The following is a 138230-nucleotide window of genomic DNA, read 5'->3' as shown; positions in this document are numbered from 1 at the left end:
AGTTCTAGTTAAAGCAGTTATGCAAGAAAAAGAAATAAAAGGCATCCAAATTAGAAAAGAAGATGTAAAGTTGTTCCTATTTTCAGATGATATAAGACATGAGACAACCTAATAGGAGAAAATATTTGGAAAATGGCATATCTGATAAGGGTTTAAGATCAAGAATGTATATAAAAAATCCTACAACTCAACAATAGCAAAAAGTAAAACAATGTAAAAGTGGGCAAAACAACTCAGCAGGTAAACTCACTGTCCCTCCCGCCCCCCGCCATGGGACATGATTCCCAGGGGTGGAAATCTCCCTGGCAACATGGGACATGATTCCCAGGGATGAGCCTGGATCTGGTATCTTGGGATTGAGAAAGCCTTCTTGACCAAAAGGGGGAAGAAAAATGAAACAAAATAAAGTTTCAGTGGCTGAGAGATTTCAAATGGATTCAAGAGGTCATCCTAGAGGTTATTCTTATGCATTGCATAGATATCCCCTTTTAGGTTTTAGTGTATTAGAATAGCTAGAATGAAATACCTGAAACTGTTTAACTGTAATCCAATAGCCTTGATTCTTGAAGATGATTATATAACTGCATAGCATATATGGTGTGACCATGTGATTGTGAAAACCTTGAGCCTCCCACTCCCTTTATCCAGTATATGGACAGATGAGTAGAAAAACAGGGACAAAAGGAAATGAATAATAGGTGTATGGGGGTTATGGGATGTTTGAAGTGTTCTTTTTAACTTTTATTTTTATTTTTATTCTTTATTTTTGGAGTAATGAAAATGTTCAAACATTGTGGTGATGAATGCACAACTATAGGATGATACTGTGAACAATTGATTGTACACTTTGGATGATTGTATTGAATGTGAATATATCTCAATAAAATTGCATTTTTTAAAAGTGGGCAAAAGACTTGAATAGACATCTCTCCAAAAAAGATACGCAAATGACAAATAAGCACACTAAAAGATGCTCAGTATTATCAACCATGTGTGAAATGCAATTCAAAGCCACAATGAGAAACCATTTCACACCCAATGGAATGGCTACTATTAAAAATCAGAAAATAACATTTGTTGGAGAGGACATGGAGAAAGTGTCAGTCAGCAGATGAATGGATAAACAGTGCTGAATATGCATACAATGGTATATTATTCAGCTATAAGAATGAATGATGTTCTGATACATGCAACAACATGGATAAACCTTGAAGGCATCATGTTGAGTGAAATAAGCCAGACACCAAAGGACAAATATCATATGATCTCAGTGATATGAAATAAGTAGAATAAGCAAATTCATAGAATTAGAAACTAGAATACAGGTTACCAGGGGCTGGGGTGGGGGTAGAGAATGGGGAGTTAATGCTTAATTGGTACAGAGTTTCTTTTTGGGGTGATGGAAAAGTTGTGTTAGTGAATGGTGGTGATATAAGCACAACATTGTGAATGTAATTAACGCTATTGTATTATATGTTTGCATATGGTTAAAAGGGAAATTTTTAGGCTATATGTTTGGTGCTAGAATAAATTTTTTTAAAATACCATAGGATTGGGCAAAACTAACAGTGAACCCTAATGTAAACTATTAACTGTACTTAATAGTATAATTTTAATAATGTTTTTCATCAGTTGTAACAAAGCAACCACACTAATGCAAAGTGTTAATAGTACAGGAAGCTATGTGTGTGGTGGTGGGCATATGGGAACTCTATATTGTCTGCATGATATTTCCATATACCTACAATTTCTCTAATAAAAGATTTAAAAAATATATACCATGCTAACACTAATCAAAAGAAAGCTGTAGAGAATATAACTACCAACCTTACAGCAATAAAAAGAATCATAAAGGAGTATCATGAACATTTATTTGTGTGCCAACAAATTAGGTATTTTAGGAGAAATGGACAAATTCCTAGAAAGATACTAACTACTGATACTGACTCAAGAAGAAATGGACCATCTGAATAGAGCTATAATAACTGAACATATTTAATCAGTAATCAAGAAAGAACTACCCACATAGAAAACCACAGGCTCAAAAGAATTAATAACAATTACTGACAAACTACACTGAAAAATAGAAGAGATGGGAATACTTCTCAACTCGTTCTGTAAGACCAAAACTGGGAACACTTCTCAACTTATTCTATAAGATCAAAACTACCCTGATGCCAAAACCAAAGACATCACAAGAAAATCTCTTTTGAAATGAATGTAAGAATGTTCAACAAAATGGTAGCAAACTGAGATCAGCAACATATGAAAAAGAATTATGTACCCTGACGAAGTGGTATTTATCCTAAGAATGCAAGGTTGGGTTAACATATGAAAATCAGTTAATATAATACGTCATGTCAGTGGAATAATGGACAAAAGCCACATTATCATCTCAATAGATGTAGAAAAATCATTTGACAAAATCCAACAACCTATCATGATAAAAACACCTAACAAATAGGAATAGAAGGGAACTTCCTCAAACAAAAAACAGAAACTCTACAAAAAAAAAAAAAAAAAAAGCCCACAAAACTAAAAGGACTAACAAATGAGTTCAGTTAGGTTGCAGATTATAAGATCAATATACAAAAATCAATTGAATTTATATATACTTGCAATTCAACATAGTTTCATGTTATAAAAAAGAAGCACACAGAAATTAGTGATATAAGGTGAAAGACTGAAAGCTCTCCACTTAAAAATCAAGAAGACAATGATGCCCACTTTCACCACTATTATTGAACATTGTACTGGAAGTTATAACAAGAGAAATTAGGGAACAACAAAAATAAAAGGTATCCAAATTGGAAAGAAAAAAACATCTCATTAGATGAGACATTCTTATAAATAGAAAATCCTACAGAATCCACCAAAACACTATTAGAAGTAATAAATAAGTTCAGCAAGGTTGCAGGATACAAAATTAATATATGACAATCAATTTTACTTTATATACTTGCAATGAATAATACAAAAATGAAATTAAGGAAAAAATTCCATTCACAATAGTGTTGAAAATAATAAAAATTTAGGGATAATTGAACAAAAAGAAGTGCAAAACCTATACTCTGAAAAACATTAAACATAGTTGAATGAAATTGAAGATCTAAATAATAGGATGAACATCCCATGCTCACAAATTAGAAAACTTGACATTGTTAAAATGGTAATATTCCCAAATTGATCTACAGATTCAATGCAATCCATATCAGATTTCTTTGTAGAAATTGACAAACTGATTCTACAATGCATATAGAATTGCAAAGGACCCAGAATAACCAAAGAAATTCTGAAAAAGAAAAACGAAATAGGACTCAAGCTTCCCAGTTTTCAAAACTTACTACAAAGCAACAGTAATCAAAACACTGTGGTGTGGTACTGGTACAAAGATAGACATGGACCAAAGAATAGAATTGAGAGTCAAAAAAATAAAGCGATAGATCAATAGCAAATTGATGTTTTACAACAATGCCAACACCATTCAATCAGGAAAGAATAGTTCTTCAAGAAATAGCACTGGGAAAACTGTATGTTCAGATGCAAAAGAATGAATTTGGACCTCCTATCTCACAGCATATACAAAAATTAACTCAAAATGGATAACTGACAAAATGTAAGTGCTAAATCACTTAGAAGAAAACATAGGCTGAACTTTGGATATGGCACTGGATTCTTAGATATGACATCAGAAGCACATGCAACAAAACATGAAGTTAATAATTTAGAATTCATAAAAATTTTAAAATTTTGTGCAGCAAAGAATATTAACAGGAAAGTGAACAGACAACCTACAGAATAGGAGAAAATATTTGAAAATATTTTATCTGTAAAGGCACTAGTATCCAGAGTTTATAAAGAACTCTTACAACTCAACAACAAAAAGACAAACAGCCCAATAAAAAATAGGCAAAGGACTTGAACAGACATTTCTCCAAAGTAGATATACACATGGTAAATAAGCATATGAAAAGATGCTAAATATCATTTGTCATTAGGGAAATGCAAATCAAAACCACTTCACACCCTTTAGCATAAGTAATCAAAAAGTCAGATAAGTAGTGTTGGTGAGGATGTGGAGAAATTGGAACTCTTGTGCACCATTAGTGGGAATGTAAATGTGCAGCCACTTTTGAGAAGAGTCTGGCATTTCCTAAACAAGTAGACAGAGAGTAGCCACATGACCCAGCAATTCCACTCCGAGTATGTAATCAAGAGAAATGAAAACAAATTTCCACATAGAAAGTTGTACAGGAATGCTTACAGCAGTATTATTCATAATAGCCGAAAGGTGGAAATCGCACCACCCAAAAATCCCTTGACAGACAGCAGATAAACAATATATGGTATATCCAATACAGCGGAATATTAATCAGCCATAAAAAGGAATGAAGTACTGATACATGCTACAACATGGATGGATCTTGAAAACCTTGTGCTAAATGAAAGAAGATTCCATTCATATGGAAGTCAGAAAAGGGAAATCTATAGAGACAGAAAGTAGATTAGTGATTGTTTAGGGCTTGTAGCTAAATGGTACAAGGTTTCTTTTTGAGATTATGAAAATGTTCTAAAATTGATTGTTGTGATGGTTGCGCATATCTGTGAATATACTGAGAAAACATGAAATTGAGTAAATAGGTGAAATGTATGGTATGTGAATTATAAATAAACACATAAATAAATTAATTAATTTAATAAAGCTGTTTAAAAAGAGAGAAACCTGGGCTAGCTATGTTAATTTCAGACAAAGGAGGATTATCACAACTATGTACCCCAGTGCTTGGAGGGGACGGGCCCCCCTTTCTTAAATAGTGGCCCCTCCCCACACTTGAAGACCATGAAAAGCCTCAGATGAGGCCCTTCAAGACTACGCTTGCTACTCTCAAGATTGGCTTCCCTTCTTTTGACCATCAAGTCAATAACTAGGGTCAAATCTCAGCATGACCCTCCTGAGGACATTATGGGCCTGCTAACGAGAACAGGATGTGGTGGTTGGGAGATGCATATACCCCAAAAAGTCATGTTCTTACATTTAATCCATTCATATGGGTGTCAACCCATTGTAAGTAGGACCTTTTGATGAGGCTACTTCAGTTCAGTTGTGGCCCAACCTAATCAGGATGGTTCTTAATCCTATTACTGGAGTCCTTTATAAACAGAATGAAATTCAAACAGAGGGAGAGAAAGCCACAGAGAAAACAGCCAGAAGCTGAAAATCAACACAACCTGGAAAAGAAGGGCAAAACCAGAAGACACCACCATGTGCCTTGCCATGTGACAAACTGAGGACCAAGGATCACCAGCAGCCAGCCCAAAACACCACAGTCTTCAGGGAGAAAATATCACCTTGATGATGCCTCGACTTGGACATTTTTCTTAACCTCAAAACCATGAGCAAATAAATTCCCATTGTTTAACCCAACCCATTTCATGGTATTTGTTTGAACAGCCCAGAAAATGAAAACACAGGAATTGTACATGCCTGGCCAAATGTACTGGCTGGAATCCAGAGGGTATGCCTGAGGGTGAATTCTGAGGGCTTTGAGTCAGGCAGGAGAGTGAAATATAAAACTGGATAAGGCAGAGACTTTCAACCTGGGAATTCTTCTCCATGGCACAAGATTTAACACTGTCAAGGGCCCAGAGGCACAGTTCTAAAATACTGCTAGAATGGCTCAAATGAGATGGCCCATGTTAAATGAAGTGGCAATGCCAAAATTTTCCATGACAGTCTGATGGAGGAAGGGATCAAACAGCTCAGAGAAGTGGGCATGCTAGAGTGGATAAGAGCCACCAGCTGTGTTCCTCGACAGGCCCAGGGGAGAAGGTGTACTAAGACAGCGGCAGATGTACAGGCAAGAAGCATCAGAGAGAATCTGAGTAGTGGTTCTCCATTGTACGCTGGAGCTGATGTTACGAAATGCTGGTATGGAGCTCCCTGGTAGTGACAAATATGATAGTATCTCCCAAATAGCTGAATCAAGATGGAAGTAATTACATACTTGCATCCAGGGACCTGAGTCACAAGGTCCTCTGAGGAAGGCTCATAGAACTTAGCAATTCTAGAGCAAGATAAATGGGAACCAATAAGGGTTCTGCTGAAAACTTATAATCAAAATGTAACAATAATGGATGAGCAGAAGGTTGAGGTCTGCTGTCCCCACTGAAAACCATAATCCTTTGTCCAGTTTCTGGACCAGAGATAGTTCTCCAAGCCCACTTCATTGGAGGAGGACCCTGAAACTACGCAGCAAGCATACAAAAGTGACCACCCCCACCCCAGTCCTTCCCAAAGAAGACCTAGCAAAAGGTATGGTCACCTGCGTAACTGCACACGAGAGAAGGGAAATGCCCAGACTTTTTAAGGATGGTTAGAAACAGGTCTGAGTAAAAAGTGGTATACAGAGATTCAGAAAGCCACCTTTGCACTCATCTTGAGGAAGGACTCATGAGGGTTAGGAAAGGAATAGAGTTTTGGCTCACAGTGGGTCCAGTAGGTCCAAAGTTCCACCTACTCATCATTTCCTTGGTTCTAAATGTAGAATTGAGAAGAATGTATTTAGCAGTTGGCAGTATGGGATCCTGATCTGTGTGGTAAGAGCTATTATAATAGAAAAGTGAAAGCCCCTCAAACTGCAAGATAGGAATTCAAAACCAAAATCACATACTTGAAAAAAAATGGCAGTTTATTGACACACTCAAAAATTTAAAGGATATAGGGGTGGTGTCTCCCTCAAATCTGCACTAAACTCATTAATCTGGCCTCTACCAAAACGAGTTGGGTAATGGCAGATGATAATGGACTGTTGCAAGTTTAGCCAAGTAAGATCTCCAGTCACTTGAGGAGTGGCTAAAGCAGATTAGCACAGCCTCTAATATGTGGTTTACAGAAATTAATCTGGTAAAAGACTATTTTCAGTACCTATTATGAAAGAGAATCTAGTTGTTTGTATTCATGTTGGATGGAGAAATACACATTCGTGATTCTTGCTCTAGGGCTATGTTAATTCTCTTGCTATCTATTACAATATAGTCCAAAGGGACATTAACAAATTAGACATTCTGCAGGACAGTGCATTGGTCACTGTATTGATAACATCATGTAACTAGGACCTGATAAGCAAGAGATGGCAAGTAGCCTGAACGCCCTGATAAGCCACATGAGAAAAAGCCTACCGAGATTAAGGGGCATCACAAACTGGTGATGTTTATAGGAGTCTAGTGATCTAGGGCATGCCAGGAAATCCTTTCCAAAGCCTAAAGGACAAGATACTGCACGTAGGATCTCCTGCTTTTGAGATAGATTAACAATGCTCAGTAAGCCCTTTGTGGCTTTGGAAGCGGTGTGCTCTGAATTGAGGAACACTGCCGCAGTCCATTTATTGAGTGATGCAGAAAGCTGCTAGATTTGAGTGGCCCAGAATAAGAAAGGGCTCTGCAGCAGAGCCAAGCTGTGAGGATCTTTTTATCACCTGTAATGCCCACCAATGAGAATCCCTTTAGCAGGGGCACGAAACAACCAAGTAGACAGGATGACTCAGATTGGATGATATCAGCCAGCATCTGTACTCAGCTACCCGTCTTTGCACAGTGGCTCATAAACAGAATAGGCATGTGACAGAGAAGGAAGATATGAATGAGCCAGACGAGGTTCCCTCTCACCATGGGCTCCCTTTTGCCAAGACTGGTCTAGCTACTGCTGTTGCCCAATGTCCAACCTATCAGCCAAAGAGATTACTACTGAGCCTCCAATTTAACACTGTCCCTCAAGGAGACCAATCAGTTGCTGGGTGGCAAGTTGACTACACTGGGTCCTTTCCATTCTGGCCAGTGATTCCTCCTGACCGTCCTATAAAGTTAGAAATCAATACCATGTAAGTATATTGTAAACTATGCAAATAGGAAAAAATCACTTTATTTTATTGCTAAATCCCTAATTACTGCAAAGTTAATGTGTAAATAGAATTAGACATTAATGTATTGGAATTAGATTATGTTTGTAGTTGTTTGGGGTTTGTTTTTCAACATTTCACTCATTTTACTAATACAGTAAATGTGAAAAGCAAGGAATACTGTATTCACTTTTTCTTTTTTAAATAATGATTTGGGATTTTTTCAAGGCCCTTCATTGTAGTTTGAGCAAGCTTTTTTGTTAAAACATGACTTTTCTGAATTGGATTTGTCAATTCCAATTGGTTACCTAAATTTTTTCACTGTGAAGGATTAAAAACCTACTCAGTCTATGGTTAACAGTAACATTATAATATGCTTCCGTTAAATGTAACAAAGGTAATATACCAAAGCTAAATATCTATGAGAGGGAAGTATAAGGGTAGGGGTATGGGATTCTTCGTAGTGGTGGTGTTGTCTGACCTTATTCTATTGTTTTGTATGGTATTTTAATTTTTTTAAATCTTTCTTATTATTTTTTTTAATTCAATTTTATTGAGGTATATTCACATACCATGCAATCATCCATGGTGTACAATCAACTGTTCACAGTTGCATCAAATACTTGTGCATTCATCCCCTCAATCAATTTTTTTATCTTCATTTTATTGAGATATATTCACATACCACACAGTCATACAAAACAAGTCGTACTTTCGATTGTTCACAGTACCATTACATAGTTGTACATTCATCACCTAAATCAATCCCTGACACCTTCATTAGCACACACACAAAAATAACAAGAATAATAATTAGAGTGAAAAAGAGCAATTGAAGTAAAAAAGAACACTGGGTACCTTTGTCTGTTTGTTTCCTTCCCCTATTTTTCTACTCATCCATCCATAAACTAGACAAAGTGGAGTGTGGTCCTTATGGCTTTCCCAATCCCCTTGTCACCCCTCATAAGCTACATTTATATACAACTGTCTTCGAGATTCATGGGTTCTGGCTTGTAGTTTGATAGTTTCAGGTATCCACCACCAGCTACCCCAATTCTTTGGAACCTAAAAAGGGTTGTCTAAAGTGTGCGTAAGAGTGCCCACCAGAGTGACCTCTCGGCTCCTTTTGGAATCTCTCTGCCACTGAAGCTTATTTCATTTCCTTTCACATCCCCCTTTTGGTCAAGAAGATGTTCTCCATCCCACGATGCTGGGTCTACATTCCTCCCCAGGAGTCATATTCCACGTTGCCAGGGAGATTCACACCCCTGGGTGTCTGATCCCACGTAGGGGGGCATGGCAGTGATTTTACCTTTCAAGTTGGCTTAGCCAGAGAGAGAGGGCCACATCTGAGCAACAAAGAGGCATTCAGGAGGAGGCTCTTAGGCACAACCATAGGGAGGCCTAGCCTCTCCTTTGCAGCAACCGTCTTCCCAAGGGTAAAACTTATGGTAGAGGGCTCAACCCATCAAACCACCAGTCCCCTATGTCTGTGGTCATGTTAGCAACCATGGAGGTGGGGTAGGCCAATACCCCTGCATTCTCCACAGGCTCCTCAAGGGGGCACTACATATTTTTTTTCCTTGTTTTTCTTTTTTTTTTTTTTAACTTTCCCTTCTTTTTTAAATCAACTGTATGAAAAAAAAGTTAAAAAGAAAACAAACATACAATAAAAGAACATTTCAAAGAGACCATAACAAGGGAGTAAGAAAAAGACAACTAACCTAAGATAACTGCTTAACTTCCAACATGTTCCTACTTTACCCCAAGAAAGTTACCTAATATAGCAACATTTCTGTGAACTTGCTCCTACTATATCCATCAGAAATTAACAGACCATAGTCATTCCTGGGCATCCCCAGAACGTTAAATAGCTTATCTGTTCTTCTTGGATTATTGTTCCCCCTTCCTTAATTGCTCTCTATTGCTAGTTCCCCTACATTCTACATTATAAACCATTTGTTTTACATTTTTCAAAGTTCACATTAGTGGTAGCATATAATATTTCTCTTTTTGTGCCTGGCTTATTTAGCTCAGCATTATGTCTTCAAGGTTCATCCATGTTGTCATATGTTTCACGAGATCGTTCCTTCTTACTGCCGCGTAGTATTCCATCGTGTGTATATACCACATTTTATTTATCCACTCATCTGTTGAAGGACATTTGGGTTGTTTCCATCTCTTGGCAATTGTGAATAATGCTGCTATGAACATTGGCGTGCAGATATCTGTTCATGTCACAGCTTTCCGACCTTCCGGGTATATACCGAGAAGTGCAATCGCTGGATCGAATGGTAACTCTATATCTAGTTTTCTAAGGAACTGCCAGACTGACTTCCAGAGTGGCTGAACCATTATACAGTCCAACCAACAATGAATAAGAGTTCCAATTTCTCCACATCCCCTCCAGCATTTGTAGTTTCCTGTTTGTTTAATGGCAGCCATTCTAACCGGTGTTAGATGGTATCTCATTGTGGTCTTAATTTGCATCTCTCTAATAGCTAGTGAAGCTGAACATTTTTTCATGTGTTTCTTGGCCATTTGTATTTCCTCTTCAGAGAACTGTCTTTTCATATCTTTTGCCCATTTTATAATTGGGCCGTCTGTACTATTGTCATTGAGTTGTAGGATTTCATTATATATGCAAGATATCAGTCTTTTGTCAGATACATGGTTTCCAAAAATTTTTTCCCATTGAGTTGGCTGCCTCTTTACCTTTTTCAGAAATTCCTTTGAGGTGCAGAAACTTCTAAGCTTGAGGAGTTCCCATTTATCTATTTTCTCTTTTGTTGCTTGTGCTTTGGGTGTAAAGTCTAGGAAGTGGCCGCCTAATACAAGGTCTTGAAGATGTTTTCCTACATTATCTTCTAGGAGTTTTATGGTACTTTCTTTTATATTGAGATCTTTGGTCCATTTTGAGTTAATTTTTGTGTAGGGGGTGAGGTAGGGGTCCTCTTTCATTCTTTTGGATATGGATATCCAACTCTCCCAGCCCCATTTGTTGAAAAGACCATTATGACTCAGTTCAGTGACTTTGGGGGCCTTATCAAAGATCAGTCGGCCATAGATCTGAGGGTCTATCTCTGAATTCTCAATTCGATTCCATTGATCTATATGTCTATCTTTGTGCCAGTACCATGCTGTTTTGGCAACTGTGGCTTTATAATAAGCTTCAAAGTCAGGGAGTGTAAGTCCTCCCACTTTGTTTTTCTTTTTTAGAGTGTCTTTAGCAATTCGAGGCATCTTCCCTTTCCAAATAAATTTGATAACTAGCTTTTCCAAGTCTGCAAAGTAGGTTGTTGCAATTTTGATTGGGATTGCATTGAATCTGTAGATGAGTTTGGGTAGAATTGACATCTTAATGACATTTAGCCTTCCTATCCATGAACATGGAATATTTTTCCATCTTTTAAGGTCCCCTTCCATTTCTTTTAGTAGAGTTATGTAGTTTTCTTTGCATAGGTCTTTTACATCTTTGGTTAAGTTTATTCCTAGGTACTTGATTTTTTTAGTTGCTATTGAAAATGGTATCTTTTTCTTGAGTGTCTCTTCAGTTTGTTCATTTCTAGCATATAGGAACATTACTGACTTATGTGCATTAATCTTGTATCCCACTACTTTGCTAAATTTGTTTATTAGCTCTAGTAGCTGTATCATCGATTTCTCAGGGTTTTCTAGATATAAGATCATATCATCTGCAAACAATGACAGTTTTACTTCTTCTTTTCCAATTTGGATGCCTTTTATTTGTTTGTCTTGCCAGATTGCCCTGGCTAGCACTTCCAGCACAATGTTGAATAACAGTGGTGTGATAGCGGGCATCCTTGTCTTGTTCCTGATCTTAGAGGGAAGGCTTTCAGTCTCTCACCATTGAGTACTATGCTGGCTGTGGGTTTTTCATATATGCTCTTTATCATGTTGAGGAAGTTTCCTTCAATTCCTACCTTTTGAAGTGTTTTTATCAAAAAGGGATGTTGGATTTTGTCAAATGCTTTTTCAGCATCTATTGAGATGATCAATTGATTTTTCCCTTTTGACTTGTTAATGTGTTGTAATACATTGATTGATTTTCTTATGTTGAACCATCCTTGCATGCCTGGAATGAACCCCACTTGGTCATGGTGTATGATTTTTTTAATGTGTCTTTGGATTCGATGTGCAAGTATTTTTTTGAGGATTTTTGCATCTATATTCATTAGGGAGATTGGCCGGTAGTTTTCCTTTTTTGTAGCATCTTTGCCTGGTTTTGGTATTAGATTGATGTTAGCTTCATAGAATGAGTTAGGTAGTGTTCCATTTTCTTCAATGTTTTGAAAGAGTTTGAGTAAGATTGGTGTCAGTTCTTTCTGGAAAGTTTGGTAGAATTCCCCTGTGAAGCCATCTGGCCCTGGGCATTTATTTGTGGGAAGATTTTTGATGACTGATTGGATCTCTTTGCTTGTGATGGGTTGGTTGAGGTCTTCTATTTCTTCTCTGGTCAGTCTAGGTTGTTCATATGTTTCCAGGAAATTGTCCATTTCTTCTACATTATCCAGTTTGTTGCCATACAGTTGTTCATAATATCCTCTTATAATTTTTTTAATTTCTTCGGGATCTGCAGTTATGACACCTTTTTCATTCATTATTTTGTTTATATGGGTCTTCTCTCTTTTTGATTTTGTCAGTCTAGCTATGGGCTTGTCAATCTTGTTGATCTTCTCAAAGAACCAACTTTTGGTGATATTTATCCTCTCTATTGTTTTTTTGTTCTCTATGTCATTTATTTCTGCTTTAATCCTTGTTATTTCTTTTCTTCTACTTGGTTTAGGATTGGTTTGCTGTTCATTTTCTAGCTTCTTCAGTTGATCCATTAGTTCTTTGATTTTGGCTCTTTCTTCCTTTTTAATATATGCGTTTAGAGCTATAAATTTCCCCCTCAGCACTGCTTTTGCTGCATCCCATAGGTTTTGGTATGTTGTGTTCTCATTTTCATTCATCTCTATACATTTAGCAATTTCTCTTGCTATTTCTTCTTTAACCCACTGATTGTTTAGGAGTGTGTTGTTTAACCTCCAGGTATTTGTGAATTTTCTAAGTCTCTGATGGTTATTGACTTCTAATTGTATTCCATTGTGGTCAGAGAATGTGCTTTGAATAATTTCAATCTTTTTAAATTTATTGAGGCTTGTTTTATGTCCCAGCATATGATCTATTCTGGAGAAAGTTCCATGAGTACAAGAAAAGTATGTGTATCCTGGTGATTTGGGATGTAATGTCCTGTATATGTCTGTTAAATCTAATTCATTTATCAGATTGTTTAGGTTTTCAATTTCCTTATTGGTCTTCTGTCTGGTTGATCTATCTATAGGAGAGAGTGATGTGTTGAAGTCTCCCACAATTATTGTGGAAACATCAATTGCTTCCTTTAGTTTTGCCAGTGTTTGTCTCATGTATTTTGTGGCACCTTGATTGGGTGCATAGACATTTACGATTGTTATTTCTTCTTGCTGTATTGCCCCTTTTATTAGTATGTAGTGGCCTTCTTTGTCTCTCAAAACATCCCTGCATTTGAAGTCTATTTTATCTGAGATTAATATTGCTACACCTGCTTTCTTTTGGCTGTAGCTTGCATGAAATATTTTTTTCCATCCTTTCACTTTCAGTTTCTTTGTGTCCCTGTGTCTAAGATGAGTCTCTTGTATGCAACATATTGATGGTTCATTTTTTTTTGATCCATTCTGCGAATCTATATCTTTTAATTGGGGAGTTCAATCCATTTACATTCAACGTTATAACCGTGAAGGCATTTCTTGAATCAGCCATCTTATACTTTGGTTTATGTTTGTCATATTTTTCCCCTCTGTCTATTAATATCCTTTATTGTACCCATACCGAATCTCTTTAGTACTGAACCTTTCTCCAAGTCTCTCTGTCCTTTCTTTGTTTCTCTGTCTGTAGGGCTCCCTTTAGTATCTCCAGTAGGGCAGGTCTCTTGTTAGCAAATTCTCTCAGCATTTGTTTGTCTGTGAAAAATTTAAGCTCTCCCTCAAATTTGAAGGAGAGCTTTGCTGGATAAAGTATTCTTGGCTGGAAATTTTTCTCACTCAGAATTTTAAATATATCGTGCCACTACCTTCTTGCCTCCATGGTGCCTGCTGAGTAGTCACTACTTAGTCTTATGCTGTTTCCTTTGTATGTGGTGAATTGCTTTTCTCTTGCTGCTTTCAGAACTTGCTCCTTCTCTTCTGTGTTTGACAGTGTGATCAGTATATGTCTCGGAGTGGGTTTATTTGGATTTATTCTATTTGGAGTTCGCTGAGCATTTATGATTTGTGTATTTATGTTGTTTAGAAGATTTGGGAAGTTTTCCCCAACAATTTCTTTGAATACTCTTCCTAGACCTTTACCCTTTTCTTCCCCTTCTGCGACACCAATGAGTCTTATATTTGGACGTTTCATATTATCTATCATATCCCTGAGGTCCATTTCGATTTTTTCAATTTTTTTCCCCATTCTTTCTTTTATGCTTTCATTTTCCATTCTGTCATCTTCCAGGTCACTGATTCGTTGTTCAATTTCCTCTAGTCTTGTACTATGAGTGTCCAGAATCTTTTTAATTTGGTCAACAGTTTCTTTAATTTCCATAAGATCATCCATTTTTTTATTTAGTCTTGCAATGTCTTCTTTATGCTCTTCTAGGGTCTTCTTGATTTCCTTTGTATCCCGTACTATGGTCTCATTGTTCATCTTTAGTTCTTTGAGTAGCTGCTCTAGGTGCTGTGTCTCTTCTGACCTTTTGATTTGGGTGCTTGGGCTTGGGTTATCCATATCGTCTGGTTTTTTCATATGCTTTATAATTTTCTGTTGTTTTTGGCCTCGTGGCATTTGCTGAACTTGATAGGGTTCTTTTAGGATTTGTAGACCAATTGAAGTCCTTATCTCTAATTTATCAGATCTACAGCTTCGTGGAGTACACTTTCTCTAACTAACCAGCAGGTGGCATCCACGAGCCACCTGTTCTCCACAAGCCAGTTCTCCCCTGCTTAGCCTTTTTGGTGAGTGGGGGAGTGAGTCTTGTGGGGTCCAATTGGTGTACCAAGCTTGCGTGTGTAGTTGGTGTTGCCTGCCCTGTATATGGGGCGTGTTTCTGGGCAGTCAGGGAGGGGGGGTGGCCCTAACAATCAAATCTCCCTGGTGATCCTAGAGTTTTAAAGCTGCTGCAATAGTCTAATCCTTCAGTTCAGTCCTGCCACAGTTTGTCTCTGCCAGTGACCCACAAGTCCTTGGTATTGGCGTATGGCTCCTGGGACTTGCAAGTGGGCCCCTCTTCCAGGCCGTGCACCCCAGGTCCTCTGTTGAGGGATGACTGTGCTATGTCACAGGTGAGTGCCGTCCCCCCAGGGCAGTTCTGGGCTGCTGGGCTGTGTAGGGAGGCTCCCAGTCTGCTGAAATGATGGCTGAATGGAGCTTTGTTAATTCACACTGCTCTACCTTCCCAACTCTGGGACAATCAGCTGAGGTTGCAGGGAAGGCTAATGTCCACGCCCAGTTTTGTGGTGTGTGCCTGTTATTTGAAGCACTTCCGTCACACTGGGTTGTCTGGGGCAGCTCTGGGCTCTGGGGCTGGCGATGGGCAGGAGTGTTTCCTGTCCTCCAGGATGATGGCTATGAGCGGACACCCCCCTTTTCTTGGGAAGTTGTGTTGTTTAGTGAATTTTCTCAGCCACTGGATTATTGCCTTTTGTCTCAGAGCTCTCTTAGTTCTTCTCTTGACTTGACCTGCCCAAATTGCAAGTCTTTGAAGCTTTCTGCATTGGGTTTCTTAGAGTAATTGTTTTAGAAAAAGAAAAAAGGATTAAAAAAAAAAAAAAAAAAAAAAAAAGGGCCCTCCTCAGAGATCTAATGGGTTATTGAAATGCTAAGAGACAAAGCAACCAGGGCCATTAAGGAAAGGTCCACAGGGCAGAGAGATCAGCTTTTCTTCGGGATTTGCATATGCGCCTCAGGGCCTGAGCTCTGCCCTTCCCCTTTCTATGTTCACCAGAACTCCAAAAATCCTCCGCTTTTATTTTGGAGTTTTTCGTGTTGTTTTTTTTTCCATTCCTGTCTCCTCTTTGCTGGGCTGGCTGCTCTCAGATTCTCTGGTGTCTGGTCTCAGTCTATTTATGGTTGGAGTTTGGATCAGTAGAATGAGTTTCCAATAAGGGCTGCCACTGCAGTTCTCCCTTCTCTTTCCCGGAGCTGACAGCCCCTCCTCCCACGGGACTGAGCCTGGCAGGGAGGGGTGCGGGTCCCCTGGCCGCAAAAACTTACAGATTTCGCTGATCTCAGCAGTTCCACGTTTTCATGAGTGTTGTATGAAGTATGCCCAAAGTCAGATTGCTCTGTGGTGTCCAGTCCACGCAGTTCCTGGCTTTCTACCTACTTTCCTGGAGGAGTAACTAAAACATACAGCTCACCAGTCCGCCATCTTGCCCCGCCTCTCCTCTTATTATTTTTTAAAAAAATTTTTGGAGTTATGATTATGTTCAAGTGCTGACTGTGGTGATGAAAGCACAATCACATGATGATGCTGTGAACAATTGATTGTACACTGTGGATGATTGTATACTATGTGAATATATCTTTATAAAATTGCAGGAAAAAATACAAACAGGGGTACAAGTGCTGGAGAAAACATGGAGAGAGGTATGTACCAATTTACTGTTGGTGGGGAAGTAGAACAGTGTAGCCTATCTGGAGGACAGTGTGGTGGTTCCACAAAAAGCTAAGTATGTGGGTGCCAAAAGGTCCTGCATGAATGGACATTGGCACACTGGTGTTTATGACTGCAGTATTCACAATTTGCAATGGATGGAGATAGCCTAAGGGTACATCGACTGATGAACAGAATGGTGAACTGTGGTGTATGCATGCAATAGAATATTGAGCAGCTGCACAAAGGAATGAAGCTGTGAGACACACAGCTAGGTGAATGGACCTTGAGGACAACATTTTGAATGAAGTACACCAGAAACAAAAGGACAAATATTTTAATGCCTCACTAATATGGACTAAATATAATGTGCAAACTCTGGGGAATTGAATTGTAGAGCATAGCTTATCAGGGGAATGCTTATTGTAATGGTCCCTAGATTGTAAGCTCTTACAGCAACCACATCTATTCATGAGTTGTAATGGTTATCTCCAAATTCTGAGATGCTGAGCTCTTTGTGTATAACCTGGTTGGTCTCTGGAACTTTGGGTATCTGTGTGACACATTAGACTCAGAGCTAGAGCTTGGCAGCTGTGAATGTCAGTATTGCCTCATACAGCAACTGTTAAAAAAAAAAAAAAAGCTGAAAAAGAATTCAGACTTCAATTAGAGTTGTGAATGAAGCAGATCTAGTTAGGACTAAGGCAAATCAGGCCAAAGGGTATAGGACGATACTGACTGTGTTTTAAAACTTCAACTTCTGTGTGAGACCAAGGAAAGAGAGGTTTATTTGGTGCAGGATCTGTATTTTCTGTACCGCATTAAATAGTTTAACTTGCACAGTCAGTTTATTCAAGCACCATAATTACATGGAACTTTGAATAGGAAGTGACATCCGGTAGGTTTGTACAGGTTAGTGTGAAATCCCGATACATCCCAAAGTAATTTCAGCAGAAAATAAAAATATATTTGCAGAGCCCCCCTGAGGAACTGGGGGAAAAGGCAGAAATGTTGGACTTCTCCACCTGAGTTATTACTGATATTCTCACAAACTTTGAGGACTAACAATTTGGTAGGATGAGCCCTTAATCTTGGTTCTTGCCCCTGTGAAGCTTGTTATTGCAAAGGAGAGGCTAAGCCTACTTATAATTGTGCCTAAGAGTCTCACCTAGAGAATCTCTTTGTTGCTCACATGTGGCCTCTCTCTCTCTCTAAGCCCACATGGCAGATGAAACTCACTGCCTCCCCCCTACATGGGACATGACACCCAGGGGTGTAAATCTCCCTAGCAACATGGAATATGACTCCCAGGGATGATCCTGGACCTGGCATCATGGGATTAAGAAAATCTTCTTGACCGAAAGGTCAACAAAATGAAACAGAATAGTTTCAGTGGCTGAGAGATTTCAAACGGAATCAAGAGGTCACCCTGGAGGGCATTCTTATGCACTATATAGATATCCCTCTTTAGTTTTTTGTGTATTGGAATAGCTAGAAGGAAACACCTGAAACCTTTGAACTGGAACCCAGTAGCCTTGATTCTTGAAGGCGATTCCATAACTACGTAGCTTACACGGTGTGACCGTGTGATTGTGAAAACCTTGCGGCTCACACTCCCTTTATCCAGTGTATGGACAGATGAGTAGAAAAATGGGGACAAAAACTAAATGAAAAATAGGATGGGATGGAATGTTTTAGGTGTTCTTTCTTACTTTTATTTTTATTTCTTTTGGAATAAGGAAAATGTCCAAAAATTGGTAATGAATGCACAACTCTACGACGGTACTGTGAATAACTGATTGTACACTGTGGATGACTGTAGGGTATGTGAATAAACCTCAGTAAAACCATATTTTCAAAAAACCTACTCCGTAAATATTCACTTCTCACCTCTTCCCCCTTGAAGCAGAGCACCTTTCCATGCTCCATTGACTTTGGACTTGACCATTTGCCTTGCTTTAGACAAAGGAGCTTTGGTGGAAGTGATCTAAACAGGGGCCTTAAGAGACGTGACATTAGACTGACCCACAGCCTGAAGAAAAGCCTCCACAGCTGACCTGCAGACCTGTCAGCAAACAGCAAATCAGTGAAGGCTTTATCTACCGAGCTTTTGGGTAGTTTGTTGTGAGTACTATTGGACAACAGCTGACTCTTTCAAACATCATCAACACTGTCTAATCATGACTATAGGAAAAGGGCATTCCCCTGAGAGTGTCTGAGCTGTCAGGTCAGTGGGTGTGGAACTCCACTTAGAAAGGACGTGGACAAGATTATTTGCCTTTATCTGTTTTATAAACCTGGAATTTTCTAGGTTACATGAATCTTCTTCAACTAGAGACTCCATAGATCATGATTTGCTTAGCTTGATTTTCTCCATGTACAATGAACAGCACACCTGGGGACCCTAAAGAATATCTTAGCCATGGTTCTGTGCCTTATAGACAATCTACAGCCATGTTCTAGCCCAACCCCACACAAATCCTATCTTCAAGGAACCCACAGTCATATTCTGCCCCTAATACAACCCAAATTCCGTGCACAATGTTTTCTGCCTGTGGCACCAGCTATGAAACCATTAGGAAAGGAGGTTCAGCCCACTGAGTACAAATTCAAAATAAAGAAAATCAGCCACAAGGCAACTACAGGGAATTGCCAATGAATTGCTTCCCAAAGGAAATCCTTGAGCAAAGATTGCTGCCGCTTACAGCAAGGGAATGACCCTGAAGAGAAGAGAAAGCTGAGGTCAATTGGTCAATATTTTGTATAGACCCCAAGGCCCAGGTTCACACTTTATGGGCATCCATATCACATTGAGGATTGTAATCAAGGGTTACAGAAATCTGAGGCATACAGAGTGCCCCTTACTTCAAAGAAAAAAAATCCACCTGAAAAATGGCATCATGATGGGTCATGTAGAAACACAGTTAATGAAGCTGCAGTTTAACAGATTCTAAAACATTTTTTGAAAGTGTGGTTTGTATATTGATAGTCCCCATGTTCCTTCTTTGTCCTAAGAGTCTCTTCTGCTGTGTGTGAAATGTTTCTTCTGCACCCCGTAGCTGTACCCAAGTCCCTGCCCTACGGTTGACCACTCATTTCTTCTTGATTTCCTTTAGTACATTGCTCTTTCCTGACTCAGCTCCTGCCTTTCTGGCGGCTCCTCCTCTTTCCCCTAAGCTGGTTCACTGCTTCACCTGGTCTCTTAAATGTTGCAGTTTCCAGTGTTCTGTCTTCAGCCCCCTTCTCGTCTCCATGCACATTATCCCTGGGTGGTCTTTTGGTTGCAATCATGATTTAATTGGTAATGAGTCCAAAATGTGTGCCATTTATTTAACTCCATATCCATATATTCAGTGACCTCAAACAGAGCCACCAGTTTCCTAGACTGCTCGATGTCAATATATCCAAACTTGAACTCTTTCTCTCTCTCCCCCCGTGTTGGCTGTACCCATCCTCCCACCCCAGAGCACCCACTGTAACACCCACACTCAGAGGCCCGGGCTGTTAAATCCCAAGTCATCGCTGACTCCTCCCTCTTCTTCAACCCATCGCGTCCGATGTGAGAAGTCTTGATTTAAACTCTCAAATTAGGAATGGGAGACAAGGTAACTCAGTAACTCAGAGGTGGTGGCATTAATGAAAATAGGAGAATTGGAAAGAAGATGTATTATTATATAAATAATTTGGAAAATATGAAGCTGAGATATTTACTGGTGTGAGGTCCATGTAGGGATACCTTACAGTTAATGAGAAATTTAAAATTACATGTATATATATATATATATATATAAAACTCGAGAATTGGCTAGATATATTGGCTGAGATGACAGGAGTGAAAAACACAAAGAGAAAAAGATTACAGAACAGAACTTTGGGAAATGCCTACATTTCTATACTGAAAAGTAGAAACGAAGTTAGTGGGAGAGGTAAATAAAAAACAGGCTGATAGGGGAAGGTCCAAAGTAGTAAAATATATTGTACACAAGAAAGAAAAGAGTTTTAAGAATGAAGCAGAGGCTAACTTCCTCCATTATAAGAAAAATGCCAAATGAAATTTGAATGAGATTCTGTTTTCACCTATCAGTTAAGAATGATTGAAAAAGCTTGATTTTATTCTGTTAGTACAGATGTAAGGAGACAGTCTCATGCATTGTTAGTGGAGTGTAACTTGGTACAATATCATTGGAAAACAGTTTGGCAATAACACATATTACATCATTTGTAAAAGTCATTTGACCCAGAAATTTCCTTAGAGGAAGGATTTCAACTGAAGACATATTTACTTGCTCAAGCAAGTAAAAGAAGTTCATTTATTGCAGGATCATTTGTTGTAGAAGAAAGGCAAGAAACAAACGAATGACCTTTAGTAAGGGACAAGTAAAATAAATTATAATATGTCCATATAATGCAATAATATGCAGTTGTTAAAAAGAATGATTCAGATCTGTAGGTATTGGTATGGAGCAATTTTCAAGATGTATTTTTAAGTTAAAAACTTGGAGTCACACAATACCCTACTATTTCTCCTAAGAAAAGATGTTGTGGGGGAGGAGGCCCAGGTAGGTATGATTTCATGTGCACAGAATATCTCTGAAGATTTTCACCAAAAAAAAAAAAAAAGAAAAAGAAAAAAGATAAAATAGAGGAGACTTGGGGGAATGGAGAAAAAAGAAACAATTTTTACTTTTATATGGTTTAATATTTTTTAAATGAGCAGTTTTTGAAGAATGAGAGAGTTTGTTCTGTTTGGCAGTCTAGTTACCCTGCTTGACTCTCCCAATGAAAACCACTAAACATGCTCAAAAAAATATACATTTCAAACCTCTTTTCAACTGTACAGATAAGCTACCCAAAGAAGGAGGATTCCTGATAATGCAAAGCTAAGTGAAAATGGGAATCCAAAAAGATAAGCTGGCATTTTCCCAGACGAGCATTTGCTGGAGCAAATTAGAGCTTGGGTTTCAACGAAGTAGGGTACAAAAGAGAAAGTCCCTACAGTCTTCCCAAGTTGGGGGGTCAAATAGAAGGCACCCCACTTAAAACTAGATTCTCATCTTAAGGCCGACCTTCAAATAACTCCTGCTCCTCCTCCCCACCCTTGGTGGATTTGAGATCAGCAACAGAAGCAGAAGGATTCACTCACCGAGATAGCAGGTGAGCACAACAAATCTGTGGTGGGGACAGGAGACACTGGAGTGGGCTAGTCCCAACAGTTACACACGGTGACCCACCAGGACACCCTTCCATGATAGGACCCAACAATAAGGAGACGTTTCTAGGCATGGAATCAGAACTGCACGGGAAAAGGACAGCAGGAAAGAAAGAAAATGTCCACATAAAAGAGAGGAGAGAGCAAAGAACCAGGAATCTCAGATAGCAAGCCACTAATTTTTTAATACTACAAGAAAAAGACAAAACAGAGAGCTGTGAGGTTCGAGAAGCTACTCTGAATGATACCACCTTCTAGTTGTTTAAAAAAACTAATTTCTTATTAAAAACAGCCACAGAAAACTGTCAAGGTCAAACTCTTGCAAGGTTATTTTACAAAAAAAGAGGGAAGATGCAAAATAATTTCCTTTCAGATAAAAGAATGGTAGCCTGCCAGAGAGAATGTCCACAGAACAAATCAAAACTAGACCTTTCTGTCTTAAAATGAGCCAAAAGAAATGAAAAAGACAATAGAAGACAAGAAGGAGCAACATAAATCTGTTAGAAAAACTCAGAAATAAGGTGACGCAACTGAAGAGATAATTCGAAGAGAAAGGAAAGTTTATTCCAGAAATGAAGAGAAAACTAAAAAGAACACAAGAGGAAATAAATACAACAGATAATATCTAAAAAGACATATAAAGTAAAATTTTAAAAATGTTAACATTAAAAATAAAAAATAAAGATTGTACACGAGTGTCCACCGCAGCATTATTCATAATAGCCAAAAAGTGGGAACAAGCCAACATCCATCAATTGATGGATGAATAAATAAGACATGGTATATCCATACAATGGAATATTATTTGGCAATAAAAAGAAATTCAATATCTGCAGCCACATGGATGGACCTCAGATATATTACATTAAGTGAAAGAAGTCAGGCACAAGAGTCCACATATTGTATGATTCCATTTATAGGAAAGGTCCAGAACAGGAAAAATAAAGACAGAAAGTGGTTGCCTACAGCTGGGAGAGTTGGGGGGAAATGGAGAAGTGATGCTGATGGGTCCAGGGTTTCTTTCAGGGGCAATGAAAATGTTCTAAAATTGAGGGTGGTGATGGTAGCACAGCTCGGTAAATATGCTAGAAACCATTAAAGAGATGATTAACATGATATGTAAATTATATCTCAATACAGCTGTTATGTTTTCTAAAAATTAAGTAGTTAAAGAAAAGATAAAAAGGATTTGAGAGAAAAAGAAAGCCAAAACAGAACAAATACTAGAAACTAAAACTTAAGAAAACTTTCCCAAAATATAAAATAGATTTGAAAATACATAAAAAAGAGGAGCTCACATGCCTGGTGATATTTACCCAGAGTGATTCAACACAAAGATGTATTCTAGAAAACATTACTGGACTTTAAGGAAAAAGAAAAAATTCTTTATCTAGAAAAATTATCAAGTAAGTTATAAGGGAAAGAAATGAATTATATTGAGTCTTTTATATAGCAATATTTATGCAGGACCGGGAGTATTTAAGATACTGAAAGGAGGAAAACATCAGCCAAGGATTTGTATATCCAGAAGACTTTCAAGTGTAAAGGGCACAAACAAACTGTTATCAACATGTTAAAACTCAGGGAATGCTGTGCCCCTGTGTCCTTCCTGAGGAGTCTACTAGAGCACAAGTTTCAGACAACCAAAAAGACTAGCAAGACGTCAGCATAAAGATTAGCGTTGGGCATTAAATATGTATGATTTCTAGAAGAACTAAAATTAAATAAGGGTTAAAGGGAGAGAGTCTGGTTTGTCATGTCTGTTTGCTCAGTCAACTCATGCAACTATGAAAACGGGGAGATGGGGAGGGCATCTGCAAAAAAAGTGCACCTTTCTCAGTCAATATATTGATGGTGGTAGGACTAGTTTTGCTATTCTGTGACGTGTGTATAATGAAAAAATAAGTAATTATGGAACGTTCTAATTCAATAATTCTATAATGTGTTTTCCTAAGACCTAGGATTGTTAGTGCGGAAGAAAGGATATACAGTGTAACGCAGAAGAAATTACTAAAATACAAATCTTCTAGTCCTGATTTGAATACTTGGCATATATTCTAGGGAAACCTAAAAAGAAAGAATAACCAACCCAGTGGCAACAGACATCCCAGGTGCCCAGAATGTGGCCTTGAAATACCATTCCCCATTAAAAGAAATTAAGGTTTCTTGCAGAAATGGCTGCTAGTAAGACTAGGACATGAAATACACAAGATGTGCCTAGAAAAGTTACTGTACCAGATAGCAAAGAAGCTGTCAACAACTGCCAGGGTTGTGTCAAAGGGACATGTGAGACACTTGAAGGGGCTCCCACTGGCCAAATATTGGACAGTTGGGGCTTCAGAAAGAATAATAATTCATCAAATATGTTTAAACCCTTGAGTTCATAAAGTTATATTTTTTAAATGAATAGATCGTCCTTAGGGGGATGATAGGGAATGAATTGCTGTCTTGAAAGGAAATGGGCATATGAAGGAAAAGAACACTTTATTCTGCCCTTCCAATGTAAATGTACCACTGGGAAACCAAATAGCAAATGAGGAATGCATCTTTTAATAAATTAGGTCACTATAAGATGATAAAATATTCCTACTATGAATACTTGCATTTACCTAATAACATAGACTTAAAATATGTCAAGCTAATATATAAAGCAAACAACGACAGAACCAAAGTAGTAGTATACAAAGTCATAACCATAATAGGAGATTTTGGCACATCCCTTTCAATGATTGATTGGTGAGGGAATAAAAATCAATAAGAACATAGTAGTCCTAAACAGTACAATAAACAAGCTTAATCTAATGGGCATATCTAGAATATTGCACTCAGCAAGTGGTATTTTAGTTATCTTTTTCTGCATAGCAAATTACCCCACAATTTTTTTTGCAGCTTAAAATAACACACATTTATAATTGCTCAGTTTCTGTGGGTCAAGAAGCCAGGAGAAGCTTATCTGGGTGGTTCTGGCTTGAGGTCTCTCAAGGTGAGTGCCAGAACCTGAAAGCTTGACTCGCTCAGTGGCTTTTGGCGAAACTCATCGGCAGCTTAATTCCCCCGGAGGAAGTGATCCGAGGGAAAGAGAAAAACCGCAAGTGAAAGTACCCAAGTTGGAAGCCATTGTACTTCTCTCACTCCTTTTTTCTAAACAGCTTTATTGACATATAATTCACGTACCATACAATTCACCCATTTAAAGCATACAGTTCAATGGTTTTTAGTATAGGGAGAGTTCTGCAACCATCACTACAGTTTTAGAACATTTTCACCACCCCAAAAAGAAATCCCATGTCCCATGGCTGTCACCACCCAATATCTTCACCTCCTTCATCCTCCAGCCCTAAAAATTCACTAATTGACTTTCTGTCTCTATAGATTTCCCTATTTGGACCTTTCATATAAATAGAATCATATCTGTTAATTCTGGTTGGTTTACAGTGTAGTTCAAGTCTTCCGTTTCCCTGTTGATCATCTACCTCGTTTTTCTCCCCATTGTTGAAGTGGGGTATTGAAGTCTCCCACTATTATTTTTAAATTGTCCATTTTCCCTTTCATTTCTGTCTGTTTCTGCTTCACATATTTCAGGGTTCTTGTTTTAGTTCCATGTAGGTTGATAATTGTTATATCGTCCTGATGGATTGATGCTTTTATCACAATAAAAATGTCCCTCTTTTTCTCTAGCATTTTTTTAAAGGTCTATTTTATATGTGTTAGTATAGCTACCCCAGCTTTTTATCATTGTTGTTTGCATGATCTTTTTCCACCCTTTTACTTAAAGTCTATTTGTATTTTGAATCTAAAGTGTGTCTCCTGTAGATAGCACTTATTTGAATTTTGTTGCTGTTGTTTTGTTTTTTTAATAATCCAGTGTTATTGTGGGAATTTAGATTCTGAGGCGTCTCTTCCTTAAACTTGTATGTAGCTAGTGTTATGACAGAGCTTTCTTTGAATGTCAAGAGGGAACAAAAAAGAAGGAAAAAAGGAAATACATATCTCAGTCTTTGTAGATTATCTTGGTGATCACTCTCCTTCAGGGCTTATCCATAAAATGAGTTTAGAGAATAGCTTGAGCCAAAGCATAGGAGCCTCCCTGATCCTTTCTATTCATGCCTCTTTTCTTGGGCATACACATGTGACCCAAGGAATCCCCTCATTTACATGGATATGACTGTCCCATCTTCCCTGGAGACAGTTTCCTCAGGGTACCAGGCCCTGTGCTGTGTATCTTATAGCCAGCAATCTCTTGCCCCAGGCAGCCATGACTTGACTGCTCTCCCACTGAATTCTGAAGGAGAGCTCTGTGAGCTGCCTTCTCTGTGAGCTGGTTCAGTCCCTCAAGCTGCTACCAGAGATACTGGGCCAAACATCCATGCCCGCACTATGTGTGAGGGTTATTCTGCTGCTTCCTCCAGATCCAAACACTGGGAATGTGAGCTGGCTTCACGCCAAGCCAGGGAAGACTGGGGGAGGGGTGGGACTAGCCAGGGCACCATGAGGTCCTCCAAATTTTAAGTTGTCCTTTTCTTGGTTTGGCACTTGCCTCTTTCCTGCAATCCTTTATCTTGAGAGGATAAAAAATATCAAGAGTGGGGTATCTGAAAAGACTAATGAAAAGGGGATATACTACAGATCCTGCCAAGATTTAAAATATAATAAGAGTATATTTTAAATAACTCTATGCCAATAAATTTGAAAACTCAGATGAAATATACAAACTTCCGGGAAAACGTAACCTGCCCAGCTATATTTTAAGATCAAATAGAAAATCTGAATATACCAATAACCATTAGGGAAAAAAGTCAGTAGCCAAAAATCTCCCCATAAGGCAAAGACCAGGCTAATTGTGGCTGCAGCCCGTCAGTCTTGGTCCCTACATCCCACAGCCTCCCCCTGCTCCTGTCCCTTCTCTTCTTGTAGGGACAGTGGCCATATTGGATTGGGGGTTCACCCTTTTGCAGTGTGGCCTCATCTTAATGCAACTGATTCCATCCGTAAGGGTGCTATTTCCAAAGAAGCTTCCATTCTGAGAGCCTGGAGGCCAGGGCTCGGACATACCTTTGGATGGGGGTGGGCAGGGGGGCACAATTCAACCTGTTTAACAGCTCCCAAATCTGCATCTGAGGCCCAGCTCTTGTCCCTAATCTTGGATATCCAAAAGTCTGGTGGACATCTGTACTCTTCCTCCCCCTCCAGCCCCCAAAGAAAACCAAGCCCTGCTCCTTCCCTTGTTTTCTCTGTGTCGTTGGTGGAAACGCCTCCCACCCAGGTGGGAGAAATCCTTCATTTTACCTGGAAGAAATCCTTTATTCCCCCTTTGGAGTAGTGAGCTATCCAACAGCCAAATCTAGCATGTATTTGGGGTACCAGCAAATTAGAGACACTAGAAAAGATATTTGGAAAGAATTTAGTATTTGAAATTGTGGGTGGGGGGGGACCCACACATAAACAGGAAAAATAAAACAGATTGTTGCTGATTTTTTTACATTCATGTGGTCCCAGTATAGTTGTTTTTTAAAAAAAAAATATGCACAAGAAGGTAACGCAATCGTTTTTAAATGATTATGTCCTTCTCCATTAGCTCCAATCAATCACCAAGTCCTGCCAATCTGTTATTCTAAATATCTCTGGAATCTGCCCCCTCTCCGGTCCTTAATGCCACTGCCCTAATCCAGACTCTTTTTGTTGTGGTGTGTGTGTGTGTGAGAGTGTGTGTGTGTGTGTGTGTGTGTGTGTGTTTAAGGGAAGTTGCAGGTTCACAGAAAAACCATGCAAAAAATACCAAGTTCCCATAGACCCCCCCACACACACACATGCAGTTTTCCCTATTATTAACACCTGGCATTAGTGTGGTACTTTGTTATATCTGATGAAAAAATATTACTATAATTATACTATTAACTGTAGTCCATAGTTTATAAAGTTCATTGTTTGTATTGAACAGTCCTATCTTTTTTTTTTTTAATTAGAGTAACATATATACAACCTTTGCCAGGCTCTCAGTCTCTCATCTGGAATTTTACGAGATCCTTCTCAGTTTTCTCCCTGATTCCTGTCGTGCCATCCTCAGCTCTGTCCTCCACAGGACCACAGAGCCATGCTTTCCAAATGCAAATCTAAAACCTTCCCAGGTTCGTGTAAAACATGCATATATACATACAAACAGAAAACAGAACTAGACAAAACCAAACCTCTTCAGTGGCATCACAGTGACAACAGGATAAGGTCCACATACCTTAGAATGACATTGAAGGTTTTCCCTGATGTGTTCTAGGTTTTCCCTGATGTGTTCTAGTGTCCCTCAAATGTGATTTTTCTGACCACTTTTATCACATCCTCTTGGAAACTGTTAGAAATGTGTATTCCTGCAATCGACCTCAGATCTCCGAAATCAGAATCTTTGATAGAGGGGCCCAGAATCCATAATATTGAACAATGTCCCAAATGATCAAACACTCTGTAAAATTCGAGGACTCCTGTCTACCTGCCTTCACTCGCCAACAGGAAATGAGTTCCCCAATCCTGGATGCTTGTGCAAATCACCTAGGAATTTTTTTTTTTTTTTAAATACCAGTGTCCAGACATTTCCAGACTAACTAAATAGGGAAATCTTGGAATGAAGTCCAACAATTGGTATTTTTTAGGGTTGAATTGTGTTCCCCAGAAAGGTATGTTCAAGGTATGTGACCCTATTGGGAAACAGGGTCTTTGAAGATGTGATTAGTCAAGATGAGTCCAAACTGCATGCATTTGGGCCCTCATCAATATGACTCTGGTGTCCTATAGGAAGGGTAAGTTAGACAGACAGAAGATGGCCATCGAGTGGAGACAGAGACTGCGTGTGGCTTGCCAACCAGCTACTGCCAGAACCCTGCAGACTTCAGAGCACACATGACCCGGCCAGCATCTTTAGATCAGACAGCTAGCATCCAGGATTGTGAGGCAATAAGCATTTGTTCCAGCAGCCCTAGGACACTAAAACAGGCCCCAGGTGGCTCTCATGTGCAGCCAGGTTTGAAAACAAGTGGAAGTATCTAAGTGGAGTGACCCTTAAAATGCCTGCCCATCTATGATGTGTCTCCTTTCCAGGCCTCTGCCCATGGTGCTCCCTACCTGGAACGTGCCTCTGCTCTGATGATTGATGAGCGAACTCCCCTGTATCCCCTTATACCCAGCTCAGGTAGTGTTCACTCCAGGGAGCTCTCCCAGGCTCCCTACCCCAGACTGGGTTTGGTCCTCTTCGGGCTCCCATAACAACCAGCGCATATTTCTAATATTATAATAAGTATAATTGTGTGCATAATATAGTTACATTCTGTCTCCTCCAGAAAAAGTTCTGAGCTCTTTAAAGGCAAACACCTTGTCTCCTGCATCTTTGCATCCTTGAGCTTAGCAGCATTTGGCATATGGAACTGGTACTGAATGAATTGTTGATTGAATGAATGAATGAATGAAGAAATGAAAGACTTGGTCTTCTTAATAAAATACACAGATGGGTCCCGTGCCTAGGGTGAAGTTAGTTAGCATTTTGGAAAGAAGCAAATATTTGGGACTGTGGTCACAAGTCACCAAGAGATGAATGAAATAATTCAATTTTGCATTATGTATTACAGTAAAATGTAGGAATAAATTCCCTTACTGTTGTTAAAATATTGGTTTCATCAGGCAATCTGTTCTTTGCAAAGTACTGTACATGTCATAGGGCTTGGATTACTTAGCTAAAACCCAAAGAGGATTTAGTAACTGTAATGGATTATCAGCCCTTTACACCTTCGTGTCAATAGAACCGTGAAGATAGGAGAAGGGTGCCATCTACTGAGCAAATAGAGTATAGCCAATGAGTGGAAGCTTCAGAGAGCTCTCCTTTTAAAATTGTGCTCACAGATTGTCCTACCTAACTTCCTGCTCTGTCAACCATATTTCATCAAATATTTGTTCTAGATTATTTTAAAAGCTTTAATATTTAAGAAAAGTTTACACATCCTCAATAAATATCCCACAATTTTTAAATACATCATGCTTTGTTCATATTTTCCTTAAAATTTACAGTTTTTTTCTAAATGTCTTTCGTTAAAATTTTATGTGAAATATATTTTAAGGAAAACATTTTCAGAGTATAAAATTCAGAGCTTAACTTATTTTCTAGGAATAAAACAACTTGAATGTCCTTGCACAGTTAAATGATGTGTTTTTGTCTGTTTTGTTTTATTTGCCTCTAAGTGGCAAATGTGATATGCTTGTTTTTAACAGCATATTCTATTAAGCTATTTGAAAAAATACATGTTTAGAGATACAAGAATATTTTAATTCACAAAGATGACTTTACATTGTAGTGCCTGTGATAATAGAACCTGTACAAATTCTAGCACACAACTAGCTAATTGTTTATTAGTGATGCTAAATGTATAATTAGGTTCCAAAATGTTGGAATCTATCACTTAGTTATATAGTCCCACATAGAACTCCAATATTGTTCTTATGTAGATATAAATAGAAAGTATACTGTTAGTAGAGGGAAAAACATGAAAGTTATGGAAGTTAATAGAAGAAAATAATTGCCATGTGATACTAAAAATCTAGAAATTTAAAGTTATTGGAGTGCCTGTTAAATTAATGTTCTGCCCTGCAAAAAGTTCAGCTCATTGATTGAAGGACTAATATGCACTTTATCACTTGCTAACTGAATAAAAGATATAAAGTATAAAGGCGAAACTCAGAAGGTGAAACGACTGCCCTCCCCCTCTGTGTGGGATCTAACACCCAGGGGTGTAAATCTCCCTGGCAATGTGGAATATGACTCCCGGGAAGAAAACTAGACCCGGCATCATGGGATGGAGAACATCTTCTTGACCAAAAGGGGAAATGAAAGGAAATGAAATAAGCTTCAGTGGCAGAGAGATTCCAAAAGGAGCCGAGAGGTCACTCTGGTGGGCACTCTTATGCACAATATAGACAACCCTTTTTAGGTTCTAATGAATTGGAATAGCTAGCAGTAAATACCTGAAACTATCAAACTACAACCCAGAACCCTTGAATCTTGAAGATGATCATATAACAATGTAGCTTATGAGGGGTGACAATGTGACTGGGAAAGCCATGTGGATCACACTCCCCTTTGTCCAGTGTATGGATGGATGAGTAGAAAAACAGGAGGAAAAAAAAAAGGCATCCAGTGTTCTTTTTTACTTTAATTGTTCTTTTTCACTTTAATTTTTATTCTTATTACTTTTGTGTGTGTGGCAACAAAAATGTTCGAAAATAATTTTGGTGATGAACACACAACTATATAATGGTACTTTGAACAATTGATTGTACACTTTGTATGACTGCATGATATGTGAATATATCTCAATAAAATTGAATTTGAAAAAACGTATAATTGTGAAAAGTTATTTTAATGAAAATTAGTGGAGAATACAGCTCCAACATCCAGACTGTTATTTATTAACAAACAAAAAGCTGCCACTTGGTTTGTTCATAAATTCAGAAGAAACAAATCATTTTCAGCACAAGGCCAGGGCCAGATATGTTCACATTATTTAATACAAAACGCAAACAATGTGCAGCTGCATGCATAGTTGGAAATTTTGGCAAAAAGGTGTCATTGGCAATGCACTAGCTGTAGTAAAGCCGGTGAAATCAGAGATTGGGGCAATGGGTTGCCAATCTGTACAGACAAAGAGAACAACCTCACATCTGCTTTTCTGAGGTGCAGTGTGGACAATCCTCTGTAAATTGCCTAAGATATTTTCTCGAGACCCTTCCCTGTGCAAGAGACTATAGTGGTTATTGTTCGGACACGGGACTAAACCAAACATACAGGACCAGTGCTGGCATATTCCAGCTGAAAGGCCCTGGAAGTCCAACATTTAAGCAGAAATAGCATTTTTTTGAGTACTTCCAAATATCTAGCACTAGGCTTGTTACCTTATATATGGTGTATCATCGAATCAAAACAATCAAATGAAGTAGATTTTATATTGAGTTTAATGATGAAGAAACTGAGACAAAGAAATTGAAGAAACTTACTCAACATCATACATCTAGTAAGTAGATAGAATTCAAAGTCCAGTCTCTTTGACTCTGAGACCTATTTCCCCCCACATGCCTAGATGGCTCAGTAAGGGAAAAACAGACAATCCAGTCAAGAAAAATAGTTGAGAGGAGCCTCAAAGAAGCTATAATTCTTCGGTTAGTAGTATAGAGTTAAGTGAACTGCCATGAATTCGAACACTTTGCAATAATTACAGGGTAGTGTTTCCCAAAGCACTTGCATGAGGATACTAATCTCTCACAGTGCCCCACAAAGAAAAAAGAATGCTGCATGTGGATTGGGGTTAGTGAAATGTTGCATCCTGTATCTTCTCTGGAAGAATCAAAATATTCATTAGGACGTTAAGAGCTCTGAGACGTCAAGAACTCTATTTAAATTGGTTTATCCCAAGGTGTCACACAGAGTTTTTCTTTTGCCACATCTAACACCCCAGGGAACACTAGTTAGAAAATGCTGCCCCAGCCAGTGCCACCATCATTGATGGATTTTTAAGCAAAGGAGTGACATGGTTGGATTTGCTTTCTTGACACAGAATCCTGACAGTGGGAGTTGGGAATGGGGAGAGAACAAATTTGAAAAGCAGCCAGGAGACCAGTTGAGAGTGACCTGAAATAGGAAATTCCAGGGGAACAGTGGTGGAGAGAGACGGACAAAACGGATAAATGTTTAGAAAGGAAAATCAATAGGACTTGGAGATGGATTAAATGTGGAAGAGAAATAAATAATGAATAACTCACAAATTTTAGCTTGAGTGACTGATTAAATATTGTCACATACGAGATAGAAAAATTGGTTTAACTTTTTCAACCCAGTGCTTTCCAAATTTGTTTTTCCCCAGCTCTTTTTTTGAGATGTAGCAACAGCCTACAGAACTAGTGTTCTGCAGAACACACTTTCAGGAACAACATTACGGGGTGTTATGCATTAGGAAGAAAATTGGCCTGGAGAATCTGTACAATATTGTCGAATTTCTATGGGCAAAATCCTAAGAAATGTTTGCTGGGGGCAAACAAATTTTACTATGCAAATTAAAAGTATAAACATGATTTAAAGGGATATATACTGTATATCTAATTTAAGAGAACACCTAACTTATTGCTTTGTGGGCCACAATAAGATCTAGGACAAAGGGTTGGCAAACTATAACCCTCAGGCTAAAGCCAGACTGCCATCTGTTTCTGTAAATGAAGTTTTATTGGAACCCAGCCATGCTCATTTATTTACATATTATCTATGGCAGATTTTCATGCAACAATGTCCATTGATTAGTCATGACAGAGACCGCATGACCTGCAAAGCCTAAAATATTTACTCTGTAAAATATTTACATAGTAAATATTTACCTTTACAGAAAAAGTTCGACAAAGCCTGATCTAGGGAACTGTTAAGCACAAAGCAGATGCTTGTAAAAAATAAGCACATTGATTCGTTGAAAACCATGAATATGAACACAGGTAGATTTGCAACCCACGTGTCCTCCAACTATACCAGCTGATGAGTACAAAAGGCTCACAGCAAAGAAACCCAAAGTGCAGTTCTCTGGTTCAGCCTCCCTCTCTACTTGCAGAAATTTAGACACTCCAGCTACGGCACAATACCTATCAATTCGCATTTCTCCAGTACCACTCCTGACGTTGCCTCCGAGATTCCTAGCTCCTACTTCCTAACGTGAGTTGTCCAGCTGGCTATCAACGCCACCCCGGTGCTTCCCCAGGAACACTTAGATTTCATGTTGCCTTGATCAATTAGGAATGCATTCAGCAACACTTAGCAGAAACCCCTACCACAGAGGCTTTAAAAATGAGGTGCTTATTTATCCATTCTAAACAAGTCAACAGTAGGTTCCAGGGTGGCTCCAAGCAGGAGGGATGAAGGAGGAGAAGGGGCAAAGGGCTGAAGGAAGCATCCCACCAAAGTTGTCCTTTTCCAAAAACTTCCCTGGGAGCCCAACCTCATGGCTTTCACTTACATCTCATTGCCCAGAGCCGGGTCACATGGCAATCTCTTCCTGCCAGGGAGTCTGGAAAGGGGAGTGTGTTATCTTTCCAGCCGCTATGATAGAGGAAGGCAAGGAGAAGAATGTTGGGAATGGCTTTTGGAGTAGCCGCACTACAGTATCTGATTCAGTGTCTTTGCTTTGTTCCATTTTCCAAAGGGCTTCAACAGTTGTTTGGCCAAGTGAAGAAAATGCCTTGAGCACGGGCAGCTCAAGAGATTCGGAGGCTGTGACCTTCAAGTGTGGGTCATGGCCTCCTTCCCTCACAAGAATGGGGACAGGTACCAGAATACTAAGGGACAAGATGAGAAGTACCCACCTTACTATTCCTTCCTCCCTACGTGGCCTCTTGAAAATTCTTTCCCATCCCTCCCTGGCATCTCACGTGGATTAATCTGTGGTTGGGCTGGAGATGGGGGTGGCAAAGGGAAGGGAGGGCAGTCCTGCAGATGCCTCCAGACATGACAGAATCTATAAGTTGTCCCCACCTTGGGGACCCGCTCTGGGATCTTCACAAATCAAAATTATGGAGTGAGGGAAAGTGAATGGAAATCAGCTTTCAGGAACACCAGTCCACAGGAGGGAGTATTTATAAAGTATCTACCACTTGCCACAAGCTTAAAGCCTTTATTTTAATTATAAATATTTTATGTATACATAAAGGAGACCAGGAAGAAATTCTTGGAAACATGGAAACAGTGTGATCTTCATACATTTAATAAGAATCCACGGTTAGGTGAATGAATGGAGGGTTGGTGGTTAGTTGGGTATTTTTCTTTTAATTTGAAAGTTTTTATTCTGAAATGCTTTCACACTAACAGGAAAGTTATAAAAGAAAACAAATGCCCTACAGAGAACTCCAACATACCACTATCCCCCCAAATACCCAGATCCACAGATTTTAGCATTTTGCTACAATTGCCATATCATTCTATCTATCCATCAGTCTATCAAGCCATCCATCTCTCTATCCATCTACCTGTCTCTCTGTCTGTTTGTCTATTTGTCAATCCATTTACTGAATGCTTGCATGTAGGCTGTATACATCATGTTCCTTGAGCACTTAATACTGCCATGTACCTTTGTTAAGAGCAAGAATATTCACCTGTCTATCCATCTCAAGTGTAGTTATCAGATTCAAGAAATTTAACATTGATATAAAGATTACAATCTATATTCCAGTATTTCTGTATGTCCCAATAACGTCCCTTCAAGCCTTCTCTCCTCCCTTGTTAGAGTCCATGCAGGATCATGTATTGCCTTTAATTGCCATTATCTCTTCAGTTGTTCTTTCTTTTTTTCTTAACTTTGGGAACAGATATATGACATAAACTTTCCCATCTTAACCACTCCCAAGCATGCCATTCAGTGGGATAATCACATTCACTAGGTTGTGGTATCCTCCCTACCTTCCATTACTGAAACTTTCCCATCTCCCCAAACAGAAACCCTACACCCATTCCCCTTGCTTCTGCCCCTGAAAACTTGTACTCTAATTTCTGTCTCTGTGAGTTGGCATATTCTCTGATTTTTCTTTGTAATTAACATGCGACTTGAGTAAAACATCCTAAATCCTAACGATCTCTTTTGATTTGATACCACCGTACTTTCAACAGTGTATACAAGGTATGCTGCTATACCCCTGCATCCCCCCTCCACCTTTATGTAGTTCTTGTCACAAATTACATGTTTATATATTATGAATCCAAAACCTTTTATTTCTCATTATATTTTATGCATTTGCCTTTTAGATCTCATAGAAAGTAAAAATGGAGTTGTGAACAAAGATGCAATAGTACTGGCATTTATATTTACTACTGTCATTATCCTTGCCAGAGATCTTTATTTCTTCATGCAATCTTCAATCTATTGTCCTTTCCTTTCAACCTGAAGAACTCTCTCTTTAGCATCTTTTGTAGGGCATGTCTTTTGGTGATGAACTCCCTCAGCTTTTGTTAATCTGGGAATGTCTTAATCTCACCCTCATTTTTTAATACAATTTTATTGAGGTATATTCACATGCCATGCAATCATCCAAAGTGTACAATCAGTTGTACACAATATCATCATATAGTTGTGCATTCATCACCACAATTTTTGGAACATTTTCATTACTCCAAAAAATAAAAATTAGAATAAAAATTAAAATAAAAGTAAAAAAGAACACCCAAAACTGCTCATATTCCTCCCCCCTCCCCCCATTATCCATTTACTTTTTGTCCCCCTTTTTTCTGCTCATCTGTCCATACACTGGATAAAGTGAGTGTATCTCCCTCATTTTTGAAAGACAATTTTGCCAGCTATAGAATTCCTAGTTGGTAATTTTTTACTTTCAGCATTTTAAATTTGTCATCCCACTGCCTTCTTGACTCCGTGGTTTCTGGTGAGAATTCAGCATATAATCTTATTGAGGCTCCCTTGTATGTGACAGGTTGTTTCATTCTTAAGGCTTTCATAATTTTCTCTTTATCTTTGCATTTGGCAGCTTGATTATAATATGTCACAGTGTGGGTCTATTTGAGTTTATCTTGTTTGGAGTTCATTATCTTGGATGTGTACATTCATGTCTTTCATTGAACTAAGGAAGTTCCCAGACATTATTTCTTTGAACATTCTCTTTGTTCCTTTCTCTCTTTCTTCTCGTTCTGTATATATTGTATGCTTGTTGGTGTCCCACAAGTTTCTCAGGCTTAGTTCACTTTTCTTCATTTTTTCTTCCTCTTGCTCCTCAAACAGTTGCTGCTTTCTTCTTCCAGCTCCAATCTGCTATTGAAACCATCTAAGGAATTTTAAATTTCTGTTACTGTGGTCTTCAGCTCTGTTGGCTTCTTTTTCACAATTTCCATCTCCACACTGATATTCTCTTTATACTCATCTATTGTTCCTGATTTTCTTTAGTTCTTTGCCCATGTTTTCCTTTAGCTCTTGAAGCATATTTAAAAGCACTTTCTTAAGTTCTTTGCTGGCATGTCCTCTGTCCTCTTCATTGATCATTTCTAAAGCTTTAATCTTTTCCTTTGCCTGAGCCATCATGTCCTATTTCTTTGTATGTTTTTAATCTTTTATGGAAACCTGCATAACCTTAAATTTGAATATGTTATCACTGAAATTCAGACTCCGAGGCTTCTCTTCCTCAAGCTTACATTCAGTTAGGGTTACGACAGAGCTTTCCTTGAATGCTAGGCATAAACAAGAAAGAAGAAAAAGAAGTTATAGAAGAAGAAGGAGAAAAAAGAAATCCCTCTTCTCAGTCTTTGCAGATGGACCTGCGCAAGTGCTCTCCTTCAGGGCTTATCCATACAGTGAGTTTAGAGAATAGCTCAAGGCCAAAGTATAGAAGTCTCCCTCTGAAGGAGCTTCTTATCTTGAGCATGCATGAGATTCTTATCTTAAGCATGCACATGAGGCCCTAGAAACTCTCCCATTTGCATGGATGTGAATGTCTACTCTTCTCTAAGAAACAGTGTCCTCACAGTCCCAGGCACTACATCCAGCAATCCCTTGCCCCAGGCAGCCGCTTGACTGCTCTCCCACAGCGTTATCTAGGAGTGCTCAGTGAGCTGCCTTCTAAATACAGGGCAAATTCTGGATGGTGGGTCTAGACAGACTGGGCCAGACATACATGCTCCCAATATGTGTATGAGGGTTACCCTCGAGAACCAGGACCAGGGATCTGCACTGGGACCATGGTCCAACTCCTTGCAAAGCCAGTGAGGGGTGGGGTAGGGTCAGCCAGGGCACCACTAGATCCTCCCATTTTAAGTATCATTTTTCTTGATATGGCACTTGCCTTGTCACTGCAGTTCTTTAACTGTTTTCCGGAGTTTTGAGAAACATGTTTCTGCCAGTTCTTGATGGTTGTTCAGAGCTTCTGGGTGGGAGTTCAGGCTCAAGAGAGATGGGCCGGTAATCCAATGCAGGCTCAACTGTTGTTAGATGTGTTTCCTCATCTGAAAAGTGGAATAATATTTCTGTCTACCCCATGTGGTTTTTTCAAGGATTAAATAAAATAATATTTCCAAAGCACTCAGTGTGCCCAGTGGCTCAGTAAATGCTAGTGGTGGTTGTGGTGGACTGATGGGAGAAAAGATAGATGGTTCAATGGGCACTAAGTTATCTGAAGGAAAGGGGAGACATATTCCACAGAGCACCAAAGGAAAAAAGAAGTTCCTATGGCACATCATGGAAAAGCAAGCCCAGCTTCCCAATCTTGCGTTTTGGCCCCAATGGGCCAGCCAAGGCCTAAGACAGTGGTCTGAAGACACACCAGGGGAGGCAGTGCAGCAGTAAACCACCAGATGGCAGCATGGAGCCATTGCCATCTTCACCCTTGAGCAACACTGCAGCTTCATCAAACTGAACTTTCCAAAGACGTGGGTTCACAGCAACGAAAATAAGACTCCCCTCCTTGTTCCATCTAAGCTGCAAGCATATGTCTTCCCGAAACCCTGTTTCCATCCACTGTCCATCGCTTCACCTTTCTGTCTTGCTGTTCTTGGGAATATGGAGTGAGGGGTAAATTGGATTTACTAAAAAAGGGAATCATTCCACACTCACAGTAAAGAATCATGGGCTCCACTCTTCAACAAGTATTTTCGTTTTCTTTCTAAACCCATAGTGTCTCTGATATGGCTGAAAATGTAATAAAAATTTAAAAAAATAATAATAAACACCCTTCATCATGCTTAACAGCATCTTCAGTTAAAGGCAAATTGCATTTTGACAAGATTGGTTCCAAAAACAGATGTCACGGAGATCTGACCACTTTTCTGCAGAAAATTCAAGCATTATTCCATCAACATCTTTTAGGACCAACTTTCAGATACTGCATAGAATTATAAATGGATTCATATAAATAAAGTTATTTTATCCAAAACCCGAGAGTCCTAATGATTTCTCCTTGTCAATCTAAAGAAATAGGACACCCTCCCCACACACCCCCCCCCCATGGAACTTGACTCCCAGGGGTATAGATCTCCCTGGCAATGTGGGACATGATTTTTTTGACTGAGCTTGGACACCACATCATGGGATTGAGGAAATCTTCTTGACTAAAAGGGGGAAGTGAAATGAAACAAAGTTTCAGTGGCTGAGAGATTTCAAACAGAGTCGAGAGGTCACTCTGGAGGGCATTCTTATGCGCTATATAGACATCCCTTTTTAGTTTTTAGCGTATTGGAACAGCTAGAAGGAAATACCTGAAACTGCTAAACTGCAACCCAATAGCCTTGAGTCTTGAAGATGATTGTATACTATGTAGCTTACACTATGTGACTGTGTGATTGTGAAAACCTTGTGGCTCACACTCCCTTTGTCCAGTGTATGAACAGATGAGTAGAAAAACGGGGACAAAAACTAAATGAAAAACAGGGTGGGATGGGGGGACGGAAAGTTGTGGGTGTTCTTTTTCACTTTTCTTTTTTTTTTTTTTTTTCATTTTTGAAGTAAGAAAAATGTTCAAAAGTTGATTCTGGTGATGAATGCACAACTATATGATGGTACCATGAATAGTTGATTTTACACTGTGGATGAATGTAGGGTATGTGAATATACCTCAATAAAAGTATATTAAAAAAAAAGAAAAAGGACATTTTACTTTAGAACCACAAATAGGAAGAAAATTGAAGTGATCCCTCACAGATTAAAGTACTATAGGACCATCATTTTGAATCCATTCGTTTTTAATTGGGACTAAGTGAGTCATTCAGGAAGGTCACAAATATATATATAAAGTTCCCAAATGCTGTAATTTACATTTGGCTCTTAGATTTAGTCAACACATGTGAAAATGTTACATATCCAAATGACTTCCTAGAAACTGTACATATGCAGAAGCTGAAAACAAATCATCCCTGCTTAGTTCAGCTTTCACTTATACTTGAAAAATTCCCCTCATCTTTATTTTTATGGTGATATATCACATGGCCTGGCATTACAGTTATGCTCTCATCCTTTTTTTCCTGGGGGTATACAGTGCAGAATAAATGTGAATCCATGTTAATTTAAAAAAATTTACGAAAATTATTTTTATAAATAACGAAAATTACTTTGAGTTAAGGAAAACAAAAGTGTCTACTATTTGAAATATGTAGTCTCACCTTAAAGTTAAATCACTGATAATTAACATTGTCAGGATATTAACAAGCCACATCATGTGCCTCCTGATATGCAGCACTGAGAAGGACACAATGACACCTAGATAGTGCCCCTGTTAAAAAAGCATAACAGTACTTGCTTCAGCAGCACATGTACTAAAATTGGAATGATACAGAGAAGATTAGCATGGCCCCTGCTCAAGGATGACACACAAATTCGTGAAACATTCCATATGTTTAATATAAGAAATCAAGAAAAAAATTCCATTTACAATAGAAACTGAAAGAATCAAATATCTAGGAAGGATGTACTGTGTTCATGGATTGGTAGACTAAATATAGTTACAATGTCAAGTCTACCCAAATTGATTTATAGATTAAATGCAATATCAATTAAAATCCCAACAAATTACTTTGCAGATATAGAAAAAGCAATAATCAAATTTATTTGGAACGGCAGGTTACCCCGAATAGCTAAAAAACAATCTTGAGAAAGAAAAAATGAAGTGGGAGGGCTCATACTACCTGACTTAAAACATATTACAAAGCTACAGTGGTCAAAACAGGATGGTACTGGCATAAAGATAGGTATAGTGACCAATGGAATTGAATTGAGAGTTCAGAAATAGACTCTCTCATCTGCAGACAATTGATTTTTTGATAAGGTGGCCAAGTCCACTCGACTGGAACAGAGCAGCCTCTTCAATAAATGGTGCTTGAAGAACTGAAAATCCATATCCAAAAGAATGAAAGAGGACCCCTATCTCACACCTTTTACAAAAATTTACTCAAAATGATTCAAAGACCTAAACATTAGAGCTACACCATAAAATGTGGAGAAGTATCTTAAAGATCTTGTGGTTACAGGTGGGTTCATAGACTGTACACCCAAAGCAAAAGCAATGAAAAAGAAAGAGATAAATGGGATCTCCTCAAAATTGAATACTTTTGTGCATCAAAGGACTTTGTCAGGTAAATAAAAAGAGAATCTACTCAATGGGAGATAATATTTGGAAACCACATGTTGGATAAGGGTTTAATATGCAGAATATGCAAGAGATCCTACAACTCAACAACAGAGAGACAAACACCACAATATAAAAATGGGCGAAAGACATGGATAGACACTTTCCCAAAGGGGAAATACAAATTGCTAGAAGCAAATGAAAAGGTGCTGAACTTCACTAGCTATTAGGGAAATGCAAATCAAAACCACAATGAGATATCATCTCACACCTACTAGAATGGCCATTATAAAAAAGAATAGAAAAGAAAACTGCAAGTACTAGGGAGGATGAAAAGTAGGTAAACTTATTCACTGTTGGTGGGAATATAGAGTGGTGCAGCTGCTCTGGAAGGCAGTTTGGCGGTTCCTCAGGAAGCTGCATGAACCAGCAATCCCATTACTAAGTAGGTACTTGGAAGAACTAAAGGCAGGGACACGAACAGATATTTGCACATTCATGTTTATACAGTGGCATTATTCACGATTGCCAATAGATGGAAACAGTCCAAATATCCATCAATGGATGAGTGGATAAACAAACTGTGTTATGTACACATAATGGAATATTATGCAGCTGTAAGACAGGATAAAGTCATGATGCTTGCAGCAATGTGGATGAACCTTGAAAACATTATGTTAAGGGAAATAAGCAGAAATAAAAGGACAAATACTGTATGGTCTCATTAATATGAACTAAGTATAATGAGCAAACTCTGAGTGTTAAATTAGAGAGCACAGGTTATCAGGAGATGGAAAGATGGCAGAGACTGGGCAATCAATGTTTAAGGAGTACAGAATGTTCAGTAAGATTGATATTAGAGGTTTGGAAATGGATAGCATAAAACTGGGTAATGCTGCCCTCCTCACTACATGGGATCTGACACCCAGGGGTGTAAATACCACTGGCAATGTGGAATATGACTCCTGGGGAGGAATCTGGACCCGGCGCTGTGGGATGGAGAACATCTTCTTGACCAAAAGTGGGATGTGAAATGAAATGAAATAAGCTTCAGTGGCAGAGAGATTCCAAAAGGAGCCGAGAGGTCACTCTGGTGGGCACTCTTACGCACAATATAGACAACCCTTTTTAGGTTCTAATGAATTGGAATAGCTAGCACTAAATACCTGAAACTATCAAACTACAACCAAGAAGCCTTGAATCTTGAAGTTGATTGTATAAAAATGTAGCTTATGAGGGTGACAATGTGATTGGGAAAGCCAAATGGACCACACTCCCCTTTGTCCATGTATGGATGGATGAGTAGAAAAATAGGGGCAAAAAAAAAGAAAAAGCACCTGGTGTTCTTTTTTACTTTAATTGTTCTTTCTCACTTTAATTTTTATTCTTATTACTTTTGTGTGTGTGGTAATTAAAATGTTCAAAAATTTAAAAAAAAAAAAAAACCCACACAGGGTAAACTACTTGGACATCTAGATTTCTGTAAGCATGCTATCATGTAATGTTAACCCTATAGAAGCCTTCAATACATAATTTACCAAATCAAATTGAATATGCAAGCTGCCTAGTGGTCTGCAGTGATTATAACACTTCTGGGCTGGGGTGGAGCAATTGGCAAAAAGCGTTGATGTGGTTTCCTCAGAACACAATGATGTAGATTTTTAGAAAGTTCACTGGTGCTGCTTGGAGAAAGAAGGGACAATGGCAATGTGTCACCTGTGGTACTCTCAGCTCTACAAATACACTTTTTGTCCAGCTCTTTGGGAAAAAAAAAATTGGGTGATGATAGCAAAATAGCTTAAGTATAATTAACAAAGCTGAGTGTGAGTATGGTTGAAAACAGTAAGGCTAGAATCTTCTATTGTCACCTGAAGTCAAGCTAGAGGATAAAAATTGGGTTTGCACAATTTAGTGAAACCTAGAGTGAACAATGGAGGTGGTTAATTGTACAAGCATAAGAAAGTTTTTACATGAATAAACAATGTATGTCACAATTACAAGGTGTTAAAAATGGGAAGGTATGTGGGAAAATATACAATTAATGCAAACAAAGGACTATAATTCATAGTAACAGTGTAATATTCTTTCATTAATTGTAACAAAGGCAATACACCAAAGCTAGATGTAAATAAGGGGGATATAAGGGAGGGGTAAGGGATTTGTTTTTCTTCTTTTCAGAAGAAATAGGAATGTTCTCATATGGATTGTGGTGATAAGTGCATAACTAAATTTTCAATTAAAAAATATCTAGGAATAAATCTAACCAAAGATGTAAAGGACTTGTATGCAGAAAACTATAAAACGTTGCTAAAAGAAATTAAAGAAGACCTGAATAAATAGAAGGACATACTGTGTTCATGGACTGGAAGACTATCTCTTGTTAAGATGTCACTCCTACCCAAAGTGATTTATGGATTCAATGCAACCCCAATCAAAATTCCAACAAGCTTCTTTGCAGAAATGGAAAAGCCATCAAATTTATCTGAAAGTTGGTAAGGGGCCCCAAATAGCCAAAGCCATCTTGAAAAAGAAGAATCAAGTTGGAGGACTACACTTCCTGATCTTAAAACTTATTACACAGTCACAGTAATCAAAACAGCATGGTACTGGCACAAGGACAAACATATCGACCAATGGAGTTGAATTGAAAGCTCAGAAATCAATCCTCATGTTTATGGACAACTGATTTTTGAAAAAGGGGCAAGGACAATTCAATTGGGAAAGAGTAGTCTCTTCAACAAATGGTGCAGGAAAAACTGGATCTCCACTTGAAAAAAAAAAAAAGAAAATGGAGGTCCCTTACCTCACACTTTATGCCTAAATCAACTAAAAATGAATGAAAGACCTAAATATGAGAGTCAGAAATATCAAACTCCTAGAAGAAGATTCTGGGAAACACCTTCATGACCTTGTGTTAGGCAATGGTTTCTTAGACTTCATACCACAAGCACAAGCTATAAAAGAAAAAAAATACATAAAAGGGACCTTGTTCTGGTTTGCTAATGCCACCAGAATGCAAAATATCAGAAATAGATAAGCTTTTATAAAGGGAGTTTATTTGGTTACAAAGTTACAGTCTTAAGACCATTAAGTGCCCAAGGTAAGGCATCAATGCAGGGTACTTCACTGAAGGATGGCCGATGGTGTCCAAAAACCTCTGTTAGCTGGGAAAGCATCTGGCTGGCATCTGCTTGCTCCCAGGTTGCATTTCAAAATGGCATTCTCCGAAATGTCAGTCAGCTTCCAATGGCCATCTTCAAAATGTGTCTCTCAGCTGCAGCTAGCTGTGAGCTCCTTCTGTCTGAGCTTTTATAGGATTCCAGTGAAGTAATCAAGGCCCACACTGAATGGGTGGGGCCACACCTCCATGGAAATTATCTAATCAGAGTCATCACCTACAATTGGGTAGATCACATCTCCATGGTTCCAATCTAATCAACACTAATACACCTTCCCCCACAAGATTGCATTAAAGAATATGGCTATTTTTGGGGGACATAATATATGCACAAATCTCATCAAAATTAAAAACTTTTGTGCCTTAAAACAACAACCCACACAAATGGGAGAAAATATTTGGAAACCATATATCTAATAAGTGTTTAATATCCAGAATATGTAAAGAAATCCTTCAACTCAACAACAAAAAGACAACTCAGTTTTAAAATGAGCAAAGGACTTGAATAGACATCTCTTCAAAGAAGATATACAAATGGCCAGAAAGCCCATGAAAAGATGCTCAATATCATTAACCATTAGGGAAATGCAAATCAAAACCACAATGAGATACCGTTTCACACCATTAGAATGGTTGCTATTAAAAAAACAGGAAATTACAACTGTTGGAGAGAATGTGGAGAAACAGGAACACTCATTCACTACTGGTAGGAATGCAAAATGGTGCAGCTATTGTGGGAGACAGCTTGGCGGTTCCTCAGAAAGCTAAGGATAGAACTGCCACATGATCCAGCAATCCCCCTACTAGGTATATACCCAAAAGAATTGAAGGCAGGGACTCTTAACAGATATTTGCACACTGATGTTCATAGCAGCATTATTCACAATTGCCAAAAGGTGGAAGTAACCCAAGTGCCCATCAACAGATTAATGAATAAACGAAATGAGGTATATATTATATGTTTAATGGAATATTATCCAGCCATAAAGAGGAATAAAATTCTGGTACATGCTACAACATGGATGAACACTGAAGACATTGTGTTGCTTGTAATATCAGACCCAAAAAAGGACAAATACTGTGTGATCTCACTGATAATCAGATAATTAGAATAAGCAAACTGATAGAGTCAGAGTCTAGAATATATGTTACCAAGGGAACAGGGTGTAGGGATAGGGAACGGGAAGTTAAGGCTTAAAATGTACAGGGTTCCTATTTGGAATGCTGGAATATTTTGGTAATGGTGTTGATGGTAGCACAACACTGTGAATGCAATTAACAGCAATGAAATATATTTCTGAATGTGGTTAAAAGCGGAAGTGTTAGGTTGTACATTTGATAACAGAATAAAAATTTTTTAAATCCATGGAACTACACTACACAGTGAACCCTAAATTTAACCATGGACCATAGTCCAATAGCTTTCATCAATTGTAACAGATGTTCCATATCAATGCAAGGTGTTAATAATAGGGTGCTATACAAGAATTTTTATTTTTGTGCATGATTGTTCTGTAAACCCACAACTTCTCTAATAAAGAAAAGAAATAAAAAATTTTAAAAAAATTTTAAAGCATAATATGAATCTAATCAGGAGAAAATTGCAGATAAACCCAAGTTGAGGGATGTTCTTCAAATAAATGGCCTGTACTCTTTGAAAATGTTAGTCCTGTGAAAGGCCAAAAGGGACGAGAAACTGATCTAGATTAAAGGAAACTAAAGAGACATGAAAACTAAGTGCAACATGTGATCCTGGATTGGATCTTGGAGCAGAAAAAAAAATTGCTATACAGGCTATTACTGGGGCAATCTGTGAAATTTGACTGAGGTCTTTAGATTAGATAATTGCTGGACCAATGTAAAATTTGCTGATTTTGGTAATTGTACATGATTATTAAGTGAATGTCTTTGTTCTGAGGAAATAAACATTTCAAGTATTGAAGGGTAAAGGGCAATGTACTCTCAGGTGGTTCAGAAAAAAAATATGCACAAATGTAGCAAAATACTAACGGTTGGTGAATCTGAGCGAAAGGTATATGAAAGTCCTTTATACCCTTGCAACTTTTCTGGAAGTTTGATTTATTTCAAAATAAAAAGCAGTCCATAAAAAAAAAAAAAAGATAGCCAGAAGTCATTCCAGGCTAACATCCAGGCTAACAAATGTTCCATATCAATGCAAGTTGTTAATAATAGGATGGTATATGGGTATTTTTATTTTTGTGCATGATTGTTCTGTAAACCCACAGCTTCTCTAATAAAGAACAGAAATAAAAATTTAAAAAAAAATTTTAAAGCATAATGTGAATCTAATCAAAAATCTAAGCAATTTTTGTCTTCGTCTTTCCTTATGAAAACAATATGCCAAGGAAAAACAAACCACCCCCACAATCCACCTCCCTGTCCTTTGGGTGCTTCCGTTTCTATACATGTCCCCCCATCTTGGTTGTCATGCCTCTTTTGTGTCTTTTCCATGGTTATTGAATGCCAACCCCCAATTCCTGCCTGCTCCTCCCCACCCACCCCACCCCCTGATTGGGCTTTCCACCTCTACAGCAGCTAGTGTGCCTTTTGTATCTGGCACCCACGAAGGTTCAATAGCCATTTGTTGAATGAATGCATGACTAAGCATAGTGAAAACACTACTCTGTCATTTGTTTTATAGGGAAAGCAAAATTTAACAACCTTGAATACATACTCAAAAAAAAAAAAAACTGATGGAAGTAGAGATTTGGGTAAAATACATAATGGAGTAGCTTACTGAATGTGTTAGCCATTGAAAACATCCAAACATTATTTAATCCCAATAAATTCCCTACTACTCTAGCTCATCCCTAGAGTTCACCTTCTAGCAAACGGAAAAGTAGACTAAGTACCCCCCACTCCACCCTTAGGCTCCCTCCTTCTGTTGTTACGACTACGCAGCTCTTGAGTGGCTGCCCCACTTCTCTCTTCCACTGTGGCTCCCAACCTGGGCGTTTCTGGGGCCACGTGGCTGAACCCAGGTCTCTCAGTCCCATCAGATTGAGCTCTGCCCTCTGGCTGAGCCCGAAGCTTCCTGGGTTTCATTGAAATGATGAGGTTATGGAAAACCCCCCTCAGGTTGAGGGCTAGGCTCCTGGTACTGAGCATATCTCTGCTCCTAACCAGCTGTTGACCTTTGACAAATTGCCTACTATTTCCTGTTTTCAATTTTTAATTAAGTAAAGCAGAGATGGGATCCAATAATTTCCAGAATCACCTGTAGTTTTGAAAGACTATGATTCTATAGCATGGAAATGTAGAAACAATCAGAAAACAGAAAATCAGGAGGAGAAAAATTTGGAAAGACAACAGAATGTAAGTGAGGCGACCGTGAATGTAATATGTTTATTTTAGGGCTTAGAGGCAGAGGACAGAAGACTAAGGCTCCCTTCATAGAAACTGGTGGAATAGTATTAGGTAATGAGAGACCAGCCATTGTAAAATGAGACAATAAATAACTTTATAAAAGAGTTGACTCTGACTCTCCCAGCTATGGATGACACATCTCAAAACACTGTAATTAAAAACCTCCAAAACTGAGTGCTAGCAGTGAGTAAGCTTTTCTTCCTTTATCCTTTCAGTAGCGCGGGGAGTAAAGTCCAGTCAGTTTTCTTAGGTTACTAGATCAATGGTTCTCAGAGCGTGGTTGGAGAGTCTGGACCAGAGATCAGAGCCTTTCAGAGTGAGAAGGGAAGAGTTGATGAGCAAGCCCCATTTAATATCGAGTACATAAACAAATTGAGGGCAGGGTGGTTGGAGTGACTTATAGGAGGTGACACAAAATGGCACAGGGGACTCACTCCCAGGATGACTGACGGAGTGTCTTTTCACGGCTGTGTGGCCTCATCCACAAGCACTTTGAAGCTGTTAGTACCAGGCTGGTCTCTGGTGTCGTGGCTAAAGCGTGGCCATGTTTCACTTCTGGAACGACTTCAGTCACCTACCCTCTGTCCGTGGACAGCTTCACTGGATCATGTATGAAGTGATCTCTTGCAGTATCTGAGTCATTTCACCACTCTGGGGTGGGGTCCAAGTCATTTCGGCCACCCCAGCCTCCCTTACGTGGAGCTCCTCAAAAGTGGACCCATTGATTACCCTTGGCATCCCCTGGGGTGTTCTCTGTTTTTGCAATGCTAGTAGGAGAACAGAGCTACATATTCTTTCCAGAGCTTATATGGCCATTACAGTGCCCTCTAGGAATCTGGAAAATTAGAAAATCATTGTATGACAACACCTTTTACACATGCTGAACTCCAACTAATATGTCAAAGAAAAATGCCAATCCACTTAAACCAATACCCAACAAGCACGTTCTTTGTACCCTATCCAGAGAACTGTATTTGCCAGAATAGAAGAGAAGAAGATACAAGTTAAGGGATACCCCCATGATGGAAGATAATCCCCTTTCTTAGGGCTGTTGGAAATACTGCTTTCGTGACTCAATATGGTGACAGCGATTTCCATTTTGCCATGTGGCTGAAACAGAACAAATATCTTATCGTGCCGTGTGCCAGCCAGACTTGGCTCTGCTTTTGTGGTTCTCTTGCCCTTTGGAGGAGCTACTCTCTCCATTGCATTATTTCCTCATGCAAATAGGTATAAATTCTTTTACCAGGTACAAGTCATCTTGGAGACAAACAGGAATGTGAGTCCTTGACACTTGAAGTCCCAGGAGGCTTCTAAACTGTCAATAAAAATCTCCCTAATAATTTGGAAGTTTGTATAATGTGATTCTAAACCTTGGCAGCTCACACAAGCTTCTTTGTCATCCATAATATGCCGGACAAATGGGAGTGATTCCTTGTCCGATTCAAAAGGCTAAGAATTCCTAACCTGGAAATTCGGACTTAGAAGGACACCAGGTCTGAAGCCCTCACTCTGAAAATCTAGCTCTAGAATTTCCTTCACAGGAAGGGGAGCTGGCTTCATTTTTATTGACAGTTTAGAAGCCTCCTGGGACTTTGAGTGTCAAGGACTCACATTCCTGTTTGTCTCCAAGATGACTTGTACCTGGTAAAAGAATTTATACCTATTTGCATGAGGAAATAATGCAATGGAGAGAGTAGCTCCTCCACAGGGCATCTGGGAAATCGGATCATCTGAATTCAAATCCCTCTTCTTTAACAGACTGGCTGGAAACTCACTGGACCTCTGTAAATCCCATTTGTTTCATTTGCGAAAAGAAGTTTGATAATAAGCGATCAATACATTTTAGCTAATATTATTATAAGTCCCCTCTGGGAAGGCAATATCACATAACATTTCTGTCTGTGGGTTTGGAAATGGCACTGCTGGAGTTAAAATCCTGGGTCCGTAACATAACATACTGGGTACATGTGACTATGGGCAAATTTTTCAACCTCAAGTGGCAGGTTTGGTTTTCCTTTTGTATAATGAGGATAAGGGTTGCGGTGAGAACTAATTGAAAAAGAAAAGCTGCTTTGCTTGGTGCATAGTAAGCATTCAAAAAATATTTGTTATTGTTATTAGAATAACAATAGCAGTAGCAGCAGTTGTGGTAGTGGTATTGCTCTATTTGGGAAACAACTTATAATTATTAACTGTGGAATATCTCTGAAAAATGTTCTTGGCAGAATTAATGTTTCCATCCCCGACTGGAGCTCATTATAAATAACCATCTTCTCTGAACAATGCAAGGGCCTTTGAAAGAATGTTCTGGATGAACTAGGAGTGCACGGCATCCAGTAATATTCTAGAGGAGAAAACATGTTTTCCCTCCTGAGCTGTTCTGTCTGATTTATTAAAAATCTGTCCTGTCCTACTTGAATAGTTGGGATAATAATAAAAACAACAACAGTTCCTGCCAATGTTTCTAATCTGAAATTTTTTGCTGGCCAATTATTACAAATCTTAAAGTATTTACCTGAAGTCAATTTATTTTCAAGGGGCAATTATTATGTAATAGATGTGCACTTGGATTTGAAGTTAAAACAAAAACAAACAAAAATGTGTGTTAAATACTCCCGCGTCTACTAGCTGGGATGGAATCTCACAGCCTCGGGCCATCACTCATTATTTTTGAACCTCAGTTTCCCCATCTGTGAAAATAGGAACCTTACTACCCCCCCTGCCTGTCTTCCAAGGTTGTTATTGATCAGATGAGGAAAACCTGGATTGAGTTGTCATTGAAACCATGGTGCAAATTTAAATTGTCCTTCTTTCAAAATGTGAGCTCATTCACCACCTCACCCCACCCTTCACACACAAGTTCTTGGATTTTGTTTGTACCGACTGAAAAAACAATTTACTATTTGGTTGGCAAATTTACCCCATCGGTGCCTGGAGTTTGTTCTCCTTTAGAAGTGTAATCTGTTTCAGAATATGCTTTAAAAGGTGCTTGGGATGCAGATCCATATTCTCTGAAAACTGGGAGGCTTTTTGCAGCCATACCTCCAATGCAGATTCCTTTAAGGAATTTTACCAGGCCTTCTCAGAGCTGTACATGTGCCAAAATACATATTGACTTGATAAACCACAATGGATTTAAGTATTTAAAGTCAAAAACACACTTTTACAAATAAGTACTTAAATTGGCTGATGAAACAATAATAATACCTGGATGCCGAATTGAATTTGTTTAGAATAAGCTACAGAATAAACTTTTTCTCATTAACATTTTGCACTGAAGCAAGGAAAACCAAAGGGCGAAAACACAGTTCTACGATGCATTTCCTTTTTTCTATAATATGGAACAACTGCAACTTTTAACAGAGTTACATAGCTAAACCAACAATCTCCAACAATCTCTGTAAAAATGTTTAGGTTCAAATTCAAATTAAATATGCTTCCTGTGCCCTTTGCTCTATCTGTATCTTTTTTACTTACACTTGTCCCTGGTACAATTCCCTTTCTGCCACCCAGAAAAGCTGCTGCACCCCACAAACAGAATTTTTTTTTTAAGTCAGGTGCCTATTTTCCCCTTATTTATTCTATGTTTACTTGGTGTTGAGAACAGACGCCTCTCTGCTCTTTTCTTTCTTCTTTTGGTTATCTGCAGTTTCTATCACGCTTACCGGTGTCTCCATTGTTTTAATTTGGATGGAATATTGTGTAATATTTTGACTTGAGCAACTGCTTGTGTGGGTGGCTATCGCTGGTGAACTCCAGCGCTCTAAAGCATGGAGGTGATTTTGGTTCCTTTGTTCCGTTCATTCTGGGAGGCATCACTGCCTCCAGCATGTTCTGAGACATAATACATTATTTTATTGTTTTGTAAGATTTCCAGCCCCAACCTGGAGCATCAGAGGGGGAAACCCTGTTTAACTAGGTAAGTGGTTCAGAGAACCCTTGTCCTGTATCACGTCCTCCGATATGTAGGCTGTTCAGGCAAAAAGCTAAGGCTACATCTAGGGTGGCCTGGGGTAAACTCAGCAGTTTCCAGAAGAGCCCTTGGCCCTCCACTTCTGCTGGAATAGGTTCTCTGGTCCAAAGTGGGGATAGCAGTTTCCCCAATAGAGCATAAATTTATAGCTGTAGGTTAGACCACCCAGGCCAATGGACAGCCTTTTTCCTGAAAGGGGGGAAAAGCGTCCTTCCTTTTCCCTGAGATTGCATTACTCTAATCTCGAATGAGTCTCGATCGTTTTACCCCAACCCTCTGATCACACTCAGAGCTTGACCATGAGGACACAATGCCTCAGCCTGAAGAGAAGGGAAGACTTGGAACAGTCATCAGCAGACAACAGATTGAATTTTCCCCTTATGATCTTAGAATCCCCTGTGGGAAGGGTTTTTTCTTCAAAGATGTTTAGCATTCTATAGATGCAGCCTTAACGCATGAAAGTTAGATTTGAACTGGTTTCAAATTTGAAAGCATTTTTGAATCCAAGAACTTCATGCAAAGACTTTTGTCTTTCCTGCATACGAAAATGGCACCTGTCCACTCCAATTTTAATGCGTACGGTTTCAGAGTGTGAGGTACTTCGTTGTTCTGGCTCCCCTGCTGTCCTTTGCTGCCTGGGCCCTGGAAAGCTGGGACACTATTCGTTCCGGTTTGCTAGTTCTGCCATCATGCAAAATACCAGAAATGGATTGGCTTTTAAAAAGGGGATTTATTAGGTTACAAATAACCTAAGTTCTAAGGCCATAAAAGTGTCCAAACTGAGGCATCAACAACCTTCACTCAAGGAAGGCCAATGGCATCCGAAACACCTCTGTCAGCTGGGAAGGCACGTGGCTGGCGTCTGTTGGTCCTTTTCTCTCGGGTAGCATTTCAAAATGGCTTTCTTCAAAATGTCTCTGGGCTTCTGTCTCTCTTAGCTTCTCTCTGTCAGCCTCTGTGCATCCTTGCTTGTTCTCCCAGGGCGTTTCCTGTCTGGGGGTCCTCTTTTCACTTCTCCGGGGCAATCTCTGGGCTTCATCTCTTAGCTTAGCATCTCCAAACATCTTTCCATCTGCATCTCCAAGGGCCTGAGTCTGTGTCAGCTCTTAGCTTCTCCTGGGGGCAAACTCTGGATTACATATGTTAGCTTCTCTCCAAAGTGTCTCTCAGCTTCTCTGGGCTTCTTTCCTCTTTGAACTGTCTTAAAGCACTAATCATTGGATGGGTCACATCTCCTTTGAAATAATTTAATCAAAGTTCTCACCCACAGTTGGGTGAGTCACATCTCCATGGAAACACTCAATCAAAAGATTCCACCCAACAAGATTGCATTAAAAGATCATGGCTCTTCTGGGGTCCATAACGGTTTCAAACTGGCACACCATTATTCACTGGGGCATCTCCATAACCTCAATAAATATGATTTCCAGGTCCTTCAAATACTTACACCTGTTCTCACAGTCACACTCATCTGAACTCTTTCCCCCACCCCACATTCTAAAACCCAGGAGATGTTCCTTAGAAAAGCAAAATCAGATAGAACAGCAAAAAGGAAAGTCACCCATTTGGGTCTGTTTGGGTGATAGCCCCAACCATGGCCAAGGAGGGCCTTGCTTGGCTGCCCCTGCACCTTGGGCTCAGCCCAACCACACTCTTCCCCTCCCGACAACCTCTACGCCCCACTCCCAACCCCCTTAACACCCACCCCAGCCCTCTTTTCCTGCCTTTTAGTTCCTTTCATTTACAGAACTTACCACTTTCTCAGACGCTATTTCTTTCTTTCAGAACGAATGTTCCTTGTTAATTGTCTGTCTCTCCATTTAAGCTCCATGAAGGCAGGGATCTTGGCCTGTGTCATTCAGAGGTGACTCCATAAAACTTTGCTGCACAAATGCATGAAATGCTAACTACAGGTCATCACGCATACTCTGCTGACCCCTAACTGTTTCCTTGCTTGCTTTCCTCATCTCTAGGTGCAAAACCTGGAGAAAATTTGAAATGAAATTTTGTCCATGGCTTTCTTCTCCTCTTTTCCTTTACCTTGCTCTCTCATTCCCTGTTGCCCAGAACTTTTATTTCCTTGGTCTACCCTGACCTGTATTCCTCAAAGTGCCCTGACCTTAAATACATATTCCTCTCTCTTGGTTTCTCATCCTTCTGAGTAAATCCAATCCATCTTTTGTTTTATTGTTTGGAGAAGTATTCAGAACTTCAGAGCCTTAAACATGTCAGGAGAAAGGTCTATTCCAATTAATTAACATAATGCTCTATCTTTGTAAATACACTACTGCCATCTTGAATACTATTGAGTTGCCAAACTATACAATCTTATCCAGCTGGCCCTGCTCCCTTAGAGATACCCAGATAGTAAAACAACTATAATTAGTTTTGCAATCACTCAGAGCAGAAGAATTCTTACTCAAGACTAGGATGCTATTTTGAGAGTATAAGGAGTTCAACAACTTGGAGGTAGGACATTTTGATCTCTTAGTCCAGCAAATAAAAAACAAAGTATAAGATCCCTGATGAATAAAACTTTTTTTTAATTAGAGAAGTTATAGGTTTACAGAAAAGTCATGCACAAAATACATAAAATACAGAGTTCCCATGTACCACTCTGTTACATTAACACCTTTCTTTAGTGTGGTGTGTTTATTGCAATTCATAAAAGAACATTTTTATCATTGTACTATTAATTATAATTATACAATTAATAATTGTCCATCATTTACAATTGGGTTAACTGTTTGTGTTATACAGTCTTATGTTGTTTTTTTTTATTTGTATTCTAGTAACATATGTATACAAACTAAAATGTCCCCTTTTAACCACAATCACGTATATAATTCAGTGCTGTTCATTACATTTATAATGTTGTGCTACCAGATGATTAAACTTTTAATCGCAGTTCCTTGGGTGGTGATTTCATGAGCATCTATTTACGTTTCCTTCTCCTCCTAAGGAAGGAAAAGAGAAATAACACATATTGTTGCTTTCTGTGGTCCAGCACAGAGCTTTTCACCTTACTCAATAGACCCACAATGACTCTCTGGGGTTGGCATTTTACAGTCACAGAAGTTGAGACTTTGAAGTCTGAGGAATTTATCCAAAGCCAGGCAGTTAGAAAGAAGTAGAGTGGGGTTACAAATCTAGCCGGCATAAAAGCAGGGTTTACTCATTTATCTACCAACTACACACACCCCCAGCCCACACCTCACTCCCTCAGCTCTTCCCATCTTCTCTCCCCCCACCAAAATGAACAAGTAAGGGATTAAAAGAGAGAGAGAGAGAGAGATGGGTAACAGACCCAAATACTATTCTTAATGCTTGTATTCAAAATGGATGATCATGAGACCGGGAAAGGATAGAGTTGCCCACCCTAAGATTAGCAGGAATGCAAGAAGAATTGACCAGACTGGCTTTGGGTTGTTGTTGCTGTTGTTTGGTTTGGTTTTCCCAAGAAATAGAAAAATGTAGACTATTAAGGTTGTGAAAAACATTCTTCAAAAGTGGAAATTATATACAGAGGCTGTCAAGGGTTTGGAATGCTGTTCTACAAGGTGACATATACATTTGAAATGTAAGACACAGAGAGAGGAGATGAAACTCCGGCTGCCAACCGTATATACTATAAACTCAAAACACACCCACCCCAGTCCACAATTCCCCCAAGTCTTTCAGGAAACTCTTCAGTAAAAGAAAATGAAAAAACCAACCTAATTAGCCAGGGGAAAAAGCCACTTTGCAGATCACCCAGGCCTTTTGCCTCATTCTTCCTTGCTCTTCCATGACAATGAGCTCTGTCTTCTCTCACTAATGTCCCCTCTCACTCTTACTTCTGCGGGAGAGGATGGGATGGGAGCCACAGGGCACAGAAAATCAAACATTGTGAAAGACTTCTTAGAGTCGATGAAAAGGGTTGTTGGAGAATGTTATTCCAGTCAATAGTGTTGGTTAATTTGTAAATTTCCTCCAAGAATATGAACTCCCTTATTCATTTACGTCCCCTGAGAAGCACAAATTCAATAAGTACTGAATATTGAAATGAACAGTAATTTGATAATAGTCGCAGTTAGGAGCCACAGAGGAAGGGAAGGACGCGGAGGAGGCAGTCCACTGCAGGAAAACAGGGATGGGTCCAGACCGAGGCAACGGGGCACTGTGTCCAATGGCAGGCTATTTCAACTGCACGAGCCTTGACTTTTCATCTGCAGACCAGGAGGGGTACTGACGTCACAGAGTTGCGTGACTTTTAAATATGATGGAGCTTATGAAAATGCTTTGTAAACTGTAAAGCGCTGTGCAAATATAAAGTCTCATAATGGTCTCTGCTTTTGCAGTTTAGTGGGGGAAATGACAGATGCTACCTATGTACAATGCAGAGACAAAATGACAGATGCAAAAGTAATCCCACATTGTCAGCTGGAGCTGGATTTATTAGGGTTAAGGTACAAGAGAAGAGGAAGAGAGGAAAGCTGATGTGAGACTGCAGAGTTACTTTGGGAAGAAGGCTACAGGGAGGTAGAATCAGCCTACAAAGAGATTTCAGTTGGGGCAAGAAGACTGAAGATATTTTCCAATGGGAATGAAGGGCAATTTTTGAAGAGAAAAGAAAGAAGAGAGTTCTTGATCAGGGGTGGCAGGGCAATCTAGCCAACAGTCTGTTTTATTTATGCCTGCCGTGCCCTGAACATCGATGGACAGTGTTAAGTTTTTTCTGAGTGACTTGGTAAATATTTCTAGTTCCCTTTATAATTTTCTGCTCCAGAAATGAATTATTTTGTACTTGTTCCTGCTTATTGGAGACTTCAGTACATACGAAGGAACTAGGGTAACAGAACGGTGTGAGTGAGAAGAAAATTATAAGGAGACAACATTCTGAACCAAAGCTATGATGAAACTGTAAGAGTGGAGGAATGAAATGAAACAACACTCAACTCGGCTTTTGAGAGGTTACCTCTTTTAGCAGAGGTGGAAAGATTGTTGTTTGCTTTTCGTGGGGAGGTGTGAGGAGATCAAGTGAGAAGGTTGGATTAGTTGGTATTATAGCTTTATCAGAATTGACCAGGAATTAGTTGAGGCTTTTGCTTGTTACAAGTAAGTCCAATGTTTATTTACATAGACACATCTTACAGATTGATAATATCTACTTGCACAAGACATGTGAAACCTACTTTGGGGTTTCACAACAACCTGTAGGATAGTTAGGGCACTTTATTAAATCCACATTTCATGGAAGGAAAGCCTCTAGAAGATTAAGCAATGTGCTCAAGACTGTACAAGTAATAAATGGCAGAGCCCAGAACTCAAGCCCAGATATTTCAGCTCCAAATGCAGAGCTTTTCCCAAATCATGCTGTATTTTCCTGCTTTGTACCGAGTGGGCTTTTTTTGTTTTGTTTTGGATCCTGGCATGGGAAACTGCATTTTCATTGTGAATGATCTTTCGTTCTTCAGCATTCATTGCAATCCAGAGCCAGCACCCTGTGCTCATTGAATCACTTCCTTCTTTTCTCTCAGCATCTCATCGGTCTCTAACATTTCCTCTCTCGTCCTCTTGCCTGATCTTCCTTGTAACTTGCCCCCTCCCCTCGTGCCACCAATATTAAAGTACGATGCTTTGAAATGATCCTTCACTTCTTTTAGTTTCTTTTAGAGCACTTCTGGGACTGGTGAGAGGAATTGGAGTGTTCCCAAGCATATTTATTTGTGGTCACCAAGCATAGTGATAAAAGAGCAGAAAAGTTGAGTGCACAGACCTAGGTGACTTTTGTAGGCTGGTGAAAGTTTTTGTAGGTGCACAGATTTTTAAGTATAATTTAAGAATCTTCCTAGAAGATTCTCATGTTCCAGAACAGACTCAACCTTTTGTTGTGCAATAGCACCAATCCATTGTCAGAAGAAGGGCTGGGCAGCCCTGAGAGAAATCCAGCCGAGTTCTGGAACCAAACGTGGCAGGCAGCCTGCTCCAGAACCCACAATTCACTCTTCAAATGACTCTTGAGGCTGTCAAGAGCTGTCTGACAACAAACAACAACAGGGACCTCTCGTAATATTGACGTCTGTCAAGGAAAATTGTTCTTTTGTTCGTAACTGAAAAGCAAAATGAGTCTAGCTCTTTTAGTCTCCTTTTCCAAATAAAGCATTTGACACTTCAGGTACAGTTTTCACTCTCTTCCTCTTCGAAATAAGAACAGAGGATGATTATAGATGGATGTGTAGAAAAGTAGGGGAAGGAAACAAACAGACAAAGGTACCCAGTGTTCTTTTTTACTTCAATTGCTCTTTTTCACTCTAATTATTATTCTTGTTATTTTTGTGTGTGTGCTAATGAAGGTGTCAGGGATTGATTTAGGTGATGAATGTACAACTATGTAATGGTACTGTAAACAATCGAAAGTACAATTTGTTTTGTATGACTGCGTGGTATGTGAATATATCTCAATAAAATGATGATTAAAAAAAAAAGATATAAGAACCTTGGAAAAAAAAAAAAAAGAACAGAGGATGAATAATTAAAGTGTGCGTCAAGGTGACTGCCTAATTTGTACCCAGATTATGTACCCAGATACCCAAGATATGCAAAGTGTCAGTAGAGACGGGAGGGGGATAAATACGAGGTGAAATGAATTCTGACTGGGGGTACTAGGAAAGCTTCAGGTAGATTACATGTGAGCTGCATCTAAAAGGATGCATAAGATTTTAACTGGAGACACTGGGGAATCACCATTCAAGTTGGGAAAATAAGTGCATAGAGGATATGGTGAGTATGGAGTATGTATGGGTGGGAAGATACTGTATATGGAAGATACAGAGTTAGATCTTCTCACGTCTGTCTCATTCACTGAAATTTAAGGTCCTGGAAGGCAGGAGCTGGGTCTTGTATGTCCAAAACCAAAATCCTTCTCAACTTCTTCAAGTCTGCTCCCTTCGTAAATTGCCCCAGATGTTAGAGGACCTTGTAAACCATGATAAAGAATTTGGACTTTATCCTGAGGCAAAGGGGCAGTAGTGGGAATTTTAAGCAGGGGAATTGTTGTATTCGCATTTTGGAAGGATCAGCCTGGGTACAGTATAGAGAACGAATTGGAGTGGGGCAAGAATTGATGTGGGGAAAAGTTAAACAGTTGCTGTGATCTAGGTTGACTGCAATAACCTGTCTGAATGCCTCCAGAATTACTTTTGTAAACACAAACTGGATTTGACACTCAGTTCAAAACCCTTCATAGCTTTCACTTATGTACAGAATAAAATCTAAAATATCAAGCACAGCATTCAAGGCCCTTCAAACTCTGAACCCATTCTGCCTTTCTAGATTTTTTTCTCCCACTATCTCCTTTCACATACCCTGGCTTCAGTCACTAAAAGCTACTTCCCAAATTTGCTATGTATATGTGCTCCTTTATGTTTCTTAATGCTAATTACACATCTGCTCTTATTCTTACTGGGGTTCATTGTAGAATAATGCAGTTCTTTGAGGGCCAGGAGGGTGACATTCCTGCTCCCCTGCACTGGTTAGCCTAGCACTCGGCACATTATAGGTACTTGGCAAATATTTGTTGAACAGAATCAAGCTATAACAGCAGTACTTGGATTCATTTAATATTGAGCCCCAGAAACCATAAATGAAAAGATTGATACCTTTGATTACATTAAAATTTAAAACACTGCACAGAAAAAATAAGTCAAAAAAGTTTAAAGACAAACTGGGAGAATACATAGAACACATATGACAAAGAAGTAATTTCCTTAGTATACCAAGAGTTCCTTAAGTCATTAAGACTAACAATCTAAACATTCAACCAAGGAAATGAACATGCCCTTTCCATTTTTCACTCATCAGGTTGGTGAGGATGAAAGCACCCAATGGGCTGAAGTTGTGTGGAAAGAAACTCTCAGGCTTTGTTTATGGGAGTATAAATTAGTGTGCTCCTCTTTGGAGGGTAATTTGTCAATATGTACAAAATTTTAAATGCAGAAATTTTTAATCTAGAAATTCAACTCTTAGAAGTGTATCATAAAGATAAAAACATGCATGGGGCAAAGACCCATGCACAAAAATGCTCACTGCAACCTTGTTTATAACAGCATACCCATCAATAGGAGATTGGTTAAATAATGATAAATCATACAATGTAAAACTGAAGCCACTGAAAAAAATGGAGCGAATCTATAATCACTGATAGGGAATTATCCCCAACTCTATCACTAAGTGAAAAAACAAACAAACAAAAAACAAATTACCCTACAGATCATGTACTATGATGCTCCTTTGTTGCAAAACAAACTAAATACACACATATGCTTGTACATGTTTGGAAAAACCTTGAAAACCCTTGGCATTGGCTGCTTCTGGGGAAGATTTATTATACATTATACATACCCTTTTGCATTATTTGAATGTGCATGTTTTCAACATGTTAAATTTTAAGTTTCCCTCTTCCCAAACACACAGACAATTTTGTTGACCATTTAATACAATGGATAAAACCATGAATGATATTGTTTATTCTTCCAGGAGTTTACAGATAGTGATTCTCAGTTGGGTTGCTTCTACATACTAGACACAGCAATGAGATGCTTCCTAGAGTGTGATGCACTTGTAAAAGAGATCAGCTTCTACATATTTTGTCAGATGATGGGGGATACCAAAGTCTTGTCTGACTCCAAAATTTCTCACAACACCAACACCCAGACACAATTAATTTATTAATTAGCTTCACCTTTCCCAAAGTCAGACACAAAAGTGGCAAATTTGACAGTGATGATTGAGCATGATACAATAAGATCTTGAACAACCAGGTAATAAGAATAGTATACTGAAACAGGGTAGGCATAAAGAAGCAAACAAGGAATTAGGGAATTACTGAAGACAAATTTTGAATTGAACAGTTTTGCCTGGGTGAAGTCATATTATGATTTATGTAATCATAAATATATGTGAAAGATTTCTTGATAAAAAATCCCAAAAGTTTGTCATTAAAAGCACTTCATAAAAATGTGGAAATATTAAACTTCCCCACCCTGGGGAATTCCTGATATTCTCACAAGCATTAGGAACTCCCAACTTAATAAGACAAGCCCTCAATCTTGGGGCTTGCCCTTATTAAACTTATTCCTGCAAAGGAGAAGCTAAGCCTGCATATAATTATGCCTAAGAGTCACCCCCACAGAATCTCTTTTGTTGCTCAGATGTGGCCTCTCTCAGCCAGCTCTGCAAATAAACTCACTCTCTCTCCCCTACATGAGACACGACTCCCAGAGGTGTAAGTCTCCCCAGCAACATGGGACATGATTCCCAGGGATAAGCCCAGCCCTGGCATCGTAGAATTGAGAAAGCCTTCTTGACCAAAAAGGGGGAAGAGAAATGAAACAAAGTAAAGTTGCAGTGGCTAAGAGATTTCAAATAGAGTCACAAGGTCATTCTGGGGGTTATTCATATGCATTATATAGATATTCCTTTTTAGTTTCTAGTGTTAGAATAGGTAGAAATACCCGAATCTGTTGAACTGTAATCCAGTAGACTTGATTCTTGATGACTGCATAACTATACAGCTTTTATCGTGTGACCGCATGACTGTGAAAACCTTGTGACTGATACTCCATTTATCCAGTGTATGGGCAGATGAGAAATAAAATAAAGACAAAAATATAAAAATAATGGGGGGATAAGGGGTATGGGACATTTTGGGTGTTTTTTTTTTTTTTTTCATTTTGGAGTAATGAAAATGTCCTAAAATTGATTGTGGCAATGAATGCATTAAGTATATTATGATACTGTGAGCCACTGATTGTACATTTTAGACAGATTATATAGTGTGCAAATATATCTCAATAAATTTGCATTTTTTTAAAAAAAGCACTTCATAGAAAACACCCATGTCCCATAGATCAAATAGCTGTGCCACTACTACAAAACTACAGTAATCAAGACAGGGTGGTGCTGGCATAAGTACACACATATAGGTCAATGGAACAGAATTGAAAGTCCAGAAATAAACTTTCAATTTAGGGACAATTGATCTGCGACAAGGGGGCCAAGACAATTCAATGGGGGAAAGAATAGTCTTTTTCAAGAAATGGTGCTGGGACAACTGGATAGGCAAGAGCAAAAGAGTGAAAATTGGATTTCCACCTCATACCATATACAAAAATTAACTCAAAATGGGTCAAAGAACTAAATGTAAGAGCTAAAACTATTCAACTCTTAGAATAAAACATAGGTGCAAATCTTCATGGCCTTGGATTAGGCAATGGTTTCCCAGATGTGACACAAAAAGCAACAGAAGAAAACAGATAAATTGGACTTCGTCAAAATTGTAAAAACTTTTGCGTTTCAAAAGACACCATCAAGAAAATGAAAAGACAACCCATAGACTGGGAGAAAATCTTGGGGAATCATTATATCTGATAAGGGGCATGCATCTAGTTATATTAAGAATTCTTACAACTCAATAACAAAAACAAATAAACCAATTTTTTAAATGGGAAAAGGATCTGAATAGACATTTCTCCAAAGATGTACAAATGGTCAATAAGCAGATGAAAAGATGCTCCACATCATTAGTCATCATGGAAATGCAAATAAAAACCATGAGATACCACTTCACACTCACTAGGATTGCTAAATTAGAATTCTCACACACTGCCAATGGGACTGTAAACTGGTGCAGCTACTTTGGAAGTTTGGCAGTTTCTCAAGAGTGTCCCTATGAACCAGAAATTCCACTTCTAGGTATATACCCAAATAGAAATCAATGTCCACACAAAAACACAGGTTCAAGAAACAATGTTATTAATAGTGAATAGTAAACAACCCAAATGCCTATCAGCTGATGAGTGGATAAGTAAAATGTCAAACATTTTATTTATGTGGAATGGAATGTTACTTGGCAATAAAAAGGAATGAAATACTGGTATGCTTCAGCATAGATGAACCTTGAAAAGGTTAGGCTAAGTGAAAAAGCCAGTCATAAATGACCATATTGTACGTTTCCATTTATATAAAAGTCCAGAATTGGCAATTCTATAGACAGAAGGTAGATTAGTGGTAGCCTAAGGGTTGGGGGAGGGAGAGATTAGAGAAAAAGGGAGATGACTGCTAATGGCCACAGGGTTTCTTTTTGGGGTGATGAACATGTTCTAAAACTGGTGACAGTTCCAACAGTGAGTAGACTAAAAACCATTGAATTATACAATTCAAATGGTGTATAAATTATATTTCAGTGGTTAAAGAGAGCTATACCAGCACAGCTAGAGGATGACTGCTGATATCATATACATTCAAAGAGGTGACATCAAAATTCCAAACTTTTAAATAAGCGTACTTTTAAAAGCACTGAAATGCTTGTCACACAATTATGTATCTTGTCAGGTCCTATTTTAATAGCAACTGATACAAATCCAAGAATTTCTGAAACAATCCATTTTTTAATTAAAATAGAATCACATTTAACAATTACGATCATTTGGCTTAAAAACATCCGAGCTGAGTTTTTGTCTCAGGCCAATGAGATGGATAGTTTGTTGTCAGCAGCCATTAAAATAATACCTTTGATCTAAGAGCAGTACAAACTGGACTGGATGAAGAGAAAGGACACCATAAGCAATTTATTTTCATTGATACTCTAGCATACATTAAATTTTATTAAATGAAATCTCTCTCTTATAAAACTATCCTAAATATTTTGTAAATAAAACAAATGGGATTGAGAAAGGCAGTGAGGATAAGGGGCACTGCTGCACACTCCACCCCAGTCACCACACTCAACACTCTGTGTTAGCAGCACGTATCATAAGAGGAAGCCCAGCTCAAGTCTCATCCCAGTGCTGCGTTCACCTGATGAATCCCCTCAGCATTCCTTTCTATGCCCCATCTCATCCTGCAAATAGAGATCCTACTTCTAAGGGATTCACTTCCCTTTGTTCCCGGTTACCCTTGTTCAAGAGCTGAGACTGCAACTTCAGGTTACCCAGGGTTTACAGAGTTTAGTCACAGAATCCTTTAAGACTTTCCTCAAAGAAAGAAAATTAAGAAAATCGTTTTTGCATGCCATTTATTTATGACAACCTTCCCATCCCCTTGCTTTTCTCCTAGCCCATGAACTAACCTTACTTAAACGAAGTTAAGTGAGATTCAGTCTCTGAAGGATCCAGATCCTAGGAATGAGCTTGCGAGTCAAGGTCCACCATCCACCCTTCCAGACTTCCCTTCCCCTACTCTTCCACCCAAACTCTAGTTTGAATAGTCTACATTCAAGCTTGGTTCATGCATTCCTTCCACCATGTTGTTGCTCACATTATTTCCCTTCCTTGGAAAAACTGCCTCTCTCCCACCCCCATTGTTTACTTATCCAAATTTTACTTTTCTTTCCAGACCCAGCACAAAAGCTCAGCTCCTCAGGCAGACTTTCTTAACCCCAACTTACCTTCAGAAAGTCAATATAAACTTTACTTACCATTTAAAGTGATATACCACTGTCAAAGTTCAGGGCAAATGCAAAGTACACAATGCTAACATAACTTTGTCTCTCTTGTACAACTTAAGACCTATGTGGGTAAGGCCTGTAAGATCTTAAAATATTATAGCAATCATTTATTAAAAATATTCATCTGCTTTTTTTTGCAATTTTATATAATTTATTATCTTTATAAGGGAACAGCATCTGTTTTTGAAACACAAGGTAGAAAAAACTGGATCACAATCATGCAGGTCAACAGGAAACTGACTTTACGTTTTTATCTGCTTTTAAATTATACAACCAATTTTAATGTAAGCATTCAATAAGGCATCTTTCCCATTGCTTCCAAGATTTCATCTCTTTCTGCTACTGTAGGCATAGATGGTGTCACTCCATTCTGTCTTCTCTGAACCATGATAGAATTCTGCATGTAGGCATAAAACAAGAACAAACCACAGTCATGTTTTAAATGCTAATCATTTGCCAGTAATTTGCTATTAATTTCTTAAAAAGGAAATTCTCAAACCAAATTAAAAAAAAAAAAAATTCTAATTCTAGGACTCCAGATAAATACTTTCAAAGCTATTAACAATTAGAAGCAATTATTCCCATAAGAGTATGGTAACAGTAATAAGGATGGTACCTACAAGAGACCAAGAGTATATAGTCCACCAAAAAAGGCTATTGAACAAATTGCTCAATAAAGCCACCAGTGAATTTAGCAAAGGGAAAGTAGCTGGATCCAGTGCTCAGAGAAACTGAAATTATGCAGAAATGTCTCAAGATCCAAAAAGGAGAGATATTGTATGTTACCACTAAAGTGAACTCTGAAAAATGTAAAATAAGTGTCTTACAACGTAGAATATAGGGGACCTAGAGATAGACAAAAGCTAGTGAAGGGAGGATGATAATCTAATATGTACAGATGTGATAATGAGGGTGATATTAATGGTATGGGAATGGTCAGGTGTGACTAGGGTTCATTAATGGGACTGTAAGTATCAGTGATGCATTAAAGGCAAACATGTTTGTAAATGGTTGTTTAAAGGCATGTAACCCACAGAGTAGCACTACAAACCTAAATAAATGTTAGCATGATATACTTCTAAGGTATAACACTGGTGCAGAGGGTTAACAACAGAGTTGTATGGAAAAACTACCCATTACGTATTAAATACTATATTTAATAGGAATATCTTACCAACTCTACATAATACTAGGGATGAATAATTAGCAGCTAATAAGAGCTCTGGGATGTATTATGTTATGATAACTGTTTAAAGTTGAGAGTGATCATGACAGTACAACAAAATGAAGACAATGTGAGAAACTGACCATTTATCTTGCGAGAGACTATAGATTAAATTAGGAACCCATTACCTAATAGAACAAGCCCACAACTTGAGGCTTGCTCTTGTGAAATTTAGGGTTATAAATAGGAGGCTGAGCCCTCCTAAAAAAAAATTAATAATAATAATGGGACCATTTTTAACTACCATGGATGGCAGCAGGAGGGCAAAAGGCAGAAATGGAAGCCGAATGTGAGGTGTTATGGTGGGGTAAGTTACACATTTTGTTTATGTCCAGGAAAACTAAAATTATAACAAGGTTATTGTTTTAAGGCTCTAGAAACCTAAATACCCAGGAAGACCCACCTATAAAGAAGTATTCTTAAATGCTGGAGTAGGATGAGGCCATTAAAAAGTACTCTTAAGGATCCATTAAGATAAAGTCAAAAAGGTAAGTTTCCCTATAGCTATCACAATTGTTGGATTCTGAGTATTCACTAATTGCAGGCCTCCATATGAAGCCTAAGACTTGGGGTTTTAACATAAGCTAACCAAGCCAGGCTTACCCAGAATTTCCGGCAATTTTTGTACTTCAAGAAGTAAGTAGAACACTTTTCCCTGTCATAGTTATTTTCATCCAGACATCTGGTAGAAGCGTCTGATTCCTTTAATATGTAAGATAGGCATCATTTAAGAGTTGGAATGGGATCTAAAAAAAAATAAAAGACTTCTGAAGCTTCGCACCTCCCCCTCCCCCCCACCCAAGCAGACAATTTGAAATAGTTCATTTTAATAGGCATGAACTCAACCTGAATTATTTCCAACTCTCCCAGCACTCACTCTGCTCAGGGCAGACATCTTCCTTTTCATATTCTGCATCACTTTTCTGAATATCTAATCATAGGTATTTGAGCCAAAGTGGCAACTGGGATCACTGAATCAGTGCTGTGGCTATTTAACAGAGAAACTGAGGCAAGGTGCAATATGCTCAAAATCACTGCTGCACAGCTAAAATGAGAACTTCGTCTCCAGATTCACAGTACAACTCTCCTGCTTTTCCAAGTTCCCCCTCCAACTTAAATCTTTTTTTGATCTTAAGCCCAGTTTGGAGATCCCAGGTAAACGGCTCATAAATGGGCTACATCAAGGCAACCTAAATTAACTCCACTCATCTCAATGCCTTTTTGGTTATCATTCACTCCACTATGCCAGTAAATACACTATTACATAAGCAATTTTAAGAGATATCATTAATATCACTTCAAAACCAATGCAGGGTTATGAGTTCAAAGGAGAGCAGCTGCCATTTGGGAACTAAACTTAAGCTTTCTGAACTGGAAAGGGACAGAATAACTTTAAAGTGAAAGATACAATTCTGAGAGGTCAACTAAAGGAAGGTTTTAACTAAATGAGTAGGTGATTCGCTTTCACAGACCTAAGAAACATGTCCTTCTAAACAGACTTTTAAATAAAGCTGTTGAAAACTGATCTAATATACAGAACAAAGCCATATTTCTATGTCAAATATTTAATTAACGTATATATTTGGAAAATGCATATTTTTATAGCTCCACTTTGATGCTGTATTATCCAAAGGTGACAAAACCACAATAAGTATTGCAGGTCATACCAAATAAATGATAATTATCACAAAACACTTTGTTTATAAGATACCAAAGATACTGAGAAATACCAAAAGATATTTGATTATAATTCCACTGGCCCACTACTCTCAGTCAGGTTGTCTCACGGACATGATAAAATTATTACTGTTATGACATATATTTCAGTGAGAGTTTAATAATGTCATACCTTCCAAGTTTCCATGTTGTGTCTAAAGATTTTCCTTGGTGTTACCTACGCCTATTATTACAGTGACAACTAGCATCTTATGCAAATAAAGGAAACTAAGTAAGAAAGATTAGCAAAATTATGAAGACCTTAAAAATGCTCTAGTGAAATAAGGATGTACTGACCAGGACTATTTGGTACAGAAACAATTCTATTCAACAACTGCAGAAAAAAGATACCCACAAGATTAGAAGAAACCTGTTCTTCCAACTTTCAGGAATATTAAAAGGCCCCTACCGGCAAGCAAGGATTTATGTCAGGATCTCTCAGTTTCCGTGTGACCATGGGCATCCTAGCAGTCTTCTTTCTGCAAGGAGATGTTAAGAAAAAGAGTCATACAGGGGGTGAAAGGAAAGAAATCCCATTAGCCCCGAAAGTATTTGAGAATTTAATTTTGGCATAATAATTATCTAGTGAAGAACTCCTTGTATTCTCTGTATTTTGAGAATAAAGACTTGGACATGTTTTTCCTTTGTACTGTCCGTGGTGCCTCAGCACAAAAGGCATATTTAAATGCATCTACTGAAATTTGATTAGAATAGTCAGTAAGATGGTTCACTATGATTCAGTACGGTTTACTCTTATTTCCACAATTTAACAACAAAACCTAGGAATAGAGTATACACTCTAATGATGACTCCTTTATTATAGATTGTTGGCATACAAAATTAGCATGGAATAACTGAGTAAACCCAACTTTGGCAAGAACATTTATCATCTAAAATACCTGAATGCTGACCAGTACACCAAAAAGCCAAGGTAGTTGACATTGTAAAAAACCATAATATTGGGCAAGGGGGGGGGAGGGGCAGGAGTGGAACTTAACTTCCAGTGGCATCTTCTATTTAAATGATACTTTCCTGGGTTGAAGTCAGAAATGCTACTATGGCTCAGTAATCTTCCCACTCAAGCCTTAGAGATATGCCTCTGCAAAAGTCTTTATTGATTAAAGATGATCACAGTTTACTAAAAGCCATTGGCTACCACAAGACAAGCCATATATTCTTGTAACAGGCATGACAAATATATACCAGGATAACTGCCCTCTATAATGGAGTTTAACTGAAGTTGCTAGGCTTATATCTTTAAAGAAATGTCATAGAAAGGAACAAAGGAGAAAATTCAAAAAACAGTCAACTGTTAATTACTTCAAAGTGACTTTTGTTGTCGTTTCACCATATGGGTATATTATTTTAACATGCTTTGCACAGGAGCTGATTTAACTTGTACTCCTGAATCCTGTTCTAACTTAATTCTCCTACCTAAAGATGGAAAACATCAATAATGTAACATGACTTACAAAACACCACTGAACAAAATATGAATCCAGTATTAGCAACCAGAAGTCAGAGCTTTTGTATGAAATGGTTTTTATTTTCCTTGCCCAAGATGGGACCACCAAAAAAATATCATTCAGGTTAACAGAAATAAAGTGTATTCAGGAAAAACCATCAAATCCCAACAGTCAAACCTCAACTAAGAGTCAGCTAGACCAATTTCTTTTATTAGAGGAAACATCATGATATCCAAGCTAGAGGAGACCAAAGAAGGATGGAAGACGACTGGGTTATCTTGGGGCCCTTTAACTTTAAGGACCCATTAAGCAATCATTTTATGGTTTGCATAGAACACTACATGAAAATGCCCTGCTAACAGAAACATCTTGGCAAAATTCAAGATGCTATTCGATCTCATCTAGAAGCTTCTTCCTTTTCTGAACATAATTCTTTTGCAGGCTTGACTTCTTCCTAAGACAGATGTTGGTACTAAGTAAATTCATGGCACTAAGTACTAATTCATGGTACTAAGTAAATTCATGCGTTCTCCACTTTAGAACACAGAACTCTTAACTAGCTGTTCACATTCCTTAGCTACAAAACTCAGGTTGGGTGTTTACATGCTAGTGTTCTACTCTGCCTTTTATCATCATCACCAATCAGTAATTCTTTTAAAATAATTAACATTTAGGTAGCATCACATACACCCGGATCAGCATTGTAGCATGAGTTCATCTGTCCGTTCCATTTCCTTTTCCTTCCCGATTCTACATGCAAGTCAGTCTGAGTTTGGATTTCTGATTGTGACCTCCTTGGCATGAACTCCTCATGTAATAGCCGGAAATGAAGAGAAAACTGTGAAGTGAGGAGCGGGGCTGAAGGGCAAGATCCAGTGTTCTGCTAAACAAGCCAGATCTACTTACTTATTGAAGGAACTAAACAGATGCTACAAAACTCTACTTGCAGAGAGTAGCCAGAAAGAAAACCAAAGATTGGAGACAAGGGCCGCAAAACCACGGCACAACTGAAGAATGACACTAAAATCACTCTACCGGACAAACTACTCAAAAGAAGTGTTTCTTGATTTCCCCATCCAGCTGTTCACGTCTCCACTCTCCAAGAGGCTTTGAAAGGGACGCGGGAAGGGAAGGGAACGCTACTGAACACGTTCGTGCACTTGCTGATCGCAGGGGGAACCCAGATGCACCTACCAGGAATCTGTAATCGATCAGCCAGAACCTAAAGCCTTAACCCATTGCTGGGGCAAGGAGTCCCGGGGTGGCAATCTGGAGAGGGGTGGGGAGGGCGAACGGAGAACCTGGAGAGACGAGTCCGAGGCCTCGCCGCCTTCCGCGATGCTGCCTGCCGGCCTCCAGCCTGTGGGCACAGGTGAGCACACCTTCCCTCTGCCTTCTCCGGTACATTACGAGCAGGGGCGAGGACAACCGGCCGGACATTGGGGGATGAGGGGCGGAAAGAAGGCAAGTACGCTTCAAAGGCTGCCGGAAGGTTGCTGAAGGAAGGGCTTGGGACTCCCAGGAAGGCCAAGGTCACCTTCCTCACCCCCAAACCCCGGGCCCGCAATGACCCATCGGGGGGTGGGGGGGGGTGGCGGAGACGCGGCGGGGAGGCCGAGTGGCCCCAACCTCGCACCGCATTGGGGTACTCGGGCCCGAGGTGGGGGCACAGCTGCGCCCCTCTTTTCCCCCTTCCCTGCAGCCGCCGCGAAGCAAAGGGCGGGGGAACCACTCACCTCAAAAGGCCGCTCCGCCGGCTACCCGGCCGTCAGCAGCGCCAAACACGTCAATGGCTCACGCAGCAGTGCCTTAAGTAGCGCGCACCCCAACGTGCTGTCCCCGCTCCCCGGCGACCGCCCGTCCAATCGGCGCGCGCCGCCGCCTGATGGACAGCCGAGCGGGGTCCTCGGCGGAGGGGGAGGGCGCGCCTCGCCCCGCCCCCGGCCTGCGGACTGGGGGGACACCCAGGCAGGCGGAGCGAGCCGAGCGGCACGCGCGGCCCCGCCCCTTCGCCCCCGCGCTGCGGCCCGCCTCTTAACACTTCGGTTTGACGGGCGGGTGCGGCGGGCCAACCGATGCGCGCGGTCTCAGCGGCGGCAGCGCCGATTGGCAGGTGGCGGGGAGGGGCGCGCGCGGGGGGGCGGGCCGGAGCAGGCGGGCGGGGGCCGGGGGCGGGCCGGGGGCGGGGGTGGCGGCCGCGCAGGCCGGGGGAGGCGGCGGTGGGCGCGACGTCGGCGGCGGCGGCGGCGGCAGCGGCGGCGGCGGCGGCAGCTGCAAGTTGGGCTGAAGGGGCAGCGCATACACTACAATGGCTGCTGGAAAGAGGCGTAAGGAAACAATTTCCAGGCCCGCCGCGTCCAGCCCGAAATATGAGAAAAAAATTATTAGAAATTCGGCGGGCGGTGTAGAGGCGGCGGCCGGGCCGGAGGGAGGATGTTAGAGCCCCGCGGTGAGTGCGGCGGGGTCCGGGCGGCGGAGGCGGCTAGCGGGAGGCATCTCAGGGCTCTTTAAATTATGGGACGGCTGAGGGGGCAGAGGAGCCGCGGCGGCGGCCGGAGGAGGAAAAGTCGGTGCTGCTCCCAGCCCCTGCCCGGGACCCCGCGGGGAAAATCTCCACAGAAAAATAAAATAAAATGCCCGGGCGGGGGTGCGAGGTCGTCCGACCCCGATCGGACCGGGCCGGGGGCAACGCGGCCAGGGGCCCGAAGGTGAGGGCGGTGGTAGGGGGGGGAAGCCCCTTTCTTTGGGGTCTGGAAAGTTTGAAAAGTTTTCCTCCTCCGCCTCCTCCTCCTCCTCGCTGGTGCTGTGAATATTGTGACAGCGGCAGCGGCAGCAGCGAGAGCGGAAGACATTAGAGACCCGAAAAATAAGGGAAAAATTAATATAAATTCAGTTTTAAGAGTAAACTCTCCGCATTTTCTACCAAAACATCCCCGGGGAAGGTGGCTTCCCACAGGGCCCGGCGGAACCCCGCGGTCGGCAATATTTGGGGGGCACTTGGGGTGACTTGGGGTAACTTTGCCCCTTTTTTCACGGGAGGGTTTTCTTTTTTGGAGAAAGGGGTCTGTTTTTGCCCCTTCCCCAGGTGGGCGAGCGGGGTCGGGGTGCGGGGTCTGGGGGAGGTGGGAGCGGGGCCGTGTGGCCGCGGGGGGGCAGGGGAGGGGGTGCTAAATGAAAGCAGGAGATCTGCACGGAGCAGGGACAGCTTGTTGTCAGTATCATAAACAACCAAAATGGAGGGAGAACTCAGGCATATAACCAAATAAAAATTTTTAAAAAATCGCAAAAAATCCCTAAAAATCCGGGATGCTCTCCCTTTTCTCGCTAAAGGTAAAAGGATGAACCGCCTTACCCCTGAAGTCCATTTTGACTTTGCAGGGACCAAGGAGTTAATATTTATTTATTTTTTAAAACTTTCGAAGGGCAAAAAGCCTTTTATAACTCAACCGACAATGAGAAAACGTGAAAATCCGATGCAAGAGGAGGAGGGGGAGGGAGGGGGGAGGTGGTGGTGCAGAAACTGCTAAACTTATTGGTAATAGGGACTGATCTGAGATAAGATAAATAACTATATTTGCTATTTTATAACTCCCTTTTAATGATCTTTACGGGTTTCTTTTCTTTTTCTTTTTCCTTTTTTTTTTTTTTCGTGGAAAAAAAAAGTGATGCCATTTTCTTAATACAGTTAATGTGTGTGATTGGAAGAATAAACCTTTCCGGCTTTAGATTGCATTTTCGTCGCATTTACGCTTCAGGGTTTGTTGGTGGCTCTCTCCTTTCTCTAAACCAGGCTCTACCGAGGAGGGGTTGAGAGGTGATGTTTCACAGAGACTGGAGTATGAGCTTAGAGCACCTTTTGGGGAGGGGTAGGGAGTTGCTTGGTTTCTCCTTTACTGACACTTTTGCTTCACCTGTTCATCCACAGTAAAGAATGTGAGCTGAGGTTTTCTGCTTGTATGTATATCAAAGGATGGTGCCTCTTGCATCACATTGAATTTAATGGGAAAGTGCTGCTGATGTTGGTTCCACGTGGGATGTGGGACAGAGCAGGGCATTTTAAAGAGACAGCTTCTCTTTTCTTATAGTTTTCATCACCTACACAGAGTCCCTGTCTGAGGACTGAAAGCAGAGGTGCTGAGAGGGTGTGGTGATGGAAGAGCCTTCTCTTTCCATTACTCAGGCTCCCACCTTTAGGAGGGATGGAGGGAAAGGAGGAATAAACAAGCTCCACAGAAGATGTATATTTGTGTAGATTAGTTTGTATCCAAGCTGTTCTTTTGTGTAACAAGCCCTCCCAGGAACTTTCTGTGTTACATTGCTTTACTTTGGAAGCTGATTTTGGAAGGAATTATGGAAAACTCAAAATAGTTTAAGGTGTGTGGTGTAATGGTTATGGCATTATTGAACAGTTATGAATTCTGAGATCAAAGAGCTATGCTTGCCCATAGTGTGATTTTACAGCCATTTTCTAAAAGCTGTAAAATATATAATATTCACTTTGGCTTAAGGTATATTGAGGACTTCTGACTTCTGGTTGAAAACTACACAGAAGGCAGTGTAAATTCTTTAACATGTAAGCAGAGGGCATTTCTTTGGAGGATAAAAACACACACCAGCACCATGGAAAACTTGACCTATCTATCCCTGTTTAAGCCCATCCTATACATGTATTGTAACTCTGAACCTTTGAAATTAAAAGTTTTTAAAATCCTGAGACCTGTCAGTTTGCATCTTTTAAGTTTATTTGTGTTATTTAACAGGAGATGTTTACTGATCATGAGCTACCATCAGCTCCGATGTTTTAGATCTCCACAATATTTTAAAAATTTAAAATATGCAAGATGTTAGCCATACTCTGGGATTAAGGTTAATCTTGAATAGAAATTACTTGTGTTGCATTTTCCACAGGTATATAGAGTTTCTGACAAAGACCCTTATTTTCCTTTGTTTTCATGATTTATTATAGTTGATTAAAATTAGAGCTGAGGTTTTAGGCTTTTTATGCGAGGTATTTTTTTCTTGTCATACTTCACAGATTTTTTGTAGTCCATTGAATGCTAATCTGTGTTCACAACTGAGCTCTTTTTCTGTAAATACCTCTATAACAATGTCACATCAGTGTAGTGTTTGAGCACATCATCTTGTGGTTTCTGATTTTGAAAGCAATTAAACTTCCTAAGAAATAAAAAATTGATTGGAAAGGGATTAACCTATCAGTGGAGAAGAGGGATCCCCTCCCATCATCTTCTTTCCAGCAGTTTCAAAATGCTATTAATTCTTTTAAAGCCTTTGAAATTTATCTTGTATTTCCATTGTATTTTGGCACAAGACGCTTACACTGACTGTAAGTAGTCAGAATTATGCTATGCATTTAAAACACATGGGGTTTTTAGATCTTGAATAAGTTGCCACTTCAGCAGCCCAGATAATAACATCAAGAAATTCAGTTTCTCTAAAGGTGAACGGAAAGTATTTCTTCCTGTTATATTAGAGCATTGAATTTTGGAGGTTATTAGGACAAGTTATGGTTAGTTTATTAGCAACCTAAATAAAAGTGCTGGTGATGTGATTTTTCTCTGTCCCACAAAGGATGGTGTAAGACTTTCTGAGTGTTTTGATTTTACACCACTAGCTGCTTGTCTGAGTTAGAAAATGCACTCAGGGTGCATTAGTATAGAATCTGAAATTCCTTGGCGAGTCTTCTTTAGATAGGGCACAGCATAGGATCTAATTTGAATTGGTTGTATTAAGTTTTCTTTGATGCCGTCAAAATACTACCTGTTGAACTTCCTTTTTCTGAAACTACCATTTAATTATGCCAATTTATAGAAATAGTCTAAGGATATTGTATACTGAAAAATCTTTATTTCTGTTAGAATTGGGGAAACATCATAGATTGAGTTTCTTATTTGAAATTTATATACCTAATTTTGTTATTAGAAATTCTATAAAGAATTTAGCTGCTGTGAAAGATGATTTATAAGTAGGGACTAATTCTAATAAATTCTCTATTTGCATATTTATTATAGCCAAAATATTTTAATAAACAGACACCTTACAGCTAAGTAAATTAGTGAATTTGCTTTCATCAACACAGTTAAGGTTTTTAAGGATCCTCTTTGTGTTTTAATATCACAGAAAGGTAGAGTTTTTTCCCTTCATTTTTAACCTAATCCTGGTTGTTACTGTATAATATTGGTTATGTTTGGTAGTCTGGAAATTTTCCTTTTTAAGTATTCAATTGTTGTTTGCTAAATTAAATGTAATGCTCTTATCTTTAACTGGGATTTGAAAGACATAACTACAGCTATCTTTGAAGTTTTGTTTCAATAATCATTTGCCTCTTGAGCTGTGTAATCAAAGTGATGGTACCTTTTAGGATGGTTTACTATTTTTCATTTAGAATCTTTTCTTTGGAAAATTAAGATATATGAAAAATGACCTGTCTCCCCCACCCCCACCACCCTCAAAAAAAGGAAAAGTGTTTTACTGAATTGCTTTACTTACACTGCCTGCAACACATGTTCTTTTTGATACATTTCCAAATGTATAAGAAATAAACATAAATTTTTCTCTTTATATTGGTAACATCATAGATTCTTTAGTTATTTCAGTAAGGGAAGAGTTTCAGAAGAAAAAGAGAACAGCTGATTTAATTTGCTCAAAGAATCCAAGATAGTGAATATGTTAAAGGTAAAGGGCTATGTAAATGGTCCCTTGAGTCATTTTTTAAATGTTTTAGGAGCCTGATAAACACCTTTTCTGAAACATTGAATACTTTGAATGTGTATCAGTTGCTGAGAAAAAATAAAAGTAGCTTTAATTTCTTTAATTTTAACAGAAATTCATGTAGGCAGCATATTTAACCAATTAGTAAGTGTTTAGGTAGCCTTGGAAAAGTGTTTACAAATAAGTTAAATGTGAGGGCAGGGTGGGTACACTGGATAGGTGAGCTATAAAGCTTTGATTTTAGAATTCATGCATGGGAATTCTTTTCTGTTTTACACTAAAAATTCCATTTGGAGGTAACTAATTTTTACTTTTTGTATTTATTTATTGCCTAAATTTTTTGAAATTCACAAACCGAACATCTACTGTGTTAATGCTTTTCACTTATAATAGGGCAACTTTTATATCTCATTTGCAAATGTAATTTTTAATTTGAGAATTTAAACAGAGATATTTGAATTACAATATTTTATAAAAATATGGTGTATAGTTATTAACATTTGCAGTTATGAGAAATATACATGTATGAGAGTCCCATAGAAATGACTACAAAGGCATAATTTGATTTTACTTTTAAGTCCATTGGCCTGCTGCCCAGCAGTTTACATTCTACTTAATGTGTACACCTGTCCCTGCCTCTTCTTTACAGGCTGATATTGACAAGGATATGGTGGTGTGGAGCTGCCAAGGGCACTGGGGTATTTTTTTGTATGTATTGGTATTTGTTAATATCTCATTTTGTAAAAATTAAGTGGTGTGATCCTGCATTAAAATTGTTAGTATTTAAAAGTCCCTGGATGTCTTGTAAACAGAGTTACTGCAGGATCATGGTATTAAAACTAACCACAGTGTGTGCTAGGAATTTGAGATGACTGCCTAAGAAATGTGTATGCATATGGCAAATGAGTGAACCTATGCAGTTATGTCCTAGGCTATTTTATGTCTTTTAAAAATAAAAGTTTTAAATAATGGAAGTAAATAAGAAGATAAGCGTGGACTGAAATGGCCAAAAATGATGAGAAAGAACTAGGTAGATAAGAATTTCAGAATAAAATAACAATTATGGTAAATTTGAAATTCAATTTATGTGAATAAATAATACCTAAGTACAAAGCAAACATTACAAATTTACGAAAAAAAATGGGAGTGACCGTTGAGGGAAGTGATAAGAGGGTAATTTTAATATAAATTGCTGGTTTTATATTGACTTTTAAAAATAGATTCCCCCAAAGCCTTTCCCCCATATCTTGTTAGATTTGAATTAAACTAAATTAAATTCTAAGAATAATTTGTAGTGATTATTTGGAATTATTTTTTTTATTAAGGAAAAATCATTTTCTCCTATTTTTAAAAAAGATTTTAAAGTTTATTTTTAATGTGTACCTAAGTGAAGTGTTCTGAGAGCCCTAGAAACTAATGAAAATTATTTTCTTCATTGTTCTTCAGGAAGCTTCAAAACTTCCCTTTAAGTTTAATGAAATAAATTCTAAAAATTCATTCCAAGAACAGTTTGCTTTGTGGATTTTTTAAGAGCAATTTAAATAATTTCTTATGGACTAAATAACATTTTAAAAGCCTTCACAAGGTAAAAATAAGAACATTTCACTAATAGAGTTCTTAATTTCTAGAATGTTTTTAGGTTTGTTCTGCCAATGAAAGGAACTTTTCTTTCCAATTAACTAATTGGCATTTTCTTTTTCTGAAGGAGAATCTAGATCTATCAGTGTTATTTTCGGAAGTGGAGGTTTTCTTTAGTATTTGGAAAAATTTGAGGGGTGGAGGAGGCATCTTTTCTTAAAGGGTAACAGAACCCTGTACAGATTATGAATGATCTGCCGTTGCAGAGTCTTGAACTCTACCTTTTCTGGGACAGAGTCGTTTTAGAATTTGGAATTATTAAATATTTGAATTCTTGTCTCAAACCAGTATTGGAATTATTCATGTGTATATTGATTATTCTTGATTTCCTATCTTTTAGTTTCTGAATATGGGACTATTAATTCTCTGATTAAATCCTATATTTAAAACACTGCCATCTGACTTTTAAAAAAATTATCTCTCTTTAATCAATAGTTAGACAATAGAGCCTTTAATTAAAGGTACTTTTTTGGAGACTGGTAAACTAAAAATCTGTTAGAAAATGAGGAATTTAGCATTTTTGGCCAAAAGATAAAACTAGTGTTATAATCGATTTTGTTCACTTGAAGGTACAACAGTAAAAATTGATTAAACTGTTCTTGATCAGGAGAATTTTAAGAAATTGAACCTGCAAGCCTGGGGTAATTCAAATGTGTAGGTTCAAAATAGACACCAGTTGAATTTTAGTCTGTTAGATTTTCTCAATGACTTGATTTTGTTTTCTTATATTGTCTTAATGCTGGGATTATGTAGAGCCCACACCACTTTTCATTATAGCCTAATATGATGTTATAGTAAGCAGATTTCATTTTTATCAACTTTAGGCAATGAAATGAAAATTCTGTTTTATTTAAGGAGACACTACCTTTCTTAAGCTACTTTCAGGACTTCTGGAATATAATTTCTTTTATGTGTTCCATTCCAAAAAGAGAAATTAGCTTCATTACTTTAAGACTCTATTTGTTATAAATTAATAGTTTAAGTAGTTTATGGAAGAGTTGTTATTTTATCTAATTGGATAAGATTCATTATAACTTTAAAAATAAATATTAATATGACCAGTGTAACTGATTATAAGCTACATTTCAAACATGAATATACTTTCCTTATACTTCTAGAACTGTTTTGTAAATAAATCTGAGAAAATGTCTTTCATGTTTTTCTAACTTGTTATTTACTAAGGAAATTTAATTGGGTAAAATTTCAATCTATGGTATATTCTATTCTAATATTAATAGTATTTTATTTGGAAATTGTTCAGATTCGTACAGTTTTAACATTAAGTGGAATTACACATATAATAAAATAAGTAGGTTAATTACAAAAAGAATGGTGCAGCAGCCCTAGTAATTCTCATTTGGAAGGCTTTTAAATGTTTCAAAGAAGAAAAGTTATCTAGGAGCATAGGAGCACACTGAGCAGCAGTTACTGATGTTTTATCCGTTTCTTTTTCTTGCCTCAGAAAACTTTTTGAGCATCCTCAGAGCTACTGTCATGCAAACAAATAACTGATTTAACTATGTTCTGTATAAAGTACATCATCAGGCTTAGCTCTTATTGTCATTTGCTTACAGATACTTTTAAGAGAAAGGATAGGAGCTATTCCTCAGCAGTAATTTGGCATACACCATATTTTAAAAGATGATTATATATAAAATATAATTGTTTGCCTAAATCAAAATGAGTAAACTATCAAGTCACAGATTTAATTAGACTTGGAATTAAGGTTTTAAATATTTAACTTGATAACTTCTTGATCTACTGCTAAAATATAGAGAATTTTAACTGACAGAGTTGTTTCTTTATCCAGATCTATTGTTCTCATGCCTAGAAGTTTGTAAACAAAGTGGACACATATACAAGTCTGGCAGTTTGCAGAAGTTCCTCAGCCTCTAACCTTTGACAGTTAATGAAAAGCTTTTTTTCAAATACATGGTCAAAATGATTTCAATGGTCATAGTATAGTCTATTATTTTAACACTTTTTCAAAGAAAAGTGGTGACTAATGGGTCACTACTGTTTTTATACAGATGAATTTAGTGTCAATTTTATTTGAAATTTTTACTCAGTAAGCATTTAATTAAAAATATTAAAAATATGGTATTTTCATTTTTTAAGTAGTGTTACAGATATTCTCCTTTAAAAAGTCTTTCCTTTGGATATTTTAGCCTAATAAAGACAATTATTTTGAAATTTTAGCTCTGTTTATGCTTTTATTTAATAAGAACATTCCTGTACCCATGAATCACATTATTACAGAAGTCCCTATCTTCAAGCAGTTTTCATTGTAATTTGGGTTATCTTTTTAAATGTACACCGGAGATGCAGTTGTTCGACTGAAACACTGGATCTGATGTGCTGCTTGAATTTAATCACATTCAATTCGCCTTTTATTTGTCAGTGCAGAAAGAGGAAAACAGAGCAATTTGTTACGATAGGACTGCAATTGATCACATTCACATGGTGACTCATAACAGCTTTTTTAAACTGCATGATACCTCTGCCAGAATTAAAAGAAGTTTCTTAATTAAAACCACAGTACCCGTGTGTCTAAGAAGTTTTTTCATTTTCAGATTCCAGGCACTCTTGCCTGCTTGCTTTGACCATTCCCAGTTCTTGCTGTTTGCATGCACTTGGTTCTCAGTGCTGCCACCCTGTGTATGACAGTGCCTCGGTATTACAGTACAAGCGTATGCTTTGCTTTATGTATCAGGCGATAACATCCCAAACCACCATTTCTGGAAAATAAGCATACATATTAAAATTAACTTCAATAGTGCTTTAGTGTACTCTGCTTCTGTGTCTAATGCTATACTAAATCTAGACTTTTAAAAGTTACACAGTTCATATGTCAACTGCCAAAAACGAAATTCGGAAGTTTTTAAGTAAAAAAATCTAATGTGTAAAACTCTAGCATGTTTCACCCTTCACATCACTAAAATAAAATGGAATTGGCGTAATATCTTAAATCTAGCTTAAAATTGACAAAATAAGAAAGCACAGTTTCTGATACTTTAAAGATGAGAGATGTTACAAGGTTTTTTATTTTAGCCAAGTTTTAGTTATAAGTTCTTCCTAGTAAAAACAAAACCAAAAATGAACACCAAAAAAGAGACTGTTTCTGTTTAAAAGAAAAAGAAACTTAACTTTATTGGTTAAATTATTCCTTGAATCATTAGCCAACATGATTTTTAAATTATAGCACTCAAAATAGTTTGAGTATTAATGCTATGCTTCAATCATAAAATACTTTGGTTGGCTAGTAGTCTTTGCTTTCACCTGCATTAATTTGATTTTTCACAGCAACCTTGTGAGATAGGAAGTGCAAGCATGATGTGTATAGCAAGAACAATAATGATTTTAGAAATTAGAATGTTATTTCTTAGAAGTAAAAATTTCTTAGAAGTAAGCCTTTAAAATGAACAGGCTGTAGAAGCTGATCATTAGAAATTAATTTACAAGTGTAGACCTAAATTATATTCAGATTGAAATTACAAGATACTAAATTTGTTGTAAAAATAAAATCTCCAGATATAAAAGTGACACCTGAGTACCTTGAGTTCAAAAATGCTATGTATCAAATTTATTTTTAAGTTTAGGGAATTGGGGAAATTTTTACAGATTTATTCAGTACAGGAGATTTTTTGGAAGATCTAAACCTAAGCTTTATCATACAGTCTTTAAAGATCTTAAATAGGTAAAGGCTTTTCAGTTTTTCCTTTAAAACAGGTTTATAGCAAAGTCATCTGATTTCAGAATAATGAATCAGCGTCTCTTTCTGAATTTTTGAATACTCTTAGTTGATTAAACAGTGTAATTCTGTATAGTGGCAACTGACAATATAGCTTAGTTTGGTTAATTTTAGATATTAGGCTTCCAAGATAGAAATGTCACTGATGATTTTATCACACAAGAGAGCTGAAAGAATTTACTACATATTCTGGTATTGTCCCAATTAGTATAAAATTCCATGTTTAGTTCAAAGTCTCCATTTTGTTTTCATGTAATTACTTACATAGGTTTAGGGAGTTTGGGGATTTCTCTCTTTCCTTGTGTCTCCCCTACAACACATACATAAATACCACTTTAAAGTAAAAACTTGTTTGATATGAGAAATGTCATTAAATGTCAAATCAGAACTGAAGCATTATAACCTTGAGAGAGAAATTTAAAATTCGCTGCTACATCTTATCCTTTATTCTTTATCTCAACTTTAAGATAAGACTGGTTCTGCTAAATTTATTTTGATAAATGAAGCCATATGAGAGGTGTGATAACTTGTGTAAAATCACAAGATAAATTATTTGAGTGATTTAAAATATAATACAGCCCCGGAGTTTCTTGCCTTTGCCCAATACCAGAAAACCATTCTGCTACTTAGAGTGATTTTATCAGACATGGATATCTTCTGATGGTCAACAGTGGATTGTTTTTGCTTTTCATGCTGTTTATTAAAAGTTCCCTCATGTTCCATCTCTTGTGACATCTTAAAGATCCTGTCCCCACAAATTTTCATCCGTTTCCTCCTTTCCATTCTCATACCTACCATTTTCATTGTGACCAAGCTCTTGAAGGGACTATGACAATAACCTGGTAACTGGTCTCTCTCCACTTCTGATCTCTAAATATCTAGAGGCATGGTTAGGCATAGTTAGGCACTACTCCAAAACCATAATGAGCCCTTGTTGTCCACCATGTTAAGTTTAGACTCTTGCTCGACTGTCCCTGAGCTATCACTGGCCACCCTTTCTAGTATGTCTGTACCTATCTCCTGGCCACATGGACTACTTGCTCTTTCTCAGACACACCCCACATTTTACTGTGGCCACACTTTTGCCCATGACTTGTCTCCTTGCAGTGCTTTTCTTATGTACCTACCCATATCTTACCTGTCCTTTAAGTCCCATCTCATATGCATCTTAGTTTTGAAGGGTCTCCTTATTCTTACTGCAAATGGGGGTCAGAGGGGAGGCAAGAACTCCGTGTGACTCTTAGGATACTTCGATTTGCCTTCCACTTTTTCCTTGACTTTCTTTTATACCTTTTGGGTGGTAGGTTGATATATGAAAGAGATCATAAAAGCAGTATATGTTTAAATGCCAAATGAATGGTACAATCAGTAAAAACTGTAGGTATTTAAGGGAGAGAGAGGTGGAACTTGAGATGGGCTTTGGAAAACTTATGAGGTAGGAATAGGAAGAAAGAAGGGAGGGGGACATTCAGGTGAAAAGAATATTTGAGCAGAGGTTCGGAGGCAGACATGGGCTTATTTTCCATAGCCACCAAGAAGACCAGTCTGACAGGGGTGGGTGATTTGTTAGAGAGGAGTGCAAGATAAGACCAGAAAGATGATGAAGAACCTCAAGTACCAGCCTGAGGAATTTGCAGTGTGTGCTGTCGAAGGCAGGGGAGGATGAGTAAGAAAAATTAAATTGATGGAGAACACAGACTGAGTTGAGCCCATGGGTGTGACAGATAGGGAGATTATAGTCTGCTAATGTTAAGAGTGTTTTTGTGATCCATACTGGAAGTGGTGGCCCACTGCTAGGTAAATGACTTAGATCTTCATCACCAGGTCTGTTCTTATTATCATACTCTGGACGAATGTTTCCAAGCCCCTCTTTGACATAGCCAAGGGGTGGAGGATTGGCATTTCAAACTCTCAGCATCCCTAAAACTAGCCTTTCAGAAATCAGTAATTTGATTCATGGGCCTACCATTCTTTCAGGTCTCCAGTCATGAAACTACCTTTTCTACATTTGGTTGGAACTTAGATGGGAGGTTTAATACTTCTGTTGTGGAGGCATAAACAAAGTAGATGCATAGAGAAAGATAATTAAACCCAGGTAGGTGGATTGGACTGACGAAGAGGTGGCCCCAGAGCAGGGTATGGGCAGGGGAAGCTGAAGGAGCGCTGCAAGCATGATCATACTCAGCATATTCAGCACATGTCAGGTTCTCTCCTGGAGCCGTGTCATGGGTGTCGGGGCTGGGGGTGGGGAGCAGAATGGGGATGGAGGAGGCTAGAGGTTAGGGCCAGGACCTCTCTGGGATCTTAAATACCATGCTGAGAGTTTTTACTCAGTTAATAGAGGGAACTTCCGAGGGTTTTGAGATGCAAAGCTGGATCTTTAATGATATAAAGCCACTCTTTTTTTCTTGCATCCCTGTTGTCAGTCAGATCCCTTTCCTCATTCCTCTTATCCCCTAGTCTCACCATATAACAGTTCTCCTGGAACCATCTCTCCCCAACCCTCTGACCACCTGGTTGGCTTAATTCTCAGAGAAGTCTGAGCAAGGCCCTCAGCTCAGCTCCCTGCGCAGCTCCTCTTTCCTTCTTGATTCTTCAGTAATAGTGGACAGCTGTCTTATGGGACAGGAGGATACCAAGGCTCCTGCTGAGCCTAAGGGAGAGTCGGTCTAATGGGAGAGGCTGGGCCCCCCATCTGTGAGAGGCGTGCCGGGGCTGCTGGGGTTGAGGAAAAGAACTCACTCAGGCCCAGGTTGCACCAGCTCCCACTTGGGTCGTTGTGTCATCATGCACTTTCCCATCTTGATATTCTCCATCTCTTCATCTCCACCTACAAGGAATGCTCAAATCTTCTCCCCCATCAAAAAACAGACCTATACAAAAGACCTTTGCCTTCCTTTTATCACCTCCTCAGGTATCTTTCTTCCATGGATGCAACACTTCCTGATACAGGGGTCTGTGTCTAGTCTGTTTCCTTCATTCTCCCCTACTCCTTAACCTAACTGGCCCACCATTTCAAGTCTGTCCTTGAAGAACATCCATCAATAGCCCTCCTCCCCCCACCACCCCCAACCCAGTTATCAATCCAGTGGCTTCTTTTTTGTTTTATTCTCATTTGGCCTTCCTGTGGTATTTGACATTCTTGAAAATAGATATATTCTCTTCTCTTGCTTTTCTGCTTCTGCCACTCCTCCAGCTGTTCTTTTGCGCTTGCTTTGATGGTACCTGTTCTTCCACCTGCCCTGATCATCAGAGTTTGCACATTTCCCAGGGTTCTGGCCTGGCCCACTTCTCTCCCAGTGTCCCCTTCCCTGGGCACCACTTCCCCTCCTGGAGCACCTGTGATTGGCAGCTGCATGCTCCAAAAGTCTCAGTCTTTACCTCCCTGTTGGGCCTCCAGGCCTATTTTTCCAACTGTTTACAGCAACGTCTCCTGTCTTTCTGTAGAATACCTCTCTGTAATGAAGAGGAGCAAGCCAGGAAGAATCAGGGGCAGCCGTTCCAGTCAGCAAGCCCCAAGAGGGTGGAACTCAACACAGGAGAGAGAGCCAGGAAGACCTGGCCATGGCCATGCCTCAGCCCAGCAAGACAGAGGAGCCAGGCTGGGGAACGAGGTCAGGCAGCGGCCCAGCTGACCCCAAAGGCAGTTAGAGCTGAGCACAGCCTAGGCCACCTGCTGCAGGCTGGCCTTGGCCTTCCGCTTCTTTTCTCACCCCCTTCTACTTGTGGGGAGGTGAAGTTATCCCTGCCCATGGAGTGGGGGGACTCTGGGGTTTGAAAGACCTTCCTGCTTGCACCCTCGCTTCCTCCTCCCTCTCCTGCTCCTTGGGAGCCCATGTACATGTTTCAAGCCCAATTCTGTCACGTGAAGTCCTCTGCTGCCCTATGCTGTGTCCCTAGAGCCTCCACAGCCACCTCCATTCACCCTTCTGCAGCCCCAGTCCGTTCCCAGGCATGTCAGCCACCTCACTGTGCTGACCCTGCAAGTGCCGCATTTCATGCTACCTTCTCTCTCCCTTGGAGCCTGGGGCACAGCACATTCTGTTTTAAAGCAGACTAGAGGGCCAGTGTTAGTGAGAAGCTGGCAGAAGACTGGGAGCAGCAGGCAGGGGCTGTTGTGATCAATAGAGTTATCCACGGCGGTGTCACAGGGGAGCATCAAGGAGATGGAACGGCAGGTAAAGCCGCGTCCCCACAGGGAGGTCAAGAAAGGAAAGGCTGAGATTTGACCATTGGGAATACAGCCTCCTTTTAATTGTGAAGTGCATCAAGATCTCTTTGGTGCTCAGGCAGCAAGTTGGGAGGTGGCTTGGCTTGTCACTGCTGGTTCTCACCCACCGCATGCCCTCCTCCCTATTTATCCCTCCACAGACTGATCCCTGCTGGCCACCGCTCATTCTCTCTCCCCAGCACCCTTGTAGACAAACCTCCCCTCACCTTCAGGCAAGTGCCTATCACCCACAGCAAGTTTTGCTATGGGAGCTGTAGAGGCAGGTACACATGCACCAAAAGACAGGCTCAGACCCACCTATATTTTGGGGCAGAGGGATGCAGACACACCTAGAGCATTCAGAGCTGGGGGAGACAGAAAAACCCAGAGAGAAAAGCGCACACAGACCTAAACGTTTAACATGATGGGTGCAGGGAGACACATATACCTAGGGAGACTATCTCCACAGATGTCTCCTGTGTGTGCGCGCGCACCTTTGTGCGCCTGTGTGCCTATGATTATATTTATATTTCAGAAGAGAGACATACGCAGAGGGAAGAGAGAGAGAAACATACCCAGCTCATACCCGGGGAAGGGAAAGAGAGATGCACAAACAACTCTGTGATGTTTCTCCACTGGCTGGGATGAGGGGTGGGGGGCAGGACAGGACCCAGAAGAGGGGGAAACGCTTATATGCAGGGGGGTTGGGAGAGAAAGATATGTTCACACAGTATGGGGTGGAGGAGACACCTGGCTGGGGCAGGGAGGGGAGAGGGTGACCCATAGCTACAAAGTAGAGGTGGGAGAGAAGGAAAGACAGGCAGACACCAGGATGGGGAAGGTGGGGAGTAGGGAGACATACACATATCCCCAGAAGGTGGGAGAGAGAGCTTCACTCCTAGCAGGATGCAGGAGAAGAGGTACACTCATACCAGGCACACTGGATGGGGTGGAGAGACCACAAACAGCCCATCAGGAGAAGAGACAGACAGACTCCAGAGGGGAATAGAGACATACACACATACCCAGAGGAGGAATAAGAGGCAGACACACACATGGGTGTGCAACTCATCTGTACCTCTGGTATTAGCACTCCCACACCAGGGACTTGGCAGAGAAATGCAATGCTTTTCAGTCCCTGGGAGTAATGAATTCCCACTCCCCACTTGGACTTCTGAATACGTTTTTCCTCACAGAGACAATTTGTAAATGGACGTTAACATTTGACCACTGAAGGTACCTCAAACTCCATTCTAACCTCTTCAAGTCCAGACCTTCAGACAGAAATTCATACACTCACATGGAAGTTTTTTCTCAAATATAATATAATATTAATCCCAAATTTCTTGAGTGTACGATAGTAGATTTTTAATAATCCACATACTAACTATTAATACTTTCAACCCTCCAAGCCTTTGGCTCCCAGCAGTCTTTCCTACTTGGGATTCCCTTTCCCCACTTCTCTCCAGACAACATCCTTTGAGGCTAAGTGAGTGTTACTTCTGTACTCCCAAAGTACTTTTTTGGTACCTGTAATACAGCACTGAGCACATAGCCTCCTTTGTCTTGGAGTTGTGTATGTCTTTCTCCCCCATTCTTGAGACCAGGTCTTTACCTTGACATCTCCCTTCACCTCCTCACAGTAAGCACTTAGGAAGTTCACTTACACTTACCAGTACTGAGTTGTAACAGTAAAGGAGAGACTGGGATCTGAAGGCCCAGACCATTTGCTAGTCTTGGTCTTATCTTCTGACCAGCCCGGAGCTCCTCAGAGACTGGCCCCCTCGTGGCTTGCACTGTCTCCACTTCACCAAAAGAAGCCAGGACCTCCAAGCTGCTTTGGCCCTCCTTCCTGGGATTGGTCTGAGATCCCTCAGGCATGGGAACCTGCACAGTGCTTTCTGACTTCTGGCTGCCTCCAGTGTCTCACCAGACCATGAGGCTGGCTGGCTTCTACTGTAGTGCCCCACCTCCTGGTGACCCCTGCCTCTCCGTCCTCCTGTCCTCCTGCAGGTTCTCATCTCGGTGCTGCTCTAGCACCTCATTGGGTACCTTATGTTCATCCTAATCCCTTCTTTTCTTGTCTGTTTAGAAGTTCTGTTCACCTCTGTCCAAAGTTCATCCTCTCCTTTCACGTTCCGTTGATTATGGAATTGCCTGCTGCTCCATGACTTCTTTTCTTCATCCAGTGGAGATGTTCGAGATACTCCAGACCAAAGTGGCTCAAAGTCTTCACCTGCCTCTACCACCTCCATCTGGTCACCCTCTTTCTCCTGCAGGCCTTCATGTCTTCACTTCCAAAACCACGCGATTTCAGGCTTCCGCTCCACTGCTTCACTGAAGCAGCCCTGGCAAAGGTCATATTCACGGACCCCTGCCACACACATGCATAGTGCACACGCACACACACACACACATCCACACATGCACACAGCACATAACACACATCCCTTCTGAGTCCAGCATGTGTTTTCCTCTAGTGCTCACTCTGTCTGCTCTGTGACACAGGTCCTTTCCACTGTAGTGAACTGTCTTAGTTTGCAAGGTGTTCTAGTTTCCTGGCTGTTAAAACATACCATTCAACAGGTTGGCTTAAACAGTGGGCATTTATTTGCTCATGGTTCTGAGGCTAGGAGAAGTCTAAAATTGAGGTGGCTGCAAGGCAGTGCTTTCTCCCCAAAGACTGTGGCATTCTGGGGCTGGCTGCCAGTGATCCTTGGTCCTTGACTTTTCTGTCACATGTCAGTGCCTGTGGTGGCGTCTTCTGCTTTCTCTTCTGGGTCCTTTAACTTCAAGCTTCTTGGTCTTCCTGTAGTGTCTCTCTGAGTGACCTTCTCCAGTAATAGGAGTAAGACCCATCCTGATTCATTTGGACCCCACCCTAACTGAAGTACCATCACCAAAAGGTCCTATTTACAATGGATTCACACCCACAGGAATGGATTGAGATTAAGGACATGTTTTCTTGGGGTCCATAACTCCAAGCCAACAGGAATTTATTATCTAGTTGGCTTAAACAAAAGGAATTTATTATCTCACTGTTTGGGAAGTAGTGGGGCTTGAATCATGTCCTCCACAAAAGGCATGTTCAGGTCCCAACCCTTGTTACCTGTGGGTGTGAACCCATATGTAAATAGGACTTTTCAAGATGTTATTAGTTAAGGTGTGCCCAAACTGAGTGAAGGTGGACTTTAATCCAATACAGCAGAAGTCCTTACAAGCAAAGGAAATTGGACACAGAAAGAGAGAAGCCACAGGAAGCAAGAAACTAGAAGTCAGTGGGACCCGAAGAGAAAGAAGACGCTACCATGTGCATTGCCAAATGACAGAAAAGCCAAGGACCAAGGATGGCCAGCAGCCAGCCCCAGAACACCACAGTCTTTGGGGAGAAAGCATCGCCTTGCATGACTCCTCAATTCTGGACCTCACCTAGCCTCAGAACCATGAGCCAATAAATTCCTGGTTTTCAAGCCAACCCATTGTATGGTATTTGTTTTAACAGTTGGGAAACTAAAACAGGAGGTTAGAAGCCCAAAATCAAGGTTTCGGCAGGGCCCTGCTTTCTCTGAAGTCTGTAGCTTTCTGGTGGTAACTATCACATGACTGTCTTTATCCCCATCCATCTCCTACCATGTCCAAATTTCCTCTCCGTCTAAGGACTCCAGTCATAGTGGATTCAAGCCCACCCTGTCCTCACTTTAACTAATAACATCTTCAGAGATCCTGTTTACAAATGGGTTCACACCCACACAACTGGGGTTAAGAATGGAACATGTCTTTGTTGGGGACATGATTCAATCCATAACATAAGCCCATCACCTCCACGGGCTACCATGTTCTTCTGCCTCCCAGCTAACCCAGTTCCTCGATCTTGCTACATTAATTTTTTCCCCACCTTAATTAAAATTAAAAATCACCCAGTCGGGGGGAGGAACCTAAGATGGCGACTAGGTGAGACAGAGAAAAAAACACCTCCATGGAAAACACTAGATAAAAAACCAGAAAGGACCCAGAACACCACTTCCAGAGTAGCACCAGCTGGACAAGTTCTGCTAAAGCCACAGGGAACGTGCGTTTGGTGAAACCAGGAGTCTGCATTCTGAAACGAGTGAGTGAGTAGGCTGAATCCCTCGGCCACACTGCAGTGTGGGGAAATGGTGGGTTGGCGTTTTTTTTTAAAAAAAAAGAAGCAGCAGCCTGGGAACAGCTTCAGATAAGACGGGAGCGGTCTGGACTAACGCCTCAGTGTCTGGGGTGGAGGATACCCCTTCCCACACCCACTGCTGATTGTCTCAGGTCCAGGGGAGCAAAGGGGAGATGCACGACTTGCAGCCATCTCCCCAGCAGGCGGGGCTATTCCTGCCCGGGGCCAAACACACAGTACAGAGCCGAGCCAAGAAACCCAGCCTGACGGGGAGTCTTTCCCGCAGCACCGCTCACATGACACAATATCGGCTGTGGACAGTGGCCTTGAATACACCCACGGCTGATCATCCCGGAGCTGGGAGAGCGGAGCTGTGCGGAAAGGGGGAAGTTAACGCTTCCCATTCAACCATCTTTGAAGCGGGCTGGGAACGCCCCTACACAGCCCGGCGGCCCAGGGCTTCCCTGGAGGCCGGCGCTCACTTGTGATGTGGCATGGCCCTCCCCCCCTCAGCAGAGGTCCTGGAAAAGCACAGCGGGGAGAGGGGAACCGCTTGGAAATCCCAGGGAACCTACGCCAATACCAAGGACTTTTGTGTCAGCGGCAGAGAACAGCCTTAAATCTCCGGGAACAGCTGGGAGGTTTGATTATTAAACCTGCCCTTCCTCCCTAACCGCTCAGGCACATGCCCCTCATTGAGGGCAGACAGTACCGACAACACACCCAAATTAAGTGCACCAATTGGACCCCAAGAGAATCAGATCCCCACATACCACAAAGTTGGGGAGAACTGACTTGAGGGGAATAAGTGACTCACGGACGCCATCTGCTGGTTAGTTAGAGAAAGTGTATGTCACCAAGCTGCAATTCTAACAAATTAAAGATCAAGTAAAGCAAATGCCAAGAGGCCAAAAACAACAGAAAATCTTAAAGCATATGATAAAACCAGATGACATGGAGAACCCGAACCCAAACACTCAAATCAAAAGATCTGAAGACACACAGTTCCTGGCAGAATTAATCAAAGAACTACAGACAGGCAGTGAGAGCATGGCACGGGATATAAAAGACTTGAAGAAGAGCATGGCACAGAATATAAAAGACATAAAGAAGACCCTAGAAGAGCATAAAGAAGATATTGCAAGAGTAAATAAAACAACAGAAGATCTTATGGAAATTAAAGAAACTGTTGGCCAAATTAAAAAGACTCTGGATATTCACAATACAAGACTAGAGGAAGCTGAACAATGTCTCAGTGTCCTAGAAGTCCACAGAACAGAAAATGAAAGAACAAAAGAAAGAATGGAGAAAAAAATTAAAAAAATTGAAATGGATCTCAGGGATACGATAGATAAAATAAAACGTCCAAACTTAAGACTCATTGGTGTCCCAGAAGGGGAAGAGAAAGGTAAAGGTCTAGAAAGAGTATTCAAAGAAATTGTTGGGGAAAACTTCCCCAACCTTCTACACAATATAAATACACAAAGCATAAATGCCCAGCAAACTCCAAATAGAATAAATCCAAATAAACCCACTCCAAGACATATTCTGATCAGACTCTCAAATACTGAAGAGAAGGAGCAAGTTCTGAAAGCAGCAAGAGAAAAGCAATTCACCACATACAAAGGAAACAACATAAGACTAAGTTGTGACTACTCAGCGGCCACCATGGAGGCGAGAAGGCAGTGGCATGACATATTCAAAATTCTGAGAGAGAAAAATTTCCAACCAAGAATACTTTATCCAGCAAAACTCTCCTTCAAATTTGAGGGAGAGCTTAAATTTTTCACAGATAAACAAATGCTGAGAGACTTTGCCAATAAAAGACCTGCCCTACTTCAGATACTAAAGTGAGCCCTACTGACAGAGAAACAAAGAAATGAGAGAGAGATATAGAGACTTTTAACAGACATATATAGAATATTACATCCCAGGTCACCGGGACACACGTTCTTCACTAGTGATCACGGATCTTTCTCCAGAATGGACTGTATGCGGGGACATAAAAACAAGCCTCAATAAAATAAAAAATAAAAAAATGAATTTGTTCAAAGCACATTCTCTGACCACAATGGAATACAAATAGAAGTCAATAACCATCAGAGACTTGGAGAATTCACAAACACCTGAAGGATAAAAATGAGGGGGAGATGAAAACATTCCTGGATAATCAAAAGCTGAGGAACTTCATCACCAGTAGATCAGTCCTAAGCAGGCTGAAAGGAAGGGACACTAAACAATTGACTGAAACCACATGAAGAAATAAAGATTTCCAGTAAAGATCACATGGTAAATATAAAGACCAATACTACTGTATTGTTGATTTATAACTCCACTATTTACTTCCTACAGGATCTAAAATACATAAACTGTAATGATAAATCGGTTGTTTTGGACTCAATGTAAAATATGTAATTCTTGAAAAGAGCTACATAAAGGTGGGGGAATGGAGGAGTATAGGAACACGGTTTACGTGTCCTATTGAAGTTAAGTTGGTATCAAAGAAAAACAAGATTGTTATAGATTTAAGAGGTTAAATTTAAGCCCCATGGTAAACACAAAGAAAGTATCAGAGAATAGGACCAAAGAGATGAAAAGTAGAGTCGGGGTTCCAAGAAGTAGGGGAAGGGGCAATGGGGAGTTAAGAAATGAGAGTAGGGGTTTTGGTTTGGGGTGAAGGGAAACTTCTAGAAATAGATGGTCGGAAGGTGATAGCATTGCAACATTCTAAATGTGATTAATCCCACTAATGGAATGCTAGGAAGGGGTGGAATAGGAAGATTTAGGCTATATATATCTTTCCACAATTGAAAAAAAAAATAAAAATAAAAGACAGTCTAAATAGATGACAATTAAATGCCAAGGATGATCCTGGATGGGATCTGAGGTCAGAGGAGAGGAGGCTCAAAGGGACACAGATGGGACACAAGGAAAAAAAAAAAAAGAAATTGTAAGCTTTATATCAATGTTGAATTTCTTGAACTTCTTAGCTGCGTTTAATGAGATTGCATAAAATAATGTTCTTGTTCATGAGAAAGGTATATGAATTATATTGTTTGTTCAAAGATATGTGCAGCTTGCTCTCATGTTCAGAGGACAGAGCAATAGATGATGGGTGGGAGGGAGGGAGGGAGGGAGAGGAAGAAAGTGGTGTGACAGGATCTTAAAGGTGATGGATTGGGGTATTGGGGGAGGGGGGTTGGAGTATGATGGAGTTCTATGTATGGGGTTTGTACTGTTTTTACAACTGTTCCTGTAAGATTGAACTTATTTCAAAATAAAATTTATTATTAAAAAAAAAAAATCACCCAGTCATTATATGCTAAGTGATTGTTTGATAGCCTAAAAGTTAAAAACCCTCTCCCAGAATATTTATTTCTAAAAAATAATTTTTATACTGAAAGGCCATGGTTTACTGAAGATATTTGTTACCGATATGTTTCCCAGCTCATATGACAAATAACACATAATGGGCTTGACAGGAATTTAGTGGTTTGCGGCTGCAGAAGGTAGAAGGCTTGCTTTTTACTGGCATCAGTAGTACTCTGGCTGGCTGGCAATCTTGGGGTTCCTTGGCTTTCCCATCACATGATGATTTCCTATCCTTTCTCTTCCGCTTCCAGCTCCTCCCTGTGGTTTCCTCTTTATAAGGCCTCCAGTAGTAGGATTAACCATAATTAAAATTAACATCGTCAAAGAGTCTCTTTTTAAAGGTATATTCACAATACAATTATCACACCTAGAATGAACAATAATTCCTTAATATAAAAAATCCAGTTAGTGTTAAATCTCCACAGTTGTCTCTTAATTTATTTATTTATTTATTTAATTTATTCATTTATTTATTTATGTATTGTTTGCATGATCCAAATCAAACAAGGCCCAAACCTATACTTACCTAGTTGATATGTCTCTTAAGTCTTTTTTTACTCCCAGCTTACCCCTTCCCTTTTTTCTCCCTTAAAACTTACTTGTTGAAGAAAATGGGGATTTTTTGTGTGTGTTGTTTTGTTTTTGTTTTCATCCTGTAGAGTTTCCTACAAGTCTGGATTTTGCTAATTGCATCCCTGTATTATTGTTTGGCATGTTCCTATGCCCTCTCCAACCCCCTCTTCTGTAACGTGGTGGTCAGCTGTAGAAACTCAGTCAGATTTAGGGTCTGCCTTTTTCCTCCAAACATGTTATAGTCTCTTAGAAAGAAAAGTTGGCAAGATTGAGTGTGGAAGAAGTAAATATTGAATTAAGTGCTGTAACCACTAAAGGTAACAGCTATAGAGATATAGTAAATATAGACATATGATATCTTATTTCCATTGTAATATTAATGTTACATCATAAAAAAAAATATGTAAAATACTAACAGGTTATTTCCTTCAGGTATTTTTTTCTTTAAGCCTATATAATACTCCTAAAACTGAATTGAGATTTTCTTTGTTTTATCTTCTACTTTTAAAACCTACTGTTGTATAAAGGTTATTTCTTACACATTTATATGTTACTTCTATGTTTTCCTCAAAAGCAAGCCTGTTTGTAAATGGGCACCACAATTTATTTAACCTCCCCTGGTTCTCGGCCACATAGGTTGTTTCCAGCTTTTAAATAATGCAGTGAGGAATGGCCTCATGTGTGAATCTTTGTATGTAAAATTACTGAGCCTAAAGATAAATGCTTTCTTTTACTCGAGAAACACTGCCAATGTGATTGCATGGAGATTGCTGTGCTTTCCAGGCCCTGTAGTAGTACATGGGAGTATCCATTTCCTGAGCCTTCCCCAGCACTGCCCTGGTGATTGCTCAAAGGAGCCTTGCCATGCCACATCTATGCTTTTTGGTTCGTCTCATATGTATTAAATTCTTTCAGATGACTCCCTTCTTAGCAGTCATTCTTGCTGCCATCATCACATTTGCCTCTGACTACTGGGGCTGCTAATCTTGGCACTGAGTGAGCACACAGTACTGCCCTCAATAAGAAAAGTGTGGGATGTGTGTGTGGATTCGTAACAGCTCCACTGGCCGTCCAGAACCTGTTTTCCTCCTTTCTGTTTTTTTCACTATGTTTTAGATCATTGACTTGCTGAGTAAGTGAAAGATCACTCTATATTTTTGTTTGTTTGTTTGTTTTTTATTTTTTAATCTTCATTTTATTGAGATATATTCACATACCACACAGTGATACAAAACAAATCATACATTCGATTGTTCACAGTACCATTACATAGTTGTACATTCATCACCTAAACCAATCCCTGACACCTTCATTAGCACACACACAAAAATAACAAGAATAATAATTAAAGTGAAAAAGAGCAGTTAAAGTAAAAAAGAACACTGGGTGCCTTTGTCTGTTTGTTTGTTTCCTTCCCCTATTTTTCTACTCATCTATCCATAAACTAGACAAAGTGGAGTGTGGTCCTTATGGCTTTCTCAATCCCATTGTCACCCCTCATAAGCTACATTTTTATACAACTGTCTTCAAGATTCATGGGTTCTGGGTTGTAGTTTGATAGCCTCAGGCATCCACCACCAGCTACCCCAATTCTTTAGAACCTAAAAAGGGTTGTCTAAAGTGTGCGTAAGAGTGCCCACCAGAGTGACCTCTCGGCTCCTTTTGGAATCTCTCTGCCACTGTAGCTTATTTCATTTCCTTTCACATCCCCCTTTTGGTCAAGAAAATGTTCTCCGTCCCATGATGCCGGGTCTACATTCCTCCCCGGGAGTCATCACTCTATATTAATACTACAAGTTCATGGTAATGATAGGAATGGGATAGAAGCCCACCTGCCAAACTCTGAATTAATCTGAATTAGCAAAGCAATAAATTAAGCAAGTAATTTATTCATATTACCTGATAATTTTTAATAAGAATTCAGATATGCACCTCCTTTCTTACCTTTAAATATTGAATACTTGAGGGATATCAGTTGAGAAATCTGAAGTAGTAGTCATATTCAGAGGTCATAATCAAGATACTCTGAAATTACAGTGCATATTAAAAACACCTTACATTTGCATAATGTTTTGCAGCGTGTTATCACTTGGAACAGCCCCACCTCTGTGAGCTTGAACCCTGAGATTGCCCTTGCTCACCACAGCCTCCTGTCCTTGTTAATTCACTCACTCCTTTGCTCCTGCTGAACTTGTTCGCTCTTAAGATGATTTGCCCTTTCAGTGCCTGCTCTCCTCTCATTCCATCAGCTCCCTCTGGTTTCTCTTGCTCCCTGCCACCCCTGCTTGCTTTTGCTGGTGTTCTGGTATGTTTCACTCCATTGACTGCCCCTTGTACCTGCCATACTACTCTCCCACCTGGGAAAAATCCTCTCCCCTTCTTTCTTCTTTTCCTAGACTTCCAGTTGACTGGGGAAAATCACATTCCCGGGAGGTATAGAAGTAGCATACGCAAAGTGCCCAAGACATTGCTGGCACAGAGGAGGCCTGATGTGACAGCTTGAGTCCAAAGCCTGTCGTGATTTGGTCCTGGGTTACTCTCCAACTTTGCCCTCCCTTCCCCTTTATTCCCCATGGCATCAAACTACTTATGTTCCTCAGACATGTCCATCTGGTTTTCATCTGCCTGCCTTTGTTCATGCCGTTTCCTCTGCTGGGATATTCTTACCTCCTTCACTCTACCTGGCCAACAACTACTCATCCTTGAAAACTGCTCAGGTGTCACCTCCTCTATGAAAGCAGAGTTAATGACTCTCTTCTCTGTACTCTTCCTATTCCTTACATGGTCTTCAGTTCAGCAGCTGCACACACCGTGTCCTCACCTCTCCTCTCGTGTGTTCTGGGTCCTATCCCCTTTCTCTCTCAGCCTTTTCTTCTTTACCAGCTACTTCCTATCAGCATTTAAATATGCCGTACCTCTGCCATCTTTTAAAAATCAGCAACAGAAAGTCCTCCCCTTTCAGTTCCTTCCCCTCCAGCCAATGCCATTTCTTCAAAGAGGGTTGTATATACCTAATGTCTCTAATCCCCTGTGGCGTACTCCTTCCTCATCCTTGACAGTCCATTCTGGTTCCTGCATTCCCAAACCTATATGTTACTAAGTCAAAGGTAGGAGGGTTCAGCTCTCATCTTGCCCGCTGCTCCCATGAAACATTTTCTTCCTTTTTCTTCTCTCCTACTCACTGGCATTCCTGTCGCCCCCTTTTGCTGGCTCATGCTCTTCTCTCCATTCTTTAAATGAGAGTTAGTCTTTTTCTCACTGTCTGTAACACCTTCTCACAATACCTGTGGGATTGTAGTGGTCTTCTGTCCTCTGTCACTGTCACAGGCCATTTCCTCCCTCAGATCCTTTATATGTCCCGCTGTCAGATTAATACCTCTGAAGTAAAGTGTCTTCACTACCGTGCTTGGTAAAAACCCTTGCTGGCTTTCCATTGATGTTTTAATGACCTGGCATTCAAGGTCTTCATATTATTAGCTCACTTAACATTAGTAAAACCCTTACTGGGTGCCACTCACTGTGCTGGGTGCTGTAAAGACAATATCATTTATTCCTCCCAACATCGATCTAGGGTTTAATTACCTTGCTTTAGAGCTGAGGAAATGGAGGCTGAACAAAGCTAAATGGTTTACCCAAGGCCATGGAGCTGGTCCACTTGGCCCTTTCATCACAAGACAGGAATGCCTCCCACAAATGCAGCCTTCCCTTCTGTTATACTTTTTGTTGCATAAATGGAAAGAAAAAGAGAAGGGAAGGAGTGAAGCTTTTCATCTTGTTGGACAAGTGGACGTGTAGAAGAAAATAGTTGTCCAGTGTGTGGGCCTTCCACAGCCTCCTTATCTGTGCCCAGCCTTGCTCTCCCAACCCCGTTTCCCACTCCTTTCTGTAACTTACCATGAGTTCCCATCAAAATGAAGTAAGAATCTTTCCAACCACAGTCTACATACTCCTCAGGCCCTGCCCTAGTTCATGCTGCTCTTTCCCTCTGGGATGTACTCCCCACCCTCTCTAGCCTCACTTGAGCAGGCCGAGATCCCACCTTTCACAGGTCTCAATTCAGTTGACTCTTCCTTTCCAAAATTCTCACCTCCAAAGCTTGAAAGAACCTTTTTTTTCTGTGAATCCCTATTTCACTGAAACTATATTTATTTCATGGCATTTTATGCCTTCTATTTTGTATTATAAATGATTATAAATTATAAATATCCTTTGGGGGTTCCTCCCCTGCTAGACTATAAGTTTCTTGATTGTAGAAGTGGTGACTGACTAATATTTGTGTTCTCCATGATGCTTTGATAGTTAAATTAAATAGTAGAAATTTATTTGCTTGTAAGCTTGTTCTTACACCCCGTTCTTGGAGCCTCTGTGCAGGAAGAGGGGCTGTATTGGCAAATGGAGGAAGGCGAACTTTCTAGACATGACCACAAGATGGCACAATGACTGCAGCATCCTGGTGTCTCTGGAGTGGTTGGGCCAAGTCAAGAACAAGCCTGAAAGAACAATGTGTTCTTGATTGCTGGATATTCAAGGGAAATCTAAGAGAATTTTCAAATTTGAAGCTTTCAATCAATTCCAACTTGTTCACAAAGGTGGTCAAATAGATTGGGCAACTGTTTTTTTCCACAGACCCACTTGGCCAACAAGATGAAAAGCTCCTCTCCTTCCCTTCTTCTCTTTTTCCTAATGTTCATTCAACAATTACTTGAAAGCTTCCTGAGTGTATCTCCTGTTCTAGGTATTGAGGATAGTGAAATGGAATACAAGGCAAGATTCCTGCTCTGATGGAGCTTATATTCTGCACCGTTCATTGGGACCCAGGTGAAGATATTAGAGACAGAACTGAGAGTTTCCATGTGCCTTTTGTTGCTCCTGAATTCTCACCTGTTCCCCTTCCTGCATCATGGAATGGTCCATAGTTTTATGTTATCCGAAATGATTTCAGTTCAACAAGCAAAAGAACTACCAGTCAGTATACTGTAGTGTCTAATCAAGAATTGACTGTGTTCGCATTTTACAGTGAAAGATCCTGAGGTTCAGGAAGGTTAAAAATCATGTCTAATATCACACAGGCAACTATGTGGAAATATAGTTGCTCAGTTCTATTCATTACATTATGATCAATGCCAGTAATATTTTTTAAAGCAAAGGAAACAGAAAAGCCTGGTTTTGTGCCTAGTACCTATAGATTAAATTGCCATATACCACATTGGTGCTGAAGCAACTGTGTGGCAAAGTGAACCTAATGGAAATTTGCTTAAAGTTGCATCTAGTATTTAGAAACATTTCTTCTGCAAGGGTTAAGCAAAAGTGTAAAAGTAATACGAGTATAATAATTTGGAAACACCAAGAATCACGTATTGCTTGTTTAAAAGCTTTAAGAAATTATTGTCTATTTGAGCCGCCCCTATGTGGTATGAGTCCTCGTTATTTTCCAGTATTGAATCCTGTCTCCTCCCTCTGCCTTTCCTCTCATCCTTCCACCAGCCTGGCTCTGCAAGACAGGATTTGGTTCCACACACTTCTTGCCAACTCTTGCTTCAGTTTTAGGAGCATGAGGGTGGGGGTTAATTTGAGAGGCTCTGTTACAGAGACATTTCCATGTAGTAGAATTTATGGTGTGAAATTTTAGTTACTCTGTACTTAAATAGCATAGATTTTTTTCCTAATATATAGCTCTTTTCTCTGGTTTTTAGTCATCTTAATGTTTCTTAGGTTCATTTTAATCTTTTTTTTTTTTTTTTTTTTTTAATTTAATGAAAGGAAACTATTGAGGGCTCAGGGCCATGGACCTTGGGAAGGAGGCCGGCTGAGGAGCTATGAAGAGAGGCCCTTACTTGACCTTCTTGCAGCAGTTGACAGTGTGGGGGTGCAGGCAAGCCTAACACATAGGCAAGTCCTCTGTGGGCGAGCTGGTGGAGGGAAGGCCCCAGAGACGAAGCATCAAATATAGGGTGAACTCTTTCTGGATGTGCGGCCATCCTCTAGCTGTTTGCCTACAAAAATCAGGTGTGGCTGGTCAAGGGGGATGCCCACCTTATCTTGGATTTTGGCTTTGATGGGGTCACAGGCTCAACCTCAAGGGTGATTGGTCTTGCCTGTCAGGGTCTTCACGAAGATCTGCGTCTACTCTTCTGCCTCTCTCAGCCTTGTTGAAGAGGAAGAGCGCATTGTAGTCTTTTGCCACAGTTAAACCACAAGCCGGGGTCAGTCCATCTCTGGATAATCAGTGGTCATATGCTTTAGTTTGCCGCCTCCTAAAACAAATACCACAGAAGGCGTTGGCTTAAACAATGGGAGTTTATTGGCTCATGGTTTTGAGGCCAGGAGGAATACAGAATTGAGTCATCAGCAAGGTGATGCTTTCCCCCCAAAGACTATTGTGTTCTGGGGCTGGCTGCTGGCGATCCTTGGTTCGTGTCTGTTCTGTCACATGGCAGTGCACATGGCAGTGTCTACTCCTTTCTTTTCCATGTCTATTGACTTCCAGTTTCTTGCTTCCTGTGCCTCCTCTCTTTCTGTGTCCAATTTCCTTTGCTTATAAGGACTTCTGCCATATTGGATTAAGGCCCACCATCATTCAGTTTGGGCACACCTTACCTAATCACATCTCCAAAGGTCCTGTATACTAATTGGTTCATACCCACAGGACCAGGGGCTGCAATCTGAACATGCCTTTTATGGGGGTCATAATTCAATCCCCAACATCATATTGTCCAAATTACAACTCAATTCAGTACACAAAATGACAGCTGGGTCCACATGGATTGCTATTATTTTAGCTGTGGTTTGGGGTTATCTGTGACCGTGGCCACCATCCATATAAGACACACCTGCCAAGTATCAAAAGTACTCTTTGCCAAATATCATCACTTCTAATATGAATCTCTCATATGGAGTGCAGGTGCCTTCTTCACATGGAGTATTCCCAGTGTTTGCCCTGTAAAGATTCGGGTGGCTCTGGTTCTGTGCCAGAAAAAAACAACATTTCTAAGTGCACATCAGACCATGTGGAGGCAGCACTTACTTCTGAGTGACACTGAATCTAACAGCTCTGCTTTTTGAGCCCTCTGCACTATGCTAGAGACTCTTCACACAACACCTTGCTTAATTCTAACAACAAAACGGCCAGGTAAGTATTCCCATTCCTCAGGAAAACGCTGAAGAGAGATTAAATAAATTGTCCCAGTTTATACCAAGAGGAAGGGGTCCGCCAGGAGTCCAGCCCAGCTCTAATTCCCAAAGGGCAGGTCCTGAGCATCCTTGCTCCCGTTGGCCTGTGCTGCTTACGGCTCTGGAATGGGAGTAAGGATGGGTGCTGGTGCAGCCCTCTCCAGGGCTGAGTCCTTCAGGAGCAGTGCAAACATGAGTTCAAGAGCTGTACTGCTGGAGATGATGGCAAAACCTTCTCCCTTTAACATATCTCTGTATCAGAGCAGAGACGAGGAGGGCCAGGGGTGGGACAGAGGCAGAGCTATGGACAAGGGTGTGCAGGTCCTTGTTCAAAGGTTGCAAGAACGAGGACCCTGAGGCTTCACCTCACCAGGTTAGAAACCCTTTTTTTCCATTACCTGTCATTAAACAATGCATAGGCTCAAATGAGTTAATAATTTAGGAAGGTCAAACTTTTTTTTAACAAATACTAACCTTAATGAAAATTGAGAGAAGAATCACCTCCCTAATTCTGTTTCAGAAAGCAGTGAAGGTACATGAAGACTGGTTGTTCTCTGATCTAAAAACGTGTGGCCAGGGATGGGGAATGGGGCCACAAATTGTGGAACCTGCATTTTAGAATACTTTGTAAGTTATCAGAGTAATTTAAAATGTTGAGCCCCTGGTAAAATGACTCGTACAAAGGCTTCCCCATCCATTTCTGGGCTCATCATTCTGGTCCCCAAACTGAGTTCCCAGACCCACCCTGCCCAGATTTTGCTTGTTCTTTTGTTATTGTGGCTCTTCCTTTTATTTAATGAATCAAAGGTAGCCCTCCCAATTAGCATGGCATGTCTTTCTTTTTAAAGCTACTGCTAAGGAACACATTTAAATGGTCTGCACAGAGGCTGAATAGAAAAGCCTCAGTGGTGCTTCCTTTGGTATTTGGTAAGTACAGCTCATCCCAGAACTATTTGTCGTCTGTAGGCCTGGGTTCCCGTTAGCCCGTATTCCTGGAGCCTTTAAATCATGGTGTGTGATAGCCAGTCGCGAAGCAGCAGGTGAACTGTGCTGGCTTCCTCTATGGCGACAGCTGAGAATGTGGCTCTAAAAACTGCCCAGAGATGGACGTGATCCTTCCTAGTAAGGAGTGAATGCAGCTCTTACATTTAAGCCAGTATTCCTCTCATCTTTTTTTCCTGTCTGATTGGGAGGGATTGTTTTGTTTTGGGTTTTTATTGGTTTGTTTGTTTGTTTGCAAACTTCAGTAAATTCATATGATTTATTTCTCATCCTCACTAATTTCATTTTTCTCAGCATAATAACTTTGTCATTCTTTTAAATAAAATACATTATTCTAATTATAAAAGTAGAAAGCCTGTATCTTGCTAATCATTTTGATTATAACTTATCCAGGTAAATTTAAATGTATGGAGGGGGGAGTAGTTTTAAGTGTGTACTTTACAAAATTGGAATCACAGTATGCATACTTACTCTATGTCCCAATTTTTAAAAATTTAACATGAATATTTTCCCATGTGATTTAGTATCCTTTAAATGTATGGTTTTTAATGGCTGCATGGTATTATATCTCATGTCCCCTTTTATTGACATTATCAGTTTTTTATACCTAAAATATACTTTGAACATCCTGATATATGAATCCTTATTTCTCATAATTTCCTTGCTAAATCTTTAGAAATGAAATTATCAGGTCAATGCATATGGACTTTTTAATGGCTTTAATTACATATTTTCCCCAGTGTATTCCAGAAAAGTTTCAACATTTTACACTCCCACCAGCAGTTACTGAGAGATTTAATCCTTTATGGCAAGTTTGTTTGTTGTTTTCGTAAAACCATCAAGGACAGTTCATTCCACACTTCCCCTCCTGTTCTCCATAGTGGCTGTTTCAAACCTTTGCTGCTTTCCATGCCCACATGCCATGCTCCCCGCTCATTCTTAGTGGCTTAACAGCCCTTGTACTCAGCCAAGTTGAGCCAGCTCCTTGCATTCCTCACCTCTTCTACCATAAAACCTACCAGGACGTGCACACACTTCCAGGACAATAGAGAAGCCTAGTTTCTTGTCTGAGACTGAGAAACTCTCCCTCTTCTCTGAATCTCATTCTTCCCTGTCACCTCAGGATGTTCCGCTTTCTTCCCTGCCTCTTTATCCAGTAATAAGCATTCTCTTGTCTCTCCCACCCAGTATCCTGCTGTATTCCAGATTCTCAGTAACACCAGAAAGATTTTCTCTTCCTTGCAAAGCTCTTTGACAGAAAGCATCCTCTTGCTGTCATTTCGTGATCACCCAAGTAGTGATACTCATTTAGATGTTTCTCTCTCTCCTCCACTGTCTCTCTCCCTCCCACCCCACCCCACCCCATTCCTTCCTCTTTCTTGCTGAAATTCAGGGTTTCCATGCTTAGGTGGTGAACGCTATGCAAGAATTGTGGGGTGGTTCTGTAGCACTTAGCAGCTTTATCTTTTTGTGGATTTTGCCCCCTTTTTCTTCCTTATCCTTGAAGTTCTCACCCTTACCCCCTTAAAGTGCCTGGTTTGGTTTTATAGTGGTGGCCATTAGGCTAACAATATGCATTAACCAGTAATCCGGCTTGAATGAGTCTATACTGGAATGGTCTATACAACTTGTCTTCCTCTTATCTCCTTTGTTAATATTATCACCAAGCATATGAGTGGTCTCTTCTCTAGGAATGCTTGTTTATGCTGGTTTTCAGCTCTCTGCTTTGCACTGCTCTACCACCCACCTTCTGTATTTCACATGTGAATACACTCTCCTCCTCCCATCCCTTCTTTTGCTTCCTTTCCCTCTCCCATCTCCCCATCTTCCCTTGATTCTCCTCTTCTCTCTCCTCTTCCCCTCCCTCCATATTTGTTGTTCTCAGGGCATTTGATCCATGCAGTGGTTTTCATTTGCCTCATTTATTATCATTAGTACATGTGTGTAAGATGGTATGTGTAAGATACCTCAGCCATTTGGGCTTCAGTGCACCTTCAATTTCTGATTCTAACCTCTGAGTCTTTGCTCACACAAGTTCTGCTAACTACCCACCACCCACCTTTTTTTTTTTTCCTCTCTCTTAATTGTATTCTTTGGTGCAAAAATCACCAGAAATCCATGGTTTCCTTTCCTTTCCTGACCTTCTGTGGTACTTGTCTGTACCACATAATATTGTTTTTACTGTTCATTTGTCACATTCTAATTCCATGACTGCACCTAGCTCGTGTGCTCCTAGAGAACAGGGTTGTGCACACTGCATCCCCAGTAGTCCACATCACTACTGTAGGTAGGTGTCAAGGAGTAGTTAAATTTATCTTCCTAGTGTGGTAACCATGTATAATTGAGGGAAATGAAACAGGTGGTTTTCTGCACAGAATTTCTGGCTCTCCTTTTCTCTCTTATGTAACACCCATGTAGGTAGGTCTTCAGTATCTGCACCAGCAGAAGGAAGCTGAGGATAATCCAAAATTACTTCAAAATACATGTATGTTGTTGAAGATGGTATTACCACCGGGAATTCACTTCAAAATAAGCAGTAGTCACTAACTCAGGAACTGAGAAGTTGTCCTGTCTCCTCATCCTGCCTCTGCTTAAGGTGCTCCAAGGTTTGCACCCTTCCCTGTGAACAGATGGCCTGGTGACTGATCAAATCACTGACCAGGGAAGGATTTTTCCATCATCTATTTTTCAGAACAAGCTATTCACCTCAAAAGGTTGTTGCAGAGAAAATAGTGATGTGTTTAAAATATAAAGAAAATGAGCAGCAAATTTAAGAAATGGCAGTAGACTTGGAGAAATGATGTACTAAATAAAAATACGAATAAACTAAATAATTTGTGAGTTGGGGGAAGAATATACAAATCTAGGGGTCTTGATTTGTTTACTTTTCATTTTTCAGTGTACTATAAATACTTTGTTTCACTTCTTTTTTTTCCTAAGAGCATTTAAGATAGATATTTCAATAAAGTACAAAGAATTTGAACAAGTAAGAATAAATTTAAAACTCTTTGGTTCATATGCCATTAACCAGATTGGGTCTGACTTTTGGAATTTCAAACTAACTCTTCTTTTCTTTTTAGGTTGCCTCTTGGTGCTGCATTGGCCGTATTTTGCACCCAGAATGCTTCATTCTGTGATGGTCTATTAATAAGATTGCCTTGCTAAAGTTTGGAGCAGGGCCTCAGGTAGGTGGCTTTAATCATTATATGGCATGGCTTTCAAAGTGATAAATCATTTCAATTTCTAAATGATATAAGATGTAATATTAAAAGCTTTGAAAAGCATGCCACATAATAAGCATGCCACTTACTGTTTTAGGGTCTATAAATATGTATTGTGTTCAGCAGAACGTCATTATAATAGCTAATGATACATTGGAAAGGTTGAGATGATGGCAAGGAGTAATCTTCCTTAATCTGTGCACAAAATGCCTAGCTGCTGTAAAAGCTTATTTGTTCTTATTCCCCAAATAGGCCACAAATGAACTCTTAAGCTCTCTCTTCTCTGAATCTTGTGCAGAGTGACCGAGTATCCCATGTTATTACTCTGTCTTTTTCTGTCTACTGGGAAGGATCTGATTAGCTGTAGGGCAGGCGGGGAGGGGAGTTAGATCTACTTGATGGGATGGGGCAGATGCTGGAATAAGGAGCTTAACAGGGCAACAGCCATATGGTAGAATTAGTTGGAAAGAGGGTGCAACCTAGGCATCTAGGTATCCCAGCCTGAAGATGCAGTTTAGTGCACAGAAGCTAGGTGTAGCAATACTTGGAAATTCAAGCACACCTGGATTTTGCACCAGGTAAGTCTGCCAGCAGGACCTCAAACCCAAGGTTGGGGTTCAGAGGCCAGGACCCCAAGCCCCAGGATGGGTAGACTGGTAAAAACAAAGTGGGCAGGACCCCTGGCCCTTAAGCTCAGAACTAGACAGATTATCAAGATGTGGGCCAGAACCCAGCTGTCAGAGCCCTAACCCAGAGTCGGAGCCAGACTGTGGCAAGGATGGCTGTGCGAGTGCCAGGGCATGAGCCCAGGCTCCAGAACTCTCTGCCGATGGCAGGCAGGGGCCCAGCCTGGGCAAGGAGCACGTAGCTAAGCCAGACAGGGCCGCACATATGCACAACAGAGCCTGATAATCAAATAAAAGGGACATAAGGTAATCTGGCTAAAAATAAGCATAACATTCTCTGGTGATTAAGCATTAAAATCAAGTTAGCATGCATTTTTAGCCATTCATATAGTGTAAGTATCTTTTTAAATATATAAAAAGATGTTAAGTTGTTTTAGTGTTACAGGTTATGGATTTTTTTTTCTTTTTTTACTTCATTGTAGTTTTTAAACTTTATAAAATGAAGCTGGTTTTCGTAGCCAGAAAATAGAAAAATATTTAGCCAAATTGTATTTATGCAGCTTTTCTCCTTTTGAATTCTCCTGTATCTGTAATCAGTCAAGTTTTCTCTTTTATTTCAGTATCTTCATGTTTTAATTTTACATGGAGAACATTCCTTTTAAAGATTCTGCATCTTTCTTTGTTCCTTTTTCCTCCTCATAGAACTTCATTGCCTATGTCTAAATGATAAATCATGATCAGTACAGGTTACGTGTACTTCAGTAGCTATGCAGAAATGTTGAAAGCAGAAATGTTCTGGAAACTTATTCTGGAGCTTGTCTGTCCGCGTGCTTGTCTGGAACCCCCCGCAGGCCTCTGGGTAGCACTTTCCCAAGTCTCCCTAGCTTTCCAAGGGCCACTGAAGCAGGTGATATTTCCCAGGGACACAGATGCAGTACTGACTCCCTAACCTCCAGACTTCTCTGTTTCTTCCCCTTCCCCAAATAAACTAATAATGCAATTCTATGTAATTTGTCTTCTGAGCTTGCTTCATAAAAGATTTGAAATTTCAGAAGCCCCAAAACATGCTTACCTGCTCTGTTTTCGTTCCAGAAATTCCTTTAAAGTGCCTGAAGTTTTGTTCAACAAATACTTATCACATGCCTATTGCACACCAGGGCACTGTACAGGTGCTGGGGATGTAAGAATGACTGATAGTCTCCTTGCAAATGAATTTATAGTTCAGGGGGAGAGACAGGCCATTTTGATAATTCCAAGAAGAGTTTAGCAGTCCCCATTAGGATAAAAGGCTCAGAGAGGTAATGTTTTGAAGTTCATTCTCACGCAAGTAGAAACCATCAAGGAATATAAATATCAAATCTCTTCTAATTGTGAACACTGGGAGGGTGCACAGTGGTACTGCAGACTTGGGGGGAGGGCGTGGCCACCACTGCCTTGACAATTTTGCTTAGAACAGATCGTGTCTCTCTTCAGCTGTGGGGGAATAATCAGAAGTGGTTTTTCCTAGATAGCCATGTGGGCATACTTAGGGAGGACAATTGATAGCACGTAAGACCTTTAACTATGTGGTTTCTGCTTTCATCACAGTTTTTAGTGCTACTCAAGAACCAGCACACGGAGATAAGCATTTATTTACACTGTGTTGTCTGTCATAGCACAAGGCCATATTTAAAGTGTACTTCACTTTGACATGGCTCGAAACTAATTCTCTGCATGAACTTTTTTTTTTTTGCTTTTTTTTCTTTTGTTTATTCTTCTGCATGAGCTTTTATAACTAATTAAAGCTTTCTTACCTTATCACTTTTGTCAAAAATGCGTACTGATGTCTACCTTTCCGTTTGAATTTATAGACACATTCAGTACAGGGACTTGGGAGTTCACATATGAAGCCAGGATTATCCTGTTTTTGTGATTTCAGTAGCAACTGTAATGCTGTCCTCCAAATGTTCAGAAGGTCCTTCAGTGTGAACATTTTTATAGTTGGTATCAAGCATTTTTGTTGTACCCCAGAAGTTTAAGTGGTTAGTGTTAATGAAAACATAACTCATCACAATTTGGTATGTGGAATTCTCAGATTGAGTTGACCTGTGAGTTACTTACTTTATAATCTTAGCTGGAGCACCAATATTTGGAAATGCTCCTCACCCCCCGCCCCACCCTGAAAAAAGTCCAGGAAACCTCTAAAAATAAAGTTTTGATTAGGCAATATTACTTTGTATTCAGGTATAGTTTCAGCTCTTGCTTTCTCCCAGGCATATTGCTTCACTTTTGCTCAACTCCTCTCTTATTTCCTGTTGCAAATACATTTACCGTACTTGAAGAAAAAGAAAATACCCCAGTGTACCACCCCTCTTTATTTTATTTTGATGAGGATATACAATCATAAGGAAAAAACATCCCCCACATAGTAGTTAAAATGGAATTCTAAGTTATGGAGCATTAAAAGAGAACTTTTAAAAAGAAGAGAAATTGTTTCACTTAATATGACATTTTTGCTCCATAAAATAATTTACCACAGCAAATATTTCTGAATCGGAAAGATAAGATTTATTTGAATATTCCATCTTCCTCAAATTGTCTATTTATTCTATCTGGGTACTCTAGAAAACTTGAGATAAACAGCCATCCCCAGGTTCAGGGTAGCCCCAGCTGAAACATCCTAATTGTACCAGAAGGAGAATTGACGTTGGAATTTGTTGGTTCCACTTTGGAATTCTTTGACTTTTTCCTGTTAGTTCTTAAAAACAAATAAGTCTGCTATTTCCTTTTGTTTCTCTGCTGTTAACTTTTATTATTTGTAGATTGAATATGAGACATTCATAAACATCAGTAAGGCTAAATTTTATGGTAAATTTCAAAAAGATTATCCTAGAACTACATTTTAATGAATTGCTCAAAATAAGTTATATCAGATACAGTAATTCCAAAGAGGCATCCTTATTTTTTATTAATTTTAGTTAACTCTGACATATAATATAGGAAAATATTATGATTTTCAGTATTCGAGGTATAAGACAGATGAGTTCTTTGGGTACCTACTAGGATTTGAAATTCGAGGCACACTCAGTCCTAGTTCTTTGTCATGTGCTTCTCTGCAGGCGTGCTTTCCCATTCTCCTTTCTAGGGACCAGTAGCCCCATCTAACCATCCAACTATCCTTCCTTTTAGATGTTCACTTCACCAAGGAACAGGGGCCTGATTATATCAATACTTAATATTAGTTGATTCTTTAGTAATAAAATCAATAAGAGAATGCTTGCTTTCTGAAGCAAAACGGTATTTTGGACAGCTTTTTTATTATAATTACTATTGTTTTAATCCAACAGTTTATAAATAGCTGCTAAGTTTCAGAAAAATATTTTTCTATTGGCTTATTTAATTTGTTGGATGAAATTGTGTCCATACTGCATTATTTTGACTTGAATATGGATAGGTAGATTATGTGCTCTGTCTACTAGGGTGATTGAGCAAGCCTGTAGTTCATTGTGCTGCTAGTCAGCACTTTCTGTGTTTTAATTTTTTTTCCCTTATTCAACAATTATTTGACTGTCTTTGGTGGGAAACTACAGTGAATAAAACTGACATGACCCTGGCCCCTTACAGTCTATTTTTAATTCTCTCTTACGTGTTTATAGTTGTAAGATTTTTTTTTCCTTTTACTCTTTTCTAATAAGTGATTTTATAGGTCTGTGGAGACTGAATGCGGTAAAGGTTTCCAAATTATCATACAGGATCATTGAAATTGTTTTTAAAAACTGTTCTAAGTATGTTGTCTGCTTGAAACTTCACTGTCCTCACTTGTATTATCTGGTTGATAGTTTCTTTCACATTATTCAAAGCTCTGTTGTGTTTTATACACATAAATCAAAGCATTAACTACTGGTAAGTTTCCTTGTGCAAGCTACCTGATTTATTCTATATGAAAAACATGTTTTAAGCAAATGTTGACATTTTCTGAATTGTTTTCTAATGGTGCTTTCTGATTAGCATAAAGGAAAATAAAGCTATGTTTATCAGTGTCATTTGCTCTTAATAGCAAAATATATGTTTGACTTAGCTTAAATATGAAAGAATTATTGATGCAGGTAAGTAGCATTGTAAACATTCACAGCTGTTAGAGAAATGAATAGCAGAACTATGGAATTTAAAATGTAGGAACAGTTTCAGTGCAGGCCTGCTCTTTTGCTGACGTCCTCATAGGAATTTGTTTTAGTAGACTCTCTGCTGTATCATTCCTTTTTTGCTTGTTATTTTACTGTCTGAGTCCATTTTAGAATGTAAAACATAGGCAGATAAGTGTGTACATATGCACACACACACAACAGTCCCTTTAATTATTGTTTCTGTATGCAAAGTTGCCCTGGAAAAAAATGCCTGGAAAAGCTAGAAGGGTGTTGTGAAAACTGTCTCTTCCTAGGGCGATTTGAAATTGGTATATGTACATTTTCAACCTTGCTTCACAATTCTTCGGTCCAAGGCAAAGATGAACTTTCATCACTTGAAAAGCCTAGTAACCAATCTTTGATAAGTTTGGAAAAAAAAAAAAAAAGGAAAAACATTAAGTTTTTCTTAATCCTGTAAGAGAGTGAACAGATAGTTTTAGTGAACATTTTAGTTGGGATTATGTAAATGTAAATGATACATGTTTTTCCTTGTTTAGTATATCATGTCAAATAATAATTAACTCTAACCAGTTCCTGGTTTCCTTTGTTTTGGTCCTAATATTCAGCAGCTCATAAGAACTCTCAATAATTAAGTTGAATTTAGGGAAGTTAGCCATGACTTTGGAATTGTATTTTGTGATAAAATGAATGAAAATGATTCTTATATTTATTATTTTATTTCAGGCTGTAAAATACATAGCAGGAGTAATTTGTAGGCTGTCATTGGAATATTTCAAAAAAGACATAATTTTAAACTATGTTGTAGGTTGTCATTGGAATATTTCAAAACAATATACATAATTTTAAACTATGTTGAAATACTTAGACTCCAAAGTGTTTTTATTATAAAAAATGCCATTGAAGAGTAAGCACAAATACAAATTTTATTATTGTATTTGAGGTGCAATAAAATTTATATTGGCCAGAGAAAGAAGAAAAAAAAATATGTAAATTTATTGTTTATTAGTCAACTTTAGGTTTTTTCTTCTGCAAATCATTATCTACTCAGACAGCTATACTAGTTATTTTTTATTAAAAGAAACTTTTTAAGTCTTAAATTTGTTTCCTTGTAGGGGTTGTATTTAGCAGCTGTAACAGAAAAAATAGGCACTATCCCCTAATTCCAGTCTTTTAAATATATTGCAAATTGGTTTGCAAACTTGACCTTATCATGAGATGCAGTAGAATAAGCAGTGAGGTTGGAGTTTTAGGCATAAGCCCCTTCTTGATCCTGTTTATGCTATCAAGTTGTTCAACTTCTGTGAGCCTCTCACCTCTAAAATAGCAATGATGATGAGCCCAGCCACCTCTCAAGGTTAGTTGAGTTCCAGGGAGATAATAAAGATGAAAGTCTACACGTGAGGGTATTTACATCATTAGAATAATGGAATTCACAAAACTGGCTTTCATATTCTTAGTTACCCTACCAAAAACTCAAATTATGTGCCCTGAGCAAGTAAGTACTTACGAAATTAATTTTGATGTACAGAGTTCAGTTCTTCCATTTATGCATGTTCTTTGCTTTACAAAAGAATGGAGCTTTTGCTTTAACTTCTTTAATCTCTTTTATTGGCCTAGATTTTTATTTGTCTTGTCCTTTAAATTATGAGAATAATGCTGCTTTCAAATATACCCTTAGTATTTTTTTAAATGGATGCTTGAATGTCCTCTGAAATAGTTTATTTATGCATCATCAAATTCTTGAAAGTATGTGAAAATTTGATTTCAGGGGAAATTGTTAGATTTATATTTAGAACTTTAAAGGCATTTTTATTTAACCTGTCATTGGCAAATCCTTTTGTTATTGTATTTTAACTATTTGATTTACATCATCCCTCTCAAGTTCTTATGATCGTGATTTCTGAATGTTCTTCTTTAAAATGTTTAGTTTACTAATCTCTTTATGTTCTATACTTCCTGCAACAGAAAATTCTGGATTTTCTCTTTTGACCATTATTGTTTTCATGTTTACTTGTACAATCAAGAATTAACAGATTTTTTTTCTGTACATACTTAATCTACTAAAGTCATGATGTTAATAGACATTTTGAAGCCATTACAAGATTTTTCAACAGTGATCACTTAAACCAAATAATGGTTTCTTCCTAACACCTTCTCCTGTAGCAAACCTATATTTAACAGAATTGTTACTACATTTCAGCAATCCTTGCAGCATTCTAAAAAATAAATTGGCAGGTATCGCAGGTAATGAAAGTGTAGCTCAGAGACGTCCACATTGCACAAGTGTGCACAGTGTGGGCCTGAACGTGCTTTCATCAGGGTCTCATTCCTCCTTGAGGTTGCAGGTGCTCTCTCTCAGAGAGAGAACCAACTTCGTCTTCCATAGTATTAATGAGTTAATGACAGTTTGATCAGTCTTGCTTTACAAACAGTAACCCTAATACACATTTCTCTTAGTAGGTAAGGTAGATTTTTAAAAATTAAGTTGAATTTGGGAAAGAAGTGGGGAGTCATTCAGCATCACAAGTTGCCATTTACCTAGGTAATACAATTTTACTTTGATTTCTGCATTTATTTGGTCATGTAAATGTGCTTAGAACTAATAAAAATATGCAATTTGTGAAAATTAATGCATGACTCATCAGCAGAGTATGGAATGTTAGCATGTGCTTTGAAATTGCATTTCTTTTATCCTTTCTTTTCCATTATTTACCCATTGGTTCCATCTAGAGTATTAGTCCATTCTTACTTTTTGTTTCATAGATTGTCCAAAATGGAAAGGACTGGATTCCACTCTCTTCCACGAAGAGTCAATGGGACTGGCTAAGGTCAAAGTCTGAGGCTTATTCCATCTGCTGTCAGGTATGTGTTGAACAAAAATCGCTGCAATTCTATGCATGTACATTTAAAGTATTTGTTTGATATGCATGTTATGAATTGTTTTTTTATTAGATGTTGAGCGCTCAACCTTATATTTATTCTACAGTTTTAAAAGCACCTATGATAACTAATTTGAGCTTTGTAATATGTTAAGATAAAAAGTATCATTAGCCATGAAAAAATTTCAGCTGGTCTTAGAAAAGTGTAATATTTGAAATCATGCAAGTCTTCATTGCTCAGTATGTACATCCAAAGATAACATAACTCATTTATCACTCCATATTGAGTCAGATGTTGGTATATTGTTTCATGGTGCACTTTTTAGTACATTTTTTTCAATAATTTAGAAATTATAATTTTTCAGCTGTAATTATCTGCCCATTATGGATGCATATCATAACACAATAATGACAAATATGACCAGTCTTTGAAATATTTTCAGGTATTAGTAATATATAGGGATTTAGATACTTTCCATTCTGTGTGATTTTGCAACTGAAAAATTTATCAGCTTGTTTCCCACAGTATTCTAAATAGGTGCATAAAAACATCACGTTAGAAAATCAAATGGTCAAAATTCATTTTTTCCTGCCTTTGCAGAATGCTTTTTACCAATTTACACCTAGAATCATTACTAGGTGTGGCAGAAGAGTTGTTTGAATATTTCTGAGGGAGGCAGAGGAACTCTATTGAATGAAAACATAACAGGAGAAGAACTTCAAGTCTTTGAGAATCAGAAAATCTAAAACCAGAAGGAATATATTGTCGTTAGGAATGTCAGTTGTATTAATTGTGTTAATGTCACTTTTAAACTGAAAGAGGGGGACTTTTAGACAAAAAGCAGCACAAAGGCTATGTTTATATCTACCTACTGAAGAAGAAAAGATAATTGAACCAAACACTGATTAATTTATCCATATGCTTTTATGACTTTAATCAAGCAAGTGGATAATTACTCTATTTGTCTGCTTAGTGACAGCATCTACATTAAAATACAATAGGACCTATTGTAATAAACACAACTTTATAAAAATGTAGATATTTAGAGGGTTGCTTTGGGCCCCTGGAAAAGTGTAACTGGAATCTGTGCAATTTAGTGTAATACCTAGCTTGTAAAGGTAGGTTATCAGCCTGATTCCAAAAGACAAGTGATAAAAAGAAGTTGGTTTTCATTTTTTTTCTGACTATATAATAGCATAAAAAGCCAATTGATTTCATATTAGTTGATAACGGTCATTTAGCCACATTCAGTTTTCAGTTTAAAAATCAGGTCTTTTCAAAAGAGGTTGCAGGTATTATCATTTCTTTGTTCTCTTAAGTATTGAAGACAAATTGCTTTATCATTCACAAATCTTAAGGACTCATTTAACTCAGATATCGATTGGATCTTTGGAGAGTTGGGTTTTTTTTTTATTCTAAGAAATCGGGTTTATAATTTTTACTGTCTGTCATTAAACATTTCAAAGGGTTCAAGTCAACTTAAAATTTTTTGTTTGCAAAAACATGCTCTTTACTGTACAGTATGTACATTTCATGCTCTCTCACAGCACTGATAATGAATTGGAACTCTGACACAACCACACACTTTTTCACCAACCCCAAGCCCCTCTGTAACAGTGGTTCTTGCCCAGGTCCTGTGCCCTAAGCCAGAATTCCCCTTCTGCACAGGGGTTAAAGGTGTGTCAAAACCCTGGTGCCCTCAGCTCTTGGGGAGGCCCAGTGGCTCTGGCTCACCCAGTAACCTCAATGCACCCAGTGAATGTGATCATTGTCTATGCCATGAAAATGTTGAGTAAATTACTTGCTCCCCCAAACGGCAAGGAGCCCTGACCCTCACCTACTATGGCATCAAATGGTTTTACCATTTCAAGCAAGCATGTTGGTTATGAAGGTAAACCATTTCTTCTCCTGCACTCAGGAAGTCCTCTGGGTGTGACGGCACTGGTGTGGAGGGGAAATTTCCCTTTGGGTGGTACGTTGAACTCTTTCAGGCCTCTGATGTCTGTGTATTAAGCACTTCTTCCATGGACTAAATGGTTCACAAGGTACCTAAAAGAGTTTTCAGTTGCTTATCTATAATCTTCCCACAGTTCAGAGTGTGACTAGAGCTGACTTGCACTAATTAAAATTATTCTAGACATTAACATATTTGCTGGAACATTTTTATGTCTTTAGTCAGCTTTATCTTTCCCACTCCTTTGTTAAAATGGAAGCTTAATAATGCCACTTTTAGGGTTGCATTTTGATACTTCCTGAGAGTTCCCTAAAACACTATTGTTATCCCTAAGTACAACATTTGTCAGGTGGAATTTGATGGTATGTGTGAACTGTTCATTCTGAGCAATGCATTTATATGTACTTTAACAAATACAAGGAAACCTACAGATATTACATTAGACCAGCTGAATCCATTTTATGGTTTCTTTCTTAATTCAAAAGCATCACATAGCAAATAAATTTTTAAAAATTAAGTTTAGTTACAAACTAGTTGTTTCTTATTTTTTTTTCCAGTCCCTTTTTGCTTTCTTTTACGACCACATGAAACTTGAGAAGCCACCTAAAGCTAAATCATTTAGTGGAGTTGGGCAGTTCCCAAGTGTCCAACAAGAAGGCCTGGTTTAGGCTGCGATGGCCACTGTCATTCCCGGTGATTTGTCAGAAGTAAGAGATACCCAGAAAGTCCCTTCAGGGAAACGTAAGCGTGGTGAAACCAAACCAAGAAAAAACTTTCTTTGCCAACTGTGTGACAAGGCCTTTAACAGTGTTGAGAAATTAAAGGTTCACTCCTACTCTCACACAGGAGAGAGGCCCTACCAGTGCACACAGCAAGACTGCACCAAGGCCTTTGTTTCTAAGTACAAGTTACAAAGGTATTAAACTCTATTTGTTTTTCAGATGGTATTTTCTATTATGTTGGCCATTTTAAAAGCCGTTGTAAACGTATATATTTGTATACACATTTTTTAGCTGATTTGCAGAGAGGAAATGTTAAGTAGATTAGACATTGGCTAGTTTTTAGAATTCTAAATCACCTACTTCTATGTGTTAGTGTCTTTGGATTGGCTAGTTTTTAGAATTCTAAATCACCTACTTCTATGTGTTAGTGTCTTTGGATTTTTTAAAGTAAAATGCTTAATGAGAGTAGAATTTCCATTTGTACAAAGAAATTGCTACAAGGAAAGGGTATGGACTGAAAATTTTTGGTTATGGACTTGTACGTGAGTATATTCAGTTTTGCTCATTTGCTTTTGTAATGATAGCTAAAAACCAGCAAAGACTAAAGTGGCAACTTAAATGGCTCAAGTTTTGCAATATTTAGGTATATTAACTATCCTCGTGGTATGTTGTGAGTTAAAAAGTTTCCATTATTAAGGGAATTCTGTTTTAGCATAGTAGTCTAGCTTCCATTAGAAAAGTGAATACGTACCCTTTTTGTCATGATAATTACTTACAGAATGTGTCTGTGTTTAAAGGCACATGGCTACTCATTCTCCTGAGAAAACCCACAAGTGTAATTATTGTGAGAAAATGTTTCACCGGAAAGATCACCTGAAGAATCACCTACATACACATGACCCTAACAAAGAGACGTTTAAGTGTGAAGAATGTGGCAAGAACTACAACACCAAGCTTGGGTTTAAACGTCATTTGGCCTTGCATGCTGCCACAAGTGGAGACCTCACCTGCAAGGTGTGCCTGCAGACATTCGAGAGCACAGGAGTGCTTCTGGAGCACCTTAAGTCGCACGCAGGCAAGTCGTCAGGGGGCACCAAGGAGAAGAAGCACCAGTGCGAGCACTGCGATCGCCGCTTCTACACCCGCAAGGATGTCCGTCGACACATGGTGGTGCACACTGGAAGAAAGGACTTCCTGTGTCAGTACTGTGCACAGAGATTTGGACGGAAAGATCACCTGACCCGACATATGAAGAAGAGTCACAACCAAGAACTCCTGAAGGTCAAAACGGAACCGGTGGATTTTCTAGATCCCTTCACCTGCAACGTTTCTGTGCCTATAAAAGATGAGCTACTTCCAGTGATGTCCTTACCCTCCAGTGAACTTTTATCAAAGCCATTCACAAACACTTTGCAGTTAAACCTCTACAACACTCCATTTCAGTCCATGCAGAGTTCTGGATCTGCCCACCAAATGATCACAACGTTACCTTTGGGAATGACATGCCCAATAGATATGGACACTGTACATCCTTCTCACCACCTTTCTTTCAAATACCCATTCAGTTCTACCTCATATGCAATTTCTATTCCTGAAAAAGAACAGCCATTAAAGGGAGAAATTGAGAGTTACCTGATGGAGTTACAAGGTGGCATGCCCTCTTCATCCCAGGATTCTCAAGCATCATCCTCTAAACTAGGGTTGGATCCTCAAATTGGGGCCCTAGATGATGGCGCAGGGGAGCTCTCCCTGTCAAAAAGCTCTATTTCTATTAGCGATCCCCTAAACACACCAGCATTGGATTTTTCTCAGTTGTTTAATTTCATACCATTGAATGGTCCTTCCTATAATCCCATATCAGTGGGGAGCCTTGGGATGAGCTACTCACAAGAAGAAGCACATTCTTCTGTGTCTCAGCTCCCCCCACAGACACAGGATCTTCCAGATCCTGCAAACACAATTGGGCTTGGGTCTCTGCACTCGCTCTCAGCAGCGTTCACCAGTAGTTTGAGCACAAGCACCACCCTGCCACGTTTCCATCAAGCTTTCCAGTAAGAGTCCAGGACACGGATCTGTTACAGAACTGTATATGTAGCCATGCCTTAGATGACCATTTTTATTTTAGTGCCTACTTTAAGACAGTATAAAGATTTTTGCTTTTTGTATAGTACCAGTCTTCGTTAAGCCAGTATAAATAGAAATGAGCTTTTAAAATGAGCTTTGGAACCATTTGTATTCAGTTATGTTTACCTGGTTATTTTGTCCTAATTCACTGCCAACTGTCATATTTTAAGATTTTTTTCTTATAGGAAAGCCATTATTAGTAGTAAAGTTTTATAAATCCCACGTTCAGATCACATTTATATCTTAAAATTCTCATTATTGTCCAATAACAATGGCTCTGCCTTTTGACATTTGGCTCAAAAAATTTTGCAATAGAATGTAAATTTTGTAAAATTTTATGAATAACCAGAGAGTTTTTAAATTTTTACTAGCCTCTAAATTGATTCATAATTAAGTGTTTGGTACAAACTAAACCTCTACTTTAGGAGTTAAATGTTTCTTAGGTTTACCGTAATTTCAGGTCAGTATATTTTGAAGACTTGTTATTGTCTGGCTAAATGAAATATTTCCCATTGATATTATGAGCATATAAGGAAGAAAAAAAAAAAACATCCATATATAGGAAAAAAAATGAGTCTCCTAGTCAGATGGCGTGGCATACTTCATAGTTGGCCTTAAATTAGTACACAGGATATTTTGTCACATTTCAACCTTCTTGACTTACTATCTTTCTGTTTATTAATATTAATAGTGTATGGCATTGGAATCTTCAGAGTCAATATGTAGATCTCTTAATTTCTTCCACCTCTCACAGCCAAAGGGTGGGCCAAGTGCAGCAGGAAACTTGCTGTTGATTGTGGGTCCACAGTTGGTCTACAGTCGGAGAACCTGCATGCAATTACACGTGAGGTTGTGTGTCCCCGGGTGGAGGGCTCAGCTGGGAGGGGGATGTGAGCCAAAAGCAGGAAACAAAAGCAACAACGCTGCCCCTTGGTATTTTTCTTAGTGTTAATTCATCTTTCATTACTATTTCCGGATAGAGAATCTAAAGTCAAATGTGTTAGGAGACTATTTGAGGAATTACCACAAATTTTTAGGTGACTAAAAATATATACAGTAAAACCCCACTTTTACACATCTCTGGGAAACCGGGGGTGGGGGGTTGTTTCAAATAAGTTGAATTTATATAGGGGACAAAGGAACGTAAAACACGTTCTATATTAGTTAATGTGCAAATAATAATCCAGAATTTTTGTTCACCAAATAAAGTGGTTATTGTGGGCTTTCCTCATGTTAGATAAGCATAACCTGTTAGCCATAACCTTCTCCAAGGTCAAGTTATCATAGCTTTGTAAGTGTCAGTTGGGACAGTAACCTAAGAAACATATCTATTCAGCACTTGTTAATACCTTATTTTAGGACCCTGTCTTTAGGGGTGGGGTAAAATGGGGAGGTTTATACAAGAGTATATATCTCTTAAAAAAAAGAAAAAAGAAAGAAAAATATTTCTGAAGCACTCATTAGCCCTATATGGAAGCTTTTTTCTTTGATATAGGGCGTTATCACTGCAGATGAGATGTTTACCAAGAATGTCTTTTTTAAAAATGAGTGCATATTACTGAATATAACATTATTTAAAAGATTTGGGAGTAGTATAACTTGTGGAGAAATGTAAATTGTAATAATGTAAATGGGGGTTTCACTATACATATTATATATATACCCACACACACACATATATATCGCACTTCATAGAATCAAAGTTGCTCTCCTAAGGAGCTTTGGCTCCTGATACTCTATCATGCTCCTATTTTTTTTTTAATCCTAGGAGCAGTAATTTTTATACTTATGTATTTATATTTTATTGTGAAAAAATACATTTTATTAAAAATCGTGTTCCAAAGGCATTAAAATTATATATGATAATAATGAAATACATTTTTAAATTTTCAAACTGCTCCTAAGCTTTTGATTAGGAGGAGAATATTTGTGCTGAAAGTAGACTTTAGCTCTGCTTCATTACTGCCTCCTTTAGTTTCTATGAAACAGATTGCTTACCGAAATCTTTAGTTGAATGATTAGTGTTCAATATTGCTTTAATCGCCATTTTTAAAAAAGAAAAAAAAAATTGGTGACAGAGCACAAATAAATAGAAAACCTATTTTTAAATAGTAGTCACAAATAGCAAGTGTGGAAGCACTGCTTTATTCTGTGTAAAATTTGCTTAAACAGAAGTCAAATTAATGAACTGAGACGGCCTTAGGTAGGTTGTATTTCACTGTTAATTAAAAAAAAAACGAGGGATACCAGGATTTATGAAATACAGTGTTTTGGAAATGGGGACTAATATATATATATATATATATATATATATATATATATATATATATATAAAATTTTATATTTTTAAGCCTAAAATGGAATGAAATTCACAATCATGGAGGCACATCTTTCAGGACACAATTGTAAAGTCTTAATTTTCATGCGTACACCTCTTTGCCTATTGCTGCCCCACAGACTTGAAATAACACTTCAAAATAAGAGAGAATTCAGCTAATTTGTTTTTTAGAATTGACTGTAGTGGTCACTAAACCTTTATTGAAAGAATTTCTATTAAAGATGAGGCAGACTCATTGATATTAATTGCACAATGTTCTAACAAGGATGTGATACAGAATTGGCTTTTTATTTCCCTAGAAAAAAATTGTCATTTTTGTTTATGGCAACAGATGGGATTAAGAATAATTACTGCCAATGCTGTTTTCATTCTCCAATGGCCAGCGTCATCATCCTTGAAATTTCTGGCAGTGCCTTAGCTTAGTAAAAGTGATTGTCATTAAATAAAAATATTTTAGTTTAGGATTTGGACCTCAGACAAGATATTGAACCTCATTCAGTTGGAACTTCCACTTGTGTGAACAGATTTGGTCACTAAACACAGGAGTGTGAAGTGGAAGGATCTTGGCACTGTAAGCAATATTATTCATTAATGTATACAAATATTATCTCTGTAGTTATCAGTCACTGTTAAAACTTTCATTTTAAAATCCTTGTTACCGAGTTCAGTTTTTGAAAACTTCAGTTGTCCTGGCTGATCATGTACCACTCTTTGTGCAGCTTTTAAATTTCATTTAGTGTTTTTTTCAAGCTATGTATTTTTTTTTTCTGGCCTATTTGTTGCTTGTGCTTTATTATTCTTAGTCATTTGTGGAAATACAGTGATATATTGTGTTAATTTGGACAGTAGTGGTTTTTAAAAACCACATACTGACTGAAACATGAGCCAGAGCTGATTGCTTTATTAAGCTAATAATGAATGTTAAAGAGTACATATTTTCAGGATCATTTGTCTAGTGAGCAATACACATATTATAGGCCAATATTTTTTTTGAAAAAATAGAGCTTGGTCAACCTCTATATTACACATATTACAAGATATAGCACTTTCAAAATGAATCTAAACCTTTACAGAAACTTTCTCATAGGTCATGCCTTTTATTTTAAGACTTATTATAATTTGTTTCAAGTGCCATTAGATGATATAAATGTAGGCCTTTGATATATAATGCTTTGTGTACAAATGGTAGATGGTATTTTAAACAGGTACATTTTTACAGTGTTTTCTTATCAATTTGCTATATTGCACAGAATCAGTGTGTTGTCTTTTCATAAGGTTTTACAATGGTTTATTTTTGTACAAGGTTTACGTTGTCTCGAAGCACACTGTCTTCCCAGTACGTAAGTTAAAACATACCAGTTCACCCAGGTTGCTTCTAGCCTACTGAGATCCATGTGACATTGAAGGAGATCTTTTCAATGTTGGGTATTCATCATTAGCAGTGGCAGACTGTTATCTCTGACATGTGAGTGCATCAAGTTGAGTTTGTCTTCTTTTTCTCATCCTGTGTCAGCAGCCATGTCTGCAACACATGTAATCCGTTGTGAGTACACAGATCTACATAAAATTGTGATTGTAGTTTTGTGCTAAAGATCCACACAGAACTCCTCTGTGACTGTATAAAACGAAATACTACTACCGATATTGGTAAAGGCACACTTAGGTCACTCGTAGACCCTTCTACAACATCAGTCCTTTGAGGATGGAAGGCAATATCTTTCAATACATTATCTAGCTGCAGAAATGACACAGAACTACTGCTAATGCATAAAATGCTTCATTGTATAAGCTTCAGTGGTACAGATGAACCAGAATGAATGTTTATCTTCTCAGAAACACTCCTTCAATATTATGTTGGATCATGCTGCTAATGTAACTTGGGATACAGCTCTTCATGGTGCTACAAACTTCTGTCTCATTCAGTTGTATTTTTTTTTAATCCATAGATAAAGGACTCCATTAGGTGTAAAGGTGTACAATATATTTTTATACTGTGACTTATTTTGTCATTAACAAACTTTTACACCGCCACAGTGTATTCATGTGCACTTGCAGAAGGAAATCTTGGATGTGCAAATGTTATCAGAACAAACCCAGCTTTTGTCCACAAAGGGACTGTAATGTAAAATGAAAAATGGGCTTTATAATGTGGTGTGGAGTGAAGAACATGCTGTATGTTACTAACAGCCCTTTGAATTTAACAAAAACTGGGAACCCACTAGGAAATGGATTGCAACATGCCTGAACATAAGCTGGACTGCTGAAATTGTATTTTTAGCTAACAAAAAAGTGTTTGGACTAGTACTCTAAAAATGTTCTAAGGATAAAGTTTTGAGTCAAAATAGAAAAGAAAAATATCTGCATTCCAGGCTGAATTTTGTATATTTTTATTGCATTTAAAATCGCTTTTCTGTGATATTGGGAAATCAGATGGCTTATCATGTATATCATGTACTTAAAATGTATTCACAAACTACTGTTGTATTTGTATAAAATATAGACAAAGATCATATTTTTTGTGTGTTTATAAGCTCTGTAAAATAGCAATCACAATATGAAGCTGCAGTGATACTACATTTTAATCATCCACATCCAAAGAAGCAGGCTATTTATTGTCCAGATACCCAGATATAAAATATTAACTTGCTGCTAATGAAACAATAGTACTGCAGCTTCCTGTGGCCTACAGTGTTATGTTTGCTGTAAGAAAAAAATATGTGAATTCCACAAAATATATGAATAAAATTATAGAATGGCTTTAGATAATGTAGATCTTCCTGAAATTTTAATAGATAATTTTCCATTTGGTATAACATTTTTTTCACTTTGAAGTTTAAATATTTTATCATTTGATGAATACAAGATTCTAATAGCTGGCTTTGGGACAATACTTTGTTATTGAAAATAAATGTAAAATTCTAGGTTTTTTGTTTTATAACTTTTGTATTTTAAAGGAAGGATAGAAAATGTCAATAAAAAAGTTAAAGATGATGCATCAAAACTTTAATCCAGGTGAGTTTAGAATTCAAAAGAGACTATGAACATGCATAAATTGATGATGCTTCTAGTTCATGGAGAAGATTGGCATTTAGCATGATTGTCTGTCAGTACCATAAATTATCCTTTTAGAAGTTCCCCTTGGGCTGTTGCCTAAAATTTTGCTGGAGAAAGCTCTCTTAACAATTCATCTGGACTAAAACAGTGAGCACACAGACATCATTTCACCTAAAATTCATCAGTTAAACAGCAATGCAGCTTCCACAACAGAGATGTTAATCCTGAAAATTCATCAATTATCTGATCGTAGAAATACATTGTTTTATAAATCTCATAGCACCTCTTTCAGCATGATAGGGAAATCCTCTCTTTACTCTGGTTTTCCTATCCTGAGGCTCCTGTTGTCAGTGGCATAAAGTCAATGAACAGTGATTCCAAGGTTGCCAGTTTCGTCCTCTTTTCTCACATTTAAGTCCAGCAAATCTGAAAGCATTTTTTAAGTTTTTGAAATAACACTAAATATAATTTTAATTCAATCCATGCATACAGGATATTTCTAGGACTGTTAACCAAAGGAAAATGCTTTGCTCTTTATACTGCCCAAGAATAGACTACTATGAAAAAGTATGTTTGGGATTAATTCATTTAAGGTATAATCTCCCTTATGTAGAAAGTTAATTAGAAATCCAGTTTGCTTATTGCATCATAGACCTGATGGGGCTAAGAGATTTTTGTACTGTTTCTGTTAAAAGTTCATACTGATGGTTTGTCATTGAGGAGAGGAAAAAGTTCAGTCTGGCTTCACAGAGAGCTTGAGTTTTACTGTCACTTTTATTTAATTGAACATTCATTGAACAAACATCTCTTCAGTCAAGGGACATAGCTTTATGCTAAGTCCTACGGGAGTTCCAAAGAAATCAATTTTAAAGAAAAGAGAAGTTTATTTCCTGATATCTGGGTGAAGGATGGCAGCATCATTGTAACGGTTACCCTTTGTTGTAGATCCAAAGTGATCAAACATCAGCAATTTTTGGCCTAAAATAATCAAAACAACAAAATCTGGTATGTCTTGATTTCGTCTTCATTCTGTTCCACAAAGAGGAAGTCGTCCATAATAAATTTTTCTACCCTGAAAACTTTGTCTTTTGGCTATTTTCAACTCTGATTCCTTAGAGGAGCCAGTGTAATCTTGAAGGAAGTAGAAACACTTTTCTCTCTGATATAATGATATGGCAGAGAACATAAATTCCCAGGTGCTGACTGCTTTAGAAAAGAAATGAAAAAAGCATGGTGCTTAGTAGAGATTGTATCCATTAAGGAGTTATCATAATCTGATTCCATTCTCTTTGGCTGCCATTATTGCAGATGAAAATGATTTTCCCTTAATGGACAAGTTTTCTTTTTAAAAAATGAACAGATTAAGCTTGCTTTACTCAATAGATACATACTCTATCCTTGAAGTGTAAGCCAATGTTTATTCTAAATGCACAAATGGAAACTTGCAAATTGAATCTGTTTTGAAAATAGGCAGCTAGTCCATTTATAATAATATATCAAAGTTCTGGGTTTTTTTGGGGGGGGGTGGTTGAGAGTGGGAGATGTTGAGGGCTCCTCACGTAAGTTATGGAAGTTTTCTGCTTTATGGTATCAGAATTCTTTGAAATATTCTACTTTTCTTTTGGTTTATTCTGTTTGCCATTAGAGAACCTTAATCTTTTTCTTGAGGCCCCTTCAGCTGTGTTGCCAGCACAGTTGGTAGTCTTGCTGGAATAATGTTAGTAAATTGCTCTGTTTCTAAAAACTCAATGTTCACACACGCCTGATGACATTTCTTAAGCAGGTTCCCATAACCAGATTTTCATGCCTTAGGGAATGTTCGTTGTGTAAGTAGGTTAATAACCTATGCCCTGGCTAAAGATTTTAAGACAGGTCAGCTTTTCCCACCCAGAATTCATGGTGATCGGTGGCTGTAACAGTTATAAACACTTGTAAGCGTCTTGAAGACCACTGCCTTTGAAGACCTGAGGCAGATGGATTCAGCTCTTCCCTGTTTTCCAAGTTAAAATGCCTTTTGTAGTGGTAAAGCACTACTTACTGTTGTGTTTTCTGTGATGAATTCTTTCACGTTTTCATATTCTTTCCTAATTGCAAACTTTATTGAGAGAGCTTCAATCTAGTACGAGTTAGTGATTTTAAGGACTGAAAGTTCTCTTCCGTCCTTAACAACATCTGCCCTTATCCTCTTCTTCCTCTTTCTATCATTTCCATATGGAATTACTCATTGTTCCTGATAGTAGAACCTGTGTTCATCCATCACTTTGCCTGCAGTCATCCTGTTCTCCATCCCTGGAATGCTCGCCCTCCACCTTATCATCCCTTCCTCCCCATGAATTCCCAAGCCAAAATTTTACCTACCTGCTAGCCCTTTCTTAAATGATCCCTCTTCCATCCATGAGGCCTTCTCTGGTCTCACCCACTGAAAAGTAATTTATTTTCCCTTTGAACGTCTATTACAGTTTCCTAGATCTTTTCTGTGGCCAGATATCTCTATATAACTTCTCCTCCAAGCACTTAGAGCAGCCTAAGTATCTATACATGGCAGATAATCATGCTTGGATGAATGGCACAGACAGATCTTACCCAAAAGATTCGGCCATCTTAATATTTAGAACACTTTTTAAAAAGAAATGCTCTTTGAAAACTTGACCCTAGAAAATTGTGTAAATAATTTTGATATTTGGGTTATCTTTGCAGTATAAAGAAGTTCCATTTTGTTCTCCCCTTCTGCATGAAAATGAGCACAGTCTACAAGAGTGTACTGTTTCTTCAGAAGTAAATCACTCTAAATGTTTTCACTACAATGGACGAAAACTAGGGAGCCTTTGAGAATTCTAATTCTTGTAACTTTGCACTTCAAAGGCTCTAACCATAGAGTCTTAACTCTGTCTCAAATCTCTAAAAATTGAGTGAGTGTTTAGGTACAGGCTTCAGTAGATGGAGTCCTTTAAGATTTCATTTCATCAATACGCATGATAGAAATTATAGTTGTGAAATCTCCTTAGATCGCATTTAAATTTTCATTTGTCTTTTCTCCTTAGCAATTAGGCCAGTGAATAAAAAAGCCCTTTAGGGGACCCTTTTGTTTGCTGCTTCTACACTGTCAAGAAATTAATTTGTCCTTTAAAAAAATCAAAGCCAAACTTGAAAACTAAGTCAGAACTTTGAAATCCTCCATTTTTTACCAGTAAGTTCAGGGAAGTTAAGATCGCTGTCCAAGGCCATACAGTTGGCACCAGAACTTGGGTCTCTTGACAGCCAGGGTCTCTTTCTACTCCCATTGGTCTCACACTTTACCACGGAAACCAGCCCCATTTGAGGGGAGAGGCATAATTTAACATGCATGGCCACAGCATAAATGTCTTAATAATCTCATTTTTGACCTTAAAATTTCAAGGTCTGGAAAAGATAATGAAAAGCATGTGTCTGCCTCCCTTGCCAGTAGTATCACTACCCTCATTTCACCGATGAAGGAACTAAGGCTCAGAGAAACTGTGACTTGTAGGAAGTGACATAATTTAAACCCAAGATATTTGGCCCCAGGACCCGTCTCTTTACCACAACAGCTTCAGGAGAGTTGATTTCAAGATGTCTCAGAAGGAGAGAAGGAATTAGGCATTGAGAGGTGGGGAGACAATATTTCCAACATAGCATGAGGCATTTTCCCTGAGCTGAAGATCCAAGACCTGAGATCAAAAATGGTTCAACACTTGCTGGACAGGATTACCAAAAGGGGTGTCTTCCACTGGACAACGGAACTGGAATGAGCGTTTTCACACCAAACAAGCTAGCATAAAAATACATGGAACAAAAACTAAGAAATATAAGGAGAATGTGGTTACGCCACAATCTTGGTTAAGAAAACTTTGGGACTTACAACGATAAAGGGGAAAAGTACATAAGTACCTGGAGACCTACAATTTGAAAGAAAATCAGAAGACATTACTCAAAACACTGATGGATACAAGTCATTACAGCCATATCCTACCAAGTTGGCAAATGTGTTCAAGGAAAAGATGATCTCTGACATGTAAGGGTCCAAAAAAAACAAAAGTGAGGAGAACCTAAGATGGCAGCTAGGTGAGACAGGGCAAAAAACACCTCCATGAAAAAAACTAGATAAAAGCCAGATAGTGACTCAGAACACCAGTTCCAGCGATGCACCAGCCAGAAAAGGTCTGCTAAATCCACAGGGACCGTGCATTTGGTGAAACCAGGAGCCCGCATTCTGAAACGAGTGAGTGAGCCGGCTGAAAGTCCAGTGGCCGCGCTGTGGTATGGGAAACTGTGGGTTGGCATTTGGAGACAGACTAGTTCTTTTCTTAAAAAAAAAACAACAAAAAAAAAACAGGAGCAGCTCTGGTTACGACAGTGAGAACCGCGCAGTGAAGCATGGCAGGAACGGCAGGAGTGGGCTGGGCCAAGTCTTGGTGTTTGGCATGGAGGATAGCCTGCTGCTGATTAACCTGGGGCCTGGGGGGCAGAGAGGAGACAAAAAGAGAAAGAAAGCAGGCCCCTTGCACCCATCTCCCCGGCGGGTTGGAGACGCTCCTGCCCAGGCAGGAGCTATAGCCCAGAGCCGGGCCAAGGGTCCCAGTGTGACAGGGAGTGATTCCCAAAGCACTGTGCACATGCCACAATGTCGGCCGTGGATAGTGGACTTCAGTGCACCCACAGCTAATTGTCCCAGAGCTGGGAAGGCGAACCTGTGTGAAAAGGGGGAAATTAACACGTCCCATTCAACCATCTTTAAAGCAGGCTGGAAATGCCCCTGCACAGCCTGGCAGCCCGGGGCTTCCCTGGAGACCAGCGCGCACTTGTGATGTGGCACAATCTTCCCTCAGCAGAGGTCCTGGAAGAGCACGGCTGAGAAGGGGGACCCACTCAGAAATCCCAGGGACCCTACACCAAAACCAAGGACTTGTGGGTCAGCGGCAGAGACAATCTGTGGCAAGACTGAAATGAAAGCTTAGACTCTTGCAACAGCCTTAAATCTCCAAGAACACCTGGGAGGTTTGACTATTAAAGCTTCCCTGCCTCCCTAACCACCCAGACACACACCCTACATTCAGGGCGGACAGCACCAACAACACACCCAAACTTAGTGCACCAGTTGAACCCCACAAGAATCAGATCCCCACACACCACAAAGACAAAGTTGGGAATAACTGGTTTGAGAGGAACAGGTGACTCGCAGACACCATCTGCTGGTTAGTTAGAGAAAGTGTACACCACCAAGCTGTAGATCTGACAAATTAGAGATCAATATTCTTTATATCCTGAAAGAACCCAATAAGAAAAGCAAATGCCAAGAGGCCAAAAACAACAATTTTAAAGCATATGATCAAACCAGATGATATGGAGAACCCAAACCCAAACACCCAAATCAAAAGATCAGAAGAGACACAATACTTGGCGCAATTAATCAAAGAACTACAGACAAACAACCAGAGCATGGCACAGGATATAAAGGATATAAAGAAGAGCCTAGAAGAGCATAAAGAAGAAATTGCAAGAGTAAATTAAAAAATAAAAGATCTTATGGAAATAAAGAAACTGTAGGCCAAATTGAAAAGACTCTGGATACTCATAATACAAGATTAGAGGAAGCTGAACAAAGACTCAGTGTCCTTGAGGACCACAGAATGGAAAATGAAGGAACAAAAGAAAGAATGGGGAAAAAAACTGAAAAAAATTGAAATGGATCTCAGGGATATGACAGATAAAATAAAACATCCAAATTTAAGACTCATTGGTGTCCCAGAAGGGGAAGAGAAGGGTAAAGGTCTAGAAAGAGTATTCAAAGAAATTGTTGGGGAAAACTTCCCAAACCTTCTACACAATATAAATACACAAAGCATAAATGCCCAGCAAACTCCAAATAGAATAAATCCAAATAAACCCACTCCAAGACATATTCTGATCAGACTGTCAAATACTGAAGAGAAGTAGCAAGTTCTGAAAGCAGCAAGAGAAAAGCAATTCACCACATACAAAGGAAACAACATAAGACTAAGTAGTGACTACTCAGTGGCCACCATGGAGGCGAGAAGGCAGTGGCATGACATATTTAAAATTCTGAGAGAGAAAATTTTCCAACCAAGTATACTTTATCTAGCAAAACTCTCCTTCAAATTTGAGGGAGAGCTTAAATTTTTCACAGACAAATGTTGAGAGAGTTTGCCAATAAAAGACCTGCCCTACTTCAGATACTAAAGGGAGCCCTACTGACAGAGAAACAAAGAAAGGAGAGAGAAATATAGAGAAATTTAACAGACATATATAGAACATTACATCCCAAATCACCAGGACACACATTCTTCTCTAGTGATCGCAGATCTTTCTCCAGAATAGACCATAGGCTGGGACATAAACAAGCCTCAATAAATTAAAAAAAAAAAAATTTGAATTTATTCAAAGCACATTCCCTGACCACAATGGAATACAAGTAGAAGTCAATAACCATCAGAGACTTAGAAAATTCACAAACAACTGGAGGGTAAAAATGAGGGGAAGATTAAAACATTCCCAGATAATCAAAAGCTGAGGGACTTCATCAGTCCTATGAGAAAGGCTAAAGGGAACTGAGCAGGCTGAAAGGAAGGGAAACTAAACAATTGACTGAAACCACATGAAGAAATAAAGATTTCCAGTAAAGATCACGTGGTAAATATAAATACCAATATTACTGTATTTTTTATTTGTAACTCCACTATTTACTTCTTAGAGGATCTAAAGTACATAAACTGTAATGACAAATCAGTGATTTTGGACTCAATGTAAAATATGTAATTTTTGATGAGAACTACATAAAGGTGTGGGAATGAGGGAGTATAGGAACATAGTTTATCTGTCATATTGAAGTTAAGTTGGTATCAAAGAAAAACAAGATTGTTATAGACTTAAGATGTTAAATTTAAGCCCCATGGTAAAACACAAAGAAAGTATCAGAGAATATGACCATAGAGATGAAAAGTAGAGTAGGGGTTCTGAGAAGTGGGGGAAGGGGCAATGGGGAGTTAAGAAATGAGAGTAGGGTTTGGGGTGAAGGGAAATTTCTAGTAATGGATGGTGGAAAGGTGATAGCATTGCAACATTCTAAATGTGATTAATCCCACTAATGGAATGTTAGGGAGGGGTTGGAATGGGAAGGTTTAGGCTGTATATATGTTTCTACAAGTGAAAAAAAAAAAAGTCTAAATAGATAATGACAATTAAATGCCAAGGATGATCCTGGATGGGATCTGAGGATGGAGGAGAGGAGGCTCAAAGGACACAGTTGGGACATAAGGGATAAAAAAAGGACATATAGAATATAAGCTTTGTATTAATGTTGAATTTCTTGGACGTCTTAGCTGCACTTAATGGGATTGCATAAAAGAGAATGTTCTTGTTCATGGGAATTATATATGTGAATTATATTGTTTGTTCAAGGGTGTGTGCAGCTTGCTCTCATATGTTCAGAAGACAGAGCAATAGATGATGGATGATAGGGAGGGAGGGAGGGAAAGAAAGAAATGGTGGTGTGACAGGATGTTAAAGTTGATGGATCGGGGTATCGGGAGGGGGGTTGGGGTAAGCTGGAATTCTGTGTGTAGGTTTTGTATTGTTTTTGCAACTGTTCCTGTAAGTTTGAATTTATTTCAAAATAAAATTTTTAAAAAAAGTAAATTATTCATATACTCCTAATTTTAAAATTATAAATAACTCAGACAAACAAAAATTGAATCAATATGGAGATCTCAAGAACACAGAAGATAAATATGGAGGTGATGGATGTTAATATATCATTAGATCTACATTATCAGTAATTTGCTAGTGAGTAAGATTTTTGAAAGAGTAATGTAATGCTAATGTTCTCAAATAGCTATTTCATAATCATAAGAGTGACGAAGGTTTACATTTCAAGTTCTAATCACATGTGAAAAGAAAGGAGAGAAGGTCTTTGTGTGTTAAGGCTTTGGAGACTTATCTATAAACCACATAACAAGAGTGTGAGTTGGAAAATCCAGTTCATTTGGAGAAGAGTTTAGAACAAAAACATTTACTGATAGAAGCTCAACTTTTAAGAAACTTAGAGGAACCTCCCAAATTCTTGCTGTTAGTCAGGAAAAAGTAAAGGAGGAGGCAATGCTGGCTACTCTTCAGGCTTCAAAACCAGTCCACAGAGTTGGAACCAAAGACAGTGTTCTAGTTTGCTAATGCTGCAGAATGCAAAACACCAGAGATGGACTGGCTTTTATAAAAAGGGGGTTTATTTGGCTATACAGTTACAGTCTTAAGGCCATAAAGTGTCCAAGGTAACACATCAGTAATCAGGTACCTTCACTGGAGGATGGCCAATGGCGTCCAGAAAACCTCTGTTAGCTGGGAAGGCACATGGCTGGCGTCTGCTCCAAAGTTCTGGTTTCAAAATGGCTTTCTCCCAGGACATTCCTCTCTAGCAAGCTTGCTCTTCTTCAAAACGTCACTCACAGCTGCACTCCGTTCAGTCTCTTTGAGTCAGCATGTTTTATATGGCTCCACTGATCAAGGCCCACCCTGAATGGGTGGGGTCACACCTCCATAGGAGTATCCCACCGAAGTCACCACCCACAGCTGGGTGGGGCACATTCCAAGCAAATCTAACCAGCACCAAAACGTCTGTCCCACAAGACCACAAAGATAATGGCATTTGGGGGACACAATACATTCAGACCGGCACATTCCACCCCCTGGACCCCAAAATGACAATATCTTTCCAAATACAAAATACATTCATTCCACCACAATATCACAAAAAAACTTAAATCATTTCAGTAACAAAAGTTAAGTACAAAATCCCATCAAAATCAATTACAGGCGTGGTGGGTCCTAAGGCAAAATTCTCCTTTAGCCTTGGATCTGTGGACTTAGAACAAGTTATATGCTTCCAATATACAAAGGAGGGACATTCATAGGATAAACATTCCCACTGCCATAAGGAGAAACAGTAAGGAAAACAGGGTTAACAGGACCAAAACAGTTCTTAAAACCTGCAGGACAAACTCCATTAGATTTCAAAGTCTGAGAGTCATTAACAAAACAACATGGCATCCTTGGGGCTTGAGAGAGCGGGAGCCTAACCCTTCCTAAGGGCCTTTGTGGCAGCCCTTTCCTCTCCAAATGCTTAGGTGAGTGCTCCAACATTTCCACACATTGGGGAGACCACCTTCTCGGCCCCACCCTCCTCAAACATCGGGGCAGCTCCCGGATTCCCTTCCATCTCCGGGGCACACGCTCAACCCCTTCAGAACAGTGTGGTGGCAGCCAGGCTCTCCCCAATTCCCTGGAAATGTGTTCCACCCTCTTTGGGACCTGAGGTGGCAAAACTCTTCCAGAGCATCCAGGCGGAAAGCCCGCCCTCGACCTCCAGGGCAAACTCACCCTTTCCACGCATGTGGGCTGCTCCGCTCTCCCAGCCCGAGACCTCCTGACTCCAGACCTCAACCTCCATGGCTCTGTCTTTGAAGAGATTTTTCCTTTAATTTTTTCCTTGTCTGTCTCCTCCAATCCAGACCGGCAATGGCTCTGTCTATAAAGATCTCGCAAAAATTCTGTTGGCTTTGCATGAAGCACGCAGGGGTCAAAGCCATCAGACAACAGGACTTTCCACAAATCCTTTCTGGATAATTCCATCTCCAGTCTTGGCTTGTAGTGAAATGGTGGCTGGGTTCCATGTTTGGTTACATCCTCACATTGGGCTGTAGCTTCTGGGATTCCACCAAGCCATCAGCTTCTGGTTTCTTTGAACCCAAGAGTTCAGTTCTAAGTTTATCTCTTTCTGCTCGCATTTTACTATAAGCTGCAAGGAGAAGCCAGGATACATCCTCCACATGTAGTCTGGAGATCTCCTCAGCTAAGTATTCCAGGTTGTTGCTTCCAGATTCTTCCTTCCATCTGACACTAGGACTCAATTTTGCCAAATTCTCTGCCATTTTAAAACAAGGATCACCTTTCTTCCAGTTTGCAACAACACATTCATCATTTCTGCTCAAGTCCTCATCAGAAGTATCTTTAGAGTCCATATTTCCATAAACAGTCTTGTTAAAGCAGTTTTGGCCTTTTCTATCAAGCTCCTCACAATTCTTCCAGAATCTTCCCCTTATCCATTTAAAAAGCCGTTCCAACATGTTCAGTATTTGCAAACTCAGCAGCAAAAGCACCCCACTTCTCTGGTACCAAAATTTGTTCTAGTTTGCTAATGCTGCAGAATGCAAAACACCAGAGATGGACTGGCTTTTATAAAAAGGGGGTTTATTTGGCTATACAGTTACAGTCTTAAGGCCATAAAGTGTCCAAGGTAACACATCAGTAATCAGGTACCTTCACTGGAGGATGGCAAATGGCATCCGGAAAACCTCTGTTAGCTGGGAAGGCACGTGGCTGGCGTCTGCTCCAAAGTTCTGGTTTCAAAATGGCTTTCTCCCAGGACATTCCTCTCTAGCAAGCTTGCTCTTCTTCAAAACGTCACTCACAGCTGCACTCCGTTCAGTCTCTTTGAGTCAGCATGTTTTATATGGCTCCACTGATCAAGGCCCACCCTGAATGGGTGGGGTCACACCTCCATAGGAGTATCCCACCGAAGTCACCACCCACAGCTGGGTGGGGCACATTCCAAGCAAATCTAACCAGCACCAAAACGTCTGTCCCACAAGACCACAAAGATAATGGCATTTGGGGGACACAATACATTCAGACCGGCACAGACAGCAATTCAGTTTTGGGGGACTGAACTTAGGCTAGTATGACTCAGCAGCCCCTGCCCAAGTATCAATTGCTGGCAAACAGAATCCATTCATTCATTCCACAAACAGTTATTGGGCACTATGCACATGATTGCAGGTGCTGGGAAAACAGCACAGAACAAGACTAAAGTTCCTATTCTTGTGGAATTTACATTCCATTGAAATGAGTTCCCAAGTAATATGAATAAGCAGGTTCCTACTCCTGGCCAGAATGCTCCAAAAATACACTCAGGATCCTGCTGTGAAACTACACCTTCTTGTTTGCTTCCAGTATGTGGGATTTGATCTCAAAAGTGGACAGCCAGAAGGAGAAGATGGCAGCATAGAGAAGAGTGGAAGTTAGTTAGTCCCCCTAGAGCAACTAATAAAAAATGAGGAACAACTAGTAAAAGATCTGGAATAACTGCTGGGAGATGACTGCTACTGTCCACACATCGTGCAACAATCTGGAATGGGATCACAGCATAAAATCTATAAGTAAAAACTGTGGACCCGAGCCGAGAGCCCCCTCCGTCACAGCAGCCTAAACTGCAAAGTCTTGCAGCGCTAGAGAGCAGCACTCTCTGAACAAGTGAATATACCTCAGCACAGCTCCAACTGGGGTTTTAATGTTAACCACTCAATACAAACTATGAATCACCAACAAGCAGATGGACGCTTTTGGTGACAGCTGAACTTGGAGAGTCAGGGGACATATCTGTCTCAGGACAGGTAGCCCAAAGGATTGGGTGCTATCTCTGGCCAATGGGTGAATCTGGGGGCTTTCTGTCCCTTTCTCTCTCTCTGAACCTGGGAAACTCAGTAGAGAAAGCCTCAACCATTTTCAGCTCTCAGTGCTCTGCAGTAGAGACAGCCTCAGCCATTTTAAACTTGCAGCACTCTGACCCAGACAAGGGTGGAGACAGCAGAGTCAGAGAAACAAAGAATCTACTTATATGCAAATGACCTCTCTGTAGCGGGGATATCTTCTTAAGAGGAAAGATGTGGGGCCCAGCTCTACTACCCACCTTCCATTCAGAACCAGACCCTGAGCCTGGGGGAAAACAGCCTTGGGCCATACCTCCTTACACCAGTCTGGAGTGGCAAGCTGACAGGCACAAACTTCTGGGAAGAAAAGCACAGGGTATGTCAATCCTCTAAGACACACCATCAGGGAAACCAGATACTGAATATTTCTTCCTTCTGGGACCTGAGCCTGTTCTCATCTGGGAAAACCTGATTGGGTTGGCCAAGGAAATCAGATACCTAGACAACAGAAAACTACAAGCTACACTAAGAAAAACGAAGTTATGGCCCAGTCAAAGGAACAAACTTACACTGAGATACAGGAATTTAAACGACTAATGCTAAATCAATTCAAAAAGTTTAGAGAAGATATGGCAAAAGAGATAAAGGCTATAAAGAAAACACTGGGCGTACATAAGGCAGAAATCAAAAGTTCGAAAAAACAACTGGCAGAATCTATGGAAATGAAAGGCACAACACAAGAGATGAAAGACACAATGGAAACATACAACAGCAGATCTCAAGAGGCAGAAGAAAACACTCGAACTGGAGAACAAGGCACCTGAAAGCCTACACACAAAAGAACAGATAGAGAAAAGAATGGAAAAATACAAGCAATATCTCCAGGAACTTAAGGACAAAACAAAATACAAGAATGTACGTATCATCATGGGATGGAGAACATCTTCTTGACCAAAAGGGGGGGTGTGAAAGGCAATGAAATAAGCTACATTGGCAGACAGATTCCAAAAGGAGCCGAGAGGTCACTCTGGTGGTCACTCTTATACACAATATAGACAACCATTTTTAGGTTCTAGTGAATTGGAGTAGCTAGCAATAAATACCTGCAACTATCAAACTACAACCCAGAAACCATGAATCTGGAAGACAATTGTATAAAAATGTAGCTTATGAGGGATAACAATGGGATTGGGAAAGCGATAAGGACCAAACTCCCCTGTCTACTTTATGGATGGATGAGTAGAAAAATGGGGGAAGGAAAAAAACAAACAAAGGCACCCAGTGTTCTTTTTTACTTTAATTGCTCTTTTTTTCACTTTATTATTCTTGTTATTTTTGTGTGTGTGGTAATGAAGGTATCAGGGATTGATTTTGGTGATGAATGCACAACTATGTAATGGTACTGTGAACAATCAAAAGTACACTTTGTTTTGTATGACTGCGTGGTATGTGAATATATCTCAATAAAATGAAGATTAAAAAAAGACACACAAAAAAGAATATATGTATCATTGGTGTCCCAGAAAGAGAAGAGAAGGGAAAGGGGGCAGAAGCAATAATAGAGGAAACAATCAATGAAAATTTCCCATCTCTTATGAAAGACATAAAATTACAGATCCAAGAAGTGCAGTGTACTCTAAACAGAATAGATCTGAGTAGATCTACACCAAGACACTTAATACTCAGATTATCAAACATCAAAGACAGAATCCTGAAAGCAGCAAGAGAAAAGTGATCCATCACATACAAAGGAAGCTTAATAAGACTATGTGTGGATTTCTAAGCAGAAACCATGGAGGCAAGAAGGAAGTGGTGTGATATATTTAAGATACTGAAAGAGAAAAACCACTAACCAAGAATCCTATATCCTGCAAAACTGTCCTTCAAATATGAGGAAGAGTTCAAAATATTCTCTGACAAACAGACAATGAGAGAGTTAGTGAACAAAATACCTGCTCTACTACATTTAGTATTTAGGAAATACTAAAGGGAGCACTACAGACTGATAGGAGAAGACAAGAGTGAGAGATTTGGAACACAATTTTGTGTGGTGGTAGCACAGCAATGTAAGTACTATGAATATGGTTGAAAGAGGAAGGTTAGGAGCATGTGGGACACCAGAAGTAAAGAGGAAAGATAAACACTGGGACTGTATAACTCAGTGAAACCTAGAGGGTTCAACAATTGTTTTAAAAATGTATGAATATGTTTTTTTCATGAGGGAGAACAAATGAATATCAAACTTGTAAGGTGTTAAAAATAGGGAGGTATTGGGGGAAAAATAAAATCAACGTAAACTAGAGACTATAATTAACAGAATCATTGTATTATGCTTCCTTTAATGTAACAAAGGCAATATACCAAGGTAAATGCAGATAAGAGAGGGGCATAGGGGTGGGGTGTGAGACACTTGGCATTGGTGGTGTTGTCTGACTCTTTATTCTACTTTGATCTAAGGTTATCTTTCCTTTTGCTGCTTCCTAGCTGTCATGTTGTTTTTTTGTCTCTCTTTCTTTTTTCTTTTTCTTTTGCCTCTCTGCCTTCTTTGACTCTTCCTCCTGCTTTGTGGAAGAAACGTAAAAGTCCTTACAGAGCTGGTGGTGAAGGTGGTGAACACATAAGTATGTGACTATATAGGGAACCATCAATTGTTTACTTAGGATGGAATGTATGAGGTGTAAACAAAACCATCTTAAAAAAAAAATGGGTTGATGACAAAATCTTGAGGACAATATACTGAGTGAAATAAGCCAGACACATAAGGACAAATATTGCAGGGTCTCATGGATAGGAACTAATTATAATATATAAACTCATAGACATGAAATATAAGTTACCAAGATACAGAACGAGGGTAAAGAATGGGGACTGGTTGCTTAGTATGAGCAGAATGTTCAACTAGGTTGAACTTTAATGTTTGGAAATGAACAGAGGTGATGGGAGCACATTGTGAGAATAACTAACAGTGCTGAATGGTGGGTGAATGAAGTGGAAAGGGGAAGCTCAGAGTCACGTATGTCACCAGAAGGAAAGTTGGAGGTTAAAAGATGGGAATGTATAAAACAGTGAACCTTGTGGTGGGCAATGTCCAAGATTAACTGTACAAATATTAGAAATCTCTCTCATGAACTAGAACAAATGTATGACACTACAACTAGAAGATAATAATAGAGGGGCATATAGGAAAAAATACATATCTATTGCAAACTATATACTACAGTTAGTAGTATTTCAATGTTCTTTCATAACAGTAACAAATGTGCTATATCAATACTACGAGTCAACAGTGGAGGGGGGGTTGGGATTAGATAGGGATATGGAAGGATTTGAGTTTCCTTTTTTTTTGTCTTTATTCTTTTCTGGAGTAATGAAAATGTTCTAAAAATTGAACAAAAATTAATTGTGGTGATGGATGCACAGCTGTATGATGGTACCATGGGCAACTGGTTGTACACTTGGGATCTTTGGATAGTTGAATGGTATGTGAACAATCTCAATTAAAAAAAAAAAAAGGTAAGTGATTGCCTCCAAGTGATATAACTTGCCTATAATTAGCACTGGAATGCTTACTGAACAATTGAGTAAATGATTGCATAAAAAATGATAGCTACACATTCATAGGCCAATACCACAGTTTCCAGTTCCTTTTGACTTTGAGAAGACTTCAACTAAACTACTTGTAGGACTTTTAAAAGCAGTATTTACAGGAGAATGGTCACAAATACTAACTAAACTCACCGTTTTGTATTTTGAATTGTTCTAGTTTCTTTTAACATTTTAAAAAATTGAATTTGTGTATCCTAAAAGTGCCTTAAAACTTTTTTGAAATGCTGTTAGGCCAATATTACTGGGTTTATCAATGTTTCTAAGTTTGCTTCTATATATAAAACAAAGTTCAAACCTGAAAAACAAAGAAAAAAAAGTGGACAGCCATGCCCACCAAGCCAACCTCAGTCCCTATCAACTCCCCACCAGTACCGTGGTCCCATCATCAGCACCAGTGAAACTGAGATGCTCTCACGTAGTTTGGAGAGTTTTCACTCAAGATGAAAACTGGGAAATGAGCTGGAGTTGGACGTTCCCCACCCCCCACCCCCAGGCCTTCACCCCACCCCACCCCCACTCTTCTTGCTTCCCATCCTCACTCCCCACCCGTAGAAAAGAGAGCTTGATACGGTGCTGGGTTTCAAATTCCTGAACTGTTTGGTGCAGCTGTAACTTTTAGAGAAACCGAGGACAGGATCAAGCCTGGCCAAGCCCAGGGTCCAGGATTTGAGGGCAGGCAGAAGCATCCTGAGCGCAGGGACAAAGGTCGACACACCAGGGGGAAGGAAACCAAGGAAAAAGCACATGAAGTGTATGGAAAATTATGACCCACAAATGTAGAATATGCCTTTTTTTTAAATGTTTGGAAAATATAAAATTTGATCATGTATTAGGTCACACACACACACACACACACACACACACACACACACACACAAAACAATAACCACCCCTCCCCCAAAGACAGTAAGATAATTCAAAGGCATGGCAGAATTTTGAATTCCCGAAATCCTCTTAAAAACATGAATATTGCCAGATCGCCCTCCTAAAGAGAGCACCAGCTTACCTTTTTTTTTTTTTTTTAACTTTTTCCTAATTGTTGGTGAAATCGAGCATTTATTCTTACTTATTCTTCTACTTATTCTTCTCTAAATTCTATCTTTCCAGGTGGATATTAACAATCATATTGTCACTTTCTCCATTATCAAGATCTCAAAATGTC

At 39.2% G+C, this 138230-nt stretch overlaps 2 protein-coding genes and 1 non-coding gene across 8 annotated transcripts; 2 read left to right on the top strand and 1 right to left on the bottom strand.

The window, feature by feature from the left end:
• The first annotated feature begins 40049 nt into the window (after positions 1 to 40049).
• Positions 40050 to 40156, top strand: LOC119509683. The gene has a single exon (XR_005211749.1). It is a non-coding gene; the product is annotated as a U6 spliceosomal RNA (small nuclear RNA).
• A 23548-nt stretch (positions 40157 to 63704) lies between these two features.
• Positions 63705 to 70261, bottom strand: CHCHD7 (coiled-coil-helix-coiled-coil-helix domain containing 7). 3 transcript variants are annotated; one of them, XM_037802917.1, is made up of 4 exons: positions 70054 to 70243; positions 67261 to 67330; positions 65739 to 65837; positions 63708 to 64307 (listed from the first exon to the last, which is right to left on the bottom strand). In XM_037802917.1, exons 2-4 carry the CDS (start codon positions 67312 to 67314, stop codon positions 64203 to 64205), a joined length of 258 nt encoding a protein of 85 aa, XP_037658845.1. In that variant the 5' UTR covers positions 67315 to 67330; positions 70054 to 70243; the 3' UTR covers positions 63708 to 64202. The 3 variants fall into 3 exon arrangements, 2 of the variants coding, with proteins under 2 accessions (XP_037658846.1, XP_037658845.1); XR_005211622.1 differs by having other exon boundaries at positions 64256 to 64307; positions 65739 to 65881; positions 70054 to 70261; XM_037802918.1 differs by lacking the exon at positions 70054 to 70243 and having other exon boundaries at positions 63705 to 64307.
• A 401-nt stretch (positions 70262 to 70662) lies between these two features.
• PLAG1 (PLAG1 zinc finger) lies at positions 70663 to 117011 on the top strand. Of its 4 annotated transcripts, none has more exons than XM_037803384.1 (4): positions 70663 to 70766; positions 111641 to 111739; positions 114269 to 114627; positions 115231 to 117011. In XM_037803384.1, exons 3-4 carry the CDS (start codon positions 114386 to 114388, stop codon positions 116486 to 116488), a joined length of 1500 nt encoding a protein of 499 aa, XP_037659312.1. In that variant the 5' UTR covers positions 70663 to 70766; positions 111641 to 111739; positions 114269 to 114385; the 3' UTR covers positions 116489 to 117011. The 4 variants fall into 4 exon arrangements, with proteins under 4 accessions (XP_037659312.1, XP_037659310.1, XP_037659314.1 ...); XM_037803382.1 differs by lacking the exon at positions 70663 to 70766 and adding an exon at positions 104010 to 104091; XM_037803386.1 differs by lacking the exons at positions 70663 to 70766; positions 114269 to 114627 and having other exon boundaries at positions 110904 to 111739.
• The last annotated feature ends 21219 nt before the right edge of the window (positions 117012 to 138230 follow it).

Source organism: Choloepus didactylus, chromosome 14 (genome assembly GCF_015220235.1).
Source record: "Choloepus didactylus isolate mChoDid1 chromosome 14, mChoDid1.pri, whole genome shotgun sequence".
Lineage (NCBI taxonomy): Eukaryota > Metazoa > Chordata > Mammalia > Pilosa > Megalonychidae > Choloepus > Choloepus didactylus.
This window is presented reverse-complemented; position numbering and strand designations above follow the sequence as displayed.

Bases quoted from the DNA above. Each gene is read 5' to 3' on its own strand.
- PLAG1 (XM_037803384.1), top strand. From the start codon at position 114,386: ATGGCCACTGTCATTCCCGGTGATTTGTCAGAAGTAAGAGATACCCAG. The intron at 114,628-115,230 runs GTATTAAACTCT...CTGTGTTTAAAG, and splicing joins TCTAAGTACAAGTTACAAAG to GCACATGGCTACTCATTCTC.
- CHCHD7 (XM_037802917.1), bottom strand. From the start codon at position 67,314: ATGCCCATGGTCACACGGAAACTGAGAGATCCTGACATAAATCCTTGC. The intron at 65,838-67,260 runs GTAGGGGCCTTT...TACATATTAAAG, and splicing joins ACATAAATCCTTGCTTGCCG to GAATCAGACGCTTCTACCAG. The intron at 64,308-65,738 runs GTAAGCCTGGCT...GCCTACATGCAG, and splicing joins AAAATTGCCGGAAATTCTGG to AATTCTATCATGGTTCAGAG.